The 140,962-nt window shown below is 45.5% G+C and overlaps 8 protein-coding genes across 28 annotated transcripts; 3 read left to right on the top strand and 5 right to left on the bottom strand.

Annotated features, from left to right (window-relative positions):
- The first annotated feature begins 20,247 nt into the window (after window positions 1-20,247).
- On the top strand, window positions 20,248-49,840 carry LOC128765526 (target of Nesh-SH3). 5 transcript variants are annotated; one of them, XM_053876209.1, is made up of 23 exons: window positions 20,248-20,695; window positions 27,068-27,247; window positions 27,312-27,380; window positions 27,437-27,569; window positions 28,643-28,824; window positions 29,776-29,819; window positions 30,236-30,272; window positions 30,546-30,605; window positions 34,281-36,686; window positions 37,103-37,180; window positions 37,531-37,710; window positions 38,167-38,232; window positions 40,824-40,892; window positions 42,603-42,698; window positions 42,779-42,898; window positions 43,298-43,387; window positions 43,474-43,683; window positions 43,749-43,854; window positions 45,114-45,193; window positions 45,453-45,482; window positions 45,560-45,718; window positions 48,851-48,973; window positions 49,037-49,840. In XM_053876209.1, exons 1-23 carry the CDS (start codon window positions 20,590-20,592, stop codon window positions 49,150-49,152), a joined length of 4,740 nt encoding a protein of 1,579 aa, XP_053732184.1. In that variant the 5' UTR covers window positions 20,248-20,589; the 3' UTR covers window positions 49,153-49,840. The 5 variants fall into 5 exon arrangements, with proteins under 5 accessions (XP_053732184.1, XP_053732185.1, XP_053732186.1 ...); XM_053876210.1 differs by lacking the exons at window positions 34,281-36,686; window positions 37,103-37,180; XM_053876211.1 differs by lacking the exons at window positions 30,546-30,605; window positions 34,281-36,686; window positions 37,103-37,180.
- A 587-nt stretch (window positions 49,841-50,427) lies between these two features.
- On the bottom strand, window positions 50,428-61,922 carry tfg (trafficking from ER to golgi regulator). 3 transcript variants are annotated; one of them, XM_053876214.1, is made up of 8 exons: window positions 61,761-61,922; window positions 60,132-60,342; window positions 59,904-59,987; window positions 57,191-57,337; window positions 56,467-56,634; window positions 56,172-56,318; window positions 51,567-51,659; window positions 50,428-51,489 (listed from the first exon to the last, which is right to left on the bottom strand). In XM_053876214.1, exons 2-8 carry the CDS (start codon window positions 60,313-60,315, stop codon window positions 51,092-51,094), a joined length of 1,221 nt encoding a protein of 406 aa, XP_053732189.1. In that variant the 5' UTR covers window positions 60,316-60,342; window positions 61,761-61,922; the 3' UTR covers window positions 50,428-51,091. The 3 variants fall into 3 exon arrangements, with proteins under 3 accessions (XP_053732189.1, XP_053732192.1, XP_053732190.1); XM_053876217.1 differs by having other exon boundaries at window positions 56,181-56,318; XM_053876215.1 differs by having other exon boundaries at window positions 56,467-56,631.
- Window positions 61,923-62,064: 142 nt separating this feature from the next.
- On the bottom strand, window positions 62,065-63,447 carry jagn1a (jagunal homolog 1a). 4 transcript variants are annotated; one of them, XM_053876219.1, is made up of 3 exons: window positions 63,351-63,447; window positions 62,869-62,968; window positions 62,065-62,793 (listed from the first exon to the last, which is right to left on the bottom strand). In XM_053876219.1, exons 2-3 carry the CDS (start codon window positions 62,955-62,957, stop codon window positions 62,331-62,333), a joined length of 552 nt encoding a protein of 183 aa, XP_053732194.1. In that variant the 5' UTR covers window positions 62,958-62,968; window positions 63,351-63,447; the 3' UTR covers window positions 62,065-62,330. The 4 variants fall into 4 exon arrangements, with proteins under 4 accessions (XP_053732194.1, XP_053732193.1, XP_053732195.1 ...); XM_053876218.1 differs by having other exon boundaries at window positions 62,869-62,971; window positions 63,351-63,411; XM_053876220.1 differs by having other exon boundaries at window positions 62,869-63,001; window positions 63,351-63,410.
- Window positions 63,448-64,100: 653 nt separating this feature from the next.
- Window positions 64,101-86,451, bottom strand: col8a1a (collagen, type VIII, alpha 1a). 10 transcript variants are annotated; one of them, XM_053877752.1, is made up of 10 exons: window positions 86,198-86,451; window positions 84,251-84,320; window positions 83,383-83,512; window positions 81,546-83,231; window positions 81,351-81,477; window positions 75,714-75,797; window positions 72,438-72,537; window positions 71,909-72,176; window positions 66,924-67,224; window positions 64,101-66,839 (listed from the first exon to the last, which is right to left on the bottom strand). In XM_053877752.1, exons 9-10 carry the CDS (start codon window positions 67,213-67,215, stop codon window positions 64,903-64,905), a joined length of 2,229 nt encoding a protein of 742 aa, XP_053733727.1. In that variant the 5' UTR covers window positions 67,216-67,224; window positions 71,909-72,176; window positions 72,438-72,537; window positions 75,714-75,797; window positions 81,351-81,477; window positions 81,546-83,231; window positions 83,383-83,512; window positions 84,251-84,320; window positions 86,198-86,451; the 3' UTR covers window positions 64,101-64,902. The 10 variants fall into 10 exon arrangements, 9 of the variants coding, with proteins under 9 accessions (XP_053733727.1, XP_053733728.1, XP_053733731.1 ...); XM_053877753.1 differs by having other exon boundaries at window positions 71,909-72,043; XM_053877756.1 differs by having other exon boundaries at window positions 71,909-72,043; window positions 72,474-72,537.
- Window positions 86,452-89,056: 2,605 nt separating this feature from the next.
- On the top strand, window positions 89,057-101,148 carry dcbld2 (discoidin, CUB and LCCL domain containing 2). Its single transcript, XM_053876473.1, has 15 exons — window positions 89,057-89,425; window positions 92,793-93,017; window positions 93,791-93,928; window positions 94,399-94,450; window positions 94,524-94,596; window positions 98,409-98,542; window positions 98,608-98,648; window positions 98,717-98,929; window positions 99,000-99,124; window positions 99,338-99,485; window positions 99,556-99,690; window positions 99,760-99,853; window positions 99,919-99,968; window positions 100,031-100,165; window positions 100,227-101,148. Exons 1-15 carry the CDS (start codon window positions 89,323-89,325, stop codon window positions 100,568-100,570), a joined length of 2,010 nt encoding a protein of 669 aa, XP_053732448.1. The 5' UTR covers window positions 89,057-89,322; the 3' UTR covers window positions 100,571-101,148.
- On the bottom strand, window positions 97,434-105,332 carry tmem30c (transmembrane protein 30C). 2 transcript variants are annotated; one of them, XR_008415908.1, is made up of 8 exons: window positions 105,022-105,332; window positions 104,482-104,598; window positions 104,309-104,416; window positions 104,156-104,246; window positions 103,950-104,096; window positions 103,476-103,688; window positions 99,304-103,398; window positions 97,434-99,214 (listed from the first exon to the last, which is right to left on the bottom strand). XR_008415908.1 is itself a non-coding variant. In XM_053876474.1 (7 exons), the coding sequence occupies exons 1-7, from the start codon at window positions 105,220-105,222 to the stop codon at window positions 103,211-103,213; spliced, it is 1,065 nt and encodes a 354-aa protein (XP_053732449.1). In that variant the 5' UTR covers window positions 105,223-105,332; the 3' UTR covers window positions 97,434-103,210. The 2 variants fall into 2 exon arrangements, 1 of the variants encoding a protein (XP_053732449.1); XM_053876474.1 differs by having other exon boundaries at window positions 97,434-103,398.
- A 58-nt stretch (window positions 105,333-105,390) lies between these two features.
- Window positions 105,391-133,186, bottom strand: cmss1 (cms1 ribosomal small subunit homolog). Of its 2 annotated transcripts, XM_053876476.1 has the most exons (10): window positions 133,011-133,185; window positions 109,166-109,296; window positions 108,434-108,496; window positions 107,978-108,119; window positions 107,835-107,894; window positions 107,665-107,767; window positions 106,733-106,793; window positions 106,583-106,670; window positions 106,435-106,523; window positions 105,393-105,708 (listed from the first exon to the last, which is right to left on the bottom strand). In XM_053876476.1, exons 1-10 carry the CDS (start codon window positions 133,057-133,059, stop codon window positions 105,625-105,627), a joined length of 870 nt encoding a protein of 289 aa, XP_053732451.1. In that variant the 5' UTR covers window positions 133,060-133,185; the 3' UTR covers window positions 105,393-105,624. The 2 variants fall into 2 exon arrangements, with proteins under 2 accessions (XP_053732452.1, XP_053732451.1); XM_053876477.1 differs by lacking the exon at window positions 106,435-106,523 and having other exon boundaries at window positions 105,391-105,708; window positions 133,011-133,186.
- Window positions 125,202-130,093, top strand: LOC128765624 (filamin A-interacting protein 1-like). Its single transcript, XM_053876472.1, has 2 exons — window positions 125,202-125,349; window positions 127,391-130,093. Exon 2 carries the CDS (start codon window positions 127,674-127,676, stop codon window positions 129,939-129,941), a length of 2,268 nt encoding a protein of 755 aa, XP_053732447.1. The 5' UTR covers window positions 125,202-125,349; window positions 127,391-127,673; the 3' UTR covers window positions 129,942-130,093.
- Window positions 133,187-140,962: the final 7,776 nt, after the last annotated feature.

Here is a 140,962-nt window from a genome sequence, read left to right as displayed (position 1 = left end):
CATCTACCCAACACTAGTGATGGGTATATGAGGCATCGTGAAACACTATTGCAAGGTCTATGAAACAGATGGCGCTCTAGGTTCACAAATAATGTGAGGTTTCATTGAATTAGTGGTTCAAGTCCAAACGTTTTGCAGCAGACAGCGCCATCTGGTGGCCTCTGGAAATCAGGACACTGTTTCATGAAACCCCATTGACCCTACAACACTGAGTCATGAAAGCACTTTAACCCAACAGTGATGTTTGATAGCTGTATTCCTGAGGCACCGTCATCTAGCAACTCTAAAACAATGTTGAATAACAACAGGGAAGTCGGGTTATTTTAGTGATTCAAGTCAAGTTTTCCGTCCTTGTTTTCACTGGATCTGAATGGAGCAGAGCGTGAGCAGCAGCAGCCGAGGAAGACGCCATAAAAGTGAATCATGGCTCCTTCAAAACCTTCCTAAATCCAGGTGAAAGTCCACCGAAATGGAATCTTCTCTTCCTTTCCCCCGTGACCAAGGTTTCCTGAAAATGATCTGTAAAATTTAAGAGCTTTTGGATTTGCTCTCTTGCATCACCGATTTCTTCCCAGTGCGTTTGGTATCAAGCAGGAAGGAGATGCTGAAACGGCACAATACGTTGGCCTGCGAGTTTTGCCACAGTGTTTCCACCTTCAAGAGTGTTTATAGCAAAAACCAAGTCCATCGGAGATTATGCTATAAAGTAGGCACACATCCATGAGCCTCATTGGTTATCGTCCTCTTCTTCCGATACTCTTGGTCCAGCACTGTTGCTCCCCTGCACATGTCCCAACATCTCTTCCACCCTGCTTGCACTCTCTTCTTCGCCTCACTTCATTCTCACCAAATACTTGAACAGTTTTCACCACCACTCCCGCAGGTCTTCCCTCCCTCTCATTCCGTCTCATCTCCCTTCCTCTTCTCTCCACCTGACTCTCACCGAACATAAAGACCTGTCTCCAACCATCACCAGAGCAGAGTTTAAAAAGAAAGCCCCGCTTGATGACAAGTAAAGCAACGCAGCCACTAGTGTTTTATTCCCTCTCCATAAAATTCGGGCTGAAAATACGACTTTTTTTTCTTGTTGCTTTTTCCAGCACGACCGACTCTGCTGTAAATCAATGGCACATCAAAGCGCAACATGTTGCTCCATTAAAAGTTTAAGGCCTTATTTTCTTATAAACAAACAGCGCCGTGGAAAAAAAAAAAAGCTCTTTATGTTCGTTTTGAACTCAGCACGAAAGCAAAAGTCCGACCTGCCACAGAACTGAAGTCTAGATCGCGGTGAGTTAAGACGGTTGGGCAGATCTTGGAAGCCGTTTGGTCCCAGAACCGTGGCTCCAGAGCCCGAACACCTGGCGAACGCCTCAGCGCGCATTACCTGAGTCTGTCTGTTGCAAATTGAATATTCACTGACTGGAAAGTATTTTAATGTGAAACACAGGGATGGACTTCCTTCTCCTCCAGCTCCAATTAGATGTTGCTCCTTTTCTGTCAGGACCACTTTCAGCAGAATTCATGGCTTTTACAGCGCGAGCTCGACTCATGGGAGAAATACCATTCTAACAAAAGGTATTAAAACGCTGCTTTCATGTGACGTGCCAGTCATAACAGCCGCTTCAGCCCTTAAGTGGGGTCTTACGTAATGATTGCTCCCGGTAAATTGCTGGATAATGTTGCTCAAATTCAAGCCACTCCGACACTGGTGGGGTCATTACGGCCCTGGCTGCCTCCCACATGCTGCACGTGAATCTCAGGTTATCTGCAGTTCACAGTCGCCCGCTCTACTGCTGACGTCTCTTACGTAACCTGTTCATTCACTTTTCCGCTCGCCGCTAAATGTTTCTGCAACTGTTGCGCTGACACCGGTGTTACGTCCACCGTCCCTCCGAAGGTCCGAGTGACTCGGTAATCAAACCTCTGTTGAGGTCAGTGAGCTGCGACCGCAACCTCCGCTCGGATCCTCAGGACAGGACGACGGAAACGGTCTTCTGATCGTATGATCTCCCCACCTGGTCGTTTGTTCGTATCTTAATGAGGTCCAACCCACCGATTGTTTTACCACGAGGGGTTGAGTTTCCGTATACGACGAAAATCCCTGATCATGGGAGTCGTTCCAGCCAGGTTCTCTGGTTTTTACATCCATCCATTTTCTGTGCGTATTCAAGGCCGTTCCCTTTTCCCAGACGCCTCCTCCAGCTGAGGCAGTACAGAGGTGTTCCAAGGTCAACTGAGAGACATAATCTCTCCAGCGGTTCCCCAGGTCGTCCCCTGGGCCTCCTCCCGTATGCACCCGGCCTCAACATCTCACCAGGGAAGTGTTTGGGAAGCAGACACCTGAGGGCCCTCGACTGGCTTCTCTCAAGTTGGATTCAATGCTCCTCACACCTCCGTCTTCGCTGCTGTGTCCCATTATTTTGCAACTCGTTTTGGCCACATGGGGGCGGTATGCAGAGAATGACTAATTCAATAGTGAAGAAGATGCTGTAACAGATGCTGACAACCAGCGCCATTGTTTGGTGAGATCTAATCTCACTCCAACTCAGCTGAAAACCTCAGAGGGGCAACGTGTTTTGGGGGCGAGACCAAGACCAAACTGAATACAATACAATACAAGTACAGTGGTACCTGGGTTCTTGACCACAATCCGTTCCAGACGGCCGTTCGAGAAGCGATTTGTTCGAAACCTGAATCGATTTTTCCCATGACAATGAATGGAAAAAGAACTAATGCGTTCCAAGCCTTAAAATAGTCTTTTGTAGGAGTGAATGTAGAGTGTCTGCTGCAGGTGGCTGTTCCTCTATGTGTGTGGCCGCTGCATGTGGGAGGGGTTGCCGAGTGAGTGAGGTCTCTCCAGAAGTGAAGAGGTGCCCGGTGCGTGTCCAGCTCTGAATGTGCGCTTCTGTGCAGTTTGGCTGTGACAAAGTCATAAACCAAGTCACGCTCTGTCCCAGACTCGCCTCATCCCTGTCCCAGCTCCAGCCCACAACAGGACATCAAACCCTGGAGTGAGCGCTCCAGCACCTCCCCTGTGACACTCTACCACGGTCCAGTGTGGAGACAGGAAAGGTTTGACACCTCAATATGAAGAAAAAACAGTCAGTAAATGGAGCTAACGGGACACGTCTGCATACAGAGGCTGCGTTATACACAATAACAAAGCACATCGTGGGTCAGCTGGTCGGTCCACGCACGTTATGGTTTTTCGCCTTTTTTTCGAGTTCTGGATTTTCGTTCGAAATTCAAAGCAAAAAAATCTCAAAATTTTTGTTCGAACTCCGATTTGTTCGAAATCCGTGACGTTCGAAAACAGAACTACCACTGTACTTGTTTGTTCCAAAGATTCAGTTCTTGATTTAGTTTGAAGAATGACAGACATTTCTTTTGCTTGCAGAAATAAGAACATCTACTCAAGAGGACTGAGACAGAATCCACTTGACCTCTCCACCTGGGGAAGGATCTCATCTTGGACAGCATCTTTCTAAGAACCATGGTCTCAGCTGCGGAACCAACCCCAAAACACCGTCTGCCCTGTGGGATTCTAAAACACATTTGTTTTATTTTTGCAAAGTAAATAATGTCAAGTACTTGTATTGTATGTATTTATAAAGTACGTGAAGTCCTCGTGAAGATGGCCCGCACCCTCAGTGTGTTTTAATAGGCTTTTGGAATCTAAAAACAGAGAGCGATCGTGAAGAGGAGCGGGGGTTGTGTTTTCAAACTGCCTTTGCTGTCTTTCCAAAATACAAATGGATTCCAGACACAAGGAAGAAAAAAAGCTCCAGATTTGATCTCGGTATCTTGCAGTTGTCCCCCACAGGGCAGAGAAGTCCATGCTCCATGTGGGTTCCTGCGAGTGTGCTTTTGTCATTAAATCATCGGGCTTCAACAAACAACTGCAGGCCTGTGGCTCCGCCGCGTTCCTGGCTGTGGAAGCACGACCCTCTGCTGAGAGCGCCACATGGAAATACATTACTTTGTTAGCCATTCATCATCAGCTGCCTTTCATATCTGCCTCGCATTCTTGAGCAGAAGATGCTGAACTGGTCGACGGCCAGAGAGTGTCCCCCCCCAAATCTGGACGAGGAGCTAAGTACATCAATACAACCATCCCCGCGACTTAGGGGACTCATTCACAACTCTGACTCACCAATTTTCCTCCCATGTGGGAGGAAAGCGGAGTGCCTTGGAGGAAAGCCATGTAAACATGGGCTGATCGTACAAACCCTGACTCAGAAAAGATGCAAGTTCACTCCAAAAGTTGCCTCAAGTGGGAATCAAACTCGGGACCTGTGAAGCCGCAGCGCTCGCCACTGCAGTACTGTTTACAAGAAGGAGTCGAACTGTTGAACAACCTTGCTAAAGAATTTGTTGTCTCTCACCAGTGGTGAACCCCAAGGGTCACTTTAAGGCCCGATCTTCATTTCAACCTTTCAGAGCCAGGATTTTTTGAAACTGTGGCGGAGCCGTCACACCTCCACAGAATGGAATGCAGCCAAATAAGATGTGATCGAAAAAAATGTGGTGAACGTTTGGCATTTACTGAACTGGTGACAGTAAAAATAAACCATAGTTTTAATCATGAGAAGTAATTCTGCCTCCAATCCAAGCCGCCCTCACGCGGTCTGTCTCTTCACGTGTCCAGCCGGAATGCACGACTTGGTTCCGTGAGCAACTGACTTCACTCATTATGAGGTTTATTTCCGTATTTTTCCATGAAAAACACGACAAAAACCTCCATGAGACGTTATGTGTTAGCTGCTTGTTTTGATGTTTCCACTTAGTTTTTATACGTTTGATCACGTGAGAGGTCATTTTTCGGCGCCATGCTAGTTTACATGCGACGGAAACCCTGAGACCCAAAAGGTCTGGTTTTAGGGAATTGGACTGGTCAACCCATTCTCATTTCCAAGGTGCTGTCAAGTGCACGTCACTGCAAAAAGATGGGAGCGCCATCACATGGCTCACCTGAAACCCAACCTTCTGTCTTTTGGTTACGTGACCAGGATGCGGCGGAACATGTGCTTCAACGGAGCACCTCAGCAGGTGACTTGGAAGACTGACCCTGGGATGCAACAGTCCACTCGGGACTAGTCACTCCAGGGAGCGAGGAGGTGCTAGATCACTCTCTCGAGGACGAATCCACCCGGAGCACGTTTGCGGAGTAGAAATACCTGTGGAAGCATATGCAACATCAGGTCTTGCCTTCACATCCCGCGAAGATTTAACAGACTAACAAAACACCTATTAAACCCAGTGGTGAGGTTGTGTGGCCATTGATGTTTTTGTTTTTCTCCGTCTGTGCTCTGGCTTTTTAATGAAGTGGCGAGCGCGTCGTTAAAGCGCATTGTTCGGTCTTTCTCCAGTACGGCGGGTACAAAACGTACAGTGCCTTGCACGATAGCCTTTTTTCCTTCCTTCAACTGTCGCCACATTCACGTTCAGGTGCTGCTGGATTTTCTGCAGACGGCGACACGTGAGCAGCAGAGAAGCTGCAAAGATGCTGCTCCTCTGACTGACAGAGGGGGCGCTGTGCGAGGAGCTGACGTCGCCTCACACCGTCGCACAAATGTCTTTTTAACAGTCGCTCCAGCCGGAAAGTAGAAGGCTTTTCTCTCCCTGTGCTCCACTCCAGGATGGAAACTGACATGGGTAAATACAGGACTGGCAGCTTGGGAGAAAAGGTGGCGCCAGCGAGTCATTTAGAGGAGGAAGGACGACCCCCGCTGAGAAAACAACTGACTCTGATCAGCTTCCTTCATGAAAACAGCCACTCTAATGTAGTCGCGTGCGGCATCAGTGCCACTTGGTTACAGCTCAACTCGACCCTGTGTGGAAATATCAACGATTTTGCCTCGAGAGGTTATGAGAACTAGAATATTTGTTCTAGACCCGAGTGTTTCAGTTTGATTTAATGGAGACCAGAAGTATCAAATAGCATATGTTTACTTTAGTTTTTTTTTAAGTACTTGGTCAAGTGAACCACTTCAGGCTCCAGTTTGAAGATTTAATATATTTATTTATTTCCCACCAAAAAATCGTTAATTTTCTATTTTTATTCTGATCATTACAAGTTGGTTTTTGTGAACAACCATTTATTTAAATTTTTTTTTTTTTTCCAGAATATAAACTTTTTGTAGTAATATGATGTCCACTATTTTTTTCATTTTTCTAAAGAGAAATTTTCTTGTATTTTTTTCATGATTTTTTACATGTACAGTATTCTATATCTTGACAGTCACTCTTCAAGTGACACCTCATGCTGAACAATAAAAATATTTTTCCTGCTCACACATATCTGTGATCCATTTTTCCGTCAAGACACATCATTATCTCCTTATTTATATTAAAATCAGATTTATTTATTTTTTAAAATCAGTTTATAATGACCTGTACATTTTCAAGTAAGCGCAAATTTGCGAGTTAGATCGAAGCGACTTGGCGGTGAGAAACCATCGCAGCAGGTCTTCTTCTCCAGTGTGAACATTCAGGATCACGTGTCTGCTCCTTTCTTCCACATCGCACGGCGTCAGACTCCGTCACCTCCAGCACATGATGTGCTGCTGCCGTGACGGCAAACAGACGGCGGCGAGTGAAAGCACCTGTTGAGAGGTACGGATTCAGGTTTCAGGTCAAACTCCGCCGGGTGTGTATCCACGTTGATCCTCACACTTCATCAGCTGCCACGTCTTGGTTTACTTTGCGCTGCGAGCGGCGATATCCGTCATCCCCGTCACCTTTTTAGCACCAGCCTTTGACGTCAGGCCGAACACTGCGGCGGACCAGTGAACTGGGCTTCACCTCACGTTAAACACTCCAGGGACCTACATTCTATTACAGAGGCTAAAAAGAGATGCTATCAGAGTTTCTGTTTGCTTATGTTTGCTCCATAAATAAACTGCAGCCGCTGGCAACTGTGTCACCTCTTGTTGTCGGAGCCAAGCTCTAAACAAGCCAGCGCTGTTTATAGAAATGGGGCACCGTACCCAGATTCCATGACTCCAAACACCGAGCAGTCATCATGAGGACGTAACGCTCCCAAAGCCCCGACACGTTGAGCACGACTCTCACCTATATTTCAGTGGAAAGAGCCGCACATGCGTCTTGTCTTGTTGTCACCAAATAACATGGTTCCTATAAACAAGCTGCCGATGTTTACGCGACCGGGCACCGACCCCCTCGCTCGCTACCACTCCATTTTCCTTCTTAATGCGTTCAGCCAGTGAACACATCAGATTTCTGCCCCACATGTTCCCGCTCAAATTTCCCAATTCATGTTCTCCACCCAAAAAAAAATGTGGCAGACATGAGGCCACTCGAGAGCAGCGCTAATGTTCTAGAACAACGTCTGGTTGAACATGTAAAACTCCATTTCCTGTTGGTCTGACCAAGAGAAGACACCTAGACTTCCTTCTGCCCAATAACCCCAGTTCATCTTACGGGATACCGAGGTGTTCCCAGGTCAGGTTTGCTGCCGTGACAACTGCAGAAAAAAGAAATGTTCCTTCATAACAACGACAGCAGATGTTGATCTTCACATTCACTAGTGGGATGGAAACAAAGCTGCAAAAATGTCAGAGCAATCTCAAACATCCGACCAGCGTATCCCCCAGTTGCCAAGACCATCCGCATCCGACAAGATGTCTGCGTCACTTTAGCTCCTCCATAATGCGGGAAGATGAGTACAACGCACTATTTTTCAGGTACTGTTGACCCAGATCCATTAAATAACAACACGCAGCAGAGGTAGAAACAATAAGAGAATAATAGCAGCATGCATTATTTACGAACGTTAGGCAAGATCTTGAGAAAGGGTGCTTCCGTTACAACATAAAAACAGCCACTCAGTAGTGTCTAACTGACCAATCGCAAACAGTTTCATGACGTCATTTCCCCTTCTGGCATATGTTTAGCCCCAACTCTAACTCTAGTGACCAGGATGACTTGGGGGCGTAACTGGATCCAATTCTGCCAAACAACAACTCCTGTTTCGCGGCTGCAATCCACAGATATCTTCAACCCAATGGCCTGGAATCCTCCAACAACCTACTCCCTCCGTCCAACAGAGCTACTTACATCCAGTTTTCTGGTTGTTTAATCCAGAAAAAAACAAGGAAAAATAATTCCGACTAGAGACAAGTCAAGGAAAAGCAGTCGCCATATACAGATTTGACGTTTTGGGGCACCAGACACACACCTCAGCCTTCTGAACAGGTGGACAAAAGAAGCTCCCCGTAACAGAGTCCATCATCTCCCTCACTAAAAACACGTCCAATTCTTTCAAAGTTTGCGGGAATATATACGAGGAGGAATGTAGCTCAATCTGTCACTCGAGGTCTTTGTCTTTTGGCTCAGCTCTTTCTTCACCTTGACAAAGTTAGAGTCTTGCAGTGGACTGGGAACCTGTCCAGGGAGTCCCCAGTCTCTCACCCTGTGTAGCTGGGATAGAGCGGTAAAAAGGTAAATCCCTCGTACTGGCTATTGGATCAGATCACATTTAGATGTCATGGCATCCACAGCATCGGTTCTCCATCGTGTCTCCTCGTACAGTCTTCCAGCTGCAGGCACGAGGCCGAGCCCAGACAACGAAGAGCTTCAGAACCCAAATAGCCAGGGAGCCTGCAGACCCAGAAAAACGATCCGGCTTCAATGAGAAGTTTTAGTTTCCTAGCAATTCATTTTCCCGCAACCTTGCCCAGCGCCCGACCACCTGACGCACGGATGCCAGAATGTTTGCCTCAGATGTCCGACACGCGATTCCTCATCGATCACAAACGTGTCGTGGCAATTTGTAAAAGGAAAATAACGCAGAGCAGAAGAATGGATAACATGCACAAACACGTCCAAACAATTTATAAGCTGGCGGCTCAAGGACTCCTGTGTTTGTTCGCCGGAACCTGGACACGTATCCCTTTACATGGAGCCAACGTTCCCGGCGGAGAACATCCTTTAGGTGGACGGCGAAGAGGAAGTGAGTCGGAGCCGGGAAATGACTTTAGCAACATGTCAATCTGCGATGTGATTTAAGCCTGAAATAAGTTACGTAAAGTAAAGGGGCTTTAAGTATTTTCCAGGATGCAGGATTTCCCCTGGCCTGCGTTCTGCATTTGGACGCTCAGGAGAGTTTGGAGCGGGGTTTTGCGCCGTAATATATGATGGTCGAGTGGTAAATTACACACCTCATTGAGCTCTGAGCTGGTGTTTGTTTTGTCGTGGTGCATTCCTCCGCTCTTATTCATGCGCCGCAAATACTTTTCCCTTTTAATTGCCTCTGGACCTTGTTTTGGGAGCCGGTTCGACTCTCTTGCTGGACAAACTCAGGGCCCTCTTTAAGGACGTAATGAGAACCATTATGACTGAACCTGGTCAGGACGAGTCGCGAGAAGCGCCGCCGTGGCACCGGCAGGGAGGACGGACACTTCATCAGACAGTCTGCTTGGCAGGTCTCTGCAGTCACAGCAGACAGTTGGTCTCTGTTTTCAGGTGATGCTTTGGTTCATGTATGACTGTTTTGCAAGTGTTTTTTTTCTAGCTTTCATTTTGAACTTGGCTCTGACCTTCAACATAATGAAATTCTTATTCTTAATCTTAATCTTAATCTTATTCTTATTCTTAATCTTATTCTTAATCTTAATTTTATTCTTATTCTTATTCTTAATCTTAATCTTAATCTTAATTTTATTCTTATTCTTATTCTTAATCTTAATCTTAATCTTATTCTTATTCTTAATCGTATTCTTATTCTTAATCTTAATCTTAATCTTAATCTTATTCTTAATTTTATTCTTATTCTTATTCTTAATCTTAATCTTAATCTTAATCTTATTCTTATTCTTAATCTTATTCTTATTCTTATTCTTAATTTTAATCTTAATCTTAATTTTATTCTTATTCTTATTCTTATTCTTATTCTTAATCTTAATCTTAATCTTATTCTTATTCTTAATCTTAATCTTAATCTTAATCTTAATCTTAATCTTAATCTTAATCTTATTCTTATTCTCAATCTCAATCTCAATCTTATTCTTATTCTTATTCTTAATCTTAATCTTAATCTTAATCTTAATCTTAATCTTATTTTTATCTTGGATGCACCGATACCAGTATTGGGTATTGGTCCGATACTCCTACTCATAAAATGGCCACCGATATCAAAGACCGCTTCACGGCAGCACGGATTTTTTGAATGTCAGTTTATGACAATTTTGTAAAATGTGTCTTTGTACTGCGGTGAAACTTGTGACCGTCAGCCATGGACAAGGAAAACATCCTGAGGAATGTTGCTCAAATAAGGATAAATAGGTGAGAAAAACAAAAAAAAACTCAAAGTAACTACGTGTAATGGCGTCAAAAAAAAAGGTCCCTTATTATTATTGTTGTGGTTGTTTTATGACACATGACTTTTCTGGTTTTATGAAAATGAAAATGACTCTGTACTTGTGGCTTTGGTATAAGTATAGAGTTTTGTTTCTTTTTTTTCAAATAAAAAAAAGAAACAATACATATAAAATAAATAAATAATATAAATAAATACAGGAAATATGTATATAATAATAGAAATAATACAGTCTTCTTCTTCTTCTTCTTCTTCTTATTTGACTTTGAGGCTCCATCACAGGAAGTAGTGGTACGAACACAGCAGGTTCATACTAACTGTCACAGCGTCTTCAGATGAGACCTCATCGGGGCAGAAGACACCTGAGGATGTAACCTGCAGCGCAGCCATCAGCAGCGTGAGCTCAGTGCTGCTTGGCGGTTGCCGCCTCTTATTGCCTCAATCAGCGGCAGAATCCTCCCGTAAGCCTCGGGATTTGTCGCACATCCTATCGGCCGTCAGCTGTCAGCGGCGGCCCTGATCCCTCCACGTCAGGCCGAGGTTTAGAATTCAGACGCAGGAGCCTCCAGAAGACGCCCAAACAGACACAGGCTGAATGAGAAACACATTGAGCCTGGGCCGCCGCTCGACATTGGGAATCAGATTTGTCTCTTGTCTGGAGTCTTCTCAGCTGGTTTCTGCCACATGGAGCGGCATGTGGTCGCAGGCCCATGATGGTTTTGGTTTGAAAGAAATGCTGATCCCTCTTTTTTGCCAAAAACAGGTGGAATCAGTGTGTGTTCAGAGCCTGGATGATAGTGAGGGCGACTGGAGCGGGATTCCTCTTCAGGGACGACATGAAGACGTGTGAATAGATGTGATTTAGCAGCTCTGGGACGTGAAGGAAACGCGTCTCAGCTCTGCTCATGGGAACCCGGGATGGCTTCCCTCAGGAGACCGGACCGTGCCTTTCATCCGCCGATAAAAGATGAAAGATAGATGGATGCTTTCCCTGAGCTCAGACACAATCTGTTTTCTGTTCCCAAACAAATCATCAGTGTTGGAAAAATCACGTTGTTGAGCGGCCACTTTGCGACATGACGATTGTCACTTCTCATGAAAGCGTATCGAGGTCACGCTAGCTCCTAACAAGCCAATCAATGGCCAGTTAATCTCTACGACATCTCGGACTTCCTTGACCTGGTATGGAAAACTCTAACTTAATAAGCCGCTCTGTTTATGACACTGGCGGATTGGAAAAAGTCCGCGGAAAAAAAGAAAAAAAAAGCCTTTTTCCGAACCCAAAGTCAGAACCGGTTCAAGTGAATCAACTTGTTCACTGAGCTGAGCCGCGAACAACCATCTGATCTCAGCCAAAGCGGCGAAGCTTTTCCAATGGCCTGGACTCGAGTGTGGCGCTGGATCCAAATACAGTCGCAGAGGCTCACAGCGTTACTTGTCAGTGTCACATCAGGGAGGAGCTCCGCGAGGCTGTCCATGCGACTGCAGACCAGGAACCGTCCGTCCATATGTCCGCGTCGACTCGCCGGGAGTCTTACCGCCTCACTCTTGGTGCACGTTGGCAGGTAGCGCTGATGATGTGTTGAAAAGCAATAAAATGTAGGAAAGAACGGATCTATAATGAGGAGAGCAGAAGTGAGGACATCCTGCGTGACCTTCTGTGCACGTTCCTCGCCCTCACGGAGGAAAGCAAAGACCCTCCATCACGGCCGTATTTAGGGACCCGAGGAGAAGTGAATTGGAGAGCAGATGTGAGGGAGTTAATGAAAAAGAGGTTCAGATGGAACCTACGACTGAGGTCCTGGGGACCCGAGGTCGACTTCAGCGCCCCCTCTGACAGATGTTTTCCTTAATCAGTACAGCAATTTTGACTCACTGACGGTTGTCCTGTGTTGCTAGTTTGAGTCTAAACCACTGTAACTTTACTCAACGGACATCGGTGCTGTTGCTTGATGTGCTTTCTAGGCCACGTCTGTCCAGTAGAACGTGCTAAGAGAAAACGGCTACATAAGAACGGCTGAATTTCAGATCACCGCCGATCGACTACAGGCATATGCTCGTGAACCTCTTGTCCCCAAGTCCCACCTGAAGAGGAGAAATCACTCCATTAAATGTTGTAGTTTCTCATAGTTTAGCAGAGCATTGGCGCTGACACTCTCCACTACAGCAACAGGTTGAACACAACACACACTCCTTTTCCGCGGCCTGACCTCGGCACCACAGCGACACCAAAAGTTCCTGTCTAATTTTCAGCACATTGCTTGCTGGAAGTAGTCATAGAACCGGGGTTACGTTAGGTAACCCCATGTTTACAGTCCAACCTCTAAAGGCCCATTTATGATCCATGTACGGATCCAGATACGGACGGCGCCTTACTTCTTCCACAGTCGCCATTTTGTTTTCGGAGTGTGTTGTTGTCATAAACCTTTGTCAGGGCTTACGCTAACCGGGTCTCATGCAAGAAACTTATTTCGACGCTACTGATGGCCATGATCTTTTGTTCTCTTCGATACTAGTCCGAGAGTCCAACTCAGAATCATGGTCTCTGACTTAGAGGTGCTGAGGCCACCAGCCAGTGAGGGTCAATCAAGCAGGTCCAGTAGCGTTTCCTCCGGGAGCTCCGCCCACAGGATGCTCTGAGGAACAAGACATTGGCTGTGTCCCATTCCTCACCCTAACACTAGCGCTTAACACTAGCTCTTGGTTCTGAGGGCCCTCCACTATGAAGCGCCCTCCGACCACCAAGTGAGTTCATGACGTCACGCGTAAAGACGCCGTGTCATTGGCTGCGTGCTGTGTTTTGTTTCCTGCATATCCAGTGTTGGAGACAACGTTTTGGAAATGACAGCTCCAACGTTTCTGCAACCTCTTGCATCGGCTCTGATCATCTCACTTGGTTTGGTGAACCAACGGAGGAGAAATGGGCGGAGCCTATGTGGCAGTGATAGATGTGTTAGAGGTATGAGGATGCTAACGTTAGCCTGGATGCTAGCCCACTGTTGTTTGTTCAGAAGAAATAAAAACATACTGTTGCACATCCATGTTGTATTGTTCATGTTGTCGGACCCCGTCGACCATTTCTGTCTGTGACACCAGAGAAAGTCAACAAACGGAAGAGTGGTCCTGGTTACTAACGTGTCCCTGTTGTCCTGTCCAACATTGTTGTGAAATCAAGTCCTTTGGTGTCCTGGACATCTCTCCTCACTTCATCTTCCCACTTGGTTTCAAGTCAGCTCCGGAGCTTCCTGGGTTTGAAGGGATCATCTCAAGTGGTGAACGGCCAGTGCCCTCGATCTTAGGAGTATTGGGACACACTACACTGACACGTGACCGCGCAAAACCCAGTGTTAGGGTGAGAAATGGGACACAGCCTTATTCTTCAAAATGAATCTTATACTGAGGAACCCTCCTAATTTTCTTCTGAAATTGTTGAATTTTCAGTTTTTGTAAAAGGAGAGTCACACATGAAAGAAAGTGTGACAACAGAGACGACCACAGAGATGGTGTCCACGACGACGTCATCTTCAGGGAAAAGGGGTCAAAAGTAAAGGGACTTGACGGCAAAAAGTCGACTAGGTAAAGGCCTTTGTTGATACAAGCCAGACGACATTCCTGGAGAGGAAATTTGGGAGGAGGAGGTGAAAGGAAATGATTGGAGCGGACACGTGAGGCTGAAGGTGGGAAGGAGGCCTGTGTTTCAAGGAGAGAGAAGAGGAGGAAGAAGAAGATGAAACGCTTCGGAAAGATTCAGCAATTTTCATTGTTGAGGAGGCTGCGAGAAATGAGGATGACACGTGCTCTGGATTCATTCCATCTACGGACTTGCCTCAGTGTTATTGTGCAACTCAATGCAAACATCAGCTCTCGAAAGGTGATGTGAGCAGATGCACGATCAGTTCACTTGAAGTCTCTCCAGAATAAGTGCGAGGAAAGAAGGAGCTCAGTTTTGAGGAGCTACTACTTTTCCTTGTCCATGTACTTAGAACATCAGCATGGATTAGGAGTTTAGTGTTTGCCAAGATTCCGACTCTGACTCAGAAGTCAGTTGAGGAATGGTTCTGTGAGCTGCTGGGATGTGGATCAGATTCACCATTTCCATGGTTCTTCTTCCCCAGGTCTTGAATCTTTGGGTCTTGAGCGTGGTGTTGAGAGACCAACAGACAGAAGCCAGCTGAGGCGGCTCAGGGACTTTGCCAAGATGACTCCTGGATCTCCATGAAACACCTGAGAGAGCGCTTGGTTGACTTCAATATCATAATACAACTTCATGTTCAGTGATTATGGTATCAAATGTCATCATTTTTCCATTGACTCAACATTTAAATGTGCTGTTTTTCAGGATTATAATCCGTATCTCCTGGGCAGAGACGGACCTGGCTGGATTTGCAAAGAAAAAACAAGATCAATAAATACAATACAGTATAGAAATTGAGGAATAAATAATAATAATAATACATTGGACAGAAAAAAAGGAAAGGAAGGAAAGAAAAAAAGCTTCCTCATCCCTCCCCTCTTCGGACACACGCCGCTTGAATGACTCAGAACCAAGATTGTGTGAGATTTCACCAGTAAAAAGAAATGATTTTACTGAAGACGTGGCGGCGTCCCACAATTCTTTGCTTGTAGAGGAAACCCTGCAGTAGAGTGGCAGTCTAGAAAACTGCCTGCTATTTTTCATTCCATTTTATTATATATTTATTTTTTGTTGAGGTCCTTGTTCACCGACACATAAATTGTCACGCACATTGTCCATAGCTAGTGATGTGTAGATGAGGTATCATGAAACAGTGTCCTCATTTTCAAAGGCCACTAGATGGCGCTCTTGTTTTGGAAACAACATCAGGCTTCATTGCATTCGTTGAAGTCTAAACATTTTACAGCAGACAGCGCCTTCTGGTGGATTCTGAAAATCAGGACACTGTTTCATGAAACCTGATCAAACCCTTCAATACTGTGTCATGAAACCTCACCGACCATCACTAGCCACAGCTAGAGTCAGAGGATTAGCAGTAGAATCACAGCTGTGTTACTAACTGAAACATGTTCAAGAAAAGTTCTTCACGAAATTTCCCACTTTTGTTCAGTGTTTTTTTTTACAGCCCCTTGTTGGCTGACTTGTTGGCCTCAACGACCCTGCGACTGGATGATGGTTGTGACGACATGAATGTTGTGTAACTCGATAACTGACTCGGTCAGTGACACGCTGAGCAGCAGGAATCCATCGTCACTGACGTCGGTGTTGTGAAACATGCGCCATCATGAACCCGCTCGGCAAACGCACCATAAATGGGAATCAAATGATTTGCTTTTTAAATCACTGGAGTGACAAGTAAAGCTTTTGCGCTGCGTCTATGAGTCAACGCTGGACTCACTCTGAGGCCAAATGGACTCTTTTATTCGCTGAGGTTTCAGCTGAATGTGTAAATACCATCTGGCTATTCAGCGTCATCTGCTGAATACAGACGGCAGGTACCAAAAACAACAAATGGAATTCAGATGAAATGAGTGAAGCCATGTCGGAGAGAAAGGGCAGCGCAGGGAGGGATATTTACAGGAAAGGATAGGGGAACAGTAATGACAGTGTATTACGCCAGTCAGCAGGTTCCAGTTCCACCACGCGACCTTATCATTCCCACAGACCCAGATTCATCTGTGTTTAATAGGTCCCGTCTTCCACTGCAGCAATCTGGTCAGCCACTTCTCCTCGGGCCCCGCCTCCGCTGGCCACTGCCGTGGTTTCCTGTCTCGTGCGACGACATGTGGGATCTAATCAGCTGCGTCTCGGGGTGGAGAAGTTGGAGTGGGCGCTCGAACACGTGCGAGCAGACGTGTGCGAGCAGGAACGCTTGGCTGACCGGCGCTGAGCAGGGTCTCCACAACACAATCACACGCAGGCCAACATGCACAGACGCGTCCGTGGCTGTAAACAGGGATATACTGCGCGCGCCGCGCTTCAAAGCGCGCCGGCCGCGTAACTCTGTCACCATGTGTTTGTGGCCGCGCCAGAACTCAAGCCCCACTGCGCCACACATGCTCACGAAAGGCACGTTTCTCTCCGTCGCCGCGCCAAGCATGTGACACTTTCAGACGTGTTTTCATTTCATCGTATTTTTAGGCTACATTTGCACTTTATAACAGCAACCATAACTTCCCTGATTCACAAGGGGCCCATGACTGTTGCAATTAAACTCGACTGAGACGTGTTTCTGTGTTTATTCTCGGCGGCGCCAGGCCAAGTCGAACCGGTTCAAGCAAATTCAAGGGACTTTATGGAGTTATGAACTGATCAACGTGTTCACGTTTTGGCCCTTTGGATGGCGGCTCAACATTCATGGGGGAAAACCCGGGCGGTCCCCGCAGGGAAAGGGCCTGTTTATGCTCCTATTAAAGGTTCCCATTATTTTCTGACGACAGGCCAGAGGTTTTCGTCTTGGCTCACGTTCCTGCGGATGCTAATACAGAGAAGAGACGAAGACAACTGGACCCACACGCCCTGGAGAAGGTTTGGGTTATTGGGTGATGTAAGGAACTGAGCTCATCTTGAACAGAGTCTGACGCATCAGTACATGAGTGTGTGGGGACCTGGGCAGCCACTTGACTTTGCATCTAAAGTTTTTTTTGTGTTTGATAATTGCTGTCAAAACACTGCGACCAATTCACCATTCACTAGAGTCTCCTCTCACCCCTCTATGCTGCAAGTGCGCCATCATATTTCCTCCCTCCTTGTTGAGATGGAGTCAAGTGCGGCGCCAAACGCTCACATTCGCCCACAAGTATTGCAACCAAGAGTCGCGATTCAGATGCGAAAGATTCTGAATCCATTCCTAAACGTCCAAATTCCCATGACTGAAAAGTAGAATAGACGGAAGTAAAAAGCGGAACTGACTAGTTCAGCGCCACCAGAACACTATACGGGGAGCGGACGTACCAGATCCATCTCTCGCCAGGCTATTTTATTTGATTGTATTGACAGCCCTTTATTCCGAGGGACTTTCCTAGTTGGTGGGATCCCCACTGACCATGGCAATAAATCTGATTCTCATTCTGATTCTATTGCGGACGCGCTTCATCCCTGAGCTCACGACACGCTGTCAGCCCGGAAACTACTCACGGAGCATCAGCATATAAAAGATGGACTTATTTTAGCGTCAGTTTTTGTTTAGCATCTACATAATGGGGACAAACAAAGCATATTTTATTAAAATCTTGGCCTGTAGCTTTGCAGAGGCTAAAATCTGATGTTAGTTTTTCAGCCTTATTTGCAAGGGACCTTATTTCTTGCCATGTTCTTCCAGAACCTTAAACTTTTACTGAAATTTCTATTGAAATCTGCCACAAAATCAGACATTTTTGACTGCAAATGTCAAAAAATCAAAGAGTCAGTGAAACCCTCGAGGCGCTGCTCACTAGCCTCAGCTAGTGTCAGGTAGCATCCAGTTCAAATCCCCTTCTGTTTTAGTCGTACACACTCAGCTCTTAGGGTGAGAGACTCCCGGACACCTGACCAGGTCACACAAACAGACAAGCAGCCATTTACACCGTCAACCTGCGCACAATATGGAGTCACCAGCTCAGCCCTGCACGATTTAAACAGTGGGAGGAAAGCGGAGTGCTCAGAAAACCTTGGGTCAAACATACAAACTCCACTCTCGGACTTCCGAGCCACCGCGACATTTCTGAGCCACTTCTCGGAGCATGGAGCTCTTCACGGTGCAGAGGTCAGCTGGTCAGACCCTTCTTCGCCCGTGTGCCACAGCGCTGAGTTTTTCCACTGAACCAAAGAAAAGTCGATAGCGGAGCGGAAACTAATGAGAGCCAGACAAAGAGGCAGGAAGCGCCTGGGATAAAGCGGGGAAATGGTGAGGAGCAGCCAGCGGAGAGTGACTCACTGCCCACCAGCTAGAGAGTGGCGAGGGGATGTTTATCAGCTGCTGGGTCTCAGAGAGTGACCTGTTTCTTCTGCAGCCGCCCGTTAAAACCTCCGTTTTCTTCACTCAAAATACAGTTTAGTTCTGATTCTCTTGACTGTCACACCAAATCTGTCAAAATTCAGAGCAACAAGAGCTTTTCTGCGCCGCCCCGACTGGTTTGGACAAATTCTTGTTTGCACACTTGCAGGCAAACTGCTTTGATTGGCCCCAGACTGTGGACCGTGACTAATGGAGGACCATCCTCCGCCCTGAGCGCGACCTTTGCACTGACCCCTGACCCCTCTCAGGCCCACCTCTCTCTCAGACGACCCACGTCACACACAGCACCAGTGAAAAGACACTGAACTGAGCGACGTCATGGTGTGGACCTGACAAAACTCGGTTTATTTGCTGCAGATTCTAATGTAACCGCTCCTCAGTGTTGTTGTTAGCGCCATCGAACTGAGGGTTACAGAGCAGCGGCATGGTTGAAGTGGCTCTTATTTGCCAGTGGATGCACCGGAGAGCAGGGGTGAAGCTCGTTCTCAGCTGGAAAAGAAGCTTTTCTACTGACAGAGAGTGGATGACTCAGTGTCAGGGTGGAGCGCTGTGACTCGCCGACTTGCAGAGAAGTCTGTTGATTGTGGAACTTTGAATGAGACAATGTTGTTTTCCCAGCAGAAGATGATGTTTAGTATTCAGCAGAAATCATCGAATATTTTGGAGGAGAGAAGATGAGCTCACGGACGTGTCATTGTTTTTCCACTGTGCTCACGCGTCTCTAGTGAGATGCCATTGAGTCCCCTCAAGTTCTGGGGTCAGATCGGCCTTTCGTCCGCAGGAAACCTGCGTTTCACAAATCGAAGACGTGAAGGCTGCATCTCTGCTTTAGAAATGTCGTAGCAACCTTTTTAATTTCACGACATTGTGCATAGAAAAATAGAAAACAAAATGCTAAAGTGAGTTCACCTGAAGCGGCGCCTCACGGAGTGACAAATTTTGTGTCTCAAATCGACAACCTCTATTATCTAGTTATAACGTCTCACCCATGTTTTCGACCAGCAACTCCAATTTAGCATTTTCTCGCCAAGTTTGAGTCGTCTCATTCCTTCTTCTATGTTTTTTTTGCGAGCATTACTCTGCCACCTACAGGCCTGGCATGTGTACTACAACATTTTCAGTGATTTTTTTTATGGACATCGCTTGTTTTTTAACGTCCGGGAAACTACATTCTTAACAGTCGGCCGAGGCCAATGTTTGGGCGGCGAGCGCCTTCTAAAGTGCCACTAAAGGTTTCTTGTTTAACTCCTTTGCGCCGCAAGACGCTCAGTTTTAATACATTTGCCACATATGGCGGCAGTAGTGTGTCAGTGAATTGACTTAACAGCTGATAAAGAAAGTGATGCCCCACGCCAAACTGAAAAAAACTGTGTACACTTTACTTATATCTTCTTTAGATTACATTAGTCCCACAATGGGGAAATTAGTTTATTTTGAAAATATTTTTATTTTATGATATTTATACATTGTTTTATTATGTGTGTATTTTATTCAGAATTTTTTTTCATGACGTTCAGTTTTTTTTTCCCAAATTTCTCAACAGTTTGCGTCAAGTGTAGTTTATTTTATTTTCTTAGTAAATTTGATGAACATGACTTGCACCTGGTTTTGACTTTTCAATGACAAATAAAATGTTTGCGATGATCACATGGTTTCATGTCACTTCATGAGGTTTTGCTTTGTTTACGTGTGAGTAGATATTAGATATGGTTATTGAACACAAATGATATCAAGAGGAATGATTCAGTTCTATTACTTCAATGGACCCTGGGCTGTGAAACACCCTGAACCACTCGGAGGAACTGTCACAACTAATGGATTTTTTTTTTTAGTAAGTAATGATTGAGTTTAAGAAAAAAAAAATCCCAAGCAAACAGTGGTTTTGGTGAAGAGTGGTGAGCAGATACTGTACAGCACTCAGTGTCAGAGAACCCTGCAGATGGAGTGCAGAAGCGGTGGAGACACACCAGACCAAGTTTGGAGGGAAAAAAAAAGAGGAGAGAAAAATGACAGAGGCTGGAAGCTTGGCAGAAGAAAGGAGAGTGTAAATTGGAGATTGTAGAGAGGGGAAGACGGGGGTGGGAGAAGTGACCCCTCCCTCTGTTACAGAGGTATAGAAGGTGCACGAGAAGCCCGCTGCTTCCAGAAGTGCTGCACTAGTCCAGAGAGCCTGAAGCTCAGAGAAGTAGTCCAGCCACTCTCTCAGAGCTCCCTCCACCTGACCACTGCAGAGATTTACCCGCGTGAGAGAAGCTTGTTGGAGACCCCACGCTGCAGAAGATGAGGTGCGGGACTCGGCAGAAGACGCTGGCCGCGCTGGTTCTGCTGCTGGTTTTCATCGCAGGAATGGGTCTTTGTGGTCCCTCCGCCTCCCAGAGGAGCAGAGGTAGGTGAAAACTCTTGCTTTAAAAAAATACAGTCATGTCAGGTAGAGGGTCAGGCTCTGGTTGAAGATAAGGTGCTGCAGAGACGCTGGGTTGCATCATCTGTAGATGGTGAGGATGCTGAGCAGGTTAAAGGCACATTGAGGATCTGCATCAAGGGAAGAAAGATGAGAGTAGAGTAGAGTAGAGTAGAGTAGAGTAGAGTAGAGTAGAGAAGAGAAGAGAAGAGAAGAGAAGAGAAGAGAAGAGGAGAAGAGAAGAGAAGAGAAGAGAAGAGTCTGCAGGGAACATGATGTTTGCTGATTATATAGGGATTTGTTGTCAGGATATGGAGGACGTGGAGAGGTGAGGAATGAAAGTCAGTGGCAACAAGAAAGTCACAGTAATGGACGGAGACGAAGGGAGGTGAAGAGGAGAGTGCAGGCAGGGGGGGTTGATGCAGAGGAATGTTTGTTGTGCGCTTGAGTTGAAGATACTGAGGCTGGGAGACAGGAGATCAGTGCAACTCCTGGAGACGTTTGGACACAAAGGTGGAGAGCACAGATGGTTTGGACACGTGGAGAGAAGAGGAGGTGTTGGACAGAGGTCCAGTGCAGAAGAGCACAGCTGAGAGAAGCTCTGCAGGAAAGTTTCTCCTCCGCTGCCACCCTCCTGGGGCTGTTAGAAAAACACTGTTTTACGACTCGATTTGAAGCGAGGTGAGCAGGCAGGTTTCGGCGTTCCCAGCTCGGGGGGTGGGGGGTCAAAGGTCACCCTCATGATGGGACAACGTTCCTGGAAGTGTGGCTGAGACCTAATCACCTGATGCCGCTGCCTTTATGAGCCACATGTTGAGAACGTTGTGTTTTTTTTGAGTGTGTGACCACATGAGAAGCTTCAGGAGAACGTGGTTCCTTTCACCTCTGCAGACGGGAACAGAAGTTCAGGCCCAAACCCCTTTTTTCAGGTTCAGTTTTTACTGTATAAATAGGTGTTACGTAACAAGAAGAGCATAACCGGAGTCAGAGCGCTTTCTTCCATGACAAACAATAGTCTGCTTCAGATTACATTATTGTACATGGATCATCCTTTTGATGATAATTCATGAAGATGTGTTTTCCAGGGCAGGTTTTCATGTCCTCTCAGAGAGTCAAGGCGTGCACACACACAGAGACACTTCTGCCATCTTTCCGTCCGTCCACTGGCTCCTTCGCGCTCCAGCTCTGTAGTGTGAGTCACAGAGGTCTGAGGCCTCCATGGCACTTCGACTGCTCGGAGCTCAGTCTCCTGGGAGTGGGACACTTTGTGAGCGGCGCTTGGCAGCAGGCAGCCAACAGCCCGAAGCTTTGGAAGTCAAATGGAAGATCCAGGTGGAGAACTGACACATGGGTTTCTATATATCAGCCAATGGTGGACGACTGGGCAGCCATTTTTAGTGGTGACATAGAGGTTGGAATCCAGCTTGAAGCTTGGCGTAAGCACTTCGGTTTCCTCCCACAATCCAAAAATATACAGCAGTGAAGATATTTATTCATTTGTTTTGTGTTTTTTTTGGTGGTTTTCTGCGTATATTTTTGGGATGTGATGGACTAGTGACCTGTCCAGGGTGTCCCCCGCCTGACACCCCAAGTAGCTGGGACAGATTCAGGCCCAATGCGACCCAAAAATGGACTAAAATGCAGAAAAAGAATGAATGAAAAGACTAAAAAAAGTGAAAGTTTCAGTCGGAGAAATTTCCAGGGTGAGGGTGAATATTGTGTAATGGACACTCCGGTTTCCTCCCAGTCACCCCCAAATTCAACCAACGCCTATGGACCAGGAAAAAGTTGATGAAGCTTCACGAAGCAGCGTCTTCATGTTGTCACTGTCTGCTTTATGATCTTTGGTTCTCAGCAGCTTGTTTCATGAAACCTCATGTCATTTGCAAACAAGAGCGCCACCCACAGGAGGCTGTTTCGCGAGGCTTCACCAGGCCATCACTTGGTTTCACAGACTTCTATTCACAGCTCTAAAGTGAAATTTGGCCCCAAACTTCAGCATCCCAACCGCTCACTGGTGAATTATACATTTGCTTTAACCACGTCAACATCCCTGAGTATATACCCCTGAATGATGGGTTGTTTTTGACACCACTGACTGACTGAGTTCTGAATGAATGGTCCAGAAACAACTGCTGCTCCTGAAGGACAAATACATCCACCCAGAAAAAGACAGATGAATAAAATGAGAATCAGATGGAGGGAAAGCTCGGCACTGATGTATACGCCGTGGAGCGCTGCCACTGGGGGAGAAAGCAGCTGTCGCACAGTCCAATATAAAAGTAGATATACGGCGAGAGGCCGGCCAACATTCTAGAGCTCAGGTAGGACTGTGGACAGCTGGCTTGTCAGGTGGAGCTCTCTAAAGAGGCCCAGAAACCATCACTTCTGAAGGGCTGTATATATGAAGGCGGACTTCTTTAGTCAGGCTCACGGCATTAGCAGGTCGGATCAGTCATCGCTTGCTTGACAAGGAAAGAAATGAGGACCTTCTGGAGCAAAAAAAAAAATCCTTCCTCTTAAATGAAGGTGACAGATCCGTCACATTAAGCATCGGTGTGAGTCCCTGAGGTCCTCAGCAGGTGACTCCACTTCTAGATCCCACATAACCCTATGGCTACAAGCTAGTGTGGCGAGGAATTGCAAAGTTTCAAAGCTCTAACATGCTAAAAGATACAAATAAAAGCCTCCTGAACATATGGAGAAGCCAGTCCTGGACGTGGTTCAGAGTAGGAGGAAGCCATGGGGCGACCAGACAAGAGCGGCTGATGACAGATAAACACAACTCAAACATGTTCCAGAGTCATTGTGTTCGCTCACTGCCAGGGTCAATGTGATAAGGATCAGATGCTTTTCAGCTGCCTCCATGTTTCCAGCTGACAACAACACACAGATAAAGCCCAAACACCAATGATGTTTAAAGTCTCCGGGGCTCATGTGACGCAACGGTTTTCTGATACTTCCACAATAACCGACTCCCTCTCCCGCAGGAGCGGCCTTGAGTAAACACTGAGGTTTCTCCCTTCACCGCCTGGCTTCCAACAGGACGAGACTCCTGCGAAATGTTTATTGAAAAGTGGAGGCTATATTTATTGCTTAATCCCTCGTGTTTATTGGCCGCCGACCAACTGTAATAACAGTCGGCAGCTTACAAATATGTTGCACTTTGCATAGGTTTTTTTTTTTTTGACTCCAACCACATTTAGTAACATTTGCTCAGATAGATGGGTTCATGAGGTCTGAAGTACTGAGCCTCTTCCGAGCATGTCTCGCAGGGAGTTTCACTCAGGAAAAGGTCGGTGTAACCAGATCAGATCACAGAAAAGTGGTGGTTGTCTTTGACTCTCATGACTGCGCGTTTCATCCTGGCTCAGGGCCTTGTGTTCTGGGTCGTGTTGTCGTGAAGAACGTGTCCAGACTGGACCATACAGAGACCGCGACCAAACTGAAGTCATAACAACATGATTTATTGACGGTACGAAACAAATGTGTCTCTATTAGACGTATGCTTCTGTATCCTGGATTCAGTTTGGTCTTGGTCTCGCGCCGCCTCACTGGTCTTGGTCTCTTTGTACTATGGTCTCAACATGGTCTTGACTACAGCACTTGTTTTGGGCACGACAAGATCCCAAGAGTGCGAGAGAAGACAGATGGTTGGGTCGTCTTTTCCAGAGGTTTCTGTAGACCCCAAAAGTAAGGAGTGCAGGGCATGGAAGGACCCACTGGTGAGGCCTCACCTCTGGGCTGGGAGATGTGTTTGAAAGCAGATGAAAGAAGGGCATGACAGACGTTAGGTAGTGATGGGCAGATGAGGCTTCATGAAACAGTGTTGCAGGGTTGTTGAAGCAGTGTCCTAGTTTTCAGAGGCCACCAGATGGCGCTCATTGAATCAGTTGTAAGTCCAAACATTTTACAGCAGACAGCGCCATCTGGTGGCCTCTGAAAATCAGGACACTGTTTCATGAAACCTCACCAACCCTTCACCAAAGTTCTGGGTTGCAAACACTGAGGGACGGACGACTTCTCTCTGCTGCTAGTCGTCGACTGGAGCGTCAGCGCCAGTGGTTCTCAAGTGCACGGCAGATACTGTAGCTAGGCGACTACCTGGCGGCTCTCACTCATCCTCACCAGCCCAACGCTTGAGCGCTCCATTTTTAACTCTGGTTTACTAATGAAAGACCACAGAGACAGGTATTAGGTGGGAATCCTCTGCATGGAGATGATGGTTTGTTGGTTTTGGCAGAGAATGAATCCAGATCAGCTAACAACAGACTTCATGGCCCTAAACTTCTGGCGTTCCCCGGCGCTTGATAGGACGCGTGGATTTGACTTTGAGCCAAGACCTGACCACTGCTTTTAGGGCAACTTACGGAGAAGCTCTGACTCGTATATTTCTACTCTCAAACGAGAATTTCTCTGGGTTTAAATCATGAGGCTCCGGCTCATGGCTCCCGCAGCTGTCACGATTTATGTTCCAATAATCCTCCATCACTGTCCTCAATTGAAAACACTCAAAATATGACTTGAAGAGCTACATTTTATTTCGCTGAGCTTATGAGGCTTTATCTTTGTATTCAGGCTGATTGATTATTCAAGATGCGAGGGAATCGGTTCCCAGAGATTTATTCATTTGGTTATTTGGAAATATGGCCTCAGCAGTTCCCGGGAAGTGTGGGAGCCAAGCGTCCTGGCCGGGGACGGCTTGCCACGCTTCCCCGCCAGTGTTTTCTTGTAACGGATTAAGAGGAAGAAAAACATTTTCTCCTCTCGCCGGCGTTTTGATTCGAGATATTGATGAAGTGGACACAGCTTTGATCGGAAACACATCGCTGGGGAAGTTGGTGGTTATTTTTTAAACCCAGGGCTTCCCCCTCTCTCTCTCCCTGTCTTTCTTGGCAGGTGGCGGCCGCTGGCATTGATCGGCCTGCAAAGTTCCACTATTTCATTTAGGGCTGCAACACGAGCCAAGGACATGAGGGCTGGAGAATAAAGCGGAGACACAGTTCCAGCTCACTTTTTAAAGGGAGAGAAAATTCATTTAGCACGTGGTCTCTGCGCGTTTTAACTCCGAATTAAAAACATGGAGCAAACTAAATCCTCATATAATCTAAATTAATATTTCAAAAAAAGAAAACATTCTTTCCCTTTGAGAAACTCAGTTCCACGCTCCAAACTCCGGTCTGGACTGGTGGGATTATTTATTTTCCTTCATCTCCGCTGGCCAGCTTTCATTCATAAGTCACACTTCGCTGCCCAATTATGCTCATTTGTGGTTCCTAATGTTTATTGACAGGCCTTTGATAAACTACTTGATTGCTCGCATGCCTCTTCATTGGCCATTGTTGGAGCCACATGTTTCAAACACATTGAAGGGAAGGAAGCCAATGTTTCCATTCGACAAGACAAAGTGCGCCTCCGCCTCCTCCGACGCCTAGAACACGCAACACACTGCTCCCTCGCATCAAACTGTTGGAGTCACAACCTTCACATCCTCCGTTCGTCATGAACCTCCTTGGTTCTGGTGTCTTCTCCGCACTAACCACCTCCTCTCTAACTCCTTTGATCTCCTTCTTCCTGGTTACTCTCAAGCTTCCATCACTTTCCATCCATTGACTTACTGAAGGTTGTAGAGCTGGCGCTCTTCTCAGCGTTTTCCGGTCTGCCCCAAGGCCTCCTCCTAGTTGAACATGCCCGCAACATCTCCCCCCGCAGAAACATCCTGACTAGATTCCACAGTTACCTCCACTGACACGAAGAAGCAAGTCCTATCTGAGCCTCTCCAAGATCAGACCACGGCTTTAAACTCAACCTTTTGGCCACTACCTGAAGTTTAAAAATTTTAAATTTCCGACAGAAATTGCTGAGTCTTGTTTCTCGTTGAGAAACAAGTAACTAGGAACTTGGTGAAGTTGGTACATTTTTGTCAGTCAGTAGCTGTAGTTTTCAGTTCTAAAGCAGAACAACAGATAGAGAACAACAGAGAGCAGCACCACAGGTGACTTCTGCGTCTCGTTTTCGGTGACAATTCGTCACTTTCTATGGACTGGCACTTCAGGTTTCTTACACACCAGCATGACAGAAGTCTTTGTACTCTGGAATCTACAGCTAAGAAAACATTCTTCAGGGTGATTGATCTAGTCAGAGGGACAAGTGGACACGGAGAACCACCCCCTGCTGGGTAATGGAACCAGCATGTTTCATTGTTGGTCCAGTAACAGCGTTTTATGGTCTCTTCCAGTGGATGAGACAGAAAAATGGAGACTCCCATGATCCATTCTTTCACCCTGGACCACATGAATGCTCTATGTATTGGACAGGTTTGTGGTGAAACTTGGCCTCTTTTGTTCTCATCCTCAGTGAGGCGCCAGAACATGAAGGTCCGGATCAACGCCACGGGAGACACCATCGTGATGAAGTTTCTGCGGCCCAACTCCGACACCAAGCTTGAGGGCTACATCCTGGGCTACGGCAGCAGCATGTTCTCCAAGCAGTTCATCCAGCTGCCTGAGAACGGGAAGCCCTATGAGACCGAGTTCGGTGAGAGCGGATTCTCTTTCCGCTGCCTGAGCATCTTTTAACAACCAGCTCCTACTGATCCTAGATGCCGAACCTAAGTACCTGATAGCCGTGCAGCCCATTCCCACCAATGACGTGAAGAAGCACTGCAAAGGTAACCAGTCTCGAGCTTCTCTAAAACTGGCAACTCAAGTTGACTTTTGTTTCCAGGCAAAGTGCAGCTGGACAAGCCGCTCCACCTGGTCATCGGGTCGGTCACCCCCACCTCAGTCCTGCTCTCCTGGGGGACGCTGCTGAAGACGCCGTATGAGAGCAACATCATGAACGACTGCCTCGAGGACGGGTGAGCGCATTCAGTCGTGCGACGTCCAGACATACGAGCAGTCACAGGCCATTTAGAATCGAGTGATTCAAACCTTTATGACCACTTGTGTTCGGGCTCGGTGCAGCTATAGAAGTCCTGTCCGTGCGGCAGAACAAGTGGAAACACGTGCATGCGTTTTTACGGCTTGATCACAATACCACATCACAGTCGAGGAAGTGGCTACGGATGTAGAGACGCACTAAATAACAGGAGATGTAGAGCTTCGCAAAGGCATAAGCGCATCCCGGAATTTCGAAGACCCCAGCCTGCACCTTTGCTGAGTGAAGAAACAGATGAGCGGTGTTTCAGTCCTTCGCTACACTGGCTGGCCAGAAGCATAATTATATAAACACTACATGCTCCCAGAGGCTTATCGTGTTGCAGAAAATGGTGTCCAAAGCAGCTGTGTATACAGGTGTTTAAGAAAATCCGCCCACACAGTGACAGTATTCCTTCTTATGCGGAATGCATCATCTCTGGAAAGAGGAGTCGGCTCCCTTTATTACAGTCTCACGAGAATGGAAGCTTGCAAACCTGGTATGATACAGTATGAATGTAGTGTACACCAGCGATTCGCTCAAACGTATTTGGCGAACAGGACGTGGCAAACTACTACCCAGTTTTTGCCCTCCGTTTTGCTTGACATTATTTTTGCATGGTTCATTTCATGCCTTCTTTAGCATTTGAAATATCATTGCTCGTAATGGGCTCAAAGGGTCAGCAGATGGCGGTAGTGTTCCGCTCACCACACTTCATTTACATGGCTTTATTTCACTCAGATCTGAACTCAAGGCACTTTACAAATGAGCTTGGGAGCAGGACATGTGGGGACCACTCGTCTGTGGGGAGACTCTGTGTGGGCGGTCCAGCATGAGGCGGGAAAAACCCCAATATTTGTTCCTTGCGCCATAATCCGTATTCCCTGGAAAATCAACAGAGGTCCATTCACCAGTTGTTGTTGATCCGACACACAGGCGGCATGTTTCCGGGACATGATATCCGGTTCAGACCACCACAAAAATGTTCTGAATCACTGGAAATCCTTCCTGTAGACACTACACTGTGCGCTACCGTGAGAGGAACAGGAAGTGGAACTACCAAACCTGCCCAACCAGCGAAACCGTCATCGACCACCTGAAGCCAAACACCGTCTACGAGTTCGGTGTCCAGCCCAACTCAAAAGACGGAACCGGAGTGTGGAGCAAGCCCGTCGTGCACGTCAACAGGAACAGGGGTATGTTTGCTGCCTGTTTGACAGATCACTAAAACCAAAGTTGCATTTTAAACAGAAGCACCTTTCAATAAGTAGGAGACACAGTGCTGTGTCCTGGACCTTGGGATGAGTCCTTCCAAAGACTTCCAAGTCTCTTAAAAAGACTTGTGTTCTGCTCTTGTTCTGCTTTTGGAACGGCCTTCACCATAACCTTCATCATCGACCCTCCTATCCTCATCATGCCTTCTTCTTTTTCCATCCACAACAGTCTCTCCTCTCCACAAACATCTCCAGACTCATCCCTCTGTCGCTCCCGCTGACAACCAGAGTCTCATCATCTCTGACTCCTGAGTCTCCAAACCACACACCATGGCCAGGCTTTTAGCAAGGAGGACGTCTGGGCCTCTGCAAAACATGAAAAATGGACATCCAATTCTTGACCGTATCTTGGCCGCCAGATTATGCAGGTATATGGCGGCATCTGACGGCCAAGATACGGTCGAGAATATGGCGGGAGGAATATACTGACCATGGCCCTACAGTCTCCCACTAACACACCTGTGCCACCCTGCCTGCACTCCCTTCTTCACCTCCCTTTAACCTGCGAATCATTGCTCCAGCTAAAGCCCCTGCATCTTGGCTTCTTGTCACCCCGTAACGCTGCTATATAACCAGCGCTCCAGTCAGGGGCCCCAGCACAGCATCTGTCTCCAGTCAATTTGTCTGGTTTTAAACTGCTCTTCCAAGTTTTCACATCTCATCTGTATCAGAACTGGCCCGACCCCTCATTGGCAGCAGATTTTCAAATCGACATAAAAGTCCAGAATAAATCCTCTCGTGGCAACCTGCAATTGTCAAGTCTTAAAAAAAGAAACCCCAGAGGGACGATTCCACTGCTAATCTGGAAAGTGTGATGTTTGAAATCACTTCAGCTTTCACAGAAAAATAATGAGGTTCTCGTTGTGTTTCCAGAGAAGGTCATCAGGCCAACCGTGAAGAGCCGTGCCGGCTCCGGGGTACGTATTTGCCGCGTCATGTTTCATGTTTAAATGAACTCACTTTATGGCTGAAAGTGGCGTCGTATTGAGAAGCGGGGGCCGTAAATCACAAATATATTTGGGAACATGGTGTTTATTTGGAATGTGCCGTCTGCTTCTACTGTTCTGAGGGTTGTTTGCCTCCTGAAGTTTCCATCCAGCTGCTGAATGGAAACTACATGAGGCTGGCCGATTCAGGCCAAGCCAAAAGAGCAGACTGGAGTTAGAGTCCTTGCGGACCGAAATACTGTCGGAGGGAAAGAGGGAGGAGACGTTGTTAGAGGAAAGACAGTGATAATTCCTCCATCAAGTGCCTGCGTTTTCTCATCGAAGTTTTGCTTTTCACTCTCAGTAAAAATGTTTTGACTCGTGGTACTTTCTCTTTTCGTTCGTAGAAACACATGCCAGGACCACACTTCGATCCTCGCACTGGTAAGGTGTCATAGCTCTATTTTTACACACAAAAAAAAAAGATTAGAACTTGTCTGTTATGATGAATGTTCTGCTGAAATTCAGCCTTAAAGGCCAACTGCTGATGATGGTTTTCTTCCTCTCGCTCTTGACAAGAACAGCTACAGAGACGCAACATCCCAACTTTGTTTACAGTTTGTTCCTCGACATTACGCAAGCTCTCTTCCAGGTTCACCGAGGCGTCTTCCTTCTCGATTCCTTGACATTAATCTTCCATGCCTCTCTCCCTGCCAGTTTCCCCGAGCAGGACTCAGGGCAGAGTTGCCCAGAACATAACCACAAAGACAACTCTTGGTAACTAACTTAACCCTTAACTAAGTTACTAGACCATGTGACTCACTTTTTTTCCCAGCAGAATTCAAACAGCTCACACTAACATACTGGTACAGCTCTAACATAAACCACTATATTTGTCAGCTCCAACCACTAAGCAGGACTCACTGTCGACCCCTGGACCCACAGAGCCTCTGATCAGCAAAAAGTCCATCGGTAAACAGTTCACTACCTCTGTTACGAAAAGGCATCTTCAATCTTATTCTGGCTGAACATGAAACCCAGTATGGCAGGTTGCTCCTGATAGGTGCCCCAAGTGGATCTGCATGAACAGACGTTGCATGCTCGGATGGAGCAGTCGTCCTGGAGAGTCAGTTGAGACTCGGCTGCATGGCAACAAGCAGATTACAGTCAGTGTGGAATCAGACGCTTCGGAGTTCACAGACCGGTTCACACTACAGGAGTCAGTCCAGGTGAAGGGAAACATAGCTCCAAATAGTATTCATTCAAAGAAAAGAACAGAATGATTCGGCTGTAAAATACCGTGAATCGCGGACAGAGACTTCTTGACTCCTTTAAATCAAGGGTGTCCGTCACACAAGGGGCCGAATTTTCAAACACTAAACCAAACATAATTCATTTTATTTATTGATATAGTCGCAGATTTTATTACGGGAAGCTAATTTTAAAATCGACTCGTAACACAAGAGTCGATTTTCCCTCTTTTTTTTTTTTTTCCCAAATATTAATCCATAGTCCCATTGTACTTGCAGTTTTTTCCCCCAGAATAATGCTTGACGTCATCTCCACTTGCTGGCCTGACAGGACATGACAAGTCAGTGATCTAGTCTTTGGTGCACTCGAAATTAGTTTTAAACTTCTCGATCTCTAATTGGATTGTAGCTGTAACTATGTCGCTGCAGAAAATGACTTGCAGTGGCCGGAGTTGTGACTTGAAAGGCAAATGACCTGCAGGTACTGGTGAGGCTCATAAGCAGCGAGGGTGAAGGAGCCATTAAACTTCATGGAAAGGTTATTACACCTCATTCGAAGCTCGTAAACGTAAATACATACGTGAACGATTACTCAACAGAGATGAGATATGATATGAGATATGAGATGTGAGCGATATGAGATGTGAGCGATATGAGAGATGAGATGAGATGAGATGAGATGAGATGAGATGAGATGAGATGAGATGAGATGAGATGAGATGAGATGAGATGAGATGAGATGAGAGATGAGATATGAGGAGATGAGATGAGATGAGATGAGATATGAGGAGATGAGATATGATGAGATATGATGAGATGAGATATGATGAGATGAGCTATGAGATATGAGATATGAGATGAGATGAGAGATGAGATATGAGATATGAGATGAGAGATGAGATATGAGGAGATGAGATGAGAGATGAGATATGAGGAGATGAGATGAGAGATGAGATGAGAGATGAGATATGAGGAGATGAGATGAGATGAGATATGAGGAGATGAGATATGATGAGATATGAGATGAGATGAGATATGAGATATGAGAGATGAGATATGAGATATGAGATATGAGATGAGATATGAGATATGAGAGATGAGGAGATGAGATGAGATGAGATGAGATGAGATGAGATGAGATGTGAGATATGATGAGATGAGATATGATGAGATGAGATATGATGAGATGAGAGATGAGAGATGAGAGATGAGATGAGATGAGAGATGAGAGATGAGATGAGATGAGATATGATGAGATGAGATATGATGAGATATGAGAGATGAGATATGAGAGATGAGATATGAGATATGAGATGAGAGATGAGATATGAGGAGATGAGATGAGAGATGAGATGAGAGATGAGATATGAGGAGATGAGATGAGATGAGATATGAGGAGATGAGATATGATGAGATATGAGATGAGATGAGATATGAGATATGAGAGATGAGATATGAGATATGAGATATGAGATGAGATATGAGATATGAGAGATGAGGAGATGAGATGAGATGAGATGAGATGAGATGAGATGAGATGTGAGATATGATGAGATGAGATATGATGAGATATGATGAGATGAGATATGATGAGATGAGATATGATGAGATGAGATATGATGAGATGAGATATGATGAGATGAGAGATGAGAGATGAGATGAGATGAGAGATGAGAGATGAGAGATGAGATGAGATGAGATATGATGAGATGAGATATGATGAGATATGATGAGATGAGATATGAGAGATGAGATATGAGATATGAGATGAGATGAGAGATGAGATATGAGATGAGAGATGAGATATGAGATATGAGATGAGAGATGAGATATGAGATGAGAGATGAGAGATGAGATATGAGATGAGAGATGAGATACGAGGAGATGAGATGAGAGATGAGATATGAGGAGATGAGATGAGAGATGAGATATGAGATGAGAGATGAGATACGAGGAGATGAGATGAGAGATGAGATATGAGGAGATGAGATGAGAGATGAGATATGAGGAGATGAGATGAGATATGAGATGAGAGATGAGATGAGAGATGAGATACGAGGAGATGAGATGAGAGATGAGATATGAGGAGATGAGATGAGAGATGAGATATGAGATGAGATACGAGGAGATGAGATGAGAGATGAGATATGAGGAGATGAGATGAGAGATGAGATATGAGGAGATATGAGATGAGATGAGATGAGATGAGATGAGATGAGATGAGATGAGATGAGATATGAGATGAGATGAGATGAGATATGAGATATGAGAGATGAGAGATGAGAGATGAGAGATGAGAGATGAGATGAGAGATGAGATATGAGGAGATGAGATGAGATATGAGGAGATATGAGATGAGATGAGATGAGATGAGATGAGATGAGATATGAGATATGAGAGATGAGAGATGAGAGATGAGATATGAGAGATGAGAGATGAGGAGATGAGGAGATGAGATGAGATATGAGGAGATATGAGGAGATAGGAGATGAGATATGAGGAGATATGAGGAGAGATGAGATTTAATCCTACAGTGTGGAAATCCAAAGAGTCAGAGCAGCCAATGACAACAAAGACATGTCTATGTCAACAATCGCAACAATCTGGAGGTGGCTAATGCCTGATGGGTAATCAAACACAATGACTAGAACACTCCTGTAGTGTGTGGCCGAGTGCCAAGTGAACACACATGTCATTCGCACACACTTTACTCTTCACAGGCCCTTGTTGGTCCAACATCAACAGTAATGTACCTGAGCACATTTACGGCCATAAAGTTCGGCTGAGGTACTAAAAGAGCGGAATGCCTTGTTTATACGCTTTGCTACCGGAGACTGTCTTATCCTCTGACTTCCTCTTCCTTCTCCTCTGTTTCCTTTCAACAAGAGAGGCCTGTCGAAATCCGGCCCTAAGCCCAAGAGCCCCAGACAATTAAGTGAAGTCGGCATCTTGCTGGGACACTGCAGCAACATGGCTGCAGCATTGCGTCCATATGGTGGTGCTGTCTTTGAAATTGGATTCCCACTTACATCCACGGTTTTCGCAAATCCTGAGATTCCACTTCTGAGAGACGTGGCCCCTCTGACATTCTGCTCTTTCCGCTGCTATCGTCTTTTTAAAAAAAAATTTTTGGTATATTGACGGCGATTGTCTACGGCTTCAAGAAGTCACGGCCATATTTTCTCTTTGTTGCTCAATCCAGGCAAAGGAGAACTCTTCAGATCTGTCGCACCCACTCACGAAAAGGTCCCTATAGGCCCCAAGCACAGCCTGTCTCGGCCCTTACCAGCACCCGAGGCCCCTCTGCCAGTGCACCCGAAACAAGCGCAGACACCCACAGACTCCTTGGTCAGTCCACCACAACCGAGAGAGCCGTACACAAATCTAGAGCAACCGAACCACCAACAACCCTCAATATATAAACCAATCACGGGACCAAAACTGTTACTCCGCGAAACAGAGGCCAGCTCAAAGGTGTTGACTCACACTGGCAAAGAAAGTCATGCAAACCCACAGACCATGACCACAGATCCATCACCAGAGCAATCCCCATCACATCCAGTTGCCCAGATTCCAGAGCGACCACAATCCCAACCAACTTCCAAGCCAGTCACACCAGGGCCAAAACAACACCACCTGACACCCACGGACAAGATCGCGAGTGAAAGACAAAAACAAACCACCACCAAGCCCTTTTCGCAGAGACCAGGTCAGCCACCCAAATACCCATCGCCATCTAGGAAGGAATCTAAACTGCCACACAAATCCAGTGAGGCCCCCAAACACAGCCTCCAACGCCATAAAACTTCTCAGCCCAGGACAAAATCCCAAGCAAAGAACCAGACCACACCATTTGTAGCTCCGAAACGACAACATGTTTCTTTGAAAAAAGCTCAGACAAACCCACCACTGAAAAACAAGACCCAATTCACTGAAACCAAAAGTGGGAGAGTTCTTGAAACTCTGCAGCCTAATTTGCAGCAGGGGCCACAAACTAAAGCAGGAGAACCAAAGACTCACAGCACATTGAGAACACAATCTCAGACGAAGCCGCCAAGTGAAGTACAGCATCAACAACATTATCAGCCTGATGACCAAGCAAGGACGAGTCCACAGCTCCTTGACCTTGATCAATCAGAACCTAAACCTAGTCTCGAGTTTTCCATTCCCAGGCCAAAAGTGCAGTCAAAGACACATCAACCCACACTCAAGTTAAATGCAGAACCCAGGACACGTCAACCGACACCCAGGTCAGACACAGAACCCAGGACACGTCAACAGACACCCAGGTCAGACACAGAACCTAGGACACGTCAACCGACACCCAGGTTAGACAGAGAACCCAGGACACGTCAACCGACACCCAGGTCAGACACAGAACCCAGGAGACATCAACCGACACCCAGGTCAGACACAGAACCCAGGGGACATCAACCGACACCCAGGTCAGACACAGAACCCAGGAGGCGTCAACAGATGCCCAGTTCAGACACAGAACCCAGGACACGTCAACAGACACCCAGGTTAGACACAGAACCCAGGACACGTCAACCGACACCCAGGTTAGACACAGAACCTAGGACACATGAACAGACACCCAGGTTAGACACAGAACCCAGGACACGTCAACCGACACCCAGGTTAGACAGAGAACCCAGGACACGTCAACAGACACCCAGGTTAGACACAGAACCTAGGACACGTCAACAGACACCCAGTTCAGACACAGAACCCATGAGACATCAACAGACACTGCGGTCAGACACAGAACCCAGGACATGTCAACAGACACCCAGGTCAGACACAGAACCCATGAGACATCAACAGACACCCAGGTTAGGCACAGAAACCAGGACACATCAACCCACACCCAAGTTAGGCACAGAACCCAGAACGCATCAACAGACACCCGGGTTGTACACAGAACCCAGGACACATGAACAGACACCCAAGTTAGGCACAGAACCCAGGAGACATCAACCAACACCCAGGTTAGACATAGAACCCAGGACACATCAACAGACACTCAGGTTGAACGCAGAACCAAAGACCGATCAACCGACACCCAGGTTAGACACAGAACCCAGGAGACATCAACCGACAACCAGGTTAGGCACAGAACCCAGGACACATGAACAGACACCCAGGTTAGACACAGAATCCAGGAGACATCAACAGACATCCAGGTTAGACACAGAACCAAAGACAAATCAACAGACACCCAGGCTGTACACAGAACCCAGGACACATGAACAGACACCCAGGTTAGGCACAGAACCCAGGAGACATCAACCCACACTCGGGTTAGACACAGAACCCAGGACACGTCAACAGACACCCAGGTTGTACACAGAACCAAAGATAACTCAGCAGACACCCAGTTTGAACGTAGAACCAAAGAATGGAGAGCTAAATAAAGAACCAAAGACAAAGGTCCAGCAACTATCACATGTTCCACCCACAACTCAACCATCAATAGTCCAAATGCTTAACACAGAAGTTCCCCCCATGTCCCTCCCGGCATCTAACTACCAACCTCAACCTGGGATTCAAATTCAACTTCCGACCAAGAGTGACCCAACCAAGACCCTTCCATCAGTCCCAGCCGGTAAACCTTGCATTCTCCACAACAGTATGAAAATATTAAAATCTGACATTTACCGTAGTGAAATAAACAATAAGAATCCAAGTATAAATGTGTGACTTATAAATATGAAGCAACATCAACAACAAACTGTTTGACATAACGACCAGGGAGGGTGAGTTCCAGTGAATAAGAGCGAAGGCCAAAGGCTTGATTTCCTGGCCTGAACCCTCCTCCCACTTTCACCTCTGCGTTTGGCCTACCTCCGTGTGGGACACAGCCAGAAAATCAGTTCCACTTGGGTTTGTTGATGGTGTTTTATATAACACATTTATGCAAGGATTTAAACCAATTCATTTAAACCAAACCAAAAAAATATACATATATATCCTGAACTGTACGTTCATATCATCTTAGATAAAGAGTTTTCTTTCATACAGCTCCTAGTCCAGCGGAAGGGGGCAAGCCTCTACCTCAACCTGCCCTGGCTACAGAAACCCCTGCTAGTTACCATCATGGTAAACCCCACTGTCCCGTTACCATGTCTGCTTTGGGCAAATCCCATGGAACACAATGCTTTCAGTTGTACGTCGAGCCGTTGAATGATGTCAGCGCTTCCCCATTTCCATCTTCATCCAACACACGCCACCTGGTCATTATCCCTACCTCCATGTGTGCCTTTACTTTCCACCCAGCACACGCGCCTCACCCACCTGCAACCAGCGCAGCCTGGCTCATGTGTCTACCTTCATGTGTCCGTCATCTTCGTCCGTCACTCCTCTGCATTCTGCTCTGTCATTCATTCCATTCAGGTTGAGCGCCGTGGAGTCTCTTGTTAACCGCACCAATTGCCTTTCTGCTCATCTAGGTACCGGACCGTCCGTTGTCGAGGACGCTCGCTCTTCCACTAGCTCTGCGGCTAATCCGGCCGGACGAAATGCAACGCTGTTTCGCGACAGAGTTCCTCCTGACTCCACCCGTAACGGTGGCAGATCTATCCCTCCGTCAAAGACACTCACCCCCTCTCCTAGCTCCAACACACCCAAGGGTAATGGAGCACTTCATTTCTATCCCGTCTATGGCCTTTTTTTTCAGATGACCGCAGGAAAAAAAACAGCCTCTCTGCTTTCTCTTTGCACTCGCACCTGAAGCTCTATTCGCGTCTGATTAAAAATGACTTCTTGCTGGCCTCATGGGAGGAAGACGCTGGCCGAGACGCACCACGTTACAAACCAACCACGCCAAATAAAGCATGGTGCCGACAGAACTGTCATCACAGCCACTCACTCCATCCTTCCCACTTTGTGTTTCTGCTGCGTGAGCGAGTTACGGAGAGCGGGGAGTAGGCCCGGCTGAAGGCATGAGTCTGGCCAATTCCGCCTCGACATTGTTGGTTAATGAGCTTGCAGCTAACCAAACAATCCGGCTTCACCACACTCACTTCTTTTCTTTTGACCTGTTTGTTCCAGAGAAAGGCTAACAAAGATGTTTTTCCCTCCAACAGCCGGCGGGGCGCAGCATAGGGGCATTGCTCGTCCTAAGCCCGTGGTATGGTCCAAAGATCAACTTGGTAAAGACAATGAGCTTTCAGTGTTCCTCATGCACTAACACGCGCGGCACTGTCACGTCCCACACAGTCGCGGCGACGTGTGCTTCTGTCACAGTCCTCTCACGCTTCGTTGTTGTCGACTCGCCCGTCACTGTGTCTTGTGTCAACTGCAAAAAAAAAACCCGACTGAAACTGAAGCCACTGCAATTCGTTCACCTGTCCTGCCGTTTACTGGTAACCGGACCACTCATCAGCAGGACTGCTACATGTGGTACCGAACCCCCTTTGAGGTCCAACGACTTTGTTTCCATTCTACTGGGCATGCTTAGTCAATTACCGTAATTGAGTCCATCTTGAGTTGCAAACCAAGTCTGGACCACATGCATTCACTGCGATGCTCCAATCACTCCTGAGCGTCGCAAAGAAAAGTGGTGCTTCAGTCTCATGTCGCAGCTGGTGTGTGTTGTTTCTGGAAACTTGGATGGTTTCAGAGGTCTTCCAGGATTTGCCAGTCCCTCTGGAAGAACTTCTATTCAAAGCTCGCCACCCAAATACAAAGCTCCCATTGACCGTTCCTGCCTTTTTTTCCTGTACATGTAGTCTAGTTCGTGAAGTTACCGACTCTAGAAACGCACTCAGGGAGCACAGACCTCCGGCGAACCATTCAATCCTAAACTGAATTATTGTTTTTTTTCAACCTAGAATTAATGTTGCCCAGTTTCATGGCTCCAGATGGTAATTCGGAACACCTCCCGAATTCAGTCATTTGTCCGAAAAAACAAACAAAACGAAAAGAAAATTTAAATCCATTCATCTACTTTTGAGTTGTTGTCCTTACAGACAGACAATATACATCATATTCTTTGCTTCGTAGGTCATGAGATGGTAGATATTTTGCCCTCAGCTACTGGTTCCACGGCTAGTAAGGTTTTATGAGAGAGTTGAGCTACCTGGAGACTCTTGTATCAATGTCTACGTCACATATTTCAGGAACTGAAGCTGATTCTCAGTGAAGCAGGTAGTCTGGACTGTTCCATAGAAGTAGGCTGAAACGCGGGACACATTAAAATAATCTCACAAAAAGGCAGCTAGTTCTGACTAGACGCCACGTTATTGAGGTTGATCCACAGATTATATGTCTCTCAGTTGATGGGGCCAAACCTGAGTTATTCGACAGTGGGAGGTCTCTGTAAGAAGGAAGTCTGGGGCCTCTAAACTTCGGCTGCTGCTTTAGCTGAAGAAAATGGGTGGATGCAAGGTTAGTGTTAAAGACTTTGAGAATCCAGGGTTTGTTTTTTTTTACTAACTTATAATACAATATACTGAGGTATTTTGCCTTCGGCTTGTCTTTTGAGATACTTCATGATTTAGTGAGCTAATGAAATGCATTTTGGAGAGGGTGGTTTCATGTTGGCGAATGAAAGCGGACTTAGCCTTGAGGCTTAAAGGGACTGGTGTGTTTAATGGGCCGTGTCAACCTGCGAGTCCCATCCAAGGAATTTGATTCTGGTTGCAAAAACAACACCCTCAGTGGTGTGAGACGGTGGAGTGTATTTTCAGGCGGAATGTTTTTCTTGACCAAATCGCAGTGTTTGGATCGCTCACATTTTTACATTCTCACTCCGCGGAAGATGAAGATATCTGACAGAAACCAGTTCTCACTGCTGCTTTAAATCACACAGCTAACCGTGACGCACCAGGCGCTCTGCGTCAACCTTCGCTTTCTGCGGAGTCTTGTTAACATCAGGTTTTATCGCTTCGTCTCCTTTTTGTTCTCCCCGACTTTGTGAAGATGGACAACCAAATTGGGCCCTAAAATATTGCTGGACTTCCTACAGGTGGTTGCTATTAGCAGAGCGATAAGCTGGTTATAGTCTGGGGGCACACATCTGAGTCTTTTTGGCAGATCCTATTTCACTTTGTCTTCCTAGTCTCTGTGGATAAGTCTTTGGATGACAGTCGGATCGAAGTGATTTGTGTGGAGGTCAACTCGAGGAGTGTCCAGTGAGGACACAAATTCATGAGAATTGATTTGGAAATTGAGTGCTGTTGGAATACCGATGATGGCCGGAGCAGAAATATCCATGGTGCTGGCGTGGAATACGGAATTCTAATCCCTGTTTATGTGATTATAGAGCAAAAAAAAAAAAGAAGTGAAAAATGAAATGTTGCGTCAAAACCTTGACATTTCTGGAGTGATACTGAGTTTCAGCACTAGAAACAAGAAGTCAGCCTTCATTAACTTTCTTATGGAGAAGAAGCGGTTGTTCATTCAGAGAGCAAATCTGAAAAGCGCCACATTTGCGTGTTGCCGATTTCCTCTTTGATCAGTCACAGACCCCGACTGTGGCGGCTGGTGCAACCTGCCTGGCTTTCATGTGCTTTATTGTTGCTTGTTTCATGCCTTGGTGTGTGAACTCATGTTGCAAAGCCTCGCAGCGGTCTTCCCCTCTGCTCAAGCATCACTCTCTTTGCAGATCCATGGCATTCCTCTTCACGTTATTGCACTATTAAACATGATTGTTTTCAGTGCTCTGCCTCTTCTCCAGGGCCGGCCAACTTTGGGGCAGCCAGCATTGTCAGTCTAAAGTTGTGTGTTGTGTTGTGTGCAGTTCTGCACCCCTCTGTGCCTGTGAAGCCCGTGAAGAGACCCAACCTGGTGGGGATTCCCAATGAACACGGTAAGGGCAGATGCTTGGACCAACATTTAATGGCAATCGCCGCGCTGCTTTTTTAATGTTCTGTCAGTATCACGACCATATGAACTGTAAATGTAGTTTACTAGAAGATGAAGCCTGTAACAGCGTGGCCTAGATTCCTTAGTGGTGAAAGCATTTGTTTACTACCTCCACATGAAGCACATTTGTTCACTGCAAAGTCGACATCCCATCAAGTTGGATGGTTCTCCTTCAGCTTTGGCTGAATATCCTGCACTTTCAGACAAACAAATGGGGCGACATTAGTGTGGGCGCACGGAATCAATCGTCCTCTCACGAAGAGAAGTGGGGAACACAGGTGCCACTCGGGTGGCAGTCGCTGTAACATTCCCACAGGGAAACCTGCCATTGCACTTGACTCAACCGCTTATCCGTCATGCTGCGTCACCTGACCTTCTTCATCCCCAAACAGTGTTCAGTTACCCATCACACACACCATCCCACCGCTGTCACAGTGTCAGAAACACTCGCAAACCTCAAGTATATGGGGGCTTTCCCACTATCATCTCCACCAAAACTCGAAGTACATAGTGCCAAAAATGTTGAAATGTGAATGCAAATGAACCGGGATTAGGCCCCGGACTCAAGTCCATCCAGAGAGGTGGAGTTTGTCCCAGATCTTTCTTGTATTTTGGCCCAGAAAACCCAGAGTTAAATGCAGGAAAATGGCACTGATACTCTGCGAGTGTACAGGATGCCTTGTCGGTACTTGGGCGGGAAAAAGCAGCTCTCAGTCGTATGGCATTGACCGTTGTAAAGTGGACTACTTCGTCCAACACTGACACAGAACTAGTCAGCCTTCTGCGTGTTGACACAAAGGGCTCTCAATGGAATGATGTTTTCTCCTTCAATGGCATTTCCGACGCCATATGCTGCACTTGACTGGACTATTCTACATGTCCAGGACACTTCAGGTCGGGGTTAAAACACGGGGTGGCGCTGTGCAAGGTTTCCAGCGCTGTGTTGGGGTTAAAACACAGTGCCACCCCGTGTTTTAACCCCAAGTCACTACATGACTGTGAGGTCACTTGGTATATATAGTACCTTGTGAGCCTGACTCACTGTGCCACGTTTGACACCGATTAATGAGTCAGAAAATGCTAGCAGGTAAAATATTTATTCGCAACAATGAAGGCTGACTCTGAGTCAAGGCTCAACAGAAATATACATTGTTACAAGTGTTTTTGTTTTGCCACATTAACAAGTCTTTGACAGAGACGGCTGTTCGCGCTGAAACTACACTTCTGTGCATACTGCCCCCAGGTGGCCGGAGTCAGTAATGGGAGGTCTGGTCAGGCACAGTCAGCCATGAAACTGACTCATCTCTTCAGACTTGGGCCTGTAGCGTCAGATTACGAGGTGTTCCTGCACCAACAGTCGCCACCATGCTGCACTACTTCTTCTCTTCTACATTTCCATTTTGAGAAATCACGGCTCTTGGGAGCCGTCAAATTAACAACATGTATATTTCACAGAGTGTTTGCACGTTTGCTGCCAACAGACTCTTTCTGGCGGACTTCTTCTCCCCCATCAATATCTCATTACACAACGATCAGCCTGTGATCTTTCAGCAGCCGAGCAAAAGGCCACAGAGTTGCTGAGCAAAGATGGCCAGAGCAGATGGATCACAACTGTGGGAGCAGAAAGAAAAACCATTTCTTCCTCTGTCCTCAGATAAACCCATGGATCTGAAGCAAGGAGACAAGATGTCCTTCTCGAAGCCATTAGTGTCAAGGCAGCAGACAACAACCCCTGCCCTGAAAAGCCTGAGTAAATATGACTTGAAATGATTTTGCGGTTGTTGTCGTTCATTATCGTGACAAAACAATGCTGCTCTCTTTTGCTCCCAGAAATGGACTTGAAAAAAGCAGACAAGGCGGCCATCTTGAAGCCACTACCTCCTCTCCCAAAGCGGCAGACGACTAACGCCACCCCGGCAGTGAACAGTTTCAGCGACATCACTTTCAACGGTGAGGCCATCTCTTCGATAGCGGCCATCTTCCTCGAAAACCTTCGGTGACAAAACCCGCCAAAGATGAGGAACCTATCGTTTTAATCTTGAGAGAAATTCACAATACAACACACGGAAACGCAACTCTTTAGAGCAATGTCTATGAAGCGATCAGTTGGATCTTCGCTGAGCTCAGGATGCAGCCAGTACGCAACATGGGAACCGCTATACAGTAACTGTTACCCACGACAGCCACAGGTAACCCAAACCCATAGGTGGCCCCTCAGGTAAATGACAAAAATGCATTGGCCTGAATAGAGAATTGGATGGTACGATGACTCCAACCAGGCACGTACACTCTAGATTGTACGGCACAAGATACACGTTTCTTACCTGAATTTTCCCGCTTCCATTCCAGCCACCCGCTTTGACAAAAATGAGAATTCATCAATTTTCAGTTCCCAGCCGACGTCAGATGTCGACGCCATGGGCAGGAAGCGGTACACTGGTGGGTTCTGTGTTTTATTTGTTGCGTTCCATCAGCAGCTAGACATGACCAACGAAATCTTTCTTCGTCGTCTTCACTATCTGCAGCTGACCATGTGGTCTACAAGACTGATAAAAAGCCAAACGAGCCGTGCTCCATCACGTCCTCCCTGGCCTACTTCCCAGACGAAGAAGGCGTCGACAGGAATGTGACCAATCCCCCCAGCGTGGCGCCCTCCAACCTCACCGTGGTCACGGTGGAAGGCTGCCCTTCATTCGTCATTCTGGACTGGGAGAAATCCGATAATGAGACCAAAGGTGAAGACTGTTACCAGGCGACGTCATGCGTGATATTAAAACCCAAATTATTTTTCTTTGTCTAGAATATGAAGTTGTATCGACCACTAAGGGACCAAATGGCCAGGAAGTCTCTATATTGACGACGAACCAGACGCACACAGCGGTTGAGAATCTCAAACCCGAGAGCAGGTACGTTTGTGCAGCACGGTCTCATTCCCAAAGCATTGCGACTCAAGCGGCTTTTGCATGATATGCTGGCGCCGAATGCTGCGTTATACAGGCTTTTAGCTAGGAGGGCGTCTGGGCGTCTGCAAAACATGAGAAAATGGATGCCCGATTCTCGACCGTAGCTTGGTATATGGCGGCATCTGGCGGCCAAGCTACGCTTATGTCATGTTTTGCAGATGCCCAGACGCCCTCCTAGCTAAAAGCCTAGTGGTGTATGGCGACTGACTGTGGGCAGCACAATGCGTAAAAGAAAGGTAGTTAGGGTTAGGGGTTTGCCATGGGATGGTGCTCCTTTGGCGGCGGTGAGAAGCCACGCCAGATAAGGTGCTATTTATACCAGGAGAAAGTAACTTGAAGAACGTCTTAAAACGCATGTGTCCCCCTTGGAGATAGGATGGGATGAACTCCACCCTCCAAAATCCCTGAACAGGAGGCAGCTTCATAGGCGTTGAGATCCCTTTTGAGACACTTGCCAGACCTAAACATTGAAAAATGTTTAGGCCCCTGCATCATAACAGCGAGTCATACCGATGTCTAGCTCAGCGACGTTTGGTGGAGGAGGCCCACCCTTTGCCCTAACCGTGTTGGACAGTATGGTGGAGCACACATGCCACAGGAGGGGAAACCTTTGACTCAATTGAAAATCGAATGCATTAACTTGCAACACGGATGGCGCAAACTCCACTTGACAACCAGCCATTTGTTACAACTCATGAGCGACAATGCAATGGTTTGGCTCAGTTGCGGTCGTGCCACAGTCCTGCTTCCATCCTCTATCACTAACACGAAGCTGGAGAGGGAGCAGAGCAGCCAGTGACGTCAGTGAGGAAGCTATTCAAGGCCACCAGACAGAAGCATGGCTGAAGATCACCACGTCGACTATCTCGCGCAAAATCTCCCACCAGCAAAAGAGAACTGAATCATTTTGGTGGAGCAAAAACAAAATGGTCACTGTGGGTGGAGTGGGTTTTTAATTGGATCTCCGCATCTGGAAACTCGCAACTCACCAGAACCTTTTCCTGGGCTGGAGTTTGAGACCCAAACACTTGCCAGGACATCTGACTGCACCGTGCGGAATAACCATCAGCTGTGTGTGTGTGTGTGTGTGTGTGTGTTGCCCAAGGCTCGAAAAGAGAGTGAAAACCGAACACTTCTTGATGTCTGCGTTTGCTTCCATGTTTCTGTCAATGCACGTTTTTCATAAGATATTGTCCTTTCAGCTATGAGTTCAAAGTGACCCCGAAAAACGAGCTGGGAACGGGACCCTCCAGCGATCTGGTGTCATTCAGCACCGAGTCAGGCAAGTCATTACCACACACTGATGATCTTAGCGTAGCACCTCTGATGCCGAGCTTCAAAGGCGCTCAGTAGCGTGAATATTTCCTCGGGAATTGAGACAAGGATTGCTCGTAAACACCCCCCCGCACCCCCGAGTGCATCAGCGAAGGTTTTTACGTGATTTAATTCGGGATCGTAACGCTAAAAAGGACCATTTAGGGGCACAATTCAACTCCTGAACGGAATGTCAATATTCATTAGCGCCTCATTTGTATTTGCAGCGGACCCTCGGGTGAGCGAGAACGTTTCAGGTAAATATTATCCTTTGCTCGCGCTGATGTGCTTTTAACTATGTTCAAACAAGCCATGATTGCCTGTAACGCTGCAGGAAAAGACGCCATCTGGACTCAGTTCCCCTTTAAAGCCGACTCCTACTCGGAATGCAACGGCAAGATGTACGTGAAGAGGACTTGGTACCGGAAGTTTGTGGGCATCCAACTCTGCAACTCCCTGAGATACAAGATCTACCTGAGCGACTCGCTGAATGGTAAAATCTGAGCTTCCATCTGCCTGAATATGAATAGCAACCATTTGAAAGAGACAATGTCGTGAGCACAAACCTCTGCTCCACACACGGTGACTTTTACCCAGGATTATTGCTCAACATTTAGTATGTCCATCTAATTCACTCTTGAAATATCAATGACCGCACTGATCTCAAGCTGACAGCAGGTGGCAGCAGCATTACAGAGCTCTTACGGTCCAGTCTTTTTCCCACCGGAAAAGCGCTGTATAAGTGTAGGACATAACCAAGCATTAGTGAATAAAAATAACCAACCCACCTTTTCTTTTAAATACTGTTAAAGAGGCAGGAATTCTTGCACAAACCCAAAGCACATCGGTGTTACATGCCACGATGTCAAGTTGAAAATTGCCCATGTCCTCTGCTTAAACCTGTCTGCATTATCCTCTTCGAGTCCTCTTTCACCAAGAGTCTCGTTGGTTGTTTTCTTCCTCTCCAACCTTCTTGGTCCGACACTGTCTCCACAAACCATCTGATTTCCCTGACTTCATCTCCAAACATCTCCTCTCAACACACTCAATACCGGTCTTCTCTGATGCCTCCTGTTTGACAAGAACTTCCCCTGAGAAGTAAAACCTCGTGCTGCATGTGATGATGTATGATAAAACTCATGCTCCCCATGTAGACTTCCCTGACTTCATCTCCAAACTTCTCCTCCGTCCCTCCGACACACTCAATTCCGATCCTCTCTTACACCTCGTGTCTGACAAGAACTTCCCCTCAGAAGTAGAACCTCGTGCTGCATGTGATGATCTATGATAAAACTCATGCTCCCCATGTAGACTTCCCTGACTTCATCTCCAAACTTCTCCTCCGTCCCTCCGACACACTCAATTCCGATCATCTCTTACACCTCGTGTCTGACAAGAACTTCCCCTCAGAAGTAGAACCTCGTGCTGCATGTGATGATCTATGATAAAACTCATGCTCCCCATGTAGACTTCCCTGACTTCATCTCCAAACTTCTCCTCTGTCCCTCCGACACACTCAATTCCGATCTTCATCATCTCTTACACCTCGTGTCTGACAAGAACTTCCCCTCAGAAGTAGAACCTCGTGCTGCACGTGATGATGTATGATAAAACTCCTGCTCACCATGTAGACTCCCCACCACAGAGGAAGCCAGCCCATAATAACCACAACAACTAAGGATATTTTCGCTCCTACATGTTCACCTTCCCTGGTCCTCCACAGACCTCCCCAGCAACGCTGGCTGAAGCCAGTTTGGCCTGAACATTACAGCTCCACCAAATGAAAAACACTGGTGGTGATGTCTGTTTTGGCAAATCACGGATCACACTTTTGGAATAATCCGAGTTTTGGACCGCCGCTCTCCTCCCTGGCAGAGGTACCAGACACAGTGATGAATGCAGCCGTATCAACATAGACTGGAGTTTCCTTCGCCTTGAAAACTTGCATAAGCAAACCTGTCTGCAAATCGTCCCACCGGATCGGATTCCAACCACAAATAACTCCCAGGCTGATCGACCCGGGAGACGATCCACTCCTGAGAAATTCTTCATCGTGATCTCCATCGCAGTCTTGTCTCGTTCATTTCTGACTTGCAGGCCAGACTCTAAACACTCGCGGGAGATGGTGTAAACTGCTTATCAGGAGCGCACGTGAGCAACACAGACAAATAGCTGCAGACAGAAGAGGCAAAGTGCAACAAAGCCACAAAAACACAAAGCTTCTCACCCCATGTAGCTGCAGTAGTCACCACTACCACCACCACAGCATCCTCAGCTAGTTAGCTAATAACGTGCAGTCTATCCTGAATGAGTTCTGGACTCATTTTCTGCAGTCGGCGTCATTAACACTGAAGCGTCAACACACAGACAGCAGCGGTTTCCTAATCCCTCCCTGTGAAACGTGTGTAGGAAACCAGGCCGCATCTTCAAATCATCGATTGAAACTGACAGATTTAATCCTTTAATAGTCGCCCGGATTCATGTCTTGGTTTGTACTTTGAATGAACCAATCGTGTCTGTTTGTTTGGGGAGGAGTGAAAAGAGCCGAACCGAAAACACCAGCGCTGCTGAGGTAAATCGACAGACGTCAAAACACTGAACATGAGAGGATCAAAGGATGCAGTTTGTCTCTTCTAGTGTTAGGAACTGAAGCTCGGGATGCTGGACAGTTAGGTTCACCCACCTCGGGTTCGAGCCAGAACCATTGTTGCTCAAAAAGGAGTCTTAAATTCTCAGTTAAATGAGCCACATGAATGGTCATGAAAAGGCCTCCACACTACCGATGGACGGCATCATTTAAATGGGAGGAAACCATCGTTCAAACCTTCTACTGTGAGGCTGCAGCACTGCCGTCGAGACACTCTTGAATACACAGTTCAACGTGCACACGCACAAATACATTGCGAAATACCCCGACGGTGAAACGCCAAGAGCAGAGAATCATCGCCGAGGCAGCCAACTCATACAACAACAAGCAGCAAAACTGAAAAACTGTCCAACAGATGCTCTTTTTCTTCCTGGTGAATGAGTTCTCACTGAATATTTCTGTCAACAGCAGATGGGCTCAGGTGATTACGTCCATCCTGGAGAACACTTTTTGATTCACGCAGCATTTTCCACTTCATCTGGTTGCAGAAAAATAACGGCTGAAGTTTCCATCCATTGAGAAGTTTGGGGAATTATATTTACAGTCCGGTCAATTACTCCAAATTGTCTTCGCTTTAAAAGTCTGTCATCAGCAGTTTCCTGTGCAGCGGTTGGGCCTCCGCGTTTTAAAATAGCTCTTGGTTAATGTGTTTTGATTGTTGCCAGATATTGTTTTGTGAATTCTGAAAGTTGACCGGCCTGTGACCCAGTCAGCAGGATCCAAGCTGAGCGCTCGCCTCGCGGAAGCCATGCTAGCTAGCAACTCTACAACAGAGCTGCGCCAGCCTGCTTCAGTTAAATGAAATGGTTCCTCATTTAAAATGAAACGTGTTGCTAAACATAACGCTCTGGAGCCAAATGTGGGCCGCCATGTCACCTTTAGCGCCCCCGTTGGTCAAAATCCAATCCTAATTTAAAGCAAATCCAAATGTTCAGCGCTACCAGCGCCGGGTTAATTTGACAAGTGTTTTCTTTATAGGAAAGTTCTACAACATCGGGGACCAGACTGGGTACGGTGAGGACCACTGTCAGTTTGTGGACTCCTTCCTGGACGGACGAACAGGCACACAAATGTTCGCCGACCAGTTACCATCCCGACCAGGTCCTTCGCCGTCCCATAATGCCTTTATTTTGCCGACACTGATCCTCGATTTTGTCTGCTCAGGTTTCTACAGAGCGCTAAGACAAGAACCGGTGCACTTCGGCGAAATCGGCGCAAAGACGCATGTAACATACGTCGGCTGGTACGAGTGCGGCACGCCCATCCCCGGGAAATGGTAAGACCCTCACCACAGCAGGCGAGTGAGAAAACTACAAGGCAACATCAGCGTCTCGCGACCATGGACACTGCAGACGGTGCCGACCCCTCTGCCCGGGACCAACCTGTATAGGACTGTCACACATTTGTACTATTTTGGAGTGAACCAAAAAGAAAAACAAAACAAAAATAGTTGCAGTAATCGCTGAAATGTTTGGGAAGCTGGCTCCCAAAATGTAATAAACATGTATGATATTATTTATCAAGGGACTGTTAGTGAGTATACAGTGTGTGCTTTCGAGGTCAAAACAGTAACATGCATATTATTGTTGCACAGAGTGGCGGTTAACATGTACATTTTAAATATGTGAAATAAAGACTAGCAGTTGCGGTTTGCACAGTATTCACACCGATGTTCATATATGTATATGGTGGGTCAGTCTTTGATGAAGCAGCTTCAGCCCATATGTTGTGGGCACCTTTTCTCTTCAGACAAAAAGTGCCTGTTGAGTCCAATGTCATAAAAACACAACACATCACCCGATAGGCAACTACTTGACTTGTATTTTGTATACACCTCGGTTTATTTATCAGCTACCACAGCTAGTCGACCAAATTGGCATTATTTTGTAGAAGCATTTGTTTGTGTGCCAATGTTTTTTTTTTTTTCCTTTGATCATGACTGCAATTGTGTTTGATATTCTCTGTGTAGATACTGTTCAAAATAATAAAACTTGTTTTTATATTTACCATTGTTGTTTGTTTCTGGAGCTCCGTGCCGAGTCTCTGATGAATGACAGGGCTCCTCTCACATAAAGACCGTCAGTCAAAGAAGGGTCCACCTTCATGGAGATTAAATATTAACACATTAGCTTGTGGATTACAGGTCACTGGGAGAAAGCAGGAACCATACAGTCACCTCTTTCAGTACTCAACCCATCAACCGTGTCTGGTCTTGGCCTGAACGACAGGAAAAGTGTTCGATAGCTTTGCTAAACTTTCTTTAACAAGCCCACTGTTCACCATTCCCCTCTCTCAGTCCCGACAGTTTGACACGACAGACCAACCACACGCTCTCACGCCACATGTCCCCGCCAACCACAGCCCTCAAGACAGGAAAACAAAACGGGAACATTACCACGGTTTTCCAAACCCGGCAGAGAGAGAGAGAGAGAGAGGACGGGGAAAATGGAAGCCAAACTTAACAGACATGAACTCAGAAACCGCAAAGTGTGTTCAAATGGGGGGGAGAGGGTGCGACAACATGGCCAAGAGCAACACAATATCAAAACAAACTCCCGCATGGTCTGAATCATTTATTAGGATAAAGAAAAATGTTACAGTTTATACAATAACCACTAATTTCATTTGAAGGTGGAACTTGATATATTAGTACAAAAAAACAGTGATAAGATAAAGAGAGCTTAACTGGAAGTGATACACATTAGACAAGGACATGTTTTCTGTTGTCTCTCAATTCTTAAAAAGCCTTTTCCCAGCACTGAATTTTTCTGACCACCGCACAGTTGTTGATGAAAGATTGAAGCACACAGCCAAACCAGAAGGGGGCACCGAGCCAGAAAGTCCAAAACAAGTTGAGCTGTTGCTCATGTCAGCACTTGAGGGTTGTCAGTGAAAGTGTCGCTCGCAGTGGTGGAATTAAATTTGGTGGTCAGTTGTGCGCAGGGGTGACCACGTCTCATCCAAACACCGACACAGCAGCGGCGTGTTAGGGGCAGGAAATTAAAAGACGACACTAGGAAGAGAATGCTAGGCTAAAAGAGCATGTTGTGTGGGGATCAGAAGCACACAAACACAAGCAATGGGGTTGTGTGGGGCGGGGCGGGGTGTAATGTTTGAGATTCCAAATTTGAATTAAGGGGGTTGCAGAGCAGAAAGTTGCGTTTCCTGCTCCCTGTCCAAAGTTTTGGAGCCACATCAGAGGACAGCCGCTCGACGTTTTTACCGATATCCAGGGCCGGGCTGAGTGTAGCCCTGACCGTAAGGCGGGCGGTTTCGGGCATATGGGTTGGCACCTCCGGGGGGAGGAGTGCTACCTGGCGGGGGGGTGTACCCTGGGCGGGTCTGGTACCCGGGGCCAGGCTGGGAGTTGGGCGGCATGCTGTAGTTGGCAGGCTGGGCAGCTTGGGACGTGTAGTTCTGCGGCGGGAAGGCTCCTGGAGGATACTGCTGGGCACCTTGAGGAGGGTGAGGCTGCTGCTGGCCAGCCTGGAATCCTGGGGTCGGGGACGGACCCTGTGCAGGGGCCTGGGATGAAGGCGGGGCGTAGTTCTGGAACTGCTGCGGTTGTGACTGAGGGGCACCCGGCTGAGGAGCTCCAGGTTGGCCACCGTACCCGGCTGAGGGAACATAGACGTAGCCTATAAATCCACTTCAAAAGGGGCCAGTCCTGACAAAACTCAAGAGTAATTCTCACCAGGGTACTGCACATTGTACTGCGGTTGTGGAGGGGCACCTGGTTGTTGAGGGGGGTAACCACCCGGAGCCTGGTACTGCTGGTACACTTGACCTTAAAATACCAAAGGAAAAAGGGTCACCACAGTATTGTCACCACCCCGGAAGAGTCCAGCACCATCGCTATGAAATGAAAACACAACATGATCTCTCCACGCAAGGACACTCCAGTCTTCCTCACACACGTTCTTGAACCTGGTCCACAGTCGTGAGCGCTGGATGGAATGTGCTGCAAACAATTTCTGTTTATGGAGCGAAAAAGCTCAGGTGAACATTCCTTCATTCCCACATTTCAAAGTCCTCCAGAACGCACAGCATCTGTTGGATCCCATTACTTTGAAAGAGCGGCCTGTTATTATGACAATTCCGCGGCATACCTGCTTGGAACCACTCTGCCTCACATGTTGGGTCAGACAGTCGTCCTCGCCATGAAATTGGCCCAAAAATCATAGGAATGGTAGAACACCTCATGAAAGCCAAGTCTCAATCCTAAGCCCATTAAGTCACCACAAAACTTGCACCTCACCATCTTGACAAATGAAGTAAATAGTAAACTTCACACAGCAGGACAAAAAGAAGGTGTCAAAAAGAAAGAAAGGTATAAAACTCAACAGGTAGAAAACTGCTTCAAATAAAACCTGAGCTTTTCCCCTGAACTTCCCCAAGGCGATCCACATTTCCTCGGCGCACGTGTGAGGAATAGTCATCAACTGGAGCACTGCTTTTGGGGCCTTAAATAGCAGTGTTGAAGCTCGGAACAGGCAGCGAGCCGGCGGGAAGATCGGGTTACTTGTGTTAGCCACATGTGAGTGACATGATGATAATTATCTCGCAGCCGTGGGATTTTTCTTCTGCTTTTTATAAACAACTTTTCCATCTGATTACCACCACCATCACTTTTTGGTGAAATGAAGAGTTGGCACATCAAAGGGCCCTTGCTAAAACGCCAGAAACGTCTCCCCAGAAAGGACTTTGGACAGCACTGATGAAATTAAACGTCCTGCATGTCCTCACAGACAACAACTGAGTTTATGGAGGAATGGGTTTCCACTTTGTTGACCCGCAGTGTAGTACTGTGTCAATAGAGAAACCCACAGCTAGAAAGAAGATATCGCATGTGGAATGACCAAATGAAGCTGGGACAAAAAAATGGAGTTAGATAAAAAAAAATGTCTTTTTATACTTGTATTCTCTCTCACCATTCAACTGAACAGCAAAACCATAACTTATGAACTTCCGTGACTCCAAAGGTGTGCGCTGGGAAACGTGGTGATGCAAATGCAGTCTTGGTGAAGAACAATGGATCAGTGTTGTTGCTCCCTGAGTGAACTCCAGACGTTATTGCGCCCTCATGTTTCTATCATCCCGGTTTTAAACAGTTCTGAACGCTCGTCCTGCAGCGAACGGACCGTCAAGAAACCTTTACAGTAAAACAAACATCGATGTTTGAGGCAGGTGGACTCAATGTTCCTCGTGATGTGGCAGCCATATGTTGCCTTACTGACAGCACCTTGAACATAATAACAGACGTTACTATGTGAAATCGACGTGTGAAATTGGCTGCCTCTCCTGTTCCACTTGATCTGTAAACCATCTTGTATGTTACGTAAGAGTGATGGAGGGACGAGGGGCGATGAGGACCCCAAATGCCTGTGGCGTCCGTTTCACTTCAGGGTGGTCGGAGAGCGTGCTGAAGCTATGCTGGGCAGAAACTATGGAAGACGGCCAACTACAGAACCTCTCCAGGTTAAAAAGTCCCAGCATTTCCACGAAGCATCTCTTCACAAGGACAGGACACTGTTCTCTTGTTAAAATGATCACACTGCCCACGTGACTAAGAGCCTTGAGACAGGGTCGGATCTCTTTCTCGGACAGATGTAAAATATTAAGCGAGGTCCACGAGCATCCGACAAACAACAGTTGGAAACCCTGACAGCCTGCTTATGGATCTTGTTAGCGGCATTCTCTGGGCAGCCAGTAATGTAAGCTTGTATTAAAACGAAGCTCAAGGCTACTTTTAAAAAGAGCCACACATGGTCAGCTGGCTCCACGGGCATCAGTTGTAAAGTCTTCAACATTGGGTGGTGGCAACAAACGGCTCAATCTGTGCATCTAAAACGTGCAGTAAAAAAAGTGTTTCTGTGGTGAGCAGCGCCTTGTGTGTTATCCACCAGTGTTTATACTTTTTGGTATAATTTGTTTATCTTGCAGCTTCAGTACCACTGGGATTTTTTCATTTCTATTTCCTATCTAAAAAGCAGACATTAAGCAACACATCTTAATATGCCAGAGGAAAATAACATTGATGTACGGACTAGTATCTCGACTGACCTGTAACAATTCTTGTCAAGGGACATCCTATGTTGACGCTCAAGGCAGCCTTCTCCGTTGCATGTTGACACGTGGGTATTTCAACGTGTTCACGAGTTAGGTTTTCCAAAATGTATAAAAAGCCAATGTATACCAAGTGACACAATGTAATATGAAGTGCAAAAGCAGCGCCATCTGATGGCAAGTCCCGACCTCTGTCTCCCTTGTTCCCAACACGCTGCCCACAGCATCAGGATATGCCATGTAAGGCGGGACATGGGCCGACTTCAGCATCAGCATAGGACGCAAAAGTCACTTGCCAAGAGTCGCTATTTGACGCCTTGGGAGTGAGAATGTGTCGCATGGTAAGCTCCACTAAAGCAATGACACCATGATCTCCTCGTGTATGTCTATTTGTACAAAGTGAATATGAAAATAACATGACACTGAATAATAACAACTCGACAGCAGAGCTTCCACATGAACAAGAGACAAGTAACTTGATCAGGATTAACTGTACTGGACGCTTCTAACTTGAAAACACATCTCACAATATGACTGCAGGACTGATCAAGGGAGAATAGTTTTTTCTGACCACAAGGGGATCACATGTAGCCTGTCTTGAGATACTGACAAGTCTCCTTGAAGACAGACTTGGTGGAGTACAAATCAGGACCAGATGTTACTCTCCAAGACGAGACGGCTTTCTTGACATTGTGCACATAATGCCTGCCTTGTGCGTTCATTATGTACATGAAAAGTCTGTTATGTAAAAGAAGAAACTCTGTAATCAACGTAAAGCTGCCAAACAGGACTGTCAAGTCGTATTTTCAGCAAGCTGGAGCAGCAAAACACAATAAATCCTGTGGTAATTTGAAAACAGTAGCAGTATTTGTCATTAGCTGGTGTAACAGAATATTGGTGGGCTGCTTGGGCAGCGTGTTTTAACTCTACACAGATGCCGGACGAGCCGCATTTCTCATCGTTTCTGGAAACAGAAAATGTGTTTGTCTCTTTTGTCATCAGCATGTTGAGTCGGCGCAGGTTTAAGCAGAGTGAACCGCATCAGCAGCGGAAGTTAAACAGGCTCTAACTGATACATCTCACTCCAACATTGATGGCCACTTAAGAAGACATTGTCATTGAAGACCCATTGCTTCTTTGACATTCGTTTGACTCAGTAAGAGTGACAAACCTCTAATCCAGTGTCACCACAGCTATTACCTCAGCGCTAACTCATGGCCAACACAAGGAGCTCACTTGTTCCTTGAGCTTTTCTTACGATGGAACAAAATTCACAAACCCGTAGTGAACTGAGCTTATTGACCGTCTGCAAGACGACATGTCCCCTGCCAATCTGGTGACAGAATAAATCTCCATCTTGGAATAAGTGAAGTCAGATCCAGTCCATCAAGTGGGTCTCGTGATGCGTACCACTCCAAACCTCAAACCGCCGGTTAAATGTGAGTTAAATGTTGCAGGTCTGGTCAACTGTCATGCTGCTGCTTTTAAAAAAAAAAAGAAGAAGAAGAGCAAAAAGCATAGAACCTTGATGAACAAGAGTACCAAACCGCATTTAAACACATGGGAAGACGTGTTCTTAAATATTGACAGGTCCTCTGAGGATGAAACTTCCCTGGGAAGAATAAAAACCTAAAAGACGGTTTCCAAGTCTCTGAAGGTGAACAGCTACGACAGCACAAATATCATATTCATAGTAAACTTCTAGTTTAACTGTAATGATAAATGACAGGCCGCAATGTTCAGAGACCCGGCGGATCTTTAGACGTGGCACAACAAGTCAATACTTCAACGCATTTTTAAATAAGTCACTTACATCAGTGAGTTCATCGCGTGTCCTTATCCGGCGACGATATGTTAAAGAGATCCTGCCACTTTCTTAAGTGTCACTAAACCCATAAACTAGCTATATACAAAATTGGCCTGTCTTTTGTATAACACCAATGGTGTTGCAGAGAAGTGTCAGGAATAACCACCGAGAGGAAGACAGATTCAATTATCGCAAATAGCAACAACACTGGATCAGGTTTTATCACACCGTGACAGATTTAACACCTCAGTCTACATGACACAGGAGAATAGCAGTAAAATATTCGAAGCGAGGCAATATTTTAGTTGGAAAAATATGAATAATGACACAGCTACTCAAGAATTTCTCATCCTCCCTCCTTGTAGAGAATTTGTGGTCTTGCTGAAACCAGCGCAAACCAGTCGGCGTGTAAATGGTGTGTCTTACCATCCATACCGGCTGGGGGTGCCTGCTGAACACCAGAGTAAGGGGCCTGAGGCTGGGGGGGCACTCCTGGCTGGGGGGCTGCAGAGGAGGAGGAAGCAATGCTATCAGGGGTTGCCGAGCGCTCCTCCGGGCCGACTGCTGGCGGAGCTGCGAAAGAAGATCAGAGATGAGACGAGCAGTCATATTTGACATCTTAAACAAAAAACTCCCACGTTTCAATCTATAGATGAAACAAAAATAGCCTCTACTGAATTTAAATGAACTGTTTTTATGGCAGAATCACGGTGCACAATACCTGGCGCCTGTTCCTCGCTCAGGCCAAAAGCAGAAATAACATTTTTATTGACTTCATCCTGGTTTTTCAAAGGGTCAAAGGCCGACATGCTCGCTGCACTGACTGGGGGGCCATGCTTCACGGCCGGGTCGGCTGTCATCACCTTGGCGTCACGCCCATCCCCTGCTTCTGGTAACACAAGCAAAGAAGTCTCTCAATACTGGCTGTGCAGACGAAACACACTCGAAGCACGTGCAGCACAATAAATCGTAAGCAGACCTTCGCTTATATAATCGGCACAAACATTCGATGAAAAAATCTATAGGGCTTTGAAATCTTCACAAAACACACAAGCCTGCCAATTCTTTTGAAAAAGAGAAGTATGGTATGGCTTAACGGATGAAAAACCCAAAGAACAAACAGCACAAAATCTGCATGAATACATTATGTAATAGTTCATATGGTGATTTTTTTAAGTGTCATTCAACACATATTTACTCCATAACACACTAATAATAAACTTCTTCTTAATAAACGTCTGACAAATCTTGCACATCTTGATCAAATATATTGCATCATACTGGATATCTTCCATGTGTCTTCTTAATAACTGACTTGTTTATGACTTGTTAATAACTAAAACTAAAATACAGTAAAAACAGACTGAACATCAGCTAACAAAAGAAGAAAAAATAAAACACTAAGTGACTTAATATTCTTTACATCCTTGCGTAAATCTGCTCACCATTTTCCGGAGCGCTGGCAGTAAGGCCCGGTTCTGAGGGGGGCTCCAGGCTGTCCAGGAGATGGTTGACTTTATTCCGCAGCTCGATGAGTTCTCGCCGCAGGTACTTCACTTGACTGGATTCCAAAGGCCTGGGCTGACCATTCACTGCAGACAAAGCATTCTTAATGGACCACTGTTCCCTGCATTATTAAGCCACTTTTATTCTTAAAAACCATCGTTGACCATGTGACAAGCTAGGTGCAGCTACAGGAAGGGCTGGTTCTGGCCTTTGCTCTATAAGCTAAGAACAATGTCGACTATTCTATGAATAGAATACCTGTGCAAACTTAAAAAAAGAAACTTATTACAACACAAAAGCCCTGGCTCAGGCTGGAAGGAAGCTGCCTGCCGCGTCTATTCGAGCACAAAATGAAGTTCAGCTCTTTCTTCCGACCTCAAACACAACGGATCACCACAAAACTTAGACACTGTTTATTTTCTTAGCACTCCAGCAGCTCTTCTGTCAAATTACACCTCAACGTCCATGATGGATTATCACAGAGTCACCCCTCCTGACCTACTACACGTGGTTCACTCATTTTTCAGCACAAAAATTGATTGCAGGATGAAAGTTCCATCGGAAAGACTAAATGTAAGCGGCTGACGGCCAGACTTTGGTCCATTAGTCAAATTCCTCAGGTTGTGCGGGTAATGCTGCACAGAGATGCATCAGAACTCGAAGCACACGGACAGACCAGAGGTTCTCCCGCTTCCTTTGAGAGTCGAGTCACATGCAGGGAAAATATCAATACCAGGTGAAGTCTTGACATGTGAAGACGAACAAGGGCTCCGATTTGATTAGAAGGAAGCAAAAATATTTTCAGCCAGCCACACAGACAAACTGAATGGCGTGCCTTCAAGGAATCAGAGCCTCCTGGATGTGCAAACAACATGTCTTTAAACGTGTGTGGAGTGGAGCCATATCATATGCATACCCAAATTTGTGGGATCCATATTGAGTTTTATATCCAGATGAAGTCCATGTGAGGCTCAGACATGTTTTTCATTGAAGGCAACAAGATTTTAGATTGTCCTTAACAGGGTAAATTGGCTACAGTACGATCAGCGCAGATCTTTTATGAGAATTGATCCCGGGCGTCCCAAGAATCCACGCTTTCCAATGCAGACATGACAGGAAGGTTCCTGTATCTAAATTGGGACCAGTAACAGGAAACAGAGTAATTCATGACCATGCGCGAAAACCATGTGAAACGTAAAACCGCCTGCCAGGACATGTCGTCAATTTGTACTTGATATTCAAGACTACATTTTGTGTGGCAAACACGACCTGATACAGACACCGATTTTCATTTTGACAGGAACTAAAAGTTACCAGATGTGTGTATAGAATTGTTACATTCAGGCTGGACCCGCTGTCTTTGGTGTGATTGGTCTTGGACATAAAAGATGACAGATCACTTTACAGCAAAACCTAATTTAAAGAGAACCAAAAACACATTCACAAAGAGCAGCAGTGGCTTTACTTGGTCAGTCCTACAATAACCTTTTCTGAATTGAATGACTACAGACATGAGACCCACTAGTCCACATGCATGGTCAATTCCCAACCTAAGGAAGCCTTTAGCAAAACTTCTCCTGTTTCAGATGGTAAGTATACACTACTTTCACTGAGCTGACTTATGAGGAGCAGGAAAAGAAAGAAAATGTTGCGTCTTAAAACTGATATGACGTTAAAGACTGTTTCTATTCTAATTTTCCAACAAGCACATCAACAACCATTTTGTGTGTCTGCTCATATTCAATTCAGTGCAAAGATCTCCGCAGGCACGTGACTTTATTTTTTTTAACCAGTAGCCCAAACTTGCTTTGACATTTGATTCAGCCTCAGCCAAAACGTCTGACGGACTTCATAAGGTCCTGGAAACACTCGGTTTCAAGGAGTTTGACAATGAACAAAAACAAACTCTGTGAAAGTCCTTTACACTGGCGCAGCGGCACCGCAGGGCAATTAACCCAATTTGTTCGCTCGTCTATGTTTCCAAAACATAGTCACCATATTACCAAACACAAAACCTAACATTACAGCCCTCGTGACTCTATTCACAACATTCTACTGATCAGCTCAAGCGCATAAAACTCGAGCAGCAAACACAAAAAATTACCATATAGTTCCACTGCTGACAGAAAACTCAAGTAATTTAAGCTAAATAACGTCTCGGGCTCATGTTCCCTCTTCTTTAAACAGATTATATTTGTTCATGCTGAGAAGCTGGAACATAACTGAAACAGTAATGACATCATTCACTTCAGAGAGGAAACCATGAATGGCCTGAATTGAACACTAAGTTTTTTTTTTGACTGAATCAAGCAAGCATTTGGCAGTATAATTCACATTTCAGATTGAGAAGTTATACCACCTTAAGTGTCACACACTCTCTATTTCTCCTTTTGCACTGTAGAATGATGAACAACTGGAGCGAATTATCTGAGTGTTTTGCATCAGTATAGTCAGTTTTCCCAGTTGAGGTTTTCGGTCACTTCAGTGTTCAAATACATTGAATTGGGGAGGAACGACAGACTGCTGAGTAAGACTAGTCGAAGTCCTGCACTGTCCTCTGGTGGATGGTTGATGTAGGTGCCTTTTCATTGTCTTCGGTGCGTCACATAAGAATTGAGGGGAAAAAAAAGACCGATTGGTTCACCTACTTACCAAACAATGTCAGCTTAAGTATTCTACTGCACTGGATTGCGAAGGACAGGTCTGAGCTGTCGAAGATGGTGATAAGGTCGTCATCTATAAAAAAGAGTGAGGGATAATAACAGTCAGAATGGACAAACAAATAAGAATATAAACCCCCCATAGATGTTCAGACCACTGGTAACAATGTCTACAGGTCTTCCCCTGTGCCCAAAACAAAATGATTTTCTGCAGACTCACCTTCGTCTTTGTACTTGATGGTAACCTCGTCGTTACTCTGCAACTTGCCTCGAAACACGCGTTGCATCATGAGCACCAGCTCATCATATGTAATGTCTTCATTGTGGATAGGGATACGTCTGATGTCATCACCAAGCTGCGCCTTGATGATGAGCTTCCCGCTTAGATCCAGCTGGCCGTTCATTGTGCCGTCCGAACTCTTCTGCTCCAACTACACAATAAATAGAAATGAATGAGCATTTGAACATTGTTATTTACAGATTTCCTGGGCAAGAAAATATACTATATGAAATACTACACTATAGTATATACTATATGAATACTATATCAATTACATTGCATTCACACATAAAACTCAGGAAAGAGGCTACAATAGAATTAATATAATATTGATTTTCTGGTTTTATAGTAATCATGACCACAGAAGAGACAACAAAATTACTGACCTACTACAATCACACACAGTACTGTCCTAACAAAGTCTAAAGGTTAAGCATTGACGTGAAAGGTGGCCAAGACTTGTATCACCACTGATGTCCTTCAGCACTTTGACCTGAAATTGATCAGACTTGCAGATAAAATCCTCCAGTGTCCGTCTGAATGGCTGTAGCAAATGAATGTGCTGGATAAAATTGTACCACATGTAAAATCTCAGAAAGGAATATGGACTTTACATGTTCACACTACATGTGGCTCTAACTAGAGTCTTAGATTAGATTTAATATTGTTTAATAGATGGAAAATCACAACGTTACAACGCATTTATCATCATCATACCGTTGTTAAGACCGTTTTAATACACATATATGAGCTCCAGAAACGAATCTGCAGTGTGTTGCAAAGAAATAAGCAGCATCATTGTTTCTTTGTTTCTTTAAAGTACACAAGACCATGACAGAGGAAACACCCCCATCCGTTGCAAGGCAACAGCTGGACTGACCTGATTCTCTCAGTCTGGGCAAAATGAAGTGGAGAATTTAATGCCATGGCTGCTGAGGATTTGTATGTCAGAGCCAGATGAATAATTGGCAGGATGCTAGGGATTGCAGGGTGGCTAACGTTTTAGCAGTGGGTGGTACGGCTAGTCTTCTTTGCCAAGAGTAGAACCACCACGGACGTAACGAGGCAAAACAGAAGAGATTAAAGCGCAACATCCAAACGAACACGTACCGATAGGTTTTCTCCTTGTTGTTGCTGTTGTGCTTTATATTTCTTGTTAGCAGTCATGTGACAGCTGCGCATTTCGAAGGCCATAAACTTCACTAGATCGATGATAGTTTTACATACATTGTTCAGAATTAGTAAAACACGTAAATGATACTCTGGAATTGTAGCTTAGCGGTAGAAAAGCTGTCTCATTCACAGCTTCGTAAAGACACGTCCGACGTAAATGGCATGCCACCGTTACATACACTAGCAATATAACACGCCACAATACCAGGAAAATTGAAACTACTATCACTGAATCGCGAAGTTTAAGGACGCGGCCGTTTTTATTCACCTGTTCGATCAACCGTTAGCCGGCTGGCTAGTTAGCACGCTAGCCCGTTTTCAGGCAAAACCGTTTGGGCTACACAGAAAGTTTGACAGCTCCCGACCAAGTACGGGTTGAATTGAACCACATTTCACCTGATTCAGACGGACTTGACCCCGCTGTGTCCCACAGGCTTCCCCACACCGTCAAAACAAGGAAGGTGGATGCTAGGCTAGCAGGAACCGGGAGCCAGCATCAGGAAGTGTCCGGCAGCGTCAACCAGTACGTGGCACTCGCTCTGCGCGTGCGCACCAGTCGGCTCGCGCATCCAAAGTGCGTCGCGAGACAAACCTTTGACCCGTCAAACAGCAACTCTTTATTGCGCTTTGAGTGGTTGCTCTGATGTAATCGCATTGACTTTACCTCATAAACTAGTCAGCGACAATGATATTGGGAGCATCTTTATTGCCATGTGTTACAAACACACTTCCTTTCATAATAATAATGACCACATTAAATAAATATAGAATCTGTATAATAACATTACTCCAGTGTAATAACGTCACACTATTGTGGCACCAAAACATGAGCAGTTGCTTTTAATTTAACAGAAAAAAAATCATAAACAAGAGCACAAATAAATATATTAAATATTGAGCATCATTTAAAAATGTGAGGAAAAGAACATTCATTTTTCTGGTCATGTTGCGGACGAACGAATGTCATCACTTCTTTTTCTTCTCCTGAGTGGCGTTAAACCACGAGTCCAAAAGCTTCTTCATGTAGTAGAGCTGCCAGGCGTGCACTTGCACGGCGACCACCATCAGCAGGTACATGACGGTCACGGCAGAGAAGCCGAAGATGAAGCGGTAGGCTTTCCCGTGGCGGTACAGCTGCTGTGCCACCGGGAACATCTCCATGCCGCCGTAGATGAGCGGCGCCACCGAGAAGAGCCCGCCGCTGATCATGGACAGGACCAGGTAGCTGACGTTGTTCTTTGGCAGGGACAGGCTGCTGAAGAGCAGAGGCAGGAGGCTGAGAAGGTAGGGGTACTCCCACTGGTAAGGCGCGCACACCGTGTCATGGGACACCAACTTGAAGTGGCTGACCACCACTTGGGCGGCCACGAGGAGCCAGACCAGGAGGTGGACCAGGTTTAGCTTCCGCATCTCCGACTTTAAGGAAGCACTGCAGGGATGGTTGAAGAAATATGAGACGTGTTGTTGGAGTCGACTGACGGAGAGGATGGATTCACACACTTGCCTCATCTGATATTGAGGCGTTGCCTTCTCCCGAGGTTTGTAGTCACTTCCATTGATGTTTCCAGCTCGCGAGCCAGTGCGGGAGGTCATGGTGAGAAGACCTGCTGAGGGCCGAGGCAACGTTTCACTCCTTTCTTGTCATAAATACATCGAATGAAACCTAACCATTAGTAAGTCAAATGACAACAATGGGATTTTAGAAATAAAATCAAAACTAAATAGAAATACATGTATTTTTAACGTTTCAAATATTATCAGTTCAAGAAAAACGAGGTGTACGGGACCGGAAAATGATCACTATTTCTGTGATATTGTTTAATAGCGACCAAAATCCATGGAGCGTAAATGAAAGTGGCCGCGGTTCTGGACAGACGCACGTCTCTAGCGCGTCAGGTTCGGCTTAACAAAACACGCATCGGCACTTCGAAGTCACATCGACGAAACAACATCGCGCGTTACACCGCATCTGAAAATAATACTCACAATGTTCCGTGTTTCAGGCCCGTCCGTTCTGCCGTCTAACAATGGGTGAATCGTATGGAGCTCGCAGGCCGGTGTGCGCATGCGCTCTCTGTCTTTGGCCGTCCCCCAGCAGCATCAGCATCTGTCCTCAACACGACGCCTGGCGGCATCAGAGACGTGTATTTAGAGACATCAGATGTGTTGTCTTCAACGTAAAACATTTCCTGACACCTATTAAATATACACTATATTACATACAATACAAATACGATTTTATTTTATTTTATTTTATTAGCAGCACTTTATTTTGAAGCACTTTTCTAGTTGGTGGAACCCCCGCTGAACATGGCAAAAAATTCTATTCTGATTCTGATTTATAGAGTAATAAAGATATTCCAGTTGTACTGACAAGAGACGTCAGCAAACTATTTTTTTTGACATTTTAAATTAGTTAGGAGTCCGAAATATTTTTCAACTAAAAACAAATCTTGCAGTTGAAGAGTCTGAGTGACCTCTGCATTCAGGAAAGCATGAGAAAATGATCAAATTCTTTTGTAATTCTTTCATTTTTAAAAGCAGTGACGTTCTAAAATAATTAAATTTTCCTATTCCAGTAGTAGTTGTAATAATAATAATGACAACAATAATAAAAACAAGATTTAAGCCATTTTTTTCAATTCAATACAAAAGAAGCAAACAATTCTCTTCTTCAAATTTTATTTAGAAAAACAGCAATGAACAATCGTGAAACATTAAAACATCAAACCTTCATGTACGTTGTTATGACAGTCAAAAAAAATAAATAACTGAAACGTCATATTTACTAGGCACTTTCCTAAGACTCCAACAATGTTTATTCCATCCGGCCTCACAAACCATCGTCTGTTAGAGCTTTCTCACTTCCATAGATCCATCATAATAATTAGCTTATTACCATTCCATCCCGACGCAACGTTTCCAGCGCGCTCCGCTGAAGACCTCAAGAGATATAGTTTACATTCACATGATGTGTATGATCTTCCTGATATGTGCGTTTATATTTGTCGATTTGTCACTTTGCTAGTTTCCCACCGTGCGACCTGCGGTGATACAGACGACACGATGACAACAGCGACACAACACAATGACCACTTTCCCATTTGCCTTCTGTACAAACATACAACATAACAACAAAAACACGGAGGGGTGTTATTGCAATTTTACATTCTCCTCATGGTGATAAAAGCTTTATGTACACTAGAAATAAAATATACATTGCCTCCCAAACTGTTCTGGTGTCTGCTTTTCGTTCACATTCTTTGCCACGTGAGGTAGCTGCCAGTTTGTGCGGGAAATGTTGCGCGTCATATTCTTTACAATATCAGCATCAAAATACTTATAATTTTCTAATACTGCAGAGGTGATTTTATCAAATGTGCAAAATAACTGCACGCGTTTATAGCTGTACATAGTTGAACAATGTATCTAAACAGACTCCCGACATCACCTGACACACATTATTGCATTTATTCATTCTGACCTTATCTTCCCGACACTCTTTGTATCAGCTCGCATCAGCTTCATGAAGTCACGCTTACATTGGATACAGTAGAAACCCAGAGAACGAGGAGTGAACGTACTGCCCGGCATAGAGTCCAGCGGCTTGGTCTGACGGCAGTTGAATGTAAACGGTGTCGCCAGTTTGGAGAGGTAAAACTGCACTTCCTGATGCCTGATCCAGGAAACCATTGGTGTACTCGTCGTACGTGTACATCACCGGCTCATCGTTCCTCATCAGAGCCACCCAAACGTTTGCTCCTTTGCAGTTGACGTGATAGGAAAAGTAGTAAATGCCAGGCATGTCGCAGGTAAAAATTCCGGTTTGGGGGTTGTAGTTTTGGCGACCGTTGTACAGCAGCTTCTCGAGCACCACCGGCGTGCCCACTGGCGGGAACGGAGTCGTGGCTACTGCGGTGAAGGCAGGCATCTCCAGACCATTAGCACCCATGACTTCAGCTCCGTTTCCTGCATATTTGCCTTTCTTGCCGTAACCACCAGCTTTCACACCGTCCAGACCAGGACCCATCTCAGAGAGAACACCAGCCATGTCTGGCGAAGGACCAGGTGCTCCAGGTGGGCCAGGGGGCCCTGGAGGGCCTGGAACACCGTTTTGCCCAGCTGGTCCTGCAGGACCTTCTTTTCCAGGGGGTCCTACAGGACCAGGGAGACCAGGACTTCCTTCAGCAGCAACACCTGGGGGTCCAGCAGGTCCACTATCTCCTTTTGGACCAGGTAGACCAGGGGGGCCAATAGGACCTGCTACGCCGTCAATTCCAGGAATTCCTTTTGGACCTTGAGGCCCTAATTCGCCGGGTGCGCCATTGTCTCCCTTAGGCCCGGTTGGTCCAGCTGGGCCAGGAGGTCCAGGAAGGCCTTTATGTCCATCATCACCTTTGGCGCCATTTGGACCAGGAGGACCTCTTGGCCCAGCATCACCACGCTCTCCAGGCATACCATCTTTTCCAGGTAGCCCAGTTGGACCAGGTTCACCCTGTACACCATCAAGTCCTTTGGGTCCACCTTCTCCACAATCTCCTTTTGGGCCAGGAGTCCCTATTTCACCAGGTGGACCGATCGGACCAACTGCACCAGGTGGCCCGTTAGGGCCAGGTGGTCCAATACTTCCAGGTAGCCCTCCATGACCTTTATCACCCTTTGGTCCAGGACCTCCAGGTTGCCCACCCATACCTTTATCACCTTTAGGACCTGGAAGTCCAGGCTTACCAAATCCAGGCAGTCCAGGCTTTCCTGGCAATCCTGGTGGTCCAGGGTGACCTTTACTTCCTGGTGTACCTGCTTGACCGGGCAAACCATTTGCACCATTCTTGCCTTGGCCTGGTAAACCTGGTGGTCCTGGCTTTCCTCCTTCACCAGGTAGACCTGGAGGTCCTCTGAGTCCAGGGTGGCCCTTTTCACCTGGTGGTCCTTTTGGACCTTGCATACCATTCAGTCCAGGCTTTCCAAAGCCAGGTAGTCCTCTTGGGCCAGCAGGTCCTGGCAGTCCTGGAAGGCCTTTGTGACCTGGTTGACCTGGCTGGCCTATTCCTTTATCTCCTTTTGGTCCAGGTAAGCCAGGCAGCCCAGGTAGACCTTTGTGGCCTGGTTCTCCTTTAGCTCCTGGCTGTCCTGGCAGGCCCTGCACACCTGTTTTCCCAATTCCCGGCAAGCCAGGTGGCCCTGGTGGTCCTTGAGGGCCTGGTTGCCCAGCAGGACCGGCCTCACCTGTGGGGCCCATTTCACCTTGTGGCCCAATGTCTCCATCTTCCCCTGGAATTCCTGGTGGTCCTGGCAAACCTAACTTGCCCACTCCAGTCTCACCTGGTGGACCGGGAGGCCCTTGTGGCCCCACTGGTCCTGCCTGTCCAATTCCTGGAGTGCCAGGAGGTCCCTGAGGCCCTTCTGGTCCTGGAGGTCCGGCTGGACCTGGCTCTCCCTGAGGAACTCCTTCGGCTCCACTTGGAATTGTCTGACCTGCATCCAGTTGAGCAAAACCAGTTTGTCACTCAATGTTAAACCACTATTAAAACAAGGAATAGCACTATTCGACTTCCTCACCTTTGTCTTGTCCACCTTTGTAACTGGCCCCTTTACGTCCGTTTTCTTTGCCCTTGAGCATAGGCATTTGAGGCAGATCCTTCCTGTAGTGGGGGTACTGCATGAAGGGCATCTCGTTTCCGAGATACTGTTGCTGAGGGAAGCTCTCTTGCCCCATGCCCATGTGGTGCTGCTGCATGGGCTGGTACTGTTGAGGGAGGGGCTTGTGTCTGTAGTAGGCCCCGGCGGTGACATACGCTAGTGCTGCAAGTTGCAGCAGGGTCAGGAGGACGGGGGCAGGGAGGGGAGGCATGGCCACGGCCTGTGGGGATGACAGCGCAAGGAATAAGTCAATATCCGCTGAAGGCTTTGTTTTATCATATAGCCGGCACCGATATCACACACTTTTCAGACGATAGTATGGAGGAAAGTCGAGCACCAGTTGTGTGATGGGGCACAACTCAGTCCAGCAGGGGCTGGAGGGTATAGGAAATTTTCATTTTAACATTTATGTCACTCAGGATGTAAATGTGTTCAGGAGATTAGGTTGCAATTCTAAGGAGAATCTCTATATTGCTGAGTTGAAACTTAAAAATAAGGCAACATTGCACCTCTGTAAAACATGAAAATATTGTCTTGAACAATGTCAAACTGATTTCAGGCCTCTATACGTCCAAACGTGAACCTCCCCTCACGTTCATTCCATCCCTGGAGTCCAGTTTCTTATTACTGAATCGCATCATTACTGTCTCCTCCATCGCTTGCACTTTGGTTCTTTGACCTTTTCTCAGCTGACTGGCGATTTTGACGAGAGTGTGCGACTGTCTCATCTGTAGAGAGCAGCTCTTTGAAGGGAACCGGTCCAGTTTCTATGGTGACACCGGCCAGACGCGCCTCAGGGGCGGACGGAACGTCACTTCGGTTCCCAAACAAGAGCAGAAATCTATTTTAGTGTACGGGGCAGACTGTGTTTGTTTGCTAATACTAACTTTGCATCTGTGTATTTTTACACAGAAAAACAACAACAACAGTATTTATGAAGGACAAAAACTTAATTTACGGATCATAATGCATGAGGTGACAGCGCCATGGCTAATGCAGAAAATTAACATATTTAAACAGTGTCTTGTTTTATTATTAATATTATCTACAGTATTTTATCATTAATGTATATGTTTATTTATTATAAAAAAAAGACAGTACTGAAAGAAAATGCTTTGTGTACCATGTAGAATAGATAGATGGATAGATAGATAGATAGATAGATAGATAGATAGATAGATAGATAGATAGATAGATAGATAGATAGATAGATAGATAGATAGATAGATAGATAGATAGATAGATAGATAGATAGATCGATGGATAGATGGATAGATAGATAGATAGATAGATACACTTAGTAGGCATTTACACTTTATTTTAACTATTTTCAAGTATATCTTTTATATTTGCACTGTTTTCGTGTTTATTTTGCAGTCACGTCTTTCAATAATCAAAACAACGTACTGAATGCTAAATACTTATTTTTCACTTGAATGAATTCCATGTCCGCACTCGTGAACTGACAGAGCCGAGCTGTTCAGGAAGGTCCCGGCCTGGTGTTGGTATTTACATGTTCGTGTGCATGTGACCCTCACTGTGTTCTCATTTTTTGTGTAGATGTTCTAAAGGGCTGGAAATATTCAGACAAAACTCACGTCCTGCAATCAGCGTGGCTAAACAACAGGGGTCTGTTCGGTGTCAGCCAGCAGCGCCACACGGTTGCTATGGTAACCTTGCAGCGTGGAAACGCCCTGCTGTCCTCACTTGCTTTGCTTTTCTCAAACACTCAATAGAAGGCAAGTGCGGCCTCCCAGGCGAGCGGAGTCACGTTCAAGACATAATAATTTTTCAGTCACGAGTGTTTTTCTAAGCACAGGACTCAAACAAAGCTGCGCTTTTAGCAAAATTGCTTTTGTATTTACAGAAGGGAGCAGACATGAAGTCACAGCTGCGACGTCACATTTACTGGTCAATGTTTTCATCTGTACTTTCAACTTCTCGCCTTCCTGAGTCCGTCATTATTAACAGATGACCCAGACGCACTTCACACTTTCCTACAACATGATTTCTAGTGACTCGAAATTAACCTTGAATCCCAAGTCAAACTGCCACATCATCAATCCATGTACTGAATCAGGACCAAAGAATGCAATAAAAATGTAGGGAAAAGGCGGAAAACAAACAAACAGGAGTGGACAAATAAATCAATATTCATTCATAAAAGGGCACATTTACGAATGACATATCTTTATTTAGTTCAATCAAAACAAATTTGTAGGCTATGTTTCACATGATAGACTTAAATGACTTAATAATATATAACTTAAATAATAATAACAATAACTTAAATATGACTGAAATTATTATTATTAAATGAATTAAGTACATTTACTTAAGAATAAAATGAAGTATTTAACCCATAATTTAACATACTTTTTCATATTTTATACACTTTTTAAAACATATTTTCATCTTTAATATTTAATAATTGCTTTATGTTTTCCGACCAAAAATTGTACAATATTGTAGAATATTACTAAAATACATTCATTGACAAATAAAAATGGTTTATTAAACAAAAGAAAGTCACTTTTATCGTCGTTTTATCTCATCTCGGGCAAAACCTTAAAACCTCCTATTTATTCATTTTAATTTTAAAATGTGTATGTATTTACTCATTTATTTATAACCATATCTTGGAAAACTTTAAAACTGAATGTCATACCCGGCTTCTGACTTTCCCTGATCACTGATGTATATATATATTTATATATATATATAACATAAAACAACAAAATAAAACAATCAAAAGAACAATATTTCATATATTTCCTCACGTTAATCTCAAAACTAATAATTTCAACCTCAATGTAGAGGTCAGGAGCAATTCAAAGAAGCAATTGACCAACGGTATTAACAAAAAGATATTTGTAATGAAGCATTGCTCAGATGTCCTACACCTGCCTCTGTCATTAATAACATCGCCTCACACAGAAGCTTCACAGCTGACTTTGATTCATCACTGGGGTCACGTGTGTCAACTTCATCTTGGAGTTAAAGCAGCAGCCTGCAACACATTTTCTACAAAGGAAGTGCCATTAAATTTAATTTAGTCCAACATCTGTATTTACATGCGGCGCGTACCTGAAGACCAAGGTGTGTTCAAAAGCAAACCGTCCTGTATGTCGCTCTATTTGACCCCTGACCCTGTGGTGTTCATCTTTTTTGACAAAAGTAAGCAGTGGTGTAACTCTCATCTGTTTGAAAGGCTCATGCTTGCTCAGACTGAACAGTCTACATGCAGCTGAAGCATCACTCGCCCTGAAGACCACATCTGTAGCACAGGTCTCATGAAAACATAAGCAAAGGAGACATTAGTACACGACTTATAACGGCTGCCTGTTTCAATGCAATGGTGTTGGGTGGGAAAATACAAGTGCAGTTATTCATATCGCCACGAGGTGTCACAGCTCCACTACAGTAAGCTTAAACAAACGCGTTATTTTAAAAGCCTGTGAGCGAAGAAGAGACAGTGACAGCAGCAAATGCGGAGACTGACAGTCACGTAACTTCACCACTGGATGTCGTTGTAACAATACAGTACTACCGCAAATGGAGCGTCACTCTGGCGCCACCGTGCTGAACTCTACGGCCTCATTATCGTTAGTTTCTGTCGCATTAAATCACAAGTACAGGCAGTAAATTATCACTCATTGAATGAAATATTGCTATATTTATTTTCCCCATTTTGGCCAATATATTAAAATAATAATAATAAAAAAAAAAAAAATAATAATAATAATGATCAGGTGATATAGTAGTGCCTGAGAGGTTCCAATTCGGTATTTATACTTATATATAGCACTCAATGATTCCTGTAATACCATTGTCAGGTGCTTTGCTTCACAGAGTGAGGCAAAGCACTGTCTCACCCTCCCTAGAATCCTTCCTCCCAGACACATTTGTCATCTTCCCTCAGACAACCTCTGACTGTCTGCCTTCCTTCCTCTGTCTTAGCATGAACAGAGAGCTGTCTGTTCTGACCCCTCCTTCTATCTGTCGGTGTTCCTCCGCTCCCTTTGAAAACAGTGACCTGGAGCCACCAGGTGACCTGGCGGGCTGCGGAGGTCAGAGGGTGACGGCGAGTAAAAATGAGTGGACCCGAGTCGTGATCAAGTCTGGGTCACGGTCTCAGGTGCTGGTGAAGGATTTGTCAATTCAAGATCAAGATGTTCTCCCACGACTCAGCACTAAGAAGGACAAACCAACATACACACAGCTCTTTCACTGACTGCTCAAAACAGGACTGATGTGGATCAAAGCATCACATAAAATTCCGACAAACTCGCAGAGTTGTAATGATCAATAAGTCACCTGCATGTTGCGTTGATGTGATGTCACTAAACTATTGGCCCAGTGTGTATAAATAATCCAACCAATCAAATTATAGCACCGCAGTTCAAACTTTGACCCCCACTTTCAATGTCCCTTAGAAACTGATGTCAGGGCCAAACTGTCCTTAAAAGTAGAGATTTCACTCTGAAGTAAAAAGGCGTTTTTATCAATCAAATCAATTTCCATTCTACCCCGTGATAACAAGCAAAAACCCGGCGATGTGTTTCCACTAAACATCACGGAAAGCTCATGCTGTAGGAAGTGAACGTGACATCACACAATATCTAAAAAAGTCCAGGTCAGAGTGAGATTCTTGGAAAGTCGGTCCAGCTCCAGCTGCCACAGTGTTTGCTCTCCAGTCTCATCTCACCCAACTGCTGCTCTTCCCTCCTCACATTCTCGCAGCTTGGCTTGAGATTTTTGCATCCTCACACATGTGCACTAAGCTTGACACACTGCAGATGGAGAACCGCGCAGCCCTTACTCCTGAATTTCACATAAAATTCCGCGGCTAAAAGAAAGAAATGCGCGGGACGTAACGTGATTGTCAATGAGGAGATGCTTACCTTCACGTGAGTCCGATTATGGGGAAATAGTCACTGCAGGCAGACAGACAGAAAGAATAGCAGGCGGACACTGGACCACGCGGAGGGGAACCCTGGGATTTGTGCTCATAGTAGATGCCCACCTTGTGGACACAGCTTATATTTGTCACAGGGTGGAGCCACAAATGAGGGTGGGAGAGCGAGTGATGGGGGGCATGGAGAGAGAGAGAGAGAGAGGGAGAAAGAGGGGCTTGACACAGTTCATTTCACCTCCCTGCTGAGTCGGCACCTGAAAGATTGGGGAACATTTTAACATCCAATAAGAAACAAACTAAAAGCTGTATTTGTGTTACTGCTGGCGGTGTTTGACAGAGAGGTTCTGAGGTGGCAATGGCAGGTCTTTAAACTCCTCCTGCCTTTGTGTGTTTATGTGCCTACTTTTACTTTCTTTATTGACCTCAAATGCATCAAGACCATCTCCACCATCCGTTAGCGCTGTACATAGTCGCATCCCCTGCATATACACACAAGTACAGGCAGACGGACTCACTGTGAACAACTGGATGAACTTTAAACGTCGCCAAACCTGAACCAGGAGCAGAGAGACTGTCAGGTCTTCAACCTTCTGAGTGAATCCCTTATCTATTCACCTTCGAAAGAGAGCGACACAACAAGAGAGTTATGAGTTTATACCGACACTTTTAATTCACTTAGAGAACTTAAGTTTCCTCTCACAGTCCTAAACCACAGAAGCACTTGCTACGTGGAAGGAATCAGTTCCTGGCTTCCGTCCAGTGTTCTAAACTGTTGCTTAATTTCTTAGATGATTGATGTATGATAGTTATTACAACGGCTCATTAGCAGCAGGGCATGAATCAAATGTTACACACAACTGAATCTAATCTATGGCTCGACCATGACTCAAAAAATAGGTACGGCAGTCAATAGATAACATTTTTTTAATCTCAAGTCATCGCACTAAAGGTGAGTCAACTCAAGATCAACTGCAAATTCATCACACACTTTGATTCTAAATGTTGATAAAAGGAAGATGCTATCAACCCCAGGCCACCAGTGTTGTGCGGGTAGCATGTTGAAGAGCCTCTGAGATTATTCAAAAGAATGTTGTTGACAGTATTTGTTATGTTGGGTTGTTGGGGTAAACAAATGTTTGCATGAGGAAGGCATTCTGGGGTGGATAACATCCTTTAGATTACATTCAGAACTGACACAAAATGTGTGAATCATTTGCCATTAATCGCGAGTTAACTCTGTTTTCGTGTGATTAATTGAGATTAAAAATGTAATCTGTTGACAGCACCAAATATGGGCCTACGGTTCGATGGTTTTAGCAGGAAGGAAGTCACTCGGAAAATTAACCAATAAAGAAGTCAATCTGTAGCATATTACTCTTACATATTTTTCACGTTTTACACGTTTTTCTTTGCTATTTCACATAAGCACGACTATTTTATGGCATTTAAGGACTCTATTTACGGTTTCAGATTATGGAGTACGGCTGGAGTTCATGAGAAGAAAAAAAAAATCTTAATTTCTGGGGACTTTTTCCAACTTTTAGAGGCTTTTTGATGAACACAAATAAGCGCTTCTCGTTCCAACAACGTAAAAAGGTGGCCACTGATGCAAACTAAAAATAGCCATTTCCTCAGAGCGTCTTTGTCTGCAGGTGACGACAGAGAGTTTCCAGGGCAGGTTTGACACCTGAGCTTGGCAGCGCAGTAACTCTGACATGTCCACTAGTCAGTATTTACTGTCCGGACTGCCTATAATACACCTCCACTATGGTTGCCTGTTATTTCCTTCACTTGGGTGATTGAGAACAGAGCCAGGCAGTGTGTTGTGGTTTGGGGTGGCTTCAAGCGTGCGTGTTAGGGAGAGCCAATGACTGAATGTGGTTTAGAAGTGACACACTAGTGTAAAAGGGTGGAAGGCCTGTTCCATCTCCAACAGTCAAGTGTCATCTCAGTCTGATTAGCTCCAAACTCGAAACATAAGTTCATGATATTGACTCCCCCTCTCTGTCACAAGACTCGGACGTTAGTCGTCGCCATCTATTTTAGTAGCTGACTTTATAAAGGCTTGTATTCCGCCACAGCAACCCACTCGAATACAGAAGTCATCGAGATGCAGTAAATGCACCAACAGTCATACAAACACTGACACACAAACACACACTTTGAGTTGTGGCGTGAAAGGTACACGATGGCCAGTGGGTAATGACTAGTGTGTGTTTGTCCTGGTGCTTTACTTCTCTTCCTGTTTCATTAATGAAGCCTCATTGGGTCTAACGACGGCTTCTCGCCGCAGGACCGGCACCTGCTGCCGGGTCACATGACACGGCCGAGCAAGGGGTCATCGATTTGCAAGAATATGTTCAACATATACAGATACAAGTGCCGCCAGACGCGTTGAGGCTCAGAAAGTCAAGGCTCCTCAGCGGCAAATGCTCAATGAAGTTTTGCAATTTGAGTCTCCAGCAAGACGGAGTGGTCAGAAGTTCACTGATGCTGGAGGGGAATGACAAGTGCGACTGAAAAGTCAAAGATTAAATATTAAAATGTATTCCAAATTGGACGGGAAAGGGATACGCTGGAAGCCACAAAGTTCATCATATGGACAAGAAACTGAAATATATCCCTTGGCTTTTCTGAACTGTCTCTACTGCTACTGGAGATGGTTCCTTTGAAAAGCTCCATCAAAACAAGGGCCTGTTGTCTGTTGAGAACTAAATATGACAGAGAAATAAATGGGTAGAAGAAAGCCAGGTGGGTGTCTTCGTGAGGGAATATTTCCATTTAATGTCTTAGTGGGATTAAGTGGTGCATCACATGGAACATAATGTCAGACAACCACCCGCTCAGACAACGAGAGAAAATCAGCACAAACAAATGTGTCAGTGTGAACAGGAAAACATGGGTCTTCAAAAAAACATCTCCAATTTATGAGTCCAGAATGATCCGACAGACCACCCACCATCTTTCCAATGAACGTTCCATGCGATTTTAAATGATGTTTACATTTTACAGTCATAAAGTCAACTCAATTGGGTCGTCGCCACGGCAACCCACTGTGAAAATGACTCGAATGTTTTGGGAGTTGCCGTGCCAGAGTCCCACGTCACATTTTCAAATGAGTTTACGACATCAGAGTTTGTGGGGCTTTCACATTCCTGCCTCTCTCCCTCTTTGCCATGAGGCAATCTTGGAATTTGCAGGGCAAACACAGGACAAACATCTGAATGTGTCCAAGTCACCTCGCGTGTAAGAAGCTGAATGGGTGGAATGTGACCTGCTAATATGAGCTCCTGATATAGGCAGGCTATTTAGCACTCGATCTGCATGTTTGAATTGGAGGGAAAACTTGAAGTATCTGCTCCTAACAAATCTTGCAGTTGGCCTGCATCAAAAGCCGCTCGCATATAACCATAATGGCGTTGGTTTTGTAGCGATTTCCATCCTTCCTGACCAATGATGGTAAACCCCAGATCGTAGCTCTTCCAAGATTATCCAATGAGAGAATCCTTATTGTCTGGGTTGTGGGGAGTGAATCCCTGCCGATATATCGGTTCTGAAAATTGTCAGAGGCCGATTATTTTGATATACGAGCATATATCTTTTTGTGTGGGAAGAGCTGGATGCGTATCTCTGTAATAAACAAAGCTCTTTTCAATCATTAGAAGTAAATCGGCTCTTCATAAGTCTGTGTGGCGAATCAAGTTCCACAGGTGGAGACGAGTCCCAGTCATTTAGTGACTATGATTTTTCTTTCAACTTCTTGTGGTGATATTTGTATTTCGTTTCATCACCTGTGATCTTGCGGGATTTCAGGCTTGGAGGACACGCTTCTGGATGAGTAGTGAGCAAGCTTTATGTCTTCATGTGTCGGGTCTCTGACAGACACAAAAAATGAGAAAATCTTAGGTACGTTGGCCCCTTTAGGCAACTGTGTATCTCTACTGAAAACGAACAATGACCTCCCTCACTGACCTAAAAGCGAGGTTAAAGACTGAGAGCATGGACACCTATCTCTGGATGACCTTGTCATCTCTGCTAAACTTTTAGTGATTCCACGCCACCAGATACAAGAGAGACAGAAGCAACTTTCAGAAGTCACTTTCTCTCAACAATGCCCACTAAATTCAAGAACAAGGCCGACTATCACAGCACCTTCTCACTCCTTGGGCCCAAAAATATGGACTATCATGGCGTGATTCTGGTGTCCAAAGTTGAATTCCGCGTACTAGGTCTCTAAATTGAATCAAATGTTTCCACTCCATCCACATTTCTTGATGTTGTTAGGATGAGGACTCACTTTACTCATTATGTGACCATGAGCTGGTTTTCCGTTGGCACCATCAGTCAAGCTCAAGTCACATGAAATATATTTACCAAGTGACGTGAAGTTTTAGCCAACGGTGGCGGACCTAAGGCGCCCCACCCTAACGCTGCACCCATACCTTGACCTTTCTTTTTCATGTGCCGCTGCCTATGGTGTCAGGAAATGCACCGGGAGCAGACTCATGAGATTCAGTTGAAAGCCTAATCTGTCAACATGCAACATGGAAGGCTGACTTCTGCGTCACCTTGGGACACAAACGTCCACTTGATGGCCATCGCCTCGGGAGTGAGAGTGTTCATGAAAAGGTGTTCTGACGGGGAGGAGGCCTCGCCACAGACGACAGTTCAGCATGTAAATCTCCAGAGAGAAGACATTAGGCAGTGATGGTGGGACCGTCAAGCTATTTTTTTCCAACATAAATCACGATGGAAGAAGATATAGTCCCATATAAAAAGGTTGTTTTTGAAAAAATGTAATAATAACATTGTAATTACACTGTAATTTAAATATAAGGAAAAGCAGAGACAAAGACATGGAAAAAGAGGACCTTTAGTACGAACATTAAAACAGATGAATAAAACTTAAAAAAGTTAAACAAATTAGTTCGCAGTACCAATTTAAATACCTTTTAAAATGTACTAAAGGATTGTCGAATTATCCCACTGTAGGACTAACAAAGGACATCTAATCGAATGGAATACCAACAACGAAAACTGGAATCAGAAGCAGCAAATATCATTCATCTTCGGCGTTCTGCTCAGGTCTACATGAGGCGCCAGGGTTTACACTGTCCAGCTGCCCCTGACCTCTGAGCAGCAGCCAAAAGCTGGAAGGATCTTGTTGAATCTTCATGAGCGCAGCAGCAAGCAGAACGTTTCTCATATGAGCGACACAAAGTTGCTGTCTAACAAATGGGTATCCAGATATACAACGATTGCTCCGAGCTAATGATGTCTGAAGTAGTATTTGACTGTAATACACAGTCTAACGGTTCATGGTGGCCTGGCTGCCGACTCCCCCGCTCACAGCTGCTGCTTAGACAAGTATTCACACATCAGTGTTGCAGCCGGGACCCGGGAGGCGCACATGAGCACAGTCACATGCAAATCACCCACAATCCCTTGCATCATTCAGCAACATTCTAAAGGTCTCATCCAGGACATCTCACGATGACATCGCCGCAGAAGCATCCAGCGATAAAAACAAGTAAAAAAAACAGAGCAAAACTTTCAAGAGACGTTTTTCACCAACTTCATTTTCTTGTTGAATCGTGCCATTCTGCGTATGTTTACATAAATCTGGTTGGTTACTGCGCCCATGACTTGGTGCCGGAGTTTAGCTGTTCAAACCTCCGCGTTTGACGCTACAAATGTCGCGACCCTGTCGCCCCATATGGTTACATAACTAAGTTCATTCCTCTGCACTGACTTAAGGCCCATTTTTGATCAACGTTACGTACGGATCCGGATGCGGACGTAGCCTCGTGTTTCGTCCATATTTCTGCATGTTTCCACAACGCTTACAGATACAGACCAAACAGAGCGGTACCAACAGTGTTGCTGTTACTACCTTTACGTAGCTCTAATGAGACATGAAGAACACATAACAATGGCGGAAATTCTCCGTCCTCCAGTGGCAATATTTTTAACGCCTCACAGACCACCGCCTCCTACAACACTGCCTCTGTTTCCTCTTTTGTGCAAGAGGTAAATTATCAATACTTTCACTGTCTGTTTTGGAGTTTGTTGTTGTCATAAACTTTTGACTCTAGGCTGCTCCCCCTGGTGGATGTATTGGTGAACAGCAACAGCAATGTATTAGTGTATTAGTGACGGTAACATTGTTTGAAATGGACGGGTAGATTTTCATACGTAAAGGGAGCGGAAATGGGCCCTTAACCTGTGGATCCGTCACATTTGGTGTGAACGTACCTTTACACATTAGCATCTAAGACCTGACAAAGTGCTGAATACTTTTACTCTAAGCTAGAATTGATATGTTCTTCTCACAAGTTTGTTTTACTGTACTTATACTTTTCTGCTTTTAATGTAGCAATTATTCAAGTCAGATTAGCTGGAAATATGTCTACGAGTCATAAAGAACAGGGGTGTAAAATCCAGCCCAATATTTCCTGAAAAGAAAAGCCACTTCAGCAGATGACTTTGAAACATTTATTGACATTGATCGAGTGAATAACATCTCTAGCGAAGCATAAACACGAGTTTGGCATACAGCGTCAGCGCTGACGTCTGTTTTTGAGGAAAAAGTTGAACTATAGCTCTGACATGTTTCTGCACGTGTGTGACCTGCGTGTTGAGGTTTTATTATTTTGAGGAAGTTAGTAAAGGAATGTAAACTCTCACCTACGGGATAATCCAAAACACCTATATCACACGTATGTACGGAACCCCCCTCGTGTCCGCAGCAGGCCTCGAGTCTGACTCCTGCGCTCAGACTTGTAAAACAGATTCATGTCAGACAGAGACATGGCGTCTGAAGACAGCGGTTTGATTCACTGGCAGACACACATTTGCTGGGGGTCATGAGGTGAGCAGCAGATATGGAGACACCATGAGCCGCTGTGCAACATGTTAGCTGTCAAACAAGTGGCTGCTGCATCATCAATCAAATGCAGGCCGAGTTAGAACAGAGCAACTGGATACTAAGCCACATCTCGGCAGACGTCGCCACTTAGCAGCTCCTGCTTCAAAGAGCAGGAGTTACATCAGAATTTGAAAATGACTGTCTCTACTTTTTGTTTTAATATTCTTTTTTTAATAGAATGGGCTCTAAGATATTCAACCGAGGGCCAGAGGCCTGACGGTGGATACGCCTGATGTAAGGGGATTTGAACCTCTGAAACAGCTCAATCTACTCACCACCTGCACAATAATAGGAAAACTTTACTCATAAAATGGTGCTATTTGTCTAAGAATTTTAATGTGTGTTAGTTCAAAGTGTAAAATTATCATATCATTTATTCAATTTCTGAACACTTGAGAATTTGAGCCGTTTAGGAATTCTTTGAATGACTGTTTGAGTTACTGTCATTGTTGTTAATACAGGCAAAAAACAAGCAAAAAGAAATAACAACAAATATTCCCTGAGAAATTGTTTATATTTCTATATTCTAATAAGAGAATAGAGCATAGAATTTTGTTGAAAAACAGCTTTTATTGCCGTACAAAAACATGTCCTAAGGAACTTCTATTTTTCATGTTTTCACCCAAAGTAACCACAGAGTAACAGAACCTGGTATTTTTGTGGTCACCATGGTAATCCCTCAAAATTCTTCACCGCGATTGCAACATTTCTGTATCTTCTTGTGCAAATCGTCTGTTCGTAAAAAGCCAATTTCGGTGGTTGAATGAAGCATATGACCATAAAGATGGATGCTGAAGGGCATTGTGGGTAGAGTATTCTGCAGAGAGGTGTTAGTATTTGTGGAATGCTCACACGACTCAGTGTTGACCCGAGACAAACAGTCAACATGCTGGACTGTGGCATATGGAGACAAGACATCTCTCCGGCTGCTGTGAGACATGTTTGGCATACGTTATCAATAATGACTTCAATGGACGCAATTTGATTCCACATCGACATCGCTGGCTCACCATGTCACCAGGTTGCGCCTCAACATCAGTCAGCTTCCTGCTTTCCAAGTGGTTTTACGAAATGGATGAATCTACTGCTACTTCTTTCAGCAATACATATGCGGCCCTTTACATGTGTTTTTGCGGCCCTCGTGGGATCAGACTAAAACTATACAACTGATATTTACTGACACTTTTTTATCCGGTTTTAGCTGGTACTAGTTCAACAGTAAATACAAGACATTCATGACTAAATTTTTGTTTCTACTTTGCATCATTTGAGTATTTTCCTCAAAATTCATTGAAAGATAATTCAAATTATATTTTGAAATAAATTGCCTTTTTATCCTCAAAGTTTGGTCCATAGTTTTATTATGATTTATATTCAAATAAGATGCATGTAAAATGATTTTTTATAGGGTTCGTGCGATATTTACACTTCTTAGCGTCCTTGCTTCCATCGAACTCGAAAGAATTAGGAAATTTAACTGCCCATCTCTGCTCTGGACTGCACCTACTTGACCTACTTCAGTGTTCTATTTCACCATCTATTGGCTCATTTCATTTTTTTCTGGATGAATCAGTTACCATTTTAACACAGAAAACACGCACATTTTCTTTCAATGTTTTTAAACATGGGCCGACCCGCCTTCCAAGAGGCATTTGGACTCCTTCACACTGCCGAAAATCCCAGGTCTCATACTTTACTGAGAAGCTCCCTTCCCACCGTCTTTCCTTCTTATTACTGCGATGATCTGGGATTTTCGTGCAGTGTGAAAGGTGAGCAGGAAAACGCTACAGCGGAACTGCAGCCTATGGTTCGGAGGCCGTTACTACATGGGCCACAATCCCAGCAGGCCTAGTGTGAGATCCCTATAGAAATCATGTTCACTTTACTTGACTGTATTCACGCAACAGTTTCAGACATCACGTGACTAAATCGCTGCAGGTCGGGTCATCATTTATGGGAAACAGTAATAAAACATTTCACATATACAAGCTTCTGTAAGCGACATAAACATCCAGACACACATGTCCGCAGCAGCACAGAGACGGCGAGTGTTCAGACCTCCTACAAGTTGACCCTTGATCCTGAGACGAGTATAGATGTGGCTGTTTATTTATTCTGACCCACACCCGTCCAATGTACTTCCTCAATAAACGGCGAAACATCTGTGGCCCCACCAAAACATAAAGCCGGCGGGAAAACCTAGTAATTATGTGAATGATCGTTCGTGGAGGGTTTGGACTTCCTAAGGAACATGTGGACTCATCAATAACAGCGTGTCAGATGGAGTGACAGAGAAAATACACAGGAGCTACATGAGGAGTGAGGACGGGAACTTTGGCCCGACCGTTACTGACAACTAGACAGCGAGAACGTGGCTCGCGGTTCGAAAAAATCTATACATATGTACGAAAACATGACTCTCAACCAGGTGGTTTTAAATCCAAGAATAGAATCATGCTGGTTCTATTGACTTGGTACTTCTGTAGTAAAAAGTACTTACTGGATAAATGTGGTTCTAATGTGACGAGACTGGATGAATCGGGTCCATCACCTGTGAAGCCATGGTTCTCGGGACACAAGGGAAGGCACACTCCAATCCACCAGAACACGAGTTTCGAACCCAGGACCTGGCAACAGATTACACAACTTAATAGTCAGATAAAATTGAAAAAAGTAGGCTAAAAAGTTTGGCTACCTGTCAACCTTCACAGTCCTTCATCTGAAGTCACACTGTTGGAGAGCCTTATAGATGCCATAGTTGCCAGTGTCTTGCAGATGGCCCGACAAGTGCACCATAGAGAAGGTAGCTAGGAGGTTCTTACATGTGTCCCTGGTCCTTCTTTGTTACCTCCTTCACCCAGCCCCGGGACCTTGCTCCATCAGTCCATGCACCTGCTTTGGCACATTACTCCTGACGTGGATCTTCTGTCCACATTGAATGATCTCAATCTTCATGAGAAGAACAGTTGCTGTGAAGTTTTCTTGTAGAGATCAGCAGTGCACAGAGAACAAGCCAGTTGAGGTTAACTATAAGAAATGGTGGAGGTGTCAGGGAACTTCTTAAGATGCACTTTCCCGGAAAGGAACTCGTGGACTCCGTTTCCCCCCAACAATCAAAATAAACTGCATTTAGTTCATCTCAATATTATGGATGAAAATCAGCAAACATTTTCTATTGTAGCAGGTTTGCAAGAGTGACAAGTCAGTCAGCAGGCCAGTGCACGTACATATTGGAGTGCTGGAGCTCAAGCCATAAAAAATGGCACCCATCACAAAAAACATCAATATTGTTATTGGTCGGTTTGTGACTAAAATATTCAATTTTACTGCGTCTATTGTGGCAGAGATATGGCAAAATTTTTCACACCTCTGTGTGCGACTATATGCCGCTTTGTGTCTTGTAGATATAGAGCATTTTACCATGAGCCAGTTCAAAATATCAAACTATACAACAAAGCCATTGTGTGCCTTTTAACAAGCAATCAAAATCAAAACAATAATAATAATAATGGGCTCCAGAAAGGGCCCTTTTGCCCTGCAGAGCTGGGGCTCCAGCACCACTCGGGTGCTAACTGTGAACGTCCCTGTCAGTCACCATCACATTCCTGTTTCTAGAGGTTGAGTGTGTCGAGGGAATGGAACAGCTTCATCGAAATGAAGATGAAAGTGCCCCATTAGTTCCATTATCCACCTCACCTTGAGACGGATTCCACCATATTGTAGGGAATCCCACCCACCAACCGCTCGCACGTCATGAATGAACATATTATCAGTTACATTGTTGATGTGCGGTGAGTAAAGTGTGTGTGTAGTAATGTGTGTGAGCGCTAACATTCCTCCTTAACCGAGCAAACACCGCGTTAAGAGAAAGGGTCAAAGGTCTTGAAGGGCCCACTCGTCCTGGTGCTTCCACAAACTTCTTCAAGAGATCCATTTCTCTGCAGTTTTCTGTGATACAGTGCCAGTGTTGGAATGACTCTGCTCCCTTATCTCTCCTGGCTTCATCCGCGCTACATGGGACTGTTTATGTTTAAACAATTTAAAGTGTTTGCTGAGCACACAGGGAGGTTTGTGCGTGCAGATAGAGATGCTCCGCACCGTGAGCAACTGGACATTCTTCAGCATTTCTGCCATAAAAAGACACTGTTATCACAAAGACAGTTTGTCTTCTGGGACAATAAATGTCAGGGTACAATCAGAGGTCAGGAGCAGTTAAAGACAGGCGTGAGAGAGAGGTGTTATGATGTCATCACATCAGGACTTTAATCCAGCGCCAAACTAACCGTCACTACTGTGAAGAAGTGGTCATTACCTGATGCTGTTGAGCTGGGTGCAGAGAGATGAGCACATGCTCCAAAGTCGCCACATATTATTTGGTCTCCTGTAAAAGAAGGGACAGTTCCTGTTGACATCATTTTGGTTTGTTTTCGGACAGTGAGGTGATGTGACATGTGTGTACATGGGTGGACTGTCCCGCAGGAGGGAGCTGTGGTGTAAACACACACGGAGGTGAATGATTTTAGACCACCAACCTGGATCGCCACACAGCCAGTGGCTCACTGAGTCGCACGTGTTTATTTGAGCGAACAAAGCGGACTCGGTTCTTGACTCCAACAGTTTCCGACCACATTCATCATCTAGCACAGGAGATCCTCAGTCAGCCTGAAACAGGTGTGGGCAATTAAAAAAAGTCTAAATGGATATTATCCTTTGAAGAAGAAAAAGTAAAAAAAAGAATAAAATCAAATCAAACAAAAATAAAATGTATTTATTATTCTAAACAAACCAGTAAAAATACAAATATAACAATACAAAATGTGCTCAGAAACTCTGAAGAAATGGTATACAATAACAAAATTAAATTAAATTGAATTCCAATATTTACTGAATTAGTAATAGAATACAATGAACAAAAATATCAGATAACTATGTGCATTTTGTGTTTAATTTCTTCAAAATTATTATTATTTTTTTTGGTTAACAAAGAGGATGTTATTTACCATGTGGGAAATTTATTTCTTTTAAAATATCAGTTTAAGGGGAAAAGTAGAGTAGAGTAGTAGTAATAAAGAGTGCATAACCATAAGACTTACTATGAAAGTATAACATGCCAAAAATGAATAAATGCGTTCCGACACAACACGCCTTTTCAGTTAATTCACTTTCAACATAACAGTGCCATCCACCTCAGATGCCAACAGAACCATTGATGGCACTTCGAGACAGCAGCAGCGTCAGTAGTGTAGAGTGTAGTATACACTACTGACGCTGCTGTATAGTGTAGTGTCCAATAAAACTTCCAAAGCAACACACTTGTCATGCGTCAGAATCCATCCTCATCTTGGTCTGAAATGATAATTAAGATTTACGATGGAGCTCATATGCAAACATGAACGTTACCATGGCAACTCTTGACCCCTCTGGTCACCAGCGGGACCTGCAGGTTGAATTCTTCGCAGTCCGATCGGTCCTTTGAAGGCAAGTGCGTTAGAAGAACACTTAGCTTTCCCACCTCTAGTTACAGTACTGACCTTCCGGAGGTGACTGGTCAAACACAACTACATGCCGAGACATCAAACGTCTCCAGAAATTCCGGAACGACTAAACCTTACAACCACGAGACATGACTCTGATTTACTGGCTGGTTGAATGAAATATTTTCCGTTAATTGATGAGATAATGGTCGTTATTTTGTGATGGAAAGCATCACCAAGAGTCAGGAGAAAAGATGCTTTTTAGGGTTAAGAAATGTTTGAGTGACAGCTTGCAGTCTAGATATACACCAGTAGATGGCACTGTATACATATGCTGAAATAATTTCGAGTTTCCAGAAAAATTAGTTGCTTTTCATTTTGCGTTTTCATTCTTATGGGTCAAACTGATTTCATGTAGGGAGACGCAAACAAACGTGTATTATTTTATATTTAAAAGAAGGAAAATCTGGAAAAGTTAAATCATGATTTTAGAGGAAGCGGCCACGTTATTAAAAATAGAAATGTGCTTGAAAGAAAATTAAAGAATATTTTGAGAAAGCTTCTCAATTAAAAAAGAAATCTGTATACTATACAGAAGCGATTCAGAACAGTGAAATAATACGACCTGAACAAATGTAAGTAGTAACAACTGAAACAAGAAGTGAAACTTAAACAATACAGACTGAGCTCCTCATTTCATTTTCCTGCAGCGGGACAGTGAGACTGAGCAGGTTTTCTCCTTGTACTGACCAAACAGAATCTGAATTTGAACAAAAAACTTAGCTGAAGACAAAAACACAGAAAGACATTTCTGCTGTGCTCATCAGATTCTTGGCCGTTCTCTGAGTCAGGCGCAGGTACTGACACGACTGAGGCATGTGATGACTAAATCTGACTAACTGGTTCACCAGCACCAACTGTCTCCAGAACACGGTTCCAAGTGCCAAAAAACATTGTTTGTCTGAAATGCTGATCACATAATTCACAACCAACAACACAACACAGCCGTGCTGCTTCTGTTGAGGATTTGACTCAGCCATGAAGAGAGGGGATAAACATGGAGTTCAGCTTCGTATATACGCGGCAATATCAACAAAAATAATAATAGCAGTCTACAGGGGTGAAGGTATATTCAGAATATTTAGCTCAAAATAGTATGTGGTGTAACTGCATTAATCTCCTGGTCAGGGAATTAAGTCAGTTCTTTTCATTTGTACTTTATTGCAATCTCTTTTTTATTCTACACAGCTCTATCATTGAAAAAGGGACAAAAAGCAGGAAAAGGAGGGAATGTGGTCAACCATCATACAAATAAAAATGGAATTGCTAAGATTTAGAATTGTTAAAATGAACTGTTATATACTGTCTGTTTAAAAAAAATGAGAATTTCATGTTTCACATTTCATATCTGTATGTTTGTTGTTTACGGAGCATGTAACGTTAGGCACAACATTTCCCCTGGGATTAAGCTTTTCTGACTCTGGCTTGTAAAAACATGCATGTCGTAACGTTAATAAACACGGTTAAAAGCAATGTACTCCACGCAGGAAAATGACGTGCTGCAGCTGAAGTCTTTACACACTTGGTGTCGCCAACCTGCACTGTCGAAGAATACCGGCGCTCAGAAAGTTTAGGAGAAATAAATGCTTTTAACAGTCGGTTAATCGTATTACGCGCATTGACTAGTCGTCACTTGTGTTACTTATATACTACAGCCCGAGTAAACAGTGCATTTATGGTGTCGCTATGTTAAGTCGGCGTTTGTTTTTAGCACCGATGCTAACATTAGCTTATAGTAGCAGCCTCTCCTTCAAGAAACGCTCCTGGTGTGTGCATGGACGTTATAGCGACCTCGTTTGGCTTTGTGTTTTACCTGCGCACAGTAAACCTCCAGGCGAAGTTATATATACATATATACAGTATATGTTTAAAGTTTAATTTACGCGTGTCGCTGTCGAACTCGTTGACTTCCGGTATAGCGTCCCCTTGCTGCCATGAGGAGAACGACACTATAGATTCAAGCGTCTGTGCTGAGGGAAGGATCTTGAACGATAAATGATGCGCGCTTGAGTCACAAGACGATGAATGGAATCTGTCCCAACTGTCAGAAAATAAGACACTAATCGGAGACTCTTAGTTCTTGTCGGGTACTTTGCAGTAGTACTGTAGGGGTAAAAACAAACCTCCACTGTCATTGACCTGGAACATGGCTGTGTGATAAAAATGAATATATGAAGTAGATGCTTGGGATTTATAATTTAAAAAATACATGTGGAGGCATCAATTAAATTGTATGGTCATTTTTCAAGGTCGCAAGAAAGAGATGGAGGATAAAGGAGGGATGGAAGTGAATATGCAAGAGTTTTACAGGACAGTAGCTGATGCACGGTACAGAGACTCATGAGTCAGAGTTAGAGGAGTCAGAGCTGAAGATCGGATGTCGTCTCTTAGATTCGACCTCAAGCGTTTCCTCCACACATACCCCACAAGAAGTCAAAGTAGCGGTCACGATGTTCTTGTTGACCTCAGGGCATTTCGTGGGGGAAACTATGATATTACAGTTAATCATCACTTCTCCTGAGCTTCATCATATGTGGAACCACCTCCAGGAAAATGCTGGAAATTCCCTTTATTCCAAACATGTCATAAAAGCTGACTGAGAACATAAAGCAGTGAGCAAGCTCGGGGTGTGTTTAGGAGAAAACAGGGTAGTGGACAAGTCCAGCGTCTTTGGCTGCCGTGCCGAACGTTACAGTGGTTTTTGGCCTCACGGACAGAGAGAGACACCGTGTGTGTTTCAGACTCGCAGTGAACCCGAAAAGAAGATCAGCCATCAGACACATTACTCACAGACTAGAATTGTGTTTGTTTCCTCCGGTTGCCGTGGCGACGCTGACACATGCATCACATCACGAGATTGTTGCCAAGCATGTGTATATGTTGGATCAATAGGGGGGTTATTTTTGTGCATCTCTTTATTAATATGATGATGAAACATGATAGAGTGAGTCACATTCTCATTTGGAGAATTATTTTTTGTGTTTTAACTGGATTTCTGAACTCTATTAAACATAAATGTATCAGCTCCTTGTTGTTCTGATTTCTTTCTAACAGCACGAGTCTTTAATTTGCAATATACCATGGGTGTCAAACTCAAGGCCCGGGTGCCAAATGTGGCCTTCCAAGCCATTTGATGCGAAATGTTCACTGTTTGACTTCAAAGAGGGTTTCATGTCATATCATAAATTAAGTGAGATCTTCCCATTGACATTTGCCAAAGTCATGACGTTTGAAAGAGCATTTCTAGTTTTAAAACAGTCCTGGATATGTCGTGAGTTGAGGGTCAACTGAATGCTAAACCCTCCCAAAGCTCCAAATATTTTCACATCTTGTGTTTAGTTCCACAAATATACATCTTGTTTGGCCCCCAACTTTTCATATTTTTTTGACCACCTTGTCTGGATTTTCACTGGATGGGGCTCAGTGAAGTGGGAGGAGGACCAGGGGCAGAGCCAGGACAATACTGGCCAGTTATGCCTCTAAATTGACAGGGCAACTGAGCAGTTGAAGGAGTCAGATTCATCACTGGATCTGGACAAGATGTAGAATTTCCTCTCATTGTACAAGTGATGTGACTCATTTGATGATGTAAACATGTTGGCGAACATATATTTTTTAAGTTATTGTTCCTGGCAATAACGGTGGACCCCACTTTCTGGTTTCTAAGATTCTATTCTGACATTTAAACCTTTTTAAACTGTTTCTTGTCTGTGTCGGAATCAGCTTCATTGCCATGGTCAGCGCGGATCTCACCAACTAGGAAGCTTTGGTACATCGTACAGTAATGAACAAAACAAAATAATAATAATAATAACAGCTGGACTGGACAACACACACCAGCCACCTGTATAGGAAGACACAGAGCAGGATGTACATCCTGAGGAGACTGCGGTCCTTCAACATCTGCAGTAAACTGCTGCAGATGTTTTACCAGTCTGTGGTTGCCAGCGTCCTTTTCTACACCGCGGTGTGCTGCATATCCAAGGAGGACACTTCCAGGCTGGACAAACCGACCAGGCGGGCCGGCTCTGTCGTCGGCATGAAGCTGGACTCTCTGGTGACCGTGGCAGAGTTGAGGACTCTGGACAAGCTGCTGGATATTATGGACAACGCCAGCACACCGCACACCGTCATCAGCAACCAGAGGAGCTTGTTCAGTGAAAGGCTGCTGCTCCCCAAGTGTCGGACCAACAGACTGAAGAACTCTTTGGTACACCATGCCATCGTACTCTACAACTCCTCACTTGGGGGGAGGAAGTAGCAGGGTACGCTACACTACACTACATAGTAATGGACACTTGTTCAATGTGCAATAACCGTCTCGCTGGTGCAATAACCTTATTTTTCTGTGTGATGCTCTTCCTGAAATGTAAATTTCCTGGAGGGAGTCATACCAAAGGGATCAATAAAGTCTAGTCTAAGTCTAAGTAAGTCTAACAACAACAACAACAATAATAATATTAATAACAATAAATAAATAAACGATTAAAATAGAGGTAAGAAACAAATACATAAACCACAAACAACAAGGGCTGTCCACGAATTCATCAGTTTGAAGGGGAAAAGCTGTTCTCGTCGTTGTTCGTGACCAACAATTTAGTCACGTTATTATGTAATTATTTGTCGGATCGAAGCGCTCCGAGGCGCTGGCTGAGGTGGAAAGTGTGGGATGACTTCAGACCACTTGGGGGACTCGGGTGTCCGCGAGCTCCAGTGTTCGGGGCGAGGAGGAGCTCCGCTCGGAGGAAGTGGATCCAGTGTGCGAGGAGCGCTTACCTCCACGGCGAGTGTCGCGAGCCTGACGGCACCAAACACCGACGGGAGGCGAAGACACAGACGGATTCGCTGCTCGGATCTCGGGCACCGCAGTGTTTCCCCCGGCTGAGTCGGTGCAGCCGCTCCAGACGCGAGCAGCATGCATTCGGACTGCAGGCTGCTATGGCCAGAGTAATGGTGGGCAGGGGACCGACCGAGGCCGCCGGGGTGCTCGTCCTGTCCATTCTCCTCATTCTCACCGCGGGGAAGTGTCGAGCCCAGAAAGGTTGGTGTTCCGCGGGCCGCTCGGCTTATTGTCCACCGAACTTTTCTGGCTACCGAACGATTCCGCCTGCTTTTACAAGCGGTTTAGCTGGTGCACACACGCACAGGCTAAAACACGTAGAACCGGTTCTGTTCAAGTGAGTTTGAGAACGATTGAGAGGTGTTTTCTGGATTAGCCGAACTACTAAACAACATCCAACGATTAAATTAAAGTAAAAAAGTAGATGTTTCTGACTCATATTTTCGATGTAAAACGAGAAACGTTGCGTTTTTAAATGGAGTCTGGTACGTGTTGAGAAGCCCTCACTCGTCCACACAAACGTGTTCCTTGCCTCCGGTTTCCTCAGTTCTCGTTAGTTGAAGCGCATTTGCGAGTATAAAACGCGACACTGTCGCTAAAACTAAACGTTTAGGGTGTTTTAAAGCATGTGGCGAAGGTGCTATCAGGTTGGGGGTGGGGTGTCTTGGGGGTACGAGTGTAAACACGTGGATAGATTGACATTGCTTTCCATGATCAAAGGGAAATCTTGCCTTTATTCTATTCACTACAGCAACATCCATGGAGTTGTTGAAGGTTTTTTCATTGACAGCTTCATCAGAGGTGGCTGTATTCATTTTGTGGTGTTGAATTTTGTTTGTCTCCACTTTTTTTTTTTTACTGTATGAGGCTATAAAGTACAACACAACCTGTGTTTTATTGAGTTATCAAGGACAAAAAAAACTTCTGACTCCTATTAATGCTTGAAAATCCAAAGTAATTCAGTCCTGAATGGCAATGTTTATCCTCTTGTTACGAATGTATTGGCGCAGATCGATTCTAATCGTACTGCGTTTAACTCACTATAGCCGTGCCGCGCTTACTGACTCATAAGGCAGTTAAGTTACCCGAAATGTATATTGAAAATTGTAAATATTTGCTTTGTGCTTGATGTATGTTAGTTTTCACATGGAAAACATTCAACGAAAGTTGAGTTTATGTGTTCAGAATCAGTGTGTCCATGGTGACTCAGTTCCCAGCTGATTCCTGTAGAACACTGGGATGTTATTGTGCGTTTAAAAGGCTTTGTGTGAAATAATACAGTGCTGAATAGAAATCACCTGGCTTTGAGAGCTCGACATGTTAAGAGTGGCTTCAGTCTCGATGTCTGACTTCATGGATTGCTTCTTCTCCGGTGTGGAATGGTCAGTTTAAATCATTCAAAAGGAGTTCTGCTGCATGGGAGCTGCGCTCTTGACGTCGATGATGGGAAAGAACACTTCAACCTGGTTCGCCTTGATGGGAACTGTATGTTCTTTACTGAGTGCTTTCTGCTGCATCACGAAGCCGCCAGAGGTTTAGATGAGGACCTTATATTGGCAAGTTCTTCAAGCTTGAAGACGGTGAGGAAGCTTGACAGACACGAAGCTAAGCTAGAACAGGGATTGTTTAACATTGTTCAGTATAAGATAAGACAAGAACATCCTTCAGTTCGTTCATCATGACAGCAGCCAAGAACAGGATAGCGAGATGAAAAGGGGGGGGGGGGCACTTTACAAACACTCATGTTAGTGGTTAAATATTCATGCCACATTTAAATGCATCCATGTTTTGTCTATACTGGGTCGTGGCACCAGCCCCCCTCAGTATACTTCCTTCTCCTCTAGGGCAGTATCAAACCGCAGGCACGTAACTGAGTCGGCCCCGTGATTCCCCTTCGTTGCCCAGAACACCTCACAAGGACATCCCTCAGGAGCTACTCACCGCGTTTTGACAGGAGTCCATGTTCCTGACTTTAGCTAGCATCACGTATTGCACTGTAAAGGGGATGCTGTACTTTAAGGCCTGACACCCTAATCTTCCTCCAAATGTGATTCAAAAAAGGATTTCTAGTGGTTGCGTCGCCATTCCCCGACCGCATCACCTTTGGCTGATCAAATCTCATGAGTCCGCTAGCTCAAGGCCTGGTTCTTCTGGAATCTCAGATGATCTCCGGTGAGGTATGGAACCCACTGTACATCCATCAACCCTATTATGGTGTGTTGCCACCCCCACTCCACTTTCCCCCAGGTGACGTCACCTTGTATAGGATTTCCGAGCTGAAAAGTGGGAGAATCCTCATCTAGCCTCAATCCAGGATGGGTTCCCCAAATGTCAACCAGAGGCTTTGAATCATTGAAATATACCAAAAGAAGCAAACACATTCTGCAAATTTGTGTTTCCTCTCCATCCGACGGGGTTACTGGTTGGAAACAGACTGTGTTATTTATCAAGAAATTGTTTATATACGGCCAAGACACACGTGAGGATTGCGTTCGTGGACGTCACCATGTTTTACTCTGACTGGGATGCTTTGGACTCGTGAGTGACGTGATTCCCACCTCCCAATTTCCCACTTCAGAGGCAACTAGAATGCAGCATGAGTTTATATTCTCATGTAGATGGAAGCACTTCTACTCTTTCCACCTCTTCACTCCAGAAATACCCCACTTGATCTGGCTGGTTTCACTCCCTGGTGCCTTAGCAGAGGTTTTTGTTAAAGAACTAGCTTGTCTCTTTCAACATCAATAGGACTCGATCGACAAGACATAAGTAATATATTGATACACATCAGGACCTTTTAGGGTATGTGACTCCACCGGCTCCGGCCGTGTCCCTTCTGTAGGGGCTGGGTTAAAAACCCAACACATTGTTGTGGTCTCTGCCAAGCGCACTCGAGTGGTTGAGCTTCTTATCTTACAGAAACCCTAGTTGAACTTGCCTCGTATTACCGGCCGCTGAATGCCTGCTGAACATCACGCAGTTGTTCAGTAATAGTCATGAGTCAGAGCGAGGGAAGTGGCTTTGTTTTTGTCCTGTTCGTCTGGATAGTGTCCACGGAGGAGCTCTTGCGTAACTCGAGGGGGAAAACAAAATTCTCCTTAAACAGTCTTCGCTTCTATGTTCTGCTCAAAGCGTAACTTAAACGCCATTTAGGTGATCAGAATTTTCTGGTTGCTTCGCTGCCAGACACAAATAAAAGTCAATGGCTGCTTCTTAAGTTTTATGTTCTGGACTAAGTGAGTGAATGTTCTCAACAACGCGGCCAGAAGCTTGGCTTTGACCATAAAATTGGACGCCAACTTCAAGCCGGTTAGACCTTTAGTCGGCCGTCTGAAGGAGGTTAATGACTATTTATAGCTGGATAATATTGGAATATTTGTCAAGTGCCCGGGCAGCAGCTTGGGTAGAAAACTCCAGTATCTCCTCAGAAACCTTCTCCACCTGAGACACATCACTCCCGTGTGGGGTTTCCTCCTAGAGGCCTGGTCCACCTCACCTCAAGCCGCTTGTATTCGCCCGTTGATACTTGTTATATATTTGGACTTTGATCAGACGATTTGTTTGTCAGGTGATGGCTGTGGTCCCACTGTGCTTGGCCCCAGCAGTGGCACTCTCTCCTCTCTTGGTTACCCGGGAACATACCCTAACAACTCGGTGTGTGTGTGGGAGATCAGCGTCCCGCGTGGTAAGAGGATCCACTTCCGCTTCGCGGAGCTGGACATCGAGGACAGCGACTGTCAGGTCAACTACCTCCGCCTCTACAATGGCATTGGACCCGAGCGGAGTGAGATTGGTGAGTGCAACGTCTTCCTGTCTCTGACTGTATCGAACTTCATGTCATGCTGGTCATAGCTTCTTTCCTGCTCCTTCCAAGTATGTTTTTACCAGTGAATGTCCGTCTGTTGTAAATGTTTTTCAGGCATAGTTGCATAAGTGTTCTCTATGCAAAACCATTATCCATATCTGACCGTATAACTGGAATGTTTCAGCTCCTTCGTGCCCCAGACGCCACAAGTCACTGTAGGGAAAGTTATTTCACTGATATTAGAGTCAGTTACATTCGATAGAAGCGACACATTTCATCATTTTATGGCTAAACATCCTGCATAAATAAAGTGTATCCCAGCTGGATAGGGTGAGTGGCAGAAAACCACCTACAACATTATCCTTGTTAGATGCTCAGACCATTCATTTTCCACTTCTGGATGGGTTGCGGAGGCAGCAGCCTGAGCAAAGAGACCCAGCCTTCCCTCTGGGAGGAGTAACCTCCTGCTCTTCTGGGGTAGTACAACCAGTCCAACCAGGAGACTGGATCTCTCCAGGGTGCCCAGGGCCTGGCCTTGGGCCTCCTCCTCTCCTATGAAGGTCTCTTCCAGATAACTGAGCTCCTCCCCTTAGCTCTAAATAGAATCCCTCAGTTGCGACCTTGAGCTCATGGCTACAGCTGAAATTAGGATGTAGATCGACAGAAAAGTCCTGGTCTTTTGGCTCAGCTCTTTCTTCACTACCTTAGAGAACTCTAGTTGTGCGACTAACCAAAAGCATCTTCTGTATTCACTGCAACAGTCAAGTATTGCGGCCTGAACCTGAAGGTCAAAGACACTCACGAGTCCTCCGGGAACCAAGTCACGGTCCAGTTCATGAGTGGGAACCATCGGACGGGACGAGGCTTCTACCTGTCCTACTCCACCAGCGAACACAGCGGTACGTGACTCCCATGGTCTCTCTCACGAGGAGGAGTGGAATGAATGTGCTGCACATCGAGCTTGGCTGCACTCACTGTTGTGAGTCTGGGTGCGAGGGTCGCCATGGAGACGGTTGATATTCTCTTCTCCCGTTCTGGTTTGTAGAAACCTGAGCTGCCTTTGTGTCTGAGGCTGCGTATCTCACATTCACACACACACAAACCTATGATATGAATGGGTACAAGAAGACGCATGTCTTGAGGAGACAGCGCCGTGGGTGGGCAGTGTACATCAGTCATACTTTTTTTTTTGTTTATTGAGTCGGGAAATTGGTCAGTAATCCCTCAAGACCATTTGTTTTTATGGGACTGGTTTGTCCCAGTGAACCTGTGAATGATGGAGTAAGTTTGAATCTCCTCCTCCGTCCTCACTCTTGAGCTTGTCCAGAGGCGGCGCAACGTGTTCTGACAGTTTGTTTGCCTCTCGCAGATCTAATCACCTGCCTGGACAAAGGATCCGATTTCCCCATGGAGGAGTTCAGGTAAATGTTTGCTCCGTCCGGGACGCCGCCGATCCAACGGCCCGGTGTGTAGTCAGCGTCTCTGTCTGTCCAGCAAATACTGTCCTGCCGGCTGCCTGACGTCTACGGAGGAGATCTCTGGAACCACTCCGAAAGGCTACAGAGAGGTGAGGCTACACATGCAGGTAACTCCCATGTCAATCCTTTTGATCTGCCAACCAGCTATGACTCAGAGAGCTAATGTTCATTCACAGCTGAGATTGACTAAATAAAGCAGTAAACTGCATCGATAAGTTGACAAATATATCAGAATTGAAGATATGCTTGTCATATATCCCAAGTATACCAGTTTAAAGTGGTTTTGTGTGGACAAATGGGCGAGTCTGTACAGAAGTAGAGTGGGTGAGATTATGTCACAATGTTTATTTTCGCATGTCAGTCCATATCAATATACATAACAATATGAAACAGGTCACTACGTCACAGATTAGAAGGGATTTCTTTGCCTCATTTAAGGTGCCTTGAGTTCATCATTCACTCGGGTCTTCAAAGTCCCGAGGGCTTGGACGTGATTCTGTTATTGTCGGTCTGTGTGTGCCGTTAATAAACAGCGGGTCAGTTCTCTTGTTAGCCACGATGCTTTTCCGGTCATTAAAACAGCGTCAATGACTGGCAGGCGTCAGTCATGAACGGCAGCCTTGTTTTGATGTGAGAACTGGACGGACTGTTGGACAGTACACGAGTGGATGTGGAATTTACTGCCACTATCTCCAGGCGTGCTCGCAGTCAGAACACAGACCGATGCAGTCACTCAAGTCTCTATCGATCGTGTCTCGTGCGTCTGTCGAGGAAGTTGCGTCACGTTTTTGCGTTGTTGTCGGTCCTGCACACACTGGTGCAGATGCAGCCGACTTCGTCTTCTTCATATGTACGGAGCTAGATCTCTGCCGCCGACTTGAGAAAACGTGTTTTGGTTGTTGTACACTCAAGACATGTTTTAGCACGAGGTCGAGTGAGCAACAAGATGGTTGTGAGCGCAGAAAACATGTCTTGAGTGACAACAACCAAAACACGTTTTCTCAAGTCGGCGGCAGAGATCTAGCTCCGTACGTATGAAGGTGTCTTCAGAGGCGACGAAATCGTCTCACTCAGTTGTAAAGCCCAACTGTCAGGCGACTGTACTGGACGGCCAGTTGGGGGCGACGTGGTCCCAGCCTCAGCAACGAGTTTCAAACCATATTCAACAAAGCTGGGAGACTGAACTTGAATGAGAAGTCGTGGCGTGTTAACCAATTGGAGCTGAGGTTTAAAAATGACGGGGAAATTCAACAACAAGTGAGATGAGACTGTTGCTGGAATTCAGGACTGACTGAGGTTGTTGTAGCTCCTCTGAAGGATCTGATAGATGTCAAACTTTCTTGACATCCACTGCAGATGAAGGGCCACAAGTCTGTCCCCCTCCCATCCGCCATGTTGACCTACTTTTTAAAAGCAACTGGGGGATGTCACATTTGGAGCCCACCTTACAGGTCACGGGGGACCCAATGGTCGGCTCAGGCTTCCGTCTGACACCTTCTGCTGTCAGGGTTCTCCTCCACGCTTTAGTGGCATAGGACCTCCCTAGACTCGGACTTTGACCCGCTGGGAAACTCCCAGCGTTTTTGTCAACGTGGCTGGTAACGCCAGCGCTCACTTGAGCGGAACTGCGGCCTTTAAGGTGGATCTTGACAGAGGACACCGGGGCTGGTACCATGGCGCCAGTGGGTCTTAGACTGACCGGTGAATGGACTCTTCTCCTTCTCAAACTGCTTCACAGACCTGAGAATCTTGATCGGACCCTCATGTACACTTTGAGGTGCCACCTTGAAATAGGAACCCACTAGCAACAGTATGAGGAACAGTAAATAGCACGGTACGACTCAACGAAAGGGTGAAAGTAAAACAAATTCTCTATTTGCGGATGATGTCACTCCGTGGATACAGATGGTGTTCCACCTCAACCAGCATTTGTCCACGACGTGTGTGTGAGCAGGACTTATTCTAGTCACCGGAGAGTCCAGGGCCCACGACCCCTGCACTGTCTCTGCAGCGCGGGGAGTCAGAGGAGTCACGACTCCGGCTGTTGACTCGGGGGAGAGGGACGGAGGAGGGGCCGGGTCACGGGGTGAGTGGGAGGTGAGATAATAGTTTGGCCGAAAATAATATCCAGCTAATGCAGTCCAGCTGTGACAGGGCGGTGTGTGAAGTGTTTGTTATGGAGCGACAAGATTTCTCAGTGAGTCAGTGCGATTAGATAAGAGAGAACCTGATACGCGCGGAGCTGCTGGACGTGTTTGTCTGGGATATGGATGTGGAACAACACAATCCGTTTTTCAAGCCTATAGACCAACCCTGTTCAAGTGCTGCTCCAGTAATGGGTTCTTAAAGAGCCAACTGACTCGGACATGAAAACGCTTGAACGCCGTCGCACCCTGTTTTATGGTGCTGCCTTTGCTTGATGGGGTTGCAGTTAAACTCTGACAACACAAGAGCAATGAGCTCGTGTTGGAGGTGAGCCGACCTGGTGGTGAGGAGAGGTGAGCTTCTGAGCTCAGCAGCAACTTGACAGCACGTATTCCCACGTCTAAAAGGAGGCTTTATCTCAGCCGGTGCTCAGATCTGCGCAGTCTCGGGGTGACAGAAGGGTTTGGCATTCGCCGCCCTGGTTCCCCTCCCGGTGGCTGCAGGGATCAAGTTTGCTTTGGCGACTGTGGTTTGGTAGGATGTGGTTTGTGTTGTGGGCAAGTGTAAAACTGCAGTGTGACTAGTGCGAGTGAGTTAACACTCAATAAATCCTGCTTTCATCAACGAGTGCCGACGAGGCGAGTCATGTCACCCCCATAAACCTTTTTTCTTTTTTAAAAATACTTGTATAATACTTGTAAAAATACTTCAAATATATTTTTTGAATATGAATATATACATGTACAATTTATTAGTTTTTATGTACATACATATAAAATTTGTCTTTATAATTTTTTTAAATTTTTATTTAAGTTTAATGATTTATTCCCCATGTCTTCTAAATACTTTATGAAAATATACATATGTGCTCCAAAATTTTTAGAAGATGTATTTATTTATTTCATTAGCAGTTATGTGACAGAAGTGTTGTTTTTTTTTGCATTTTCAATAAATCATTTTTTATGAAATATTTTTCAGTCCAATATAATTTGACGTCAGTTTTCCCACCGTTTTAAATTGTAGTATTAACAATTCACTTACACCGTTTCTCTTATATTAAATCTTACTCTCACTGTTTCATTTTGTATTAAAAGTGTCTTCATTCATTATCATTTTTACTTTTGGCACAATTTCAGGTTCACATTCTCACGTTGTACTATACATTTTAGGGTAAAAACTGACAGGAATGTTAGATGAACGAACTGTAAAAGTGCCTTCACCAAGCATGAAACTGAGGGGGAAAAAAACCCACCAGAACTTTATTGGTGGCTGCACTCGTGGAGGAGGTTCTGGGTCTCAGCTCGTCGGATGTGACGGGCTGCGGACGTTTTGTGTGAGTGTGGGGGAAACTCCGCTGGTCAGCTGTGGATTCCACTGCGGGTTTTTCCAGGAAGAGAACTGCGCCACACGCCGCCGGTTGTTAAGCCAGGGAGGGTCCCGTTCCCACTGATGTCTGCAGCTGGTGGTGAATCACCACCTGAGCCGGGCCGCGGCTGGTGATGGCGTGCTGAGTCATCATCTTTACGTGTCGTGGAACATGGCTGCCGTGCGGGCTTTTAGCTAGGGGGGCATGAAAAAATGGATGCCTGATTCTCGACCGTAGCTTGGCCGCCAGATGCCGCCGTATACTAGCGTAATGTGTCGGCCAAGCTACGGTCAAGAATCAGGCATCCATTTTTTCGTGTTTTGCAGACGCCCGGACGCGCTCCTAGCTAAAAGCCTGCCGCTGTATAACGCCTCTGGTCTCGTCCCGCAGTCGTCCCCGCTGTGTGTGGCGGCCGTCCACGCCGGAGTGGTGTCCAACGCTGTGGGGGGGAGGATCAGCGTGGTCACCAGCAAAGGCATCGACAGCTACTCGGGCACACTGGCCAACAACGTCACTTCCACTGGGTAGGACTGGATCGCCACGCTCGTAGTGATGCCGTCGCTAACCAGGCCTCCGTCTCCTTCCTCAGAGGGACTCTGTCCAACAGCCTCTTCACCTTCAAGACCAACGGTGGGCCTCAAGTCTCTGTTCTGTGATGTCGCGCCTCGGTCTCATGGAGGATTGGCTGGTGTCCGCAGGCTGCTACGGCAAGCTGGGGCTGGAGTCTGGTGTGGTGGCCGACACGCAGCTTTCGGCTTCCTCCGTGTGGGAGTGGAACGTCGGCGGTCGGCAGAGCGCCTGGTCGCCGTCGGGGGCGCGGCTGGAAAGAGAGGGGCTCCCCTGGTCGCCGGCTCAGAGCGACCAGCACCAGTGGCTGCAGGTGGACCTGAAGAGAGAGAAGAGGGTCACAGGTACCGAGCTCAACTCAACCAAACCGGTGGTGGGAGTCTCATGCCGAACCGTGTCCATCCATCCATCCAGGCATCACCACCAGCGGCTCCATCATGAGAGAGTTCCCCTACTACGTGTCGGCGTACCGGGTTCTTCACAGCAGGGACGGCCAGCAGTGGCTCACCTACAAGGAAGCCAACTCCACCCACGACATGGTAACAGCTCCAGATCAATAACAGACAGAAGCCACACTCGATAGCTGCAGGGCCGTGGACTGAAGTGGTCGCCGTGGTAACCGGTATCGACTGAGGGATGTTTATGACAGGAAGTGGTGGGATGAGTGCCGCGCCAGACTCTGCAGGGCTTTAATAATTGATGGAGCGCAGAGACTCACCTCCGGGACTCCGGGGTCTGATCTTTCCCTCCAGGTCTTTCAGGGCAACAGGAACTACCTGGACCAGGTGAGGAATAACTTCATCCCCCCCATCCAGGCCCGGTACATCCGGGTCAGTCCCACTCTGTGGCACCAGAGGATCGCCATCAAGCTGGAGCTGCTGGGATGTCAGATTCATTCGGGTGAGAGTGAAGCTGTTGCCGTGCGTTATGGGACGTTTGCGAGTCTGTGGTTTCCCACTGTGTTTTCCAGTGGGCTGGCTGCCGGAGCCCAGGATGCACCCGCCGCCTCACGGCCCCCGACCCAGCAAGCAGCCTCCCAGACCCAGGCAGACCACGCACACGCCGGACATCAGAAACACCACCATGCCGCCGCAGACCAGCAACGGTCCCGAGACTCTCCGCAGCGTTTTATCTACAGATAAACGTATAGTAACTGTTGCGTTTCTGATTCCAGATGTTGCGCTCGCGGCCGTTCTGGTGCCGGTGCTGGCCATGGTTCTGACGGCGGCCATCTTGGTTATGGTGGGCGCCTGGCACTGGAGGAGCAGGTACGGTGCCACGGTAGACTTGGTTGCTGCGTAACAACGCGGTTAATGCTCCGTCCTCCGTGCAGGAAGAAGAGCTCTGAAGGGACGTACGATCTGCCCCACTGGGATCGCACAGGTAGGTCCGCACCCTCACCCTCACTCTAACTCCAACTCCAACTCCAACCCCGTTTGCTTCAGACTGGTGGAAGAGCATGAAGCAGCTGCTGCCATCCAAGATGGTGGAGACGGAGGATTCGGTCCGCTACAGCAGCAGCGAGGTCGGCCGGCTGGCGGCGAGAGGCGCCGTCCCACGGCTGCACGCCGAACCCGCAGGTGAGTGAGGCGGCTCCGTGTCCCGGTGAGAGCGAGCGGCCACAAACCTGCCCTGTTTCAGAATACGCCCAGCCGCTGGTCAGCGGCGTGACGACACTCGGCGCGCGCTCCACCTTCAAACCGGACGAAGGGCCCGACCCGGGGTACACGGACCCGGACCTGTACGACGCCCCCATCTCCCCGGACGTGTATCACGCCTACGCGGAGCCGCTGCCGGCGTCGGGAGCCGAGTACGCCACGCCCATCGTGGTGGACATGAACTGCCACCCCTCCGCTCTGCTGGCACGGACAGACGGCGGCGCTCAGTCCGGCGCGTCGGCCTACGACACGCCCAAGGTGGCCCCCGGGCCGGCCGCCGAGGATCAGACCTACCAGGTCCCTCAGTGTCAGAAGACGGCGAGCTGAGCTGACCTTTCACCCCTGGCCGCCGGGGGAGGTGCCATTACAGTCCAATCACTGAATCCACATGAATGTTTGTGTCGGACAATCGGAGCGACTACTGTCGGAGAGACTTGGGCTCCCTGTTCTGTGATTCTCCCTGCCAAGCTGTGATTTTCTTCCCGAGTCGGTGGCCACACGCCTCCAGTCCAACTCGCCACGAGTTCCTCTTGGCCGCGGTACGCTTTCGTCTTAAACTTGAAGCTTTTCCTCGTCCACCGACTCCAAAACCTTTGGAATATTTATTTGTGACTTCACATCCTGCTGATGGAGACATGGCGCCCTCGCCCCTCCCACAAGTCCTGGTGCGTCACAGACCACACGTGTCCCACTGAACCAAGTCCAGTCTCATTTTAATGAGCCACGTTTTTAATCATGTGGAATAAATCTTTTTTTCAACAGATTTTTTTTTCCACTTTTAATGTGTACTTCTGCATTGATGACAAATCGACACACTTCTGCGCTGAGTTAAGTTGATTTTTTTTCACTCACAACTCCAGTTTCCTCCCGCATCCCACTAACACAAAGTCGTGTTCTGTGAGGGACTGTCCCCTGCCTCTCACCCCGGGTAGCTGGGACAGAGCAGAATAATGAATTCGCTCATTGTCGATCCATTTTTGTCATTTCTCTCCATCTAAATCTTCCGTTTATTACACTTGGCTCTCATTCTCACGTGGCTCCTTTTCAAATGTGAATTTATCATTTTATAATTCAGTGGCTTCGCCAGACGTTCACGTCTTCATTCGAAGGTACCGAAGTGGTGACAACCTTCCTTCCACTCTTGTGTGTCCTTGTACTCGTCTGTGGTTCTGGTGTGTAGTGGTGGGCATGTTTGTCGTCTGTAGCATCAGTTCAAGTCCAGAGTCGACTGCATTCCTCTTCTGTAGAAGGTGACTTGACCAAACTGTGGTGGGAGTCGCCGTCGCCGTATTGTGGGCGACCTACAGTGAATAAAGAGTTTTTTTTCTACAGACGATTGTGGTGCTGTTGTAAATACACAAATGTGGGGCGGTTAATAGCGATGGGTGAAAGAGGTGTCATGAAGCAGTGTCCTCATTTTCAGAGGCCACTAGGTGGCGCGCTGGGTTTAGAAATGATGTGAGGTTTCCTTGAAAGTCTTGTTCAAGTCCCAGCCTCACACAGCACAGCGCCATCTGGTGGCCTCAGGAAATCAGGACTCTGTTTCATGAACCCTTCACTGATGAGTCGACATCGGAACTGTCCCAGCTACGTAGGGCGAGACGCGACGCACACAATTGAGAGTCGTCAGTGACGCTCTGAATGGTTTTGGACTGGGGGAGGAAAGCGGAGGTTCCAGGGGAGACCCTCAATTGCATGGGGAGAAACACTTCAGGATAGTGAGTATGGGAGGAAACCAGAGTCGAGAAGGTGGGCGATCATGTGACACTGGAAAGGACGACAAACAGTGGTCATTTGTAAAGTGGTTCTTTCTACTTTAAACTTGAAGAAAACTTGGAGAGGTATTTACAAAGTACCAGCCACCTGACAGGAGTATTTCTTTCCAGTCAAAAACCCCTCTTCAACATTCAAGTGCTAAAAACTGCTCTGGAACTCAGTGCTGTTTACAACATATAGAACTGTATTATTTCAAGTGCAAAAAAAGGCTGACACAGCAGCCACGTGGAATCAAAGCTGTTGTGTTCACAGTTTCTCATTTGAATTTTGAAATGTTCAATGAGGGAAATAGAAACATTTTTCAATAGACAGTGTAAAAAATAGTGAAAAAAACAACTATCAATCGATCGCAATCTCGAAAGACGACTCCTTCAGAAGAGTTTTTTTCACTGATATGTCGATCAAAATGAAGAATAAAAAAAAATCAAAAGTCAAATCAGGTAAAAAAAATCGTTCTGGTGGCACAGATTTGCTTCCGTACATTAGCAGTTAGCAGGAGCTAGCAAAGCTATGAATGAGTGAAACTTTGAAGTTGGCGCGCGTCGTCCTGCCGGTGTTGATCTGAGGGGCTGCTAACACTTGAGATCAGGGAACATGTATCACCGTAAACAAGCCTCTTATTCTCATGTGTATTAGCAACATATTAGCCTGAGGTGACACGTAGCACAGTAGTGATGTGCAGCCTGACTGTCCTCAGCCCGGGACACTGGAGGTTCGCTCTGAACAACTGAGGATTATTAGCAGCTAATAAGCCGGTCATGATCTTAATAATGTTGAATAAATGTTCCCTGATCCAAAGTATGACCGAGGGGCTCTGAGCTCCAGTGGGTCAAAGTCACGGCCCGTGGGCCAACTGAGGGCCAGGGGACGATTTTCGCGGCCGCCACCTTTTCCTGTGTGTTTCATATAGCGCTGCCCTGCGCAGTCAAAAATGCCACTTGCAGTGAAATCATTTTGGAAATGATCCCAGGCTGTTCTCAAATTATTTAGTAAGTTACACGACAGGCAAAGGAACTGTCTCAGATGATTGTAGTAAACATTATTTACTGTATGACGCAAACCACTTCTGAAATTCAACGCCCTCCGTATGGGAAGTGTGTTCCCAGCACGCCGACCCGTTCTAATCTCACCCGGCTTAACACTGCTTGATCTGGTTCGGTTCTGGAGGCGCCACGTCCCGACGCCGGCCACTTATTCCTTCAAGTTCTTCCCGTTCCTCCCGAACTTCCACCAGACCACGGTGAGGACCACGGCCAAGGCCAGCAGCAGGCAGCTGGTGACCAGGTAGAGCACCGGCAGGAAGTGGTTCTGGCCCCCGAACCAGGACAGCGTGGTCAGAACCACCAGCTTTTTCCCCTTGAAGTGCTGCGGGGGGAAGTCTGGGCAAGGCGTCAAGGTGGGAACCACCGAACCTGGACCTTCAAACGGCGCTCACTGCGGAGGCAGGGAAGGATACTGTAGTCGATGTCCACGCTGTATTTCCCGGCCGGAAGCCCTTTGGTGAACGGAGCTGTGCCTCGGTTCAAGAAGCCGTAGAGCTTCTTAAAGTTGGGGAAAGCAGCTTCTCTCATCCACACGATGAAGTCCTCGTTGATGAAGCCGTTGTCGTTGGGGTTGTTCATGTTGAGCTCGTAGACTGGTCTCTGCCAGTACAGCGGTTTGGCGGTGCCTGCCGACAGTGTTGCCACGGTGACGTCATGCTCAAGAAAGCGAATGGTCATATTTCGCTTCCCGACAATGGTAACAATAGTAACGCACGGTGACTTTAAGTAACTTGAATTTGATCACCTTGTTTGAAATAGTAACGCGATAGGTTACTCCTTACTGAAAAAGGTTGTGACATAAGAGTAACGCGTTACTTAGTGACACGTTACTCGGAGAACACGTTGGTCATCGGCACTCAGGTACGAAAACCGAGCTCCCATCTTACCGTTGAAAGCTAGAGCCAGGGTGGAGTTCCCTAGTGGAGGGTTCCGGAACTTGACGTTCTTGTCGGTGTACCAGGCGATGCCCCTCCGGAGCAGAGGGACAGGCGTCCGCTGGCCCCTCAAGCCATGGTAGTAGAACCTGAAGGAGTCTGGACGCACAGAGAGGAGTCAAAACAAAACCAGACCCCATGGGCAGATTTGCACCGACCGTTGAAGAGGCTGTTGGCTACAGCGCCACAGGGGGCGATAGGGATCCCTTTGGGGTCTTTGCGAAACGGCTTGCAGTACTGACTCGGGTTCTGAAAAGAAGGACTCGGTCAGTACCGGAGTCTGAGGCCCATCTGCGACGCTGCAAATCCACCTTCAGTTGCTTGGGCCTGCCCACCATCTGTGTGTCGTCCCTGGAGTCCATGTAGCGCCGCAGGTTCTGGTGGAAGTTTCGGAGGCCGTAGTAGAAGAAGACGTCGCCCTGGAGGAGCGGGACACTGAAACCAGGCGCCTGCTCTCGAGCCACCAACTTCATCGGGTCTTTACCTTGAAGAGCTTGTCGATGGTGAAGACCATCGTGCAGCTGCATTTCACCGCCGCCTCGCTCGCGTTCTGCCGCTTGATGAAACACAGGTTGCACGTCCCGTCTGTCGTGTAGTCCAGCTGGGCCCAGATACATGAGTCAGAAATATCGCATTTGAAAGCAAATAAAATAACGTTTTGACTTTTTGTATAAAAACATAAAAACACTATTCTCTGTTGTTTCTATATTTACGTTAAACATGTGTAAATATTAGCAGAAATCATGCTGTAATAAACCAGATTTGTTTTGAACCGAGTCCCAGGTCTGGTCACGACACATCGATAATAGCGACAAGTGAGTATCTGAGGCCTCCCTGAAGTCCCTCAACACTCGGCCGTTCGAACTGAAATCCGCTCCAGACTTCACGCCTCAGTGGAGACCAGGTGACGTCCCGTCTCACCGGCCAGTCAGCCTCATGGACCTTGACTCCGGCGTCCCTCCCTTTTATTGCCGTCCCGCTCTCCGGCCAGTCTCGCCTCCCGACCCTCGCCGTGGAAGCTCACCTTCAGCTCCTGAGTGCTCTTCACCGTCAGCCACAGCCCGACCCCCAGCACCAGGCAGATGGCGGCGGTGCAGTAGAAGAAGGGCAGCACGGTGTGGGGGGTCAGCATGGGGGACCAGGCGGGCAGCCGCTGCTGCTTGAAGGCCGAGTTGTCGGGCCTCCGGCTGTGCGGCCCGGTGTTGTTGGTCTCGGGACGGAACATGTTGACAGAAGCGCTCTCTTCCTGCTCCTCGCTTCTCTCTCTGTGACCGCAAACACACGCCTCGGCTCACTTTCCCAGCATGCTTTGCAGCGCAGAGACAGTTACTTATTAACCAAAACACACTTCCTCCTTTTTTTTTTTTTATTTGCACCTGACGGCCGAGTTCTCGCCACCACAGCTCCACCATGTTGCACCAACTAAACACACTCTGAACAGATCCTCGACCCGTGACATCGTGGAGTCCTAAAATAACATGTTAAATATGTCACGGCAGGAAGTTGAGACGACCGCGGCTTCCTCTTGTTGGACTCATGACCTCACGCTGGCAGTGGGAGGGGCTTCCTGGGGTCGCCGTGAACAAACATCTGGAGCAACTCGGTAAAAACTAAAGTGTCTCCACGTTTAAAAAAGTCCAATCTTGACTTTGTCTTCTCTGCAGCGCTGGATGACGCCGGAGTCCAGCAGCTTCATGAGATCCAGCTTCACCTGGAGGACGGACACACAGGAGACACAACACCAGGAAACGCTTCAGTACAAACCTTAAAACAGGAAGTCATTGTGAACTAACTGTCACAACCGCCTCATGTCTCTTTACACAGGCGGGAAAAACTATGGCAATGAATGGAGGAAGAGACACGGATGATCCCGCCAGAGTTCAAAGGTCAGCCCTGCTCCTCAACAAGTTTCAGTCCGACCCTTCACAGCAGCTCACCAAACTCACAGCAAACTAACAGCACACCATTATCCACTAGGGGTCACCATTAACGCAAGACGGAGGGACGACCTTTGACCTTCGCTAGTCAGGGTCACCGCTACTGCCTTGTTGGTGCCGTTTATCATTCTGTCTTAAACCCTTTTCATTCAAATATCGTCCGTATAAATCATGGATGGTGGTGAATATCTTGAACATGAGATGATGCATGCTCTGACCTCACGTGACCTGACCTCCTCACGCGCCACTTTGCTTCTTATGAGATGAAAAGTTCAACAAGTTAAAAGCTATTTTTTTGACACATGAGGCGTTCAAATTCAGCAAATTGGTTGCTTATTGATGACGTCACACCCTGCTTGGACCACAGCTGCCAATGCAGTGGTGAGCGACAAAGATCTGTAATATACTGGACCAAATACTCATCTAACCGCCGTCAAACTTGGCAATGAGTCACTGTGATGTTGTAGTACCGTCCTGCTCGGTAGGGGGCAGCACCTCACCTCAGGAATATCCACCATCCTCCTCAGCTTCTGGTCCCTCCAGTTCCAGTCCAGGACCAGGTACCGCAGCGCGCTCAGGCTTAAACCCTCTTGGGAAACAAAACGCGGTCTTGAGGCGGCCGGCGTCGCGTGGAGCTGCACTTCTCACCTCTCTCCACCAGGGCGCCGATCCTGCCGGGGGTCCCCACCGCGACGTGTGTCACCGACTTCTGCAGCAGCTTCACCTGCTCCTCCACCTTCACAAGCACAGCCGGCACTCAACAACCATGCACACTCACACGCTCAGATCCACAGCTACCTTTATGTGTTTGGCGAAAAGCTTCAGGACTTTGGCTTCACCCCGGAACGCGGTCAGCAGCCTGCAGAGAGCCGGAGGACATGTCACGGCGGAGAGAAGCAGCGCGGCCATAACTAACCATAAACATTCACACTCTCGTCGGCTCAGCAGATCTGAGGGCTGCCTCTCATCCTCATCCTGAGTGAGAGGTGTGGGAGAACGGTCGGAAGAGACCTTAGCTTTCACTGCACTGTATTACTATGTTAATCTATTTTTTTTAAACATTAGCATTCAAAATATTGTTGACCTCACTGAGACAGCAGGTGGTGGTAGTGCTTTTACACAGAGTTGGAGTAAGAAACGCTTGAGTTCAGTTCAAACTCGTATTTTGGTGGGGAAAAAACTGCAATGTATTTTTCATAGTCTTCGTCAATAGTTTTTACTTTTAACTGACTTTTAAAAACATACGTTTGGATGGAGTGATTACATCTGTTTCCCCCCAAAATATGTATTTTTAAAATGTATTTCCTTGATAATGCATTTTTCTAAATTAGTGGTGGGACTTGAACGAGTCAAAATAAACAATATTGTGTTGTTTAAATGTATGTATGGCTCCATCATTTGATTCACTAATATACCAAATTCATTCACATTGAAAAATGTGGTTTCTTGTGACAAACATTCTTATACCATTAAACTGAGATTAATTGAGATTAATTGATCACAAATTCCTGAATTAACTACATTAATTTTTTAATCGAATCCCACCCCTATTTTAAATATGAAAAAACAAAAACTTTATTTTTTTAAATACATGTCATTTTGCCTTCGACTTTCAAAACACTTCAGTTGACAGTACTTTTTCCCCCTCTAGATGGAAGACACATTTTGCAGCTCTCGTCCAGTGGAATGTTGCGACACCTAAACAAAGTGCAGAAGAACTTGGCTCCTACTTGATGAGCTGGATGCACCGGAGCGCCGAGCTGCAGACCAGCAGCAGCACCACTGAGCTCTTCTCCGTGTGCTGCTTCTGGACCTTGGACCACTTGGGACAGACTAGCAGAGAAAGGCGCGTGATGAGGACGGAGGGGGTGAAAAGTGAAGTGCAGCCTTGCAAACTGACCCAGCTTCAGATAGGACGAGAGGCTGTGGGTCAGGTCGTTGCTGGTCAGGAAGCAGGAATCTGAGTGTGGGGGAAGGCAGACGGTGAGCTCAGCGATGAGTCAGCAGAAGCGTCTCGGGGCCGCGGGGGTCACAGTGACTCACCTGCCAGCTTGAGTTCCTCCTGCTCGATCACGGAGCGCTTGTCTGAGAAGTGCTGGGCCAGAATGCTCTGCAGGTCGGAGGCCGAGCCGGCCTTGGGTTCGGAGGAGGCCAGAACGTCGGTGATGGTTTTCTTCTTCCTCTTCTGGAACATGAGACGGTCATGAGGTGACGGCATCCCAACTGTCACCGGCGCCAGCCAGGCGACCCACATGAGACAGTGTGGTGCCAGAAGAGACTGGCGTCTGATCATCAAAACAAGCTCATGAACGCCGACACTTCACTTTATCACACAGACGCTGTGATTCACCCAGTCATCATTACAGAGTGAACTAGACTATAATGCATTTTATATGGTTGGTAATTGTTGTTCTCAGGTGAGGACAGAAAACTATTCTGGGAAACAGGTGCTGTACCTCTAACGAACAGCAGGTGTCGCCCTAGAGCTCCTTCACTCACCCGCTTCCTTTTTGGGGCCGCAGACTTGTCAGCAGCGTCAGTGTGTGGAACAACAGCCTCCTTCTGTGGAGACAGATACGTGAGTTGCCTTAAGAGGATTCCTCGCAGAGAACATGGGCAGAACACTCGGGGTGAAATTCACCCAGAAAATATGCACCAAAATGACAATTTTTGAGGAAGACTAGTGTCCTAGATTAGAGAAAGAGACTTTGCCTCCTCACAACAGACACCACAGAACAAAACAGTGGGGTTTGAGGGACGTTTCAAACCAGAACATCGAGATGTGGCGGAATTTGCAGCAATAATCTCAAACTAAATCATCTTGTACTGAAGCAGTGATGATGCTACGGAGTCGGACGTCATGGGTTTGAATCCCAGTGGAGAAAGATGCTACATCCATTGTCTCTTGTGCATGTAATAGATTCTAAAAAAAGCACAAAATAACTGAACAAATAAAAGGATTTATTTCCTTATTTCTATCACCGGAGGCTTGAGTCTGTCCCTTATACTTGGGTGGGACACCCGGGACGAGGCGGACAGCCACTCTCACATTCGCTGCAGATAATTTATAGCCACAAACGAAGCTCAGAATGCAACTGCATAGTGAGAGGAAACATTTTCCACACACAAAAGCATCAGGTTCGGTTCAGTCAGGTCCAGAGTCCGTTACGGGGGTTGACCAGTACTTTACCAGCATGAACAGATGAAGGCGACACCGAGCAGCGACCGCACCTGCTCATTGCTCTTCTTCTTCTTTGCTTTCACTGTCTTTTCTGATCCACTCTTCCTCTTCGCCCCTTTTTTCCTGGCGTCTTCCGTCGGCTTTGCTTGTGGCTCAGTCGCCTCCTCTTCTTCAGGCACATCTGGAACCAGAACAAACAGCCCAAGTTTTGGACTTAATCAGGCTGAGCTCAAAGGGCACTTCCTGTTGGATGAGATTGCACACCAGCTGTACGTTCATAAGATGCATCATCATGACCCAGAACATCCACGTGCCTGGCTGCAGGCCGTTTCACATAAAGACAACAGATCAATAGGAGCCTTCTTCCTTTCGCTTTCAGTCAATCCAAGGCTCCGCCTTTTCTCTGGTGGACCTAAACACAACACCACTCCAATGTCCATTCATCTGCCCGATCGACTGAAGGACCACTGGCTCAGAGAGCTTCAGCCTGACCTCACAGAGAGGAGAGCAGGAGGAGAAACATGATGGACTTAAGGAGCACTGGATCTACAGCAGGTAAGCAGAAACCAATTCTTTCTTCCACACGCATCTGGAAAAGAGTTGAGCTAGCTGACAGTTGCACGACTGCTGCAGTAAAGTCATGTGACTACAGGACCAAAGCTATCAAAGCGTGGCCGGTGAATGCCGATCACAACAACCGATCACGTGACTGCTGGCGCTCTGTTTTCACATCATGCACACAGAAGGTCGGTTACAAATTCATTGTCAATCCATGTGATCGGTATCGGCAGCAAGAACCCTGATCGGAGCATCCCTACTCCAAAGTATATTGATCTCCCTGACTGCTGGTGTAAAGTTATCTTTTAGGAAGGCCCTCCGTCCTGGATCTGCCCCAGGGCCTCCTCCCACTAAAATATTCCCTCATCCACTCACAACAACAGCACCACCTCAACGGAGTGTGGTTCCACCTTCGGTCATTTGTATCTACCGTATCTATTGTTATTTCACCGCCGTAACTGTCGATGAAGGTTATGAGCCAAGATCTGCGGCTAAAACTCAAGGTTTGGTCCGGACCGGATCCCAAGATCTCAGCACATGGATGGGAGAAAGAGGAGAAGAATTGGTTTCTGCTAAAAGAAGACGGCAGGAGATACAGAGACAGAGATAAAAGAGACACCACCACCACTCTGATCTGTTTAGTAAGCCACAACAACAATCGCCGTTCAAAAGTTAAAGTTAATAAAAGAATCAAGGTCAATTCAAGAATAGAGCGAGCGAAGACGACATGAGGTGGGATGTGCCTCCAGCGCCCCCTAAATCTTTCTGTGCGAGTCAGCACATATGGCGAGGAGGAGGAGGAGGAGTGGACTCCCAGACACATGATCTCACAGCGCAGATAGCCTCAAATCAATGACGACGGCGGCAGGAAAATGGAGCTGCTGGTTCCTCTTCAACAGCGGATCAATGACAGTGGCCTCCTTTAATGACTGGTCAATGAAGCGGAGTGTTTGTAAACCACTGTCTGCCTGTCCCGTCCCAGGCTGCGGACACGTTTCTGACAACGCTGGCTGGGACTCAGCCAACACAACTGTTTAAAATGACGTGGGCCACAATCTCGGTGCAAGCGTTTCAACACCGCCTTGGTTTACTCTGGTTTGATGACGGGATCCACCAGGGAGCAGGAACCAATTACTCTACTAATCCTGCAGCAAGGTTCTCCTCACGTGCCTCAACTGCCCCGGGGCCCAATGGGTGGCAGTTATTGTATAACTGGCTTCTGTTAAAAAAATAAATTCAGCTGAAATCAATGGCCAGGTTGTTTCAGTTGATCAATAACTCATCTCTGGACGGTACGCGCCGTAATTGGTTGTGGAGGCCTCGAGCATCCGTCCTAAAAAGTCACACTGGCCAATGTTCTCCTGCTGGATCAATAGGAAGCGGACGGATGCCACAAAATGAGCAGGACTGAGGAGTCACTTCTCAAAGGTCAAAGGTCAGCACAGCTTGACAAAACGGTCAGGAAGTTTTATGAAACTTTAAAATTTCCTGTCACACAAACACAATAACAATCACAAGTTAAAAACTATATTGCACTAAATTTAAAATCCGAGTGATTTCATCCCATTTGTGGAAGTGTGACGACTTCTCACCAGCAGGGGGCGCAGTCACGCAAAAGTAAAGTATGTTCATCGTTTATAAAAGGACACAATTTTAAGATGAGCCAGCAAAAAATGTCACAATAGTAATGAATTGATGATTTTTTTTATCTTTCATTAAATGTCTCATACAAGAATGTGATTTTGTCTTGAGGAATAGATGGTGCAACACTTTGAATTTCCCCACAGTGGGAGATATAAAGGGCATGTAATCCAAAGCATGGTTGGAGAGGATGACTTACTCATGTTAACAAAGCATTTTATTTTGCTGTGTTAAGTCTCTCTAAGTTACATTCAGACTACAACCAAACAAAGAAGCCCTCCAACATAAAAACACAACAGTCTAGTCACCTGTGCATGTTTCCCCGCCTCTCCTTTATTCCAGGAGTGGGCAGTTAAATAGCTGCTGAGGTCAAAAGACACAAGAAAAATTGCTAAAATTGAAAAAAGATGAGAAAGATTTGATCGCATGTTATTCCACTTTATCTTCAATTTATTTAAAGATGCTCTGTATAAATAAAAAAAATGGAAGATCATTTTAACCCACTTTATCTTCAATTTATTTAAAGATGCTCTGTATAAATAAAAAAAATGGAAGATCATTTTAAGTGTTTAATATCCTATCTTTATATTTATTTAAAGTTACACTTTAAAACAATCTTAATTTAATTTTAAGAAATATTTACTAGCTGTGGGGGAATAAAAACAAAAACAAAATAGTGAACATTGAATATGAACACACAAAAAAATGGCTGCAATTGAAATAAAAATGACTGATGATGAATAAAGTCTATATTATTGGAGTCACGCGTCTATATTTTCTATACTGCGAGCTCCGTAGGGGGCAGGCTATTCCAACGGCCACAGCTGTAATGAAAGACAGTCATAATGTCGAGTGAGAGAGATTTGGATAATTCAAATCCAGGTGATACAGGTCCAAAGACAGCTGGTTTCATTTGGACTCATGGCAGGACAATGGGCTAGTTTTTGGGGGGAATGTACACACCCTCCACCTGATGTCACTCAATTTCAAAGGCGGTCATAATTTAACAAATGGAACTTTTTCCTTTAAATCCCCATCAAAAGCAGCTACCTAATCTCCAGTGTTAGTCCAAAGTTCTTTTCCCCGTTTCAAGCCCCTGGAGGCAAATATCATGCACATGTTTCCAGCGGTCTCCATCAATCAGCAGCCAAGGACCTTGATGCAATTCTTGTGGAATCTAGCGTCCACCGTGGAAGTCGGGGAAGGTCACTCACATGCACGTGAAGGGCTGAGGATACTTCACGTCTCAGTGAAATATCTTCCGTCAAGGAATTCTTCAAAAGAAAGCACACGGGTTACGTCACTGGACTGAAATGCAGCCTTCCCTCATCGCAGAAAAGACTGTCTTCTTTGTGTTTTGGTGGAGCGCGACCAATGTGAAGTATTTGACTGAGACCACCAGCAGTCAGTACCTGGACCCGGAAACAATACTCAGGATTCAGGATTTTGCCACTAAATAGTTACCAAACAGACAAACACAAAACACTGGGCTTTGAGTAGAAATCTTGGGCATCGAGTGAGGCTCAGGGTAGAACCTTTTAGGTCATGTTCAGGAGCCATTTCCATGAATTATCCTCTCCACAGAAGAGGTGTGGACACGGTGGAAAGAAGAAAAGGACTGGTGACATCAGCTGCATTCTAGGACACGCAAACTTATAATAGTGAGCGCGGAGGCAGCAAGGATTACGTCGGACACCTAAATCAATAAAAATAGCACCAGATTCTTTCCACGCTGCTTTGTTTGGGAGTTGGGCCAAAATAGGTTTGACTTGGTTCCCACTGTGCCAAAGCATCTTCAGAAACCTTAAGGTGGTTTTGCACAAAACCAAACCAAAATAGTTTCAATGGTGAGAAAGCAGCTATAGAAAGAAGGGACCTGTCTGGATGCCTCCAAGACAAGTCCCACAGAAAGGAGGACTGAGGCAACAAAGCCAGGACCATTGGAAGCTTCCCGATCCACCCAAACGTAAAGCTTACCGAGCTCCAGAAGAGCTTGGTAAGATCAGAGCATGACGTTTGCATTTTCTTCTCCATCTTTTGGCAATTCCCACCAGTGGTTGCCACAGCAAGTCTCTACCATGATCGACTGCATCCTGATCATCCTCTGTAATAGCACCCATTCTCTACATGTGCTCATTTACTGCAGTACCCCATTGTCTTCCTCTTCATCCAACATTCTAGTCCCAGCACGTGTTTCCACACGTCCAAACCATCTGGCCAGCCAAGCTTTGTCTCCAAACTGCTCCACATGAGCTGTTCCTCTCGTATACACATTTCTGGCTTTGTCCTTCCAAGTCCCTCCCAGTGATACTGATGAAACCACCATTCTTTACGGCCCGGTCCACACAGAGATGAAGTGAGTCGTAACTGTGTCAGATAGGCTGTTCATCAAAACAAATCCTACATTTCCAGTTGCTGGATCCGATAGTTCATCAAACTGGGTCCCAGAATGAATATATTTTAAAATGCTGGCTCTGGGTCTCAGTCTTAACAGCAGAGCTGAAACTTCTCGAAAACGATGATGCCACTGCCCCAAGTGTCTCGCCTGTCACCCCCAACCGTCATAAACAGCCCACTACGGACTAGAGAGTCAAGCTTTGGCAACCTCGCATCAGTAACACCTGAGTCTACGTCCACGTCCGGGTTGTTCCCACGACTGCTTCCCATTGGCCGCACTGTCTTCCGTTTGTTGCTAGAGCATAACAACCCCATCTACAGGTCCGTCATGAGTACTACACAGTCCTTTTCAGTGCATTTGTGTGGACGCTTGAAACGGATCCTTCTTCGCAGATAACTTTTTGGAAACAAGGCAGGAAAAATATCGGATGAGAATAGATGCGTCTCCATGTGGATGCAGCCTCTGATGCTATGTGCAGGTCTCTGGAAAGTGGCTGGGCCCCATTATTGATTTCCACTGGAATCCACAATAGATTTATTGCAGTGATGGTATGAGTTCCGAAATGTAAGCAGACTTTGTTTTGTGTTTACTTATAGCATACTCCACAATACCACTGCATGCTTCCCTAATGGTGTTCAGTCTTTTGGGAAAGCACAGACGCGTTATAATGAATGGGTGTCAAAAATACATTTTCCTCCTTTTCCACCACTCAAAAAAGAAACAAAACAAACATGAATAATGAAACAACATCCACACAAATGAACGGAACAACTGTCTTTAATGCTTAATTCAACATGGAAACAGAGCTCTGAAACCCAACGGGGAAGCGATCGTCTGTCCTAAACTGTCCCATCTTAAGTAAACAAAATGAATTGCAAAATGAGCAGCAGCTTCACCACCTGTGATCCAGGACTTCAAGGGTTCATTTAAGGGTAACAGAAGAAAGTCCATTTGTTTTCCCACAAGTTAACAAACAGCTTAACCAGCTTCACCCTGTCACCTAACTCAAGAGTCTTGATACGACATCAAGCACAAGCACCGGAAGTAGAAGGCACGCTGAGCTAGGTGTCGGGCAAAATTTTATAGATGAGTACAAAGTGGTGTAAGTACGAAAAAGCCCAAGAGCTCTTTGTTGACATAAAAGCACCACCTGTGTGTCTGTGTGAGCCAGATTAAGAGGACCGGTGGGAACTGGGATGCATTTTTGGAAGTGTTAATTGTTTATTCGGATGCCAGCTGGTGCCCTTTGGCGAAGAACTGAAGCAGGAACGAAAGCACGCGGGCCTCAGCAAGGTTGAGAAACAAAAGCTAAGGGCCAATCACACGTGTGAGCGCCAACCTTCCTGCCAGCACCTCTCAGACCTGCGTCCATGGAAACTATTTAAGCCTGAATCACAACTTGACCTTGGAGAAATTTTCCAGAAAATCTTGCCTTTCACGTCGGCTTGGATTTGAGCGCACATGTTCTTGTCTAGACGCATTAGGCAAATGAAATGGCAGGCCAGATGTGTCACCTATGAGTGTGAGAGGCAACCAGCTGATGATGACCCCATCATGCATGAGTCAGGTCACATGGGATGGAAACATCAGCGCCATGTCAGCGTGGAAACACTTGTCAATACTCTATTAGAATGAGTCATAGAAACTTCATAAGGAGACATCAATCTTCAGCGCCTAATATCCGCTGTACGGCGTCGCCAGGGAGGAGAGCAGAGCAGCAGTTGCCCAGGCATAGATCAAAATCAGCTTTCTTGACCATAGAAATCATTTACTCCACAACTGCGACGTCTCAAACCTCGATGATTGGATCCATTTTGGCAACTCCTGAGAGAATTGACTGACTCTTCCCACACTCATGATATCACAGCTGTCATTTGAGGCGTGGATGGAAAGGTTCCGTCACGTTACAATAAATGGCTGTGTTTCTCCAGCTTTGCTGTTGACTTACTAACAGCATGTAATGACACACACTTATCTTCCAGTTTGATGCAAAAATACAGATGTAAAATGTACTTCTTTTCAGAAGTCAATAGCCCACGACACAGGACACACTGGTTTGTCTCCATGAAGCACAAACAACTATCCTACTATCTTTCTTTTACTTGCCTCCCATCTGCATCAATTTTCTCTTTATTGGGATTCATTTTCGACATTCATAATTTCCTCTTGTTGGAAAACCAAGAGGAACCAATCAACCATGTCTTTCAACAACTCAACAATTACATGGCACGGCAGTCAAGCAATTTCTAGCATTAAAATGCTTAACTTATAATGCCAATATTGTGTTCATTTTTATAACTGAGATAGTACTGTAGTCCCTGATATGAGGTGGAAATCAGGTCGCTCTCATCGAGGGAAAAATAAAAGCTGAAACTCAGTCAGTCCTGCAAATTAGAGGCTAGTTATCCTATTTCATGAACTTTCGTCACAGTCATTGAACTCTTGTTTCTTTCAAGCCAGCCCAGGTGGCGACTTCCAGCTCCGTTCCAAGGGGGAAATTCTCAAGCTATCAAATGTAATATTAATATGGCCACAATTCAAACGCAGCCGGGTCGAATGAAAAATTCAAACAACACAGCTGAGGACAAGAAGACTGGAGCAGGATCTGGAGAAACAAGACAAGCTCAGCCGATTTACACTCCGTGTTTGCAGGACCTACGATTCCCCTCGACGTTTGAATCATTTATCTCACAGCACCGGACAAAAAAGGAAGTCTTTGTCCTATAAATCATTTCCACCAGCTGATGAACTTTCTTTGTCAGGCTGCAGAACAAAGAAAAGTGAATGATGGCAGTGAGGTAATCAGAGTTAAAATGCCAAATTGCTCATCTGAACAATTATCTTGAGTAGGTTTAAAATGTCCACTTAAAGCTCAGAATAAATGAAGCAAAGTGACAAAAAGACAGCTTCATCAGTCTTCATCAAAGGCAAAAAAAAGTCGCAGAAGCTTGAACCCATTAGTTCCCTTAAAAAAAAAAAAAAAAGACAGGACCTAAAAGAAACCTTGGAGCTCTCCTGAATTTCATAAGAGGTTTGTGTTTAGTCTTTCTTGCTCATTGTTTTTCCAGTGGTATTATGTTAAAAGACGACAGGCTGCTCGCGGCGAAAAGAAATGTGTTTATGACTCACCGAAACAGAATGAACGCAGAGTGTGGGATGGACTTTCTCTGCCTTGTTTAGTGATGCTGTTACACAACAACTTTGCTAGTTTTAAACAACTGCGCTGAAAGCAAAAATCACTTGGGCTGTTTAAACACATCAAACCTTCCATCCTACAAGATCGGAAACAGAGATGAGTCATGTAAACTAACGACACAAACATACGATTTGAGAGGAAGCAAGAAAAGACGTCTTTTGCGAACCACTTCGTTTCCCAGATCGTTTCTAAAAGTGAACTTGGTAGGGGTCGATAATAAAGAGCTTATCCCGAAGACAAATAGTGATTCGTAAACAAGTAATTTCTCGGAGTCACCTCCGTAGGAGACAGATGGTCTTGCCTCGTAAAAGTACTTGATTACAGAGCTGCGGATTTCAGTACTTGCAATTTAGGCGTTTAACTTTGTCTTTTGGTATCACAAGAATAGATAAAGCAAACAAATAAGAAGAGACGTATCTGAGCATCGAGAGCTTTAGTTTAGCCCGAACAATCTCTGCATAAGCTGATATATAATATCTAAGATTCTGATACTGCCTCCTGGTTCACGTATAGTGTGCCCTTGTTTATCCAGTTGGTTACCTTCCAGGACCACATGCGATAGTTGAAGTACTGTAGAATCACCATATAATAACCACGGGTTAGTGTGGGTTAGCGAAGATCATCAGATAAAATCTGCGCCTCTGTAACTACTAATGTCATTATTGAACGTTAGCTTGAATTAAACACCTTTAAAACTATGATCTGGAACAGAATAAATCCTCCAATATCTGAGTAGTCTCACTCGCAGAGCTGGGACAGGTCATACATCAGAAGATGCACAGCAGGATCTCTTTTACAGTAAAATATGAATAATAATGTCCAATTCCGGTCACTTTTCACTGGCTGAGTTTTGTCTGAACGACCCCCAGTACTGCACAGATCTCCGATGTTCCGAGCCCTGGATGCATATTTCTTTCCTTTTTTTCTGTCTTGAAGAGAATCCTAACAGTCGCGATACTGCAAAAGCTCACACACTAAGTCCATATAGCAGAAAAGTCATCTTTGAAGTCGGAGCTCTCGTGCGCAAAACAATTGTTCCGACAAATTAGCCATTAACCACATCGTAATTCAAATGACTTTGTTTCTCATGTCAGTAGATTTGTCCATTTGCTTAAGTGTGATGTTCTCCCGAAAAGAAAAAAAAGGCGAACAAATCGGAGCACTCTCCTTCTCATACACAGTGAATGTTCTCATTCACATTTAAGCCATCACTTCATGAAAAAAACGCATCCAAGCTTCCAAAAAAAAACTTCTTTTGTACCTACGAGTTGACAATCACGCTTCCAGAAGCCGTCCTCCATGACCGATGAGAAAAAACGAGTAACAGTGAACTAAACTCTTTTGGCTTTTCAGACCCAAAAACTCCTGGTGGGAAGAAGATGAGACCCCAGAGGAGAGCAAAACGGGAGCATAGCGACAGAAAAGAGCAATTGTCTCGCAGCGACATGCTGTTTCTTCTCAGCATCCTGGAGGGAGAGCTGCAAGTACACACTTTTCGCTTCGATGTCACTAAAATGATGGTGTAAAAGCACACACTGTGTTTTCCCACACCAGGCCCGAGATGAGGTGATCACTGTATTGCAAGCAGAGAAGACGGATCCAGCTCGACTGGAAGCCCGATATGGTTTTACGGTGTTACGCGCTCTCAAGAGAGACTCCCTACAGAGCCAGCAGCACCAGACACAGGAGGCGTGCGGGTGCAGGAAGACCATACATGCTGTGAGTGACAAACAAAGCAAACACAAGCTTGTCCTCAGCGTTCAGTCATGGTTGGATGGTTTTCGGGACTGGGGTTCACTCTGTTTGCATATACATGCAGGGCTTTTTTTTCCTCAGAGTAGAGGGATAGGAGGGGGTGTGCTGGAGTTTGACAAGGATCTTCTATCTCACCAAATAAGCCAGTCATACTGGGCTGGATACTAGGCTTAAACCATCACAACAGCCGTGCTTTGGTAGCGACACAAACTAGTGCCGCCCCACTTTAAGATCAGCATTGACCAATGTCCATGATGCAGGGTAAGTGAATTTACACTGCATACATTCATGCTTGCTCATTGTTCTATCATTTCCTTGCAGCTCAACTGTCTGATCAACGCCCAGAATCTATCGTCCAAAAGGCTGCAGCATCAGCTTGTCGAAATGTCGAAAACTCACAAGGACACATTGAAGAGGCTCGCAGAACAAGAGTGGAGTCACCGAGCTTTCATCCGCAAGACAAACTGCCTCACATCTCTTCTGGAGGACGACAGAGAAAGGTTGGAGCAGCCGACACTTAAGCTTCAAATAAATACCTGAGTCAAAATAACATTGACTTTCATAGGTCCCATTAAAACTGCAACGCCACATTGAAGCCCCAATTCCAAATATCCATCTGCTCCTTTCTGAGGCTCCACTGATATAAAAGAGGAGCAGATTTACAGCTTGTGTTGAAGAAGCGGAGGGATTTAGGTATTAAGGCTGAATGGAACAAACCCAATTGGAACTTGGTGTTCTACTCTTGTGCAGGCTTCGATACTTCCAGACTACATTGGTCGGCAATGTTCCTCATGGATGAGTGAGCAAGAAAAATCCTGTTGGCTGCTGCATTCCTACAAGTATATGACCTCAAGTCTGCACTTAAAGAGTCCCTCTACTCAGACACAGATCATTACATCCTGGATTGGTGAAGCCATTTGGCCTGTCTAGCTAATTCGACCCTCCATTGTAAATGCATAAACATGCACTCAAATGTAATTATGTATACTGTCTAATTGGTAGCATTTTGCCCTAGTTTAGTGAACCACGCAGCTCCTCCGAAAAAGTGAGTAATTGTACCGAGGGTGGGTGGAAGGTGGAAAGATCCCCCTCTTAAGTAGAGAACATATTATGATGTGGCCTGCGGCAATAGAAAGACGAGGGCGGTCACTTCTATTCGAGGCCTATGACTGGGCTGATGAGCAGTTCTTCGGTTTTCTCGGCTCATGTCCCACAGAAGTCCGGTCTGTAATCACCCGACTGGACTGGACACTTGTTTTGCAACATGCAAGCTTGCTCACAGCATCTGTGGTCTCAGTAAATCCGTCATCAGCTATGCATGATATTAAATCCCAAAATAGTCCAGTCATGACGACTTGTTGCCACAGCTATTTAGTCCCAAACTCTTCCAGGTATTAAGCTTTCGTACGAAGTTCTAATAAGGTAGCAGGCAAAAAAAAAATAGAGCTCCCTCATTCAGCACTATGGAACTGCGGTAGTATGTTTAGTAGCAATCAAATAAAACACGTAAACCTTTCAAGAAGTTTCCCCGCTGAACTTTTCAGTTGTGCCGAGTCAGATGGGTGAGACACTTGAGGGTAGAAGTACGCAATGGGAGAGGGAGTAATTGATCATTATTCTTCTGGTATTAGAGTGATCTGCGAGTTTTGAAGTTCTTGTGTCTTGCATCCCTTTATTTTTGACTCACCTAAATTTCACTCAAGAAGCACATTCTTCCACTAACATTCTCTCGGCACTTGCCAAAGCAGGTCAGCTGCTTTGAACTGCGACCCACACCTGTCCTCTTCCAACACGTTCTTGATCTTAAAACGTCATATCTCATCAAGTGGACGTCCCAGAGTGGCGCCCATGATGAAGCAGAAGTCATCCTTGTGCGTCACGTCGATCCCATAGTCTGTGGAACCTTAAATAAACGTTCCGTGAGTCCACTGTAAATCTGAATAAATGTAGTCCTTTCCGGAGTGTCCGCTGTGTCACATACAAACGGAAGTCAACGATCCCTGCCTTTATTTAACCAATGTTTAACACACACAAAAATGACTCATTGATTTGACAGTACATTGAAGACAACATAAACACTGCTCCACCACTGCTCAGAATTTATATAGTAGTTGTACAGACACCACTGGCCTCCTTCTAATGTCCATGCAAACACGCACTAGTAGGGGATGCTTAGAACATAGATAGAATGGTTCTTGGAACAAAATGGTTCCTCCCAACCTTCAGTGAGAAAGCAGTTAACATCGCGAGTGAGGAAGTGTTGCCTTTTCATGTCCTAATGTGTAGCAGCCATGAACCTCCACTGGTTGTCTTGTCTTTCCACCTGGTGCCTCCAGCTCACATTTCTTTCTCACACACTTATGGGTATGAACCAAAACACTGCTGCACTCCAGCCTTCCCATGAACACATTATAAAGTCTGTGTTTATACGTACGGATAATAATGAAAGCCTGAATAATGTACCCATTATTCCTCTCCGTAATCCTGATGCGATTTCCGAAAACTAAACAAGAAGATTCAGCCATTCCTTGGCCAATCCCTACTTTATCTTCCGACATATTCAAAGAACCCAGTCGTGATCCAACAATTCCTCCTGGCTCACATTCACCTTCTCTCTCTCTCTGGAGCCATGTGCAAAGCAGATGACCTCTTTGCGCTGTTAGCATCCCGCTGAATTCCACTGACTGTATATAATCACATACATCACAGCATAGATCCCAGTTGCATGTCAGCGGGTGATTACATCTGCTCGTCACAACGCTGTGATGTTCCGACCTCGGTGAGCGGATCTTACTCAAGTGTGCATGTGTTTCCGACGTGCTGCCGCGATTCTTGACAGCTTCTCAGCAATAACCTCACACACACATGCGCCAGGCCAAAAACCATCTCATCCGGTGAAATAGCTCCTGGCGCACCAACACAGAGGAGGCTGTGCTCTGGATCCAGTAGAACGCTTCAAAATCAAGTCGCGTTTTTGTCCGCCACTGATGTGGTCATTACATCATCAATTAATGTGATAGGGGTCGGGGTGCGTAAAGGAAGTCGGCAAGCTAATTCAGTTCACTCGGGACAACTCACGTGCAACTTTTGAAAAATTCTGGAACAAGACTCAACATTGTTCGCACAAATCAATGAGGAAATTATTCACAGATGGATTGTTGTCATCTCTCGCTCTCAACTCGTTGCTAAACTGAGCACGTTTTAGGACCCACCATGCTTTGTTTACGTGCTTCGTCAGGTTGTGTAAGAGTATCCGTGGAAGCGTCAAATTCTTAAATAACAAAAGGTTAAAAAGTACAACTTTTCAGTTGTTTTATTCAAGTCGAACTTTAGAGACCGAGACCTCTAGTCCTGCACAGCTTAAAAGACCTTCACAGCTCAGCAGTGACGCCTGGGTAACAGAACAGCGGAAACCAATGGTCCATGTGGAGCATGTTTCTAAACCAGAGTAACAAGTCGTCCTCAATTGCTGAGGTTGATGCGCTTGTGCGTCAGAAGACCCCGAGGCCCAACCTCTTTTCCAGAACACTACTCATTTAGAAACCCCAAATCTGAACCCTTCCACTTGGAGAGCGACTCGCTTCAAACCTGAGCAGAATATGATACCAGTATGCAAATAAATAGTAATTATCTGTCAAAAAAAAGGCACCAAAAAGTCCAAAAGAGCTAGTAAAAATCGTATGGCAAGCAGGTAGCAGCCCTCAGTAGAGTTACCGCAACTGTTATGTGAAGTATGTCTTAAAAGTGAGCAGCAAAGAAACAACCACGCTGAATTCGATCCTGTTATATACCCTGCTGGCACATTGTTTTCTAGTTACACCTCTGAAAACATCTCATTGTTTCTGAAGATACAACACCTCACTTGAAAAAAATGCACCGTTACAATAGACATGACCCCTGTTATATAAGGGCCATGTGAGTGTGTTTTTTCTTGGAACTGTTCCTTATGAACTCTTGTTAGGGAGGTGGTTTTGTGGATGGCAGTCGCAAGGAATGAAGGAGGGGGGGTTGGATCCCAAACGTTTATCTCTCCTAGAAAAACACGGAGAAGCAAAAGGAATGCATAAAAATACATTTATTGTATTTATTTTTTTTACAGATTGGGTGCTGTTTTCGTAACTGAGGCCATAGATAGTTATTAGAAGCACTAGAGTTTTCATTAGTATAAAGCAATTTGAACAAAATGACACTGAAAAATGTTGTTCACATTAGAACATTGCGTTGACCCGATCATCCATCGGCCTCTCGAAACAAATAATTGAATTTAAATTGGAACCATTTATTCATTGTTAAATGATTTTTATTAGAGTGTGAATAAAGAAAGTGGGTCACAGTTGATTGTTGAAGGTTTGAAATCCAGTTGTTTCGGCCTGCAAAAGCAATTCAGCATCCATGACCGCACCTTTCCATTTCATTATACGTTTAACACATCGTGAGATGGAATGGCAGGCAGTTTTTACGGGGTTAAGGCTGAGAGCATTGTAGTGTTATTGACAAGTGGCATAACTAGCCTTGGAAATATAGTTGCCTGGAACCTCTAACATAAAAACGTTGGCCAGTGAGCTGCGTTTTGATGGGGTCATTACTTTTATTATACGTGAAAAAAAAAGAAAAATTCTACATACTTAAAGTCATGCAATGCTTTATAGTACTGAGAAGAAGTTCGATCAGGCCAGGCCAACAACACAAAACTTGTGGAGGACATTCAAACAAACAAGAGTTTTTCTGAAGTTGGTGCCCGTACGCATTTTGACCGCGTGATATAAATGGGCAACATGAACTCCAAAAGATCATTCTTCTGTTTTGACGTCAGATTGAGTCTATCTTGAAAGCATGAAAGCGTTCTTGAATATTTATGCAATATTTTTACAAAATAGTAAAAAAAAAAAAACATAAGCACATTGGGTATTTGGTATTCATCCAAGCATTAAATATGTTATTCAGCTTCAGCCTCAAATTTAAATTCGGTACATCCTAACAAGTTAACCCAATTGATATTTCCTCATATGCCAAAAGCAGTTGTGGCAGTGTGAGACGGCGAGTGTGAACACAAGAACACTCGGAGATGCCTGTAGCTCTACATCGGCTAACGAAATCACTACCGATGCAGGTTCTGAGGGAATGAAGTTAAGGCAGGGAGCAAGCAGCGTCCCTAGACGATATAGGTCTGTGGGGAATTGTTGTTTGAGAAAAACATCCTTAGTCAAATCGATGTACTGAACAGTCACCGTAACACAACAAAAATCTTTGCCGCTACCGAAACATGTATTCACCCCAACTTGTTTTGCAAAGATGCAAGGTGCTGGTTACCTTTGTTCTGTGTCGAGAAGTCCGGGACAGTTCTCCACACAAACCATAGCTCGGGACCAAAGTGCGGTTCGATGGTGTTCACCTCTCGGAATTGTGAGCAAAACAGACTTGGCCCGAGTACGTAGTTTGAAAGGTAGAAGTGATAGCTGGACTGTTGGGGTTTAATTTAAAAGAATTGAACTGTACTTTCTACTCTTAAGACTTAAAACTGTGCAACATCGTCCCTAGATTATGCCTTTCGTGCAACAACTGTCACATTTGTAAGCCTTCTCAAAGCCGTTGGAGCTATGGAGGAGGCATATGTTTGAATAAATCATGCAGCTAAGCAAAGTTGAAGCCAGATGGAGATGTTGTCACCCAGACTTGCCTGACAAGAACAAAATCTCACAAAAGACTGCAGCAATCTGGACGGATTTTCCATCTTGCTGCATAGAGCCTTGAGAAAACAAATGCCTACAGAGGAAAGCCGTGAGTGTGTATTGCAAATACTTTTGCAATGACAAAAAGTCCCAGGAGAAAAGGCTTTAATTCAATAGACGAGATGGATTTGCTAGTCAGGGGAAGAGAAACTCCAAAGGTATATCAAACAGTACGAGCAGGAACCAGGAGCGATCCCAGCAGGGAAAAGATTTGTCATACCGACCTACATTAGTTTTTCTCCAGCAGAGATTTGATGAGCTAAAACATTCATGCACACTCAAGTATAATCCTCCATCCCTGGGTGCCCAGCTTGACAACATATTGATACTGCAAAGATGGGAAGCAGCGTAGGCACCTCATACTATGAACACCAACAAAGACGGCAACATGACACATGCAGACAGAGATCTAAAAGGGTGTGGGGACTGACGAATCACAGACAGAAACATATGGATGTAATTGTGGGTCTATGAAGTGATGATGTCATCTCCCAGTCAGGTTATCAGGCCCCAGGCAAAGCTGCTACAACACACCATGTAGCTCAGACTTGAACACACACTCACACACATTTCTAAATGAGCTAAAGTTTCGAAGACATGCCAACACATTCTGTCCTTCCTATTAGCCTCTTTGGCATCAGCTATGAGATGACCTCATCTGGAACAGGCTGAACTCCAGTAAAACAAACGCGCACACACACACACACACGCACACACACACACACACATGCACACACACATGCACAGCAGCAGAGCTTATACCCATAAAAGGGCTTGCTGATGATGTCATGGGTGCCATGGACTGTGAGTGAAACTCTGTGTGCAGAGTACTTCTCATAATGTTTGGTTTTCTGGATGGAATGTCCACATCACTGGGATCTCCGGGAAAGGGAGTTGAAGGTGTAAGGACAATTTATTCTCTGATGACTGTAGAGGAAAGTGGCCAGCAAATACAAGGTAGGAACAGCCATTGGTGTCGCTAATTCTAGAATAATACCGCTGTATTTAGATTAGCATTAAACTTGTGCACTTGTGTTGCGGCATGTTACGACTAACCCAGAAAAAGAAACAAAGCTATGATGAGTTAAATGCTAAAAACTATAAATATTACTACTCATTTAGGTTTAACCTTTTTTCCACACAAGTATCAGACATTAAATGTTAAACTCCAAGTGTCATAAACAGAGCTAACGCTACTTTATTCTCTGAACACTATAGTTCCACACCTACTTATTAGACCGTTGTTGTCTTCAGTAACACTCACTTTAGATGTACTAGTAAAGCAGTGAAATATAACTGGCATGTGAAAAGACACATAGATAGCATGTAGGTGGGAGCAACACACGCTATTATTAATATACAGCATATTTTGCTAATGTAAGTAATGCGCATTGCAAATTTTGAAACAGTAAATTGTGTTGTAAAACAACAATTTTGAATTGTCTTCTTTAGAAAGTTCACTTTAGGCCTATTTGCTTTTAAAGAACTCAATAGTTTCTTCAATGGCAGATTGTTTTGCTTAAACAATAAAGGTAAATGCTGTGGTTTAGTATTAAAACTTTCATTTCACGGAGAGACTCTCATGAGAAACGAAGGGCTCTCGCCGCAGCTAAATTCGTTGTGACATACTCTGCACGCTCCCGCCTTGAAGTCTCACCTTGCTTCACCCAAATGTGTTGTTTCGCCTCAGTTGCCAGGCGTTGTTAAAACTACAGTTATTGAAGTTGAAGCAGGTTTCACAACACATCTGAGCAACCTGCTGAAAAACCGCCGGTGGAAAGTTTCAGTGCACAAATATAGCAGCACACTATCAACACGGGAGCTTTGAATTACTCGAATTAATAATCATGACATTACAAGGCTGGTGGTTTGCCCCGTCTGCCACAACACGGAGCACAACGCTATGTGTATTAACGCAACGGTACATCCTGGTTTGCATCTGGGGAAATGTGAGGAATGACAGCGGCTGGTAAATCTATCCAGTCTGTAATTACTTATGGAACAGGGGGAATTCCTCCCTCTCTTACATGAGAGTGCAGTTTCGTTCGAGGTACATTTGATTTGCGCAGGAGGAGGGTGATTGGATCCAGTGTTCAGGGTACTCCAGGGTAGAGAAACTTCTTAATTAACGAAGACTTCCTGCCAAGGGACCATCTGCCATGCTAGTCAAAACACTGTAAAGCGTGTGGCCCAGAGAGACGTGCGCAGAAATACATTTGGCAAATAAAAGCAACATCCAAGCCTGAATTAAAGAAGGCATGCACATGTGCGCTCACGGATTTTCCGGAAATTCCCAATCATTTTACAGTGATATAAATATTTAGGTTACAAATGACCCATTCTGGAAATTATGTGTGTTTCACGACCGAAGCCAAAAAAAATCTTGCGTTAACATGAACCAAATGTTTGGTGGCAGATATGAGACGGATACTTATAAATGTATCTTCACCGCCTTCTGCCTGGCAAAAGAAAAAAAACAACTTCTGTTTATTTAATTGGTTTTGCAAAACAGATTCCAATTACTGAGTGGAAGCCAAAAAACAAAGCCATAGTACAGGTGGTACAGTGTGTTTCAGTGATTTAACATGTGTATATTTCCATCCAAAAGTGGGGGTAGGGAAGTTGTCGATTATAATCTTCAAAAATATTGGTATCATTTCAACCCTTCTGTTCTTGTAAAAGGGGAGGTTTGTGGTTAAGGGTTCTCACCAGGATTTTTCCTAAGCATATGGGGTCCGTCCACCGCAGTCAAGGGGGGTGGAGCAGATGACAAGGTTACGCAGTCATTGTAAGTCGACAAAAACAGCAGAAAATTGCCTGGGAAATCACAGCTTAGGGGTCAAAATCCCATTGTTGGGGGCCCCAGCCTACTAAAGCGCTCGGGGAAACTTTTAGCGTGGAAAAACATCCTTAATCTTAATGTAAAGATGCTGTGTAAACTATCGTGTCCAGTTCTAAATAAATGGCATGTTTTGTAACTTATTTTCATTCTCCACAGACTGAAACTCCTGAACCTGAAGGAAAGACAGTACTTTGATTTGAGGGAGAAGCAACAAGAGAAGAAAGTCTCAGAGTTAATCCAGGAACTGAACACGCTGAAAGCCTTCGCCTTGCTCATCGTAAATGACCAACAGCGTGCGAGTGAGCTGCTAGAAGAACAAAAGTATCGCCTCGACGCGCTGACAGCCGCCACAGCCGACATCAAGCAAAGGGTCGGTGCTGACAAAGCTGAAGGCCTGGAACTCTTGTGGCCTGAGATCTTCTCCCAAACTCATGAGACCATGACAGCAAAACTGTATGATCTGAATCAGCAGCAGAGGCAGCAGATTGTATTCCTCAAGAACAAGTCTGACAACCTAGAGGGGACAGTGAGACGGGAAACATGGACCCCGAGCACGATGTCAGAGATTGAGGTGTTGAGACGGAGGGTGGTGGAGATGGACGGAAAGGATGACGAGTTTATACGAATGAGAGATCAGTGCCTGGAGCTGGAGCGCAGGCTGAATGTGGAGACTGAAAACTGCTCGTCGCTGAAGGAAGAGGTTGAAAAGCTTAATGGCCGAATCGACGATCTGGACCGAATAGAAAGGGCTTTAGGCAAAAGTAAGAAAGAGTGTAGCCTCCTGAAAAGTAGTTTGGAGAAGGAGAGAGATGCCAATAAGATACTGTCAGGGGAAATCGACACCATGAAGACCAGAGTGAGAGAGCTAGAGCAAGCTGAGGGCCAACTGGAGAGGAGCGAGGCAGCCGTGAAGAACGATCTGGCCAAGCTGCGTTCACTGACCGTGGCCTTGGTGGAAGAGAGAAAGGCCATGGCTGAGAAGCTGCAACTGGCAGACGAGAAACTCAACAGGAAGGAGAGCAAAAAAGCAGAACAAGGAAACCTGACGGCGATGACGGAAAAATTCAAAGATGAGAGGCAGCAAGTTTTGAGGTCAAAGGCCGAGTTGGAAAAACGGATGCTGGTCATTGGGCAGGAAAAGGATGAGCTTCAAGGCCGCCTGACGACAGCAGAAGACAGGAATGTGGAGCTGCAGAACAAAATCACGCTCATGAAAAAAAGGATGCAGGTTTTAGAAAACAGAAAAGAGAAGGGAGATCATTTCCAGGTCAATTACAACCATCACTGTCAAACCGAAGAAAACCGAGTCAAACAGTTGACCCATGAGTTAGACCAGCTGCAAAAGAGACTGCAGGACAAGGAGATGCTGGATCGGGAGTTGATGAAGGTGGAAGAAGACTTCCAGTCCCTGGAGAGGAGGTTCAAGGATGAGCAGACCAAGTGCAGGGCTCTCACTAAGGAACTGGAGGTGGCCAAAAAAGAGCTTTCCAGATACCAGCAGGCAGAGAAACACGAGGTAAACCAGGAGCACCTGCTTCTATGTTGCTTGCAAAAGGAACAAGTAAAGTCCAGACTTTTGGAGCGGGAACTTAATGCCCTGAAGGAGAAACTTCAAAAGTTGGTGGGAACAGAAGAGTCCATCACAAAGGTCCAAACTGATCACTCCACACTACAGGACAAGTTGGTACAACAAGAAGCCAGGAACAAAGAACTGGCCAGGGAGAAGAAAGAACTGAGCAGCGAGCTGAACAGGATCAGACAAACTAAGACAGAGTCCTACAGAGATCTGGATTCAGAACTCCACCAAAGCTCAAAAGAGATTCAAACAGAGCCGGAGGACGGACAGTATTCCGAATATACCACCCAGGCTTTTGTCCTGAACGAAGAAATTACGGTGGATCCAAATCACAATGTGGAAGTCTCAAACAGATACCTTGCCAAAAACATGAATTCCCTGGATAACGTGAATAACGTTCCGTGTCAGGGTAACGCCCTGAACGCGCAACCACCGGTCAACGGTGAGGTGATGATGTTGACACACTCTCCGGGTCAACCTCTGCACATAAAAGTCACTCCACACCACACTCACAACAGCGCCACCCTCGAGATAAGCAGCCCGACGACAGACACGGCAACTTCCTTCACCAGCAAAGCTGTCATCCCCACGGCGGGAACTCCTCCAAAGCAAAGAATCACAATCATCCAGAACTCTACTCTCCCGGTCCTCAATTCAAAATCTCCCATCTCAAGTCCAGACGCATCGCTAAATGGGACGCCCATTTCTCGGATGCTGAGCCCCAATTTATCCCGATCTGTGACGCCTGACCACAACAACTCCCCCATACAGATCCTGACGGTCAGAACTTGTTCCCCAGACCCTTCCGACATCACAAATCCGGCTGCTTTCAGCAAGAGTCCGGAGCCGAAGAGCAACTGGCCGCACCTCAAGTCCAGCTGTGGCGACCCGAGCCCCAATGTGATCACCACTGAGGACAGCAAAATACACATCCACCTGGGCAGCCCGTACCTTCAACCTCATGGCATCCCGCCATCCGCCGGGCCTTATTACTTGCGACACGAGCAAACTACTCAAGTTCTTGCCAACGGCTGCCACGTCAAAGGCGTCGGCAAGATTACCAGCAGCATCACCATTTCTCCTTCAACGTCACCGACGTCCCTCTCAGCCAACAGTAGATGGCCCATGTGATCAGACAGAAATCCTTGGAGCAAAAACTGGCACCCATAACCCTAACCCAGCAGCAACTGCATTTGTATTGTTAATACGGGACTATTTGCCCTACGTCCTCAGAACACCTTGCTGCCCGTGTCTTCATTGGCGACAACTCTGCCCTTTGAGCTGATATTTTCTGTAAATATTTTCATGAATTTAGTCCCCTATTTTTGATGACATTTCACTCTGTCTTACCGTGAGTCTCAACCTGATCAATTCAGCATATCAACATCCTCATTTCCATTGATGTTAGTGATATGGACAGACCCATATCATCAGGACCAGCATTGGAAAATGTACAGTTATATTTAACAAAAGTAACAAACGTTTTGCATATGAAAGTAATATTTTACAGTATTTAGTTAAGATATTAATGCATTTAGAACTGTATTATCTGCATGCAACTATACCATCAATATTTCTCTATGTAATGCTGTTTTTTCCAAAGAATGTATATTTTAAAAATAAACCATGGCTTCACAATTGCCTGGCTAATTCCTCATTTTTATCTTTTCCATCATCATTCTACTGAGCATAACATGTTTGATCTGTTCTGATGGTGCTGTAAAGGTACAGGTGTTCAGGATAAAAACAGTACCAGAATTTGGACCCACAAGGAAACACTTGACTCCACCAGAAATATCAAACAAATATGGGTTAAAACAAGTTGCCAAAAAGTGGATCAGATGTGGAATTTAGGGGATTTTTGCACAATGATTTTAGGTCACTGAGTTTTGCTCAGGAAACTTGCACAGCTGCAAAAAAAAAACTGAGAGTCTAAACGAATATAGTAACAACTGCTTCATGTTTAAGCAGAAATGATTTCACAAGAACAGCTACACAATCAGCTTTTGATCAGCCTATGTCCGTAATTACCAAATTATAACACTTATAATAAAGAGTTAAAGTATGCATGGATGAACTGAAGGATTCAGACAAAAGACGGCACGTTTGTGTCATGTAAACTTTGATGATACCAACCATTCTCTGGCGAGTAAATGAAGGTTCATGCATTCTTTCCACCACAGTTTTCAATAACTTTTCAAAGGATTCTTCACAACCCTCAACTATACTTCAGCTACAACAAAAGGAATCATGTTGAAGTACGATACATGACCCCAATATGGTAACGATTACAGAACAATTGTGGTTCTGTTGACATGTGAAAGGGTGGCGCTGTTTCACTAAAAACTGAATCTCAAATGCGGAATAGAAGGCAACAAGCTCAACTGAGATGCCAGGAAAAAAACCAAACCTGTCCTTTTTATGAAACTGTACGGAGCCCTGGAAGAGACATGCATGTGTTTATTATTATTTTTGGATGTGGCATGCATGACTTTATTTATTTTTTGCCCAAAATAAGAACTATCTCCTGATAATTTTTATCTCAAGATACAATCGTAAATGTTGCCGCATGCGTAGCTGCCTCTCTGGAAAAGCATTTTGTATACATCCTCCTGGAACCACTCTGTCTCTCATGGCTTTGTAACTGTTTGTCAACGTTGTCAGTCACTGTCTGCAAGTCTTTTAACACCATGATCAAGGGCCTTCTACTCAAAAATAATACCATATGTGGCTAAGATATATGTGTTACGCGTCCCTGGAAGCGACATGCATGACTTTATTTTTTTTATCCCAAAAAATTATCTCGAGATACAATTTATCCTGAGATAACTGTTATCTCAGGAGAAAAGAAATCAAGTCATGCATGCCACATGTGGTATTATTTTGAGTAGAAGCCACTTGATCAGAGTGTTAAAAGCGCACAGACTTTGCCGTCGGCAATATTCTGACTTGCAGACAGCGAATGACAACGTTTACGAAAAGTTACGAAGCCATGGGAAACATAGTGGTTACAGGAAGTAATCGTTTCTTGAGATAACTTATCTCTGACTAAAAAAAAAGTAAAGTCATGCATGTCACATCCAGGGCTCAGTAAAACTGCTTTCACGTGGACACGATTTTAATGAAATGATTGTGTTCCTCTTCCATTGTCTTTGAATCTGGGGCACTGGTTGGTTGCTTCTGGGCAAACAACTGTCACAGGAGAACGAGATGGATGAGACCTGAACTACAGCCAACAGGCCAACAACATCACTGTTTTCCTATTGGTGCCAGTGCAGCCTTCTAATCCAACTAGGCTTGATCATGTGATCACTGGGGGGTTGAGTGGATACCATTGCACGTCTCTGTCTGTGAATTGTGTTGACAATCTCTATACAAATAACTTAAACTCCACATATATCACTGATAACTAACATCAGAATCAGAATTTAATTTATTGCCATGGTCATTGGGGAGCCCACCAACTAGGAAAGTGTTTTGGAATAAAGTGCTGACAAAATAAATAAATAAAATCAAATAAACATAAAAAAAAAAATTAATAAAATAACAACAAGGCTGTTCACGATTTGACGTACATTTACAATTACATAACATTGACGTACATTTACAAGAGCAACCCAAAACTTCTCCAACGAACAATGTTCCTTATATATTTAATTTAAATCGTGAATAAGGAGAAAAACTAACTGATAAACGAGGTTAAACACGCAGCCGTTCTATGGAACGCCTGGAGAGCACGGCCTCCCTCTAGTGGTGGACATAGTTAACGCACATCCACATGGCTTTATTTACCACTGTTTACATGGAGAAACACTTCACTATATAACACAAGATCTACAGAAGCACACACTCGACAGCGATTGTGAATAATGCAGTCACTGAAAGAGACTAGAAATCGAAGAGCGTCATATGTTTTTAATAATTCACACTGACCCACGTGTTCACAACACACACGAATAGCAACCACAAACGCTGCTTCCTGGTACATTTACAATGGAATGTAAGTGACGGGACACGACACTTCGGAGCGTACACAAGTCTTGTTTATCTTCAAACGCCTGCGTGTGTCTTCTTGTGTGGGCTGCTAGCAAGCTAACGTTAGCCTGCAGCTAACAACAACTTACAACTTACAACAGTTACAGGTCAGGCTTTCAAGCTCGATATTTAGGAGGATTAAACACTTTAAAACGTGTCACATACCTGAATTGGACTCGTGGTTCCACCACTCGTCGCCCAAGTCGTCCCCCATGTTCTTCCACAAGTGTGTCTCACCGATCCGAATCTGCCGCTGCGGCACGCCGGGGGTGTTCACGAGCGTCACGCTGCCCAGTGTCACTCCCACTGTCACTGCGCTTAGATACACGTGACTCAAACTGGGGATTCATGCATGTCACAGCCAAAAAATAAACACATGCATGTCACTTCCAGGGCTCCGTACAAATGAGTAAAGGTCCAGATGAATAGGGAGTGATAAAAAAAGACTTAAAATAAATATTGACCATTGTCATTTGTAACTAAAATATAAATAATAGTTCGACTGCAACACGGAAGTAGCTGGTTTAGATGATATAGATCATTTAATACTGTTATTATGTCTGTTTTTATTTCATTCTCATGTAAATGTATGAACCACAATTTGCAGAAACTTTAGTATTTAATGTCGATAAACATAAGTGTACAGAGAAAAGTGCTTCAGTGTAGTGATGTACAGAATAGTATTGTAGTTATAGTGTAGTAATGGGAGGTTTTCGGTTTATAATGAAATAAAATGCTGTGCGAACATGTCTATTATCTTCTCTGGAAATAGTACACACTGTTGATGCCCTAATACATTACATTACATGATAATTTGACAATACTGTTTTATTCCATCCAAATTGACACTCAAAGTTATAAGCCATGTTAAAAAGCTAATAAGTGAGTTTTTATAGTGCGGCTACCAGCCTTTATAGCTTCTTTGATTTTGCTCAACTCCTGTCATGATTCCGCTTTTATTTTGGTCACTTGAGTCTTGCTTTCTCCTTCCTGTTCCTGTGGCACATGGCACATGATCACCTGAGTATAAGAGCACCTGGACTCCAGCGACGTGTGCCAGATTGTCTCCTATTGTAAAGTTGTGCTCCTCCTTCGTTCTTGCTTTCTGTGCGCTTGTTTGCTTATTTTGATGACTTTGTCTGAAACCCTGGTGCCTGAGTTAGTGTTTTGTTTCTCCCTCTGTTGCCTGGTTTGTTTTGTGATTGTTTGTCATTGTGCTTTTGTCTCTCTGTTTCCAGATTTAAGTTTGTTTGTTTCTCCCGGTTCGGTGACACTTGTGGTTTTATTGTTGTTAATGATTAAACAATTGTATTTGACTCGCTCCTGCCTCCTGTGACTTTCATCACTGCACTTGGGTCCCACTCCATGTCTTGACACATAACAATTCCTGTTGTTAGTTATATGCTTGGTTCTTACTAGATAGCGGCTGAGATGAGTTTCCTCCGCAGGGTGGCTGGGCGCACCCTTAGAGATAGGGTGAGGAGTTCGGTCATCCGGGAGGAGCTCGGGGTGGAGCCGCTGCTCCTCCACATCGAGAGGAACCAACTGAGGTGGCTCGGGCATCTGATCTGGACACCTCCCTGGGGAGGTGTTCCGGGCATGTCCTACCGGGAGGAGACCCCGGGGAAGACCCAGGACTCGCTGGAGAGATGATGTCTCCAGTCTGGCCTGGGAACACCTCGGGATCCCCCAGGAAGAGCTGGAGGAGGTTTGTGCGGACCGGGAAGTTTGGGCTTCCTTCCTCTGAATGCTGCCTCCGCGACCCGACCCCGGATAAGCGGCAGGAAAAGGTGAAGGATCTTTACAGGGCTCTGATTGACAGTTTTACCTCACCAAATGTAGAAAAGAAAATTTGTCAACAACAATATCTCCCTGGTCCACACACACACCCAAAACAAATCCACATCTCCCGTACTGTGATACAATGTTTGGATTGTGATGTCTTCCATCACACAAAGGAAAAGACAAAGAAGAGAAAAGCAGTGGGACGTGTTCAGAATAGAACCTTCTCTGCTGCAGCTGTGGCAGAGAAGAGGGACGGCTCCTCTGGGAGTAATTGCATGCTTCCCTTTTTTCCTGAATCACACACTTCTGGCTGGTGCAAGCTGTGTTTATTTTTTTTTTTCCACCAAGTGCTGCCACCAGAAAATATATATTTTTGACAGAGTTATACGAGTAAATGAAATTACATGATCAACGTCTGTCTGTCTGCAGTGACATCTATGTTCTTGAACGAGAAACAAGATGCTTCCTCTTGAATTACATTAGAAACATCAGCGAGCTAGCGACCCAACAATATGTCAGCCAAGCCTTTGCAGGGGATGTTCCTCCATCACCGTGTGGTATTCAGCTGCAACCGCACGGTTGCTCACAACTGCTGCAGAACAGGTGCCGTGCAGGCCTCTTCCACCGCTCCCTGACACTGAGGCTGGCAGGTGGGGTTGCAGGTCTCCCCCAGGACCTTTGACGTTTGAACTGCTCCCCTCAGACACACCCCTCTGAACCAAAGCCTCTCAGTTCAACAGCGTTGTTTTACTCTGCTCTGCGCAACCTAACCCCCAACTGACACACTCCCTTGTGTTCTATTGGGCTTAACACCAAAGCTAACTCCTGATATCATTGTCTTCACATTTCAAGTCAAATTTTAGATGCTATCAATTATGTGACAGTCAAACAGATTGTATAAAACCTTTGTCATCATGAATATATATGTATTTCGCAAAATATTCTGTGTCTGTTACTTGATTTTTTTTGGCTGGAAAGTCCTGCTTTAAACAGAATAAAGCAGTGCGGGAGTGTGTGTTCGCGACAAGCGGGACAGACGTGAGAAATGAAACATGTTGAAACGGAGTAAATCCGATGAATTGAATTGTAATTCAAGTCAGACAGATGCCTGGTCGGCACTGTGTGATTGCAAACTGCGCAGCTCGCTGGTGTTAATGTGTTTATTTAGTTGGAAGCAGCTGTTCCTCCACTTTCTCATTTGAATGATCACAGGAAGAGTTGTTATTTTTAGATGTTCGTTTTGCCGGGCGAGGCCACGTCGGCGGAAGTCGGCACAACAATGCGGAGAAGTTTAGGCTGGGAGGATGTCTTTCATCATCAAGCATCACACGGCAGTTAAACTGTTTTGGATTTTGTCAGCACTTTCTCAATCAGTACATAGCTCAGTTTCATGCCCATAAGCAGCTGTTGGCGTCAGAGCGGAGAGTCACAGCGCGGCCACGTCTTCAGTGGGTTCCAGCACTGTTTAGTGATGACTGGACACCTCTGTCCAGACCTTCCATGTGACCTGGTTGGACTTGGAAGAAAAAAACGAACAGTATTTTCAGACAATTAAAGCAGCAGTGTCAAACCTTTATTTTTGTTCTTAACACATTCAAGCCATGGAAAAAGTTTATCATAAACTGACACCAGGAAATGAGAGTTCAAACACTTTAAATTCTTTCACGATAACTTAACCAAAACTTGTGACCTGAGAGGGAGTCTGGTTTTCTTTGGCATTCACATTGTTGCAGGCAAGAATGCAACAACCAACTTAGGGTTTCAAAAAATCCTTGTGAGGAGTTTTGACATTGTCGTGACAATGAAGTTTTAAATCATCAGAAGTGAATCTCTCTCCAATCCGTAGCCGTCCTGAGACGGTCTGTCTCTTCATATACTTGACTTCTGCAAACAGTGGGCATATTCCTCATCATTCTATCATTCCATTTCTTTTGGGATTTTAACGTTAAAAACACACAGAAAAACACCATAATCATGTCCATCTTCGTGACGCACATATATATCTAGAGGTGGATGATGGTTTTTGGGACACCCCAGACACATTTATTGTTCAGTTTATGAGCACATTTTCTTGTTTGTTTGCTGAATTTGATCCCGCAATGTTGAGAACTGACATATTGACTCTATCAAGAATTTAGTTCTGTTAAATTCCTTGTAGACAATAAATACATCAACAAAAAACTATATCCAAATGAAGCCGCCATAGCTTTTGCAAAAATATGAAAATATACTTTTCCACACATTTTAAAGATATTATTTGAGATTGTGTTTGAAAACCTGTTTCTGACACTGTAAGATACAAAGTCAAGAAATAAAAGGGAAAATATTTATTTCCATTCCAAGTATTTCCATTTGTATTTCCACATTTCCTTCCGAATGATGGCTCTCCTTATACTCCACAGTGTCTCCCGCTCCTTTGAGCCCGCTGTCTGTGACTATACCACTTTAGCACGTTTAATGGAGCTGCTCCTGAGCTTCTCATTCCACATTGTACTAAGCGACAGATGTCCGTCTGGCTCCTGCTGGCTGCCACCGTCGGCCTGATCTACTTCCTTGTCATGAATCATAATTTATTAAACATAGATTCTGCTAAAACTCATTTGCTGGCAGTGAACACACGCAGCATAGCCACGGTTTTGGGCTTCGCTGCTGCATGGGCTGTTCAGCAAGTGGCAGCAGTTTGACCCTGAAAGACACAGAACGGAGCAACCTTGAGCGTCTTGAAACCACAGCCCACGTAAATAACCTTCTTGACTCCCAAGTCCAAGTGTATTTATGAGCATCTGGCTTCTCCTGACCTCCGTGGCGATGTGCCGGCCAGAACAAACATTTGTCAGTGCTGTCTCATGTTTTCTTCATTAATTCATTTGCTTTTGTTATTCGTGTCAGTTATTGGATGCAAGAAGGCGTCAGATGGCGTTTTATAAATGGAAAGGTGTGTGTTTGTGTTGCTGCTGTGTGCGTCATAGATGCGTCATCTTGTCGTCGGCCTGTTCCATGGCATCAGGGTAGCAGAAGGAAGTGGAGAGCAGAGGTCCAGGCTACTGTCATCCTGACCAACTGTCTTGAACACACAGGTCAGGCACAGCAAAGTGGGTCTCAACTGATATGACATCTGGCATTCGTAACGACTAGAGGGGTCAGAGAGTCGCAGAGTTGTTTGCTCTGTGTCAGCTATTTACCCGATCTCATGCTCATCCTGTGACTCTGCAAGGCTTTGACAAACCACACCAAGAGGACTAGTAGATCTAGAGCCCTTTCATATTTCAGGAAGCTCCAGCAAACCAGAAGAGCCCAGCTGTGACTTTGGTGTTTCTGTCATCAGAAATCAGAATCAGAAAAACGTTATTAATCCCGAGGGAAATAATGTTCGTAACATGCTCGATACTCAACATGTCATAATAAATTAAAAAGAAATAATATTATAAAGTGCAAAAAAGCCATACAAAAGAGCTTAGAAACCATGTGAACAATGTGCAAGAAAATGCAGTTCATTGTGATTTTTCCAGGGATGAATTGTACGTTTTTATTGCCACAGGGAGAAAGCGCCTCCTGTGGCGCTCAGTCTTTGAGTTGGGTGGTCTCAGTCTGTTGGTCCATGTGCTTCTGTATTGGACCAGGAGCTGATGGAGGGCTCCTCATCAGGATGCTCCTTAGTTTCAGGAGCATCCTTCTCTCCATAACCGTCTCCAAGGAGTCCAGTTTCACCCCCACCACATCACCAGCTTTGCGGATGAGTCTGTTGAGTCTGTTAGTGTCCGCCACATTTAATCTGCTGCCCCACTAAACCACAGCAAACAGAATTGCACTGGACACCACCGACTCATAAAACATCCTCAGCATGGTCCCGCAGACGTTGAAGGAGCTGAGCCTCCTCAAGAAGTGGAGACGACTCTGTCCTTTTTTGTAAAGGGCCTCAGTGTTCCGAGCCCAGTCCAGTTTATTGTCTATGAGGACCCCAAGATATTTATAGTCCTCGACCATATTCACATTGACCCCCTGGATGGAAACGGGGGTCACAGGAGACGTGGTCCTCCTTAGGTCCACCACCAGTTCTATGGACTTTCCCACATTGAGCTGCAGATGGTTCCGCTCACAACAAGCAACAAAGTCCTCCACCACAGTCATGATGCAAAAACACCCAACTGGGGTCTTGTGTAGCATTTAATTGACGAATCGTGAATACGTTTTTTTAATTCCAAAAATGATTCATTTGCTACCGGTTTTCCTTTCGCATAGCTACTAACACTTTTACTGAAATGACTAAAATAAAGTGGGGAAAAACTACCTTGTAATTTATGATTTACATGGAGAATCTTTATATAAAATGCAAATATATATATATATACTCAAACATATTTACATACAATAGGATGCAGTATTGTGTTTTATAATTAAGTTTTCCTCTTTACTCCTTGTTTTACAATAAAATAGTCACAAAATAGATGTTAAATTTAAGATTTAAGGCCATTTGTTTTGCTTTGTCTTGGCTCCTAAATGGTGGAGCTCACATGAATTAAACGCCCATTTGAAGACTTCACAAAAATAAACATATATCTGTGCTGCTTTTAACAGTTTAGGCTGGTTCTTATCCTTTGTTTGGACCTCCATTTTGGTTCATGTGATCACCACAGTCCATCCGTCCAAGCAAAATGGCTTCAGTGATGTTCAGGAAGTGCTTGTAATGGGTCGAGCAATTCAGTTATGGTTGAGGTCTTCACTACTATCTGGATCGTGGAAAGCGTTGAAAGTTTCATCTGATTGTTGAGTCTAGATCTGCGGCACCGGTTGCTCATTTTCTTCTTCTAATCTCCGCTTACTGTGTGATCTCAAGTGTTTGTGGGATTGCTGCTGCCACCCACTGCCCAAACAAGGCCATTGGTATTTGACTCCCACTGATATCAGAGAGATTTGAAATGCTTTCAAACGCATGGGCTTTTTCCATGGAGGAGAAATGCAGAATTCAAAGGGTGAACAACGATCGATGTTTGAAGAAGAATCGGCGCTAATAACCTCGTTCTCGCGGCACAATGAGGTCTTAATTTGTGTGCATATGAGAGTCAATCTTCTCTGGCGCAGGGAACATGTTGTACTGATGAAGCTGAGATTCCTCTGATAACATCGCTCTACAGGCACACACGGGGGAGGGGTGGGGGGGAGGTGGGCCTGACGTCTTCTCTAAGGATGGAATCCAACCTAATTTGCAACGGGAAAATTCCCAGTGCTGACAGAACCTTCTGCGCAGCGATACAAACGCATACTGAGAGAGGAACTTCAGCAGAGGATGTGGCTTTCAAGGATGGAAAGAAACAGAGGAAAATAAGGCAGGAAAACTAGGGGAGGTGCAACACAACGTCACTAATCTCTTTGATATCCAAAGGCTAACGCTCAGTTCTCGGCAGAAAACGCCCAAATTATTCTTTTCATCTTTTATTCATGACCTCCGGGACATCCTGACTTACCCCCTCTCTGCTTTGCTCCCAGTCACCGTCGCTCTGCCTCCTCTCTCTCCCTCTCTTTCCTCATCATCCTGCCCCTCTGATATTTCCCCGCTAACATGCATTTATAACTATGTAACGTAGATTGTACAGTCACAGTACAGCGAGTGAGCAAGGCTTGCTCCACCATCATTTCTCTGAGCTCAGTTCTGCTCGACGTGTTTAACGGAAGTGATAAAGCTTCCAGGTTCTGAGGCCTTGGTGTCTTGTTGGACAGTGGACCTCAAGTATCGTCTGTGACTCAGGGTGAAGGGCTTTTTGTCCTCAAGATCTGTACTGTTGGGGTCGGCTTGGCTCACCTCCTACTAGCGTTGTTGTCCAGAAAACCTAACCTGGACGGAGATCGGAGCATACAGAGACCAAGTCCAAGACTAAGTCTTTTAGTTGAGATTGAAACCAATAAGGGCAAAACCAAGACAAGAAACCAACTAAATACAGATGCAAAGTCTGTATTTCTTTCTGCAAAAGAAACTGGTATTTTGTAAAAATGAAATATGAAGAACTGAACTGCTATCATTGGAACAAACTAGGATGGTCTTGGTCTTGCCTTCGATGGTGGTTATCTGGGCCCTCATAGTCTTGGTCTTGGACTTTGTCCCTCTATGATCTGGTCTGCATCTTGTCTCCCAGAATCTCCTCAGAAATTCCCTTCTCAGTAGAGTGTTTCCAGGTCTACCAAGAGAAAGTCTTGTGTCCTTGGTCTGCCCCAGGTCTTCCTCCCAGTTGGACATGCCTGGAAGTACCTCACCAGGACAAGTGATGTCTCTTGATGTGGAGGAGCTGCGGTTCTACTCTGACTCAGAGAGTCAGGCGACAACTCATTTCAGCTGCTTG

Source organism: Synchiropus splendidus, chromosome 10, assembly GCF_027744825.2.
Source record: "Synchiropus splendidus isolate RoL2022-P1 chromosome 10, RoL_Sspl_1.0, whole genome shotgun sequence".
NCBI lineage: Eukaryota > Metazoa > Chordata > Actinopteri > Syngnathiformes > Callionymidae > Synchiropus > Synchiropus splendidus.
The sequence above is the reverse complement of the archived record's forward strand: the minus strand, read 5'-3'. Positions and strand labels throughout refer to the sequence as shown.

What these genes read in the sequence shown, in the direction of transcription:
- LOC128765526 (XM_053876209.1), top strand. Translation starts at nt 20,590, where the DNA reads ATGAGGTGCGGGACTCGGCAGAAGACGCTGGCCGCGCTGGTTCTGCTG. An exon ending in CGCCTCCCAGAGGAGCAGAG is followed by an intron (nt 20,696 to 27,067) that starts GTAGGTGAAAAC and finishes TCTCATCCTCAG; the next exon opens with TGAGGCGCCAGAACATGAAG. An exon ending in CCTTCCATCAGTCCCAGCCG is followed by an intron (nt 36,687 to 37,102) that starts GTAAACCTTGCA and finishes TCTTTCATACAG; the next exon opens with CTCCTAGTCCAGCGGAAGGG.
- tfg (XM_053876214.1), bottom strand. Translation starts at nt 60,315, where the DNA reads ATGAACGGCCAGCTGGATCTAAGCGGGAAGCTCATCATCAAGGCGCAG. An exon ending in TGCCAGCGCTCCGGAAAATG is followed by an intron (nt 56,635 to 57,190) that starts GTGAGCAGATTT and finishes TTGTGTTACCAG; the next exon opens with AAGCAGGGGATGGGCGTGAC. An exon ending in ACCCCCAGCCGGTATGGATG is followed by an intron (nt 51,660 to 56,171) that starts GTAAGACACACC and finishes TGGTATTTTAAG; the next exon opens with GTCAAGTGTACCAGCAGTAC.
- jagn1a (XM_053876219.1), bottom strand. Translation starts at nt 62,957, where the DNA reads ATGACCTCCCGCACTGGCTCGCGAGCTGGAAACATCAATGGAAGTGAC. An exon ending in ACGCCTCAATATCAGATGAG is followed by an intron (nt 62,794 to 62,868) that starts GCAAGTGTGTGA and finishes CCATCCCTGCAG; the next exon opens with TGCTTCCTTAAAGTCGGAGA.
- col8a1a (XM_053877750.1), bottom strand. Translation starts at nt 67,215, where the DNA reads ATGCCTCCCCTCCCTGCCCCCGTCCTCCTGACCCTGCTGCAACTTGCA. An exon ending in CAAAGGTGGACAAGACAAAG is followed by an intron (nt 66,840 to 66,923) that starts GTGAGGAAGTCG and finishes AACTGGATGCAG; the next exon opens with GTCAGACAATTCCAAGTGGA.
- dcbld2 (XM_053876473.1), top strand. Translation starts at nt 89,323, where the DNA reads ATGGCCAGAGTAATGGTGGGCAGGGGACCGACCGAGGCCGCCGGGGTG. An exon ending in TTCCCCATGGAGGAGTTCAG is followed by an intron (nt 94,451 to 94,523) that starts GTAAATGTTTGC and finishes CTGTCTGTCCAG; the next exon opens with CAAATACTGTCCTGCCGGCT. An exon ending in GAGAGAGAAGAGGGTCACAG is followed by an intron (nt 98,930 to 98,999) that starts GTACCGAGCTCA and finishes CCATCCATCCAG; the next exon opens with GCATCACCACCAGCGGCTCC.
- tmem30c (XM_053876474.1), bottom strand. Translation starts at nt 105,222, where the DNA reads ATGTTCCGTCCCGAGACCAACAACACCGGGCCGCACAGCCGGAGGCCC. An exon ending in AGCCAACAGCCTCTTCAACG is followed by an intron (nt 104,097 to 104,155) that starts GTCGGTGCAAAT and finishes CTGTGCGTCCAG; the next exon opens with ACTCCTTCAGGTTCTACTAC. An exon ending in CAGCGTGGACATCGACTACA is followed by an intron (nt 103,399 to 103,475) that starts GTATCCTTCCCT and finishes CGCCTTGCCCAG; the next exon opens with ACTTCCCCCCGCAGCACTTC.
- LOC128765624 (XM_053876472.1), top strand. Translation starts at nt 127,674, where the DNA reads ATGACAGCAAAACTGTATGATCTGAATCAGCAGCAGAGGCAGCAGATT.
- cmss1 (XM_053876476.1), bottom strand. Translation starts at nt 133,059, where the DNA reads ATGGGGGACGACTTGGGCGACGAGTGGTGGAACCACGAGTCCAATTCA. An exon ending in GAACCACGAGTCCAATTCAG is followed by an intron (nt 109,297 to 133,010) that starts GTATGTGACACG and finishes TTCTGGTTCCAG; the next exon opens with ATGTGCCTGAAGAAGAGGAG. An exon ending in GGATGGTGGATATTCCTGAG is followed by an intron (nt 105,709 to 106,434) that starts GTGAGGTGCTGC and finishes TCCGTCCTCCAG; the next exon opens with GTGAAGCTGGATCTCATGAA.